Genomic DNA, 142836 nt, shown 5'->3' with positions numbered 1-142836 from the left:
TCTCTGGTAGCCCGCTGATGGGCAAGATGAGGGCTGGCTTAACCCTTAACACTTCTGAGGTGGCCGCCTCCTTGGGGAGCCACTTGCAGTCTTCAGGCAGACAATGCAGGATGGAGGCCCAAACAAGGGAAGTGTTCCAAGGAGGTGGCCTTCCCGGACGCATGGGAGCACTAGCCCCTCTTCCTGGCTCTGGCTGCTTGCCATGGGCCTCAGCAAACAGGGGCTGTCTTTAGGCCTCGGTGTTTGTAGGCATTGATGAAGATCAAGAATCCAGTGCATCTTTCTACAATAAAATTGCCCTGGAACCCAGGGTCTTCTCTCATACGGGACATTCTTTGAAAGACAGCCATTATCAAAGATAAAGAAAGCTGACACCAGTTAAAGAGGTAAAGACAGATTTTCATCAGTAATACACTCTTACAATAGGGAAAAGAGTCCAACGTGAACTGAACCCAACTTTGATTTATACAGAAGTGACTGGGTGTTTGAAAGGGAGGTGGAGGGAATAGGGATGAAGGGCTCTGTGAAGTCAGGAAGGAAAGAACTACAAAACAGGAGGGGGTTGGTCCACGTGAAACCCACCTACATTTGCTAGGTGGCATTTATCCAGGTTTACTCCCACCCTCCCACAGAGACTAGGAGACACTGTCTTCAAATTTGGCTGGAACAAACAAAACTTTTTTTTTTGGCTGCCTTGAATGTTTTCAATCAGCCACTTTAAGGGGGGCTTAGGGTCACCCTAGGGACACGACCCTGAGCTATTAGAAACTATGGTAATGTTTGTTCAAGTCTTTATAGGTGAAGGTTGACAGGCCTAGTCAAAAGGAGGGCTCCAAGTAGTGTGGCTAGAATTTGGGAATCTTTGTCACCATCCCCTTCTGGAGAAAGCCCAGACAATCTGCAGCTCTGATTATTATGGTGTGAAGAGCACCAGATCTGCGCTGTCCCAACAGGCCGGTACTGGTCCTGGCTGGGTCTCATGGCTCATCTGACCAGTGAGGGAGGTTGCATGTCACCTATCTGTGGGCTATTCCAGTGCTGACTTCTGGGTAAGGACTATGGCTGGGGGCAGGTGGCAAATGAGGCACTCACCTCAGGCACAAAATTTAAAGGGGTGCCGTAAACTTCAATAATAAGTATAAACAATGTAATATTTTAATAAATCAAAATGCAAAAAAAAAACAACCCTATTTTTTGATGAACTCTGTTTTGAGGAACAAAATATCAGAATTTTAAATAAAGCCCGGATCTGACAGTGCTGTGATTAGGGTGAGGTGAGGGAGGCCACAGATCGTGGCAGCATCAGTCCCCTGGCCGCCCTGAGGGGGGTGGGGTGGGTGGGCGGTGGGAGGGGGGTGATGGGGGCGGGGGGGACTCTTTTCTTCACTTCCTGCCTGTCATCTCCACTCGTGCCACTAGGGGGAGAGCGTCTACTACACAAACCTCCGAGCCCCAGGTTCAGAGGCGGGAAGAGCCACTCTGGTCTCTAGGCTGTTTTCTAGATCCAGAGCCAAAGTGGGGGAGAGAAAGACAGAGATTCTGGCCCCCGGTATTATGCGGCCATGACCTTGCACTGGAGCAAAGAAAAAATAAAAACAGAAGAGCTGCACGTCTTCCTAACGCTTTCAGCGAAAGGATTTCACATGCATTCAAAATTGCAAAGACAGCTGGTTTAGTGCAGGAATACAGCAGTTGTCTGGGAAACAAGAAATCTCTTTTCCAGTTCTAGCTCTTCCTTAACGCCTTGGGTGGCTTTGACTAAGCCATTTCCCATCTCGTGGCCTCACTTTTCCCATCTGTAAAAAGAAGGGCTGATCAGAGGGTCCCAGAACCATATTTTGGCGCTAAACATCTATGTTTCTGTCTCCAGAGCAGACCTAGGAGAAGAGTCTGGAGTTCCTGAAACATAAATTAAAGCAGCTGGATGAATCAGGCCAGCACATTCTGGAAGGTTGATCTTCCACATTGGGCCTTCTGCTTCCATCGAAGACTTTCAACCAACTGCTGGCACTAGGTTTCCCAAGCTGGAAGACAAGTCCCATTATCTAACATTGGCCTTATGCTAGGCTTTACACACATTGTCTCTTTTCAGCTTCTCAGCATGCCCGTCAGCAGCTACTAGGATCATCATCCCCACTTTACAGATGGAGAGATTTGAGCCCTTAGAAAGGTTAGGTCAGTGCCAAGGTCACCTAGCTGGTGAGTGCTGGGTAGGACTGGAAGGGAGTCTAAAATCCAGAGGGTGCACTTTCAAAGACACCAGCTGCCAGCAGGCCCAGGTGTGAGCCCCAGACCCTCCCGCCAGTAAGCCCTGGGAGGAGGGGCGGCAGGGAACCGGAGGGCCCTGATTTGGAAGCACTCCTGAGTGGCGGAGGGCCTGGGCCCCACACTTCCCTCCCACAAAGCAGGATGGTGTCTAATGATGGATCCCGCAGACATCTCGGAGTTCTTGCCGGGCAAGGCTGGGGAAGGCCGCAGTGGCTCCCAAGTCAGTCAAGGAGTCAGAACCAACCAGGGCAGGGAGGGAGTGCGGGAGGGGCAGGCGGCTGTACGGCCTCCCAGTCCTCAGTTTCCCTGGTGGAGCCTGCAGGGGCGGGGGATGAGCGGGCTCTGGCAGGTGGACAAGCTCCTGGGCGGATGCTGGGGCACAGCCTGCTTTGCCCTGCCCGCGGCTGAGGGAAACACTGAAGCACGAAAGGCTCTGATTCTGCTCTTTAATGGGAGACGGTCCTTTCTCTTCATTTGCCCCTTTCTCCGGGCCACTTCCGCAGCCGTCCTTAGGCTCAGCTGGAGGGTGACTGTCAGGCTCTGAGGAGCTGGAAGGCCTGACTTGATACCCAAGGTGCCCGAGGGCTGAGGGCCGAGCTGAGCGAGGGGCTTGCTGGCTCCGGATGACGTGGCCCGGCCCCTCACCTTCTCGCGCTTCAGAGACAGAAACCTAGACAAACTTCTCTGAAAAGGCACAGAGATGCTTCTTGGCAGGTTGCTTTTTTTTTTTTTCTTTTGGCAACATTCTTCCTTTATCATTTTCCCTTGGATTGGCCCTGATTAAAAATGAAAACGAGGAGTTCACCTTCATCTCTGGGTTTTATTTTCTCTGGTGCCCTTGTAAATTAGCCACCCCTAGTCATGCCACCCCTAGTCATGCCAGTCCCTTGCAGTCTTCAAGTTGGGGCTGACAATGACCTAAGATAGCCTCCCCTTGGAAAAAGTCCATGTTCCACTTGGGGCTCCTGTATCGAATAAAAACCATTTAAGATATGAGCTTAATGACGTGGAGATCCAGGCCTCGGAAGTGAAAGGCTAACAAGGGCATTAAATCTGGAACCATTTCTCAGCTGCCCCATCAGGCAGCAGAACTGTATGGGCGAATCACTCCTGAAAAGCTTCCCATCCTCTAGTTTTTGTCCCATTCAGGCACCATGCAACCAGAACCTACCCAGGGCGGGATGCACAGGGTCTGGAGGAGCCACCTTCTATGAGGAACAGAGAGGAGAGGAGAACAGGAGTCCTGAGGTCAAGACTGCAAAAGGGTCCTGGGGTCAAGGGTGCAGACTGCTGAGTTAGGAACTGGGAATACTGAGAGGAGCAAAACACAGATATGGTCTCTGTCTTCCCTGGAGCTTAGAGTCTAGCACAGGTGACAGATGTTGGGCAAATGACTACCAAATAAACGTAAAGCGTCAGCTGTGACATAGTGCTATGGGAGTGCCATAGTGAGGATTTGTCCTGATAAGAGGTCAAGAGAGCTTTGCTAGTGGAAGGAAGCCAAAGCTGAGAGCTACAGGGTGAATTAGCCTGGGGGTAGGGGTGGGGGGCAGCAGGGAGGGGAAGGCATTCTAGGGAGGAGCATCTCATTCGAAGGTCCTGTGGTGTGAGAAAGCATGGCAGTTGGAGGCAATCAAAAAAGCCCCCTCCGCAGGTCATGGAGGGAAAGGGTGTAAGATATGATTGGCAGAGCCTAGATCATAAAGGCTGGTAGGTCAAACTGAAGACTTTTGTCTTGACCCTGCGAATGACGGAAAACCACAGAATGATTTTAAGTGGGCGGGTGAGAGAAGCAAACTTGTGTTTTGAGAAGATCACTCCTGCAGCCATAAGAACATTTGAACTTAACCTAAAGAACAGCCTTCTGATGAATGCCTGACTTTGGGAAAGTAATAACAATAAACACATTTATTGGCCTCTTACATAGAATGAAGCACTGCCTCATGTGCTTTTCATGGATTAGTACGTTTGGCCTTGAGAATAGCATATAAGACAGGTGTATTACTATGATGCCCTTTTTACAGATGAGGAAATAGAGGCCTGGAAAGTTGGTTGTGGTCACTCAGTGGGAGAAGTTGCAGAGCAAGAGCTAGATCCAAGTCTGTGTGATGGCAGAGGCTCTGCTATATTCACAGCAGCGCTAAGCACTGTTAAGTAACCATAGCCCTGGTCCTCAACCTTGGTTGCACGTTGGCATTACCTGGGTGGGGTGTTAAAAATTGGAGATTTTGTTACAATCAACCTGGACATTGGGAATTTTTGCAAACTCCTCAGGTAGGTTTGCAGATTGTGAGGCCCAGCAGAGACCGCCTGCCTTCAGCCTAGGCAAACACTTGGGAAGCTGGTGCAGCTCCCAGCCAGGTCCTGGCTGCACTCTGTGGTCTCGGAGTCCCCTGCCAGCTCAGATAGTCTATGATTTCATGATCCACCAGCTGTGTTGCCAGAAGTCTTTCTCCCAAGGTGAATGGGTTTCTGGAACTGACAGATGGAGGCCGAGAGACCTTGGTAGCACGGCATTGGCTGTAATGGCTAGGCAGCAAGAGCCAAATCCTCAAGGCTGCATCTTGAACCCTGCCAGCTACCTTCCCTCTGGCCCAGACCCAGACTACTGGCAAGCTGAGACAAGAAAACAAAACAAAAAAAAGGTCAGCTAGTCCCAGGTGGGCGTGGCCAGAGCTGGATATTGCTGGCTTTGGCCCCATTACTGGGGACTGATCTACCCCTTTGAAAGCACCTGGAGCCTTGGAAGGTAGGGGGATCCCTCCAAAGCCAAGGTTTCCCAGAGGTCAGAGGTGACCGTGCCTGAGGGCTGGGTGGTGAAAAGAACTGGGGAACATCTCTCACCTGCCCCCATGGGGCTTCTGGGCTTCTTGGAAGTGCTGCTGCCTGGATAGATATTTGACCTCTTCCCCTTCCTCTCTCCAGCCAGACTGGCCTGCTACCAGTTGAACCTGCCAAGTTTGTTCCCCTATCTACGCCCTGCATTTGCTGATCCCTGGGCTTAGCATACCTTCCTCCAGCTATTCCTTTGGCAGCTCTGGACCTGAAACCCAGGCCTGGCCACTTGGCAGAGGTTTGAGAGCAGACTCTGAGTTGAGGAGCCCATAGACAGGCCATGGCTGAGCGCCTTGCTCCCCGCAGATGCCTCTTCCCTAACATCTGGGGTGAACCTTCATCTGACTTCAGGGAGGCCAGGCCCTCCTGAACCACCATCACTTAGCAGTCTGAAGATTCAAGTCACAAATGCTCACCTGACCCTCTCTGAGCCCAGGGACTGCACAACCATGGGAGTTTGGGGCAGCAAAGAATAAAACCACTATTTCACATCTTTGGGCTGCTTTCTGGCTTCTCCAGGCTCTCCTGGGTCTATTATCTCATCTATAGACATGGAATCTGACAGCCTCATGGCAACCACATGTGTCCCCTTCATAATACAAATAAGAAACTTAGAGGACCAGAGACTTTATGGCTGGTACAAAGTCATGCAGCTTAAACTCTAACCCGAGCCAAATTAGATTCACCTTTCATTTTCAAGATAACTCTGCAAGATCTTCAGAGCAGTACCATCAGCCCATTTGACAGATGAGGAAACAGAGGAGCAGAGATGAATCAGTCTGCCCAAGGTCACACTGGATATCACCGGCAAACAGAGACCCAAAATCTGCACTCTGGGCCCCTGATGCCATTATACCGCAGAGCCCTGCTTCCGTGAAGAGCAGCGAGAAGGCAGGTGGGAAACAAATGATACCAACTAAAGTGAGTTCTGAGTGGAAAAGTTGCTCTTAGGACTGTGAATTTGTAACTCTTCAGAACTAGAGTTTGCCAGAAAGGTCAAGCTCAGCCCAATATTTTTCCTTCATGTCTCTGAGTCTCAGTGTTTTCACTTATTAAATGACAATAAGCAATAATTCTTACTTCATAGGGTTGTCATGAAGATTCAATGAGATAAAAGCCCCCAAAATGTAGAATCTGTATTTGAGAGACAGTAAAGAATAGTTGCTATTTTTATTTTAATTCCCATTATTATAATTTCCATTATAATCATAACCATTCTGGAAAACAAACCATCCAGACAGCTTCTTATAGTGATGGGGCCTCACTTCCAGGCTTCTGGGCTCCTAGCTGGCAAAATCACCCCAAAGGGAATCTGACCCTCTTTGCCCTTCCTTTTCTCTTCCTCGAAATAAAGTGGTATGCGGGAGCCAACTTGTACTGGCTTCAGAGGGCCTCTTGTTAAATTTTTAAGAATTTTGTGAGCTAGTAAACACAGCCATTATTAAAATTAAATTATAGAAACTGTTGGGAGCCAATTCATCATGGGTCTCTTTCATTTTAGCTGGTCTCTCAAGTGGAGGCGCTTGACTCCTCGTTCTGGACTTCTCATTCTCAAAGTTGTTTATACAGTTGTTTCCCTCCAGAAGAAAGGACAGATTTGCTTATTATCCAGAATAATAAAAATAATGCCTACCTCTGAGCATGCCAAAAGATGGTAACTTATCTTATAAATGATTCAGGCCCCTAAGCTCCAGCTTCCTCTGCTATGTTCAACCTGCTGCTCCTGCCAAGTGCCACTTTGCAACCCCCCATTGGAATCGGGGCTCAGGGAACTAGTGCAAGATAATGCTGACACTCTGATTACTGCAGCTGCTGTGAGTAATAAAGGCCTTTGTCTCTGACCTGGGAGTCTCATGTCTTTTGCTAGCACCTGTGGAACTGACAATTTGTTAGCTTATAAGCAGGGTAAACTCTTAGAATTACTAAAGTTATTAATATAAAAGTAAACAAATAATACACTTATACTTGGTGACTTCAATCTAGCTCTTTCTACCCTGGATAGGTCTTCTAAGCACAACATCTCCAAAGAAACGAGAACTTTAAATGATACACTGGACCAGATGGATTTCACAGATATCTACAGAACTTTACATCCAAACTCAACTGAATACACATTCTTCTCAAGTGCACATGGAACTTTCTCCAGAATAGACCACATACTGGGTCACAAATCGGGTCTGAACCGATACCAAAAGATCGGGATAGTCCCTTGTATATTCTCAGACCATAATGCCTTGAAATTAGAACTTAATCACAACAAGAAGTATGGAAGGACCACAAACACATGGAGGTTAAGGACCATCCTGCTAAAAGATGAAAAGGTCAACCAGGAAATTAAGGAAGAATTAAAAAGATCCATGGAAACTAATGAGAATGAAGATACAACCGTTCAAAATCTTTGGGATGCAGCAAAAGCAGTCCTGAGGGGGAAATACATCGCAATACAAGCATCCATTCAAAAACTGGAAAGATCTCAAATTCAAAAGCTCACCTTACACATAAAGGAACTAGAGAAAAAGCAACAAATAGACCCCACCCCCAGCAGAAGAAGAGAGTTAATTAAAATTCGAGCAGAACTCAATGATATCGAGACCAAAAGAACTGTGGAACAGATCAACAGAACCAGGAGTTGGTTCTTTGAAAGAATTAATAAGATAGATAAACCATTAGCCAACCTTATTAAAAAGAAGAGAGAGAAGACTCAAATTAATAAAATCATGAATGAGAAAGGAGAGATCACTACCAACACCAAGGAAATACAAACGATTTTAAAAACATATTATGGGGATCCCTGGGTGGCGCAGCGGTTTAGCGCCTGCCTTTGGCCCAGGGCTCGATCCTGGAGACCCAGGATCGAATCCCACGTCGGGCTCCTGGTGCATGGAGCCTGCTTCTCCCTCTGCCTGTGTCTCTGCCTCTCTCTCTCTCACTGTGTGACTATCATAAATAAATAAAAATTAAAAAAAAAACATATTATGAACAGCTGTACGCCCATAAATTAGGCAATCTAGAAGAAATGGACGCATTCCTGGAAAGCCACAAACTACCAAAACTGGAGCAGGAAGAAATAGAAAACCTGAACAGGCCAATAACCAGGGAGGAAATTGAAGCAGTCATCAAAAACCTCCCAAGACACAAGAGTCCAGGGCCAGATGGCTTCCCAGGGGAATTCTATCAAACGTTTAAAGAAGAAATCATACCTATTCTACTAAAGCTGTTTGGAAAGATAGAAAGAGATGGAGTACTTCCAAATTCATTCTATGAGGCCAGCATCACCTTAATTCCAAAACCAGACAAAGACCCCACCAAAAAGGAGAATTACAGACCAATATCCCTGATGAACATGGATGCAAAAATTCTCAACAAGATACTAGCCAATAGGATCCAACAACACATTAAGAAAATTATTCACCATGACCAAGTAGGATTTATCCCTGGGACACAAGGCTGGTTCAACACTCGTAAAACCATCAATGTGATTCATCATATCAGCAAGAGAAAAACCAAGAACCATATGATCCTCTCATTAGATGCAGAGAAAGCATTTGACAAAATACAGCATCCATTCCTGATCAAAACCCTTCAGAGTGTTGGGATAGAGGGAACTTTCCTCGACATCTTAAAAGCCATTTACGAAAAGCCCACAGCAAATATCATTCTCAATGGGGAAGCACTGGGAGCCTTTCCCCTAAGATCAGGAACAAGACAGGGATGTCCACTCTCACCATTGCTGTTCAACATCGTTCTGGAAGTCCTCGCCTCAGCAATCAGACAACAAAAAGACATTAAAGGCATTCAAATTGGCAAAGAAGAAGTCAAACTCTCCCTCTTCGCCGATGACATGATACTCTACATAGAAAACCCAAAAGACTCCACCCCAAGATTGCTAGAACTCATACAGAAATTTGGTAGCATGGCAGGATACAAAATCAATGCCCAGAAATCAATGGCATTTCTATACACTAACAATGAGACTGAAGAAAGAGAAATTAAGGAGTCAATCCCATTTACAATTGCACCCAAAAGCATAAGATACCTAGGAATAAACCTAACCAAAGAGGTAAAAGATCTATACCCTAAAAACTATAGAACACTTCTGAAAGAAATTGAGGAAGACACAAAGAGATGGAAAAATATTCCATGCTCATGGATTGGCAGATTTAATATTGTAAAAATGTCAATGTTACCCAGGGCAATTTATACGTTTAATGCAATCCCTATCAAAATACCATGGACTTTCTTCAGAGAGTTAGAACAAATTATTTTAAGATTTGTGTGGAATCAGAAAAGACCCCGAATAGCCAGGGGAATTTTAAAAAAGAAAACCATAGCTGGGGGCATCACAATGCCAGATTTCAGGTTGTACTACAAAGCTGTGGTCATCAAGACAGTGTGGTACTGGCACAAAAACAGACACATAGATCAATGGAACAGAATAGAGAACCCAGAAGTGGACCCTGAAATGTATGGTCATCTAATATTCGATAAAGGAGGAAAGACTATCCATTGGAAGAAAGACAGTCTCTTCAATAAATGGTGCTGGGAAAATTGGACATCCACATGCAGAAGAATGAAACTGGACCACTCTCTTTCACCATACACAAAGATAAACTCAAAATGGATGAAAGATCTAAATGTGAGACAAGATTCCATCAAAATCCTAGAGGAGAACACAGGCAACACCCTTTTTGAACTTGGCCACAGTAACTTCTTGCAAGATACATCCACAAAGGCAAAAGAAACAAAAGCAAAAATGAACTATTGGGACTTCATCAAGATAAGAAGCTTTTGCACAGCAAAGGATACAGTCAACAAAACTAAAAGACAACCTACAGAATGGGAGAAGATATTTGCAAATGACATATCAGATAAAGGGCTAGTTTCCAAAATCTATAAAGAACTTATTAAACTCAACACCAAAGAAACAAACAATCCAATCATGAAATGGGCAAAAGACATGAAGAGAAATCTCACAGAGGAAGACATGGACATGGCCAACATGCACATGAGAAAATGCTCTGCATCACTTGCCATCAGGGAAATACAAATCAAAACCACAATGAGATACCACCTCACACCAGTGAGAATGGGGAAAATTAACAAGGCAGGAAACCACAAATGTTGGAGAGGATGCGGAGAAAAGGGAACCCTCTTACACTGTTGGTGGGAATGTGAGCTGGTGCAGCCACTCTGGAAAACTGTGTGGAGGTTCCTCAAAGAGTTAAAAATAGACCTGCCCTACGACCCAGCAATTGCACTGTTGGGGATTTACCCCAAAGATTCAGATGCAATGAAACGTCGGGACACCTGCACCCCGATGTTTCTATCAGCAATGGCCACAATAGCCAAACTGTGGAAGGAGCCTCGGTGTCCATCGAAAGATGAATGGATAAAGAAGATGTGGTTTATGTATACAATGGAATATTACTCAGCAATTAGAAACGACAAATACCCACCATTTGCTTCAACGTGGATGGAACTGGAGGGTATTATGCTGAGTGAAGTAAGTCAATCGGAGAGGGACAAACAGTGTATGTTCTCATTCATTTGGGGAATATGAATAACGGTGAAAGGGAATATAAAGGAAGGGAGAAGAAATGTTGGGAAATATCAGGAAGGGAGACAGAACATAAAGACTCCTAACTCAGGGAAACGAACTAGGGGTGGTGGAAGGGGAGGAGGGCGGGTGTTGGAGGGGAAGGGGTGACGGGCACTGAGGTGGACACTTGACGGGATGAGCACTGGGTGTTTTTCTGTATGTTGGTAAATTGAACACCAATAAAAATTAATTAAAAAAAATAAATAAAAGTAAACAAATTACACTAAGGACAAAGGTAATAAATATTCCAAACTCCTACTACATTTTTAAATTATCTATACTGCATCTATGTAAGCATGGAAATACTACATATTGGTCTGCCTCTGAGCATCTCTTCCTAATGCTCCATTCAGCGGTATAATGCAGGTAGCTTGAAATCAGCCAGGAAGGTTGTATTTATACCGCAAATTGCCCTTCCCCATCTGGAGCCACTTGTGAAACATTTACCATCACATCACTGTTGAAATCCCACAAATCTCTCCCCAGCAATTCTCAAACCTTCACGTTCCTGAGGAGCTTGTTAAAATGCAGACTTAGAATGCCTGGGTGGCTCAGTTGGTTATGTGGTTACACATCTCCCTTGAGCTCAGGTCATGATCCCAGGTCCTAGGATAGAGCCCTGTCTCAGGCTCTCTGCTCCTCGGGGAGCCTGCTTCTCCCTCTCCCTCTGTGCTCCCCCTGCTTGTGTATTTGCGCTCTCTCTCTCTCATAAATACTTTTTTTTAAAAAAAATGCAGACTCTACCTTATACAGAAACTAACCCAAAACTGATCACAGATTTAATTGTAAAACCTTAAAACTTCTAGGAAAAAAGTGTAGAAGAAAATCTTTAGGATCTGGCTAGTGAAAGAATTCTTAGACTTGACATGTAACCATGATCTATATGAGGAAAAAGTGAAAACTCAAAACTAAAAACTTTATTCTATGAAATATCCCATTAAGAGGATGAGAAAACAGCCTGCAGAGTAGGAGAAAATATTGCAAACCACAATTGACACAAAGGACTCAATTTTTATACTGAAGAAATTATTTTTTTTAAGATTTTATATATTTATTCATGAGACACACAGAGAGAGAGGCAGACACAGGCAGAGGCAGAGGGAGAAGCAGGCTCCATACAGGGAGCCCGATGTGGGACTCCATCCCAGGTCTCAGGATCACGCCCTGGACTGAAGGCGGCGCTAAACCACTGAGCAACTAGGGCTGCCCCGAAATTCTTTTTTTAAAGATATTTATTTGTTTATTTAAGAGAAAGAGTGTGCTGAGGAGCAGGGGAGGGGGGAAGGGACAAGCAGATTCCACACTAAGCAGGGAGCCAGACAGGGGGCTCCATCTCATGACTTTGAGATCACGACCCGAACCAAAATCAAGAATCAGACACTTAACTGACAATCACCTAGGGACCCCTATATTGAAGAAATTATTAAAACTCAATAGTAAGAAAGCAAGTGATCCATTTAGACCATGGCCAAAAGACTTTGAGAGATATTTCACCAAAAATAAACAGATGGTATATAAACACACACAAAAATGATGTTCAAGATCACTAGCTATTAGAGAAGTGCAAATTAAATCCACAATATCAGGGGCACCTGGGTGGCTCAGTCAGTTAGGTGTCTGCTTTTAGCTCAAGTCATGATCCCAGAGTCCTGGGACTGAGGCCCACATCAGGCTCCCTGCTTAGTGAGGAGTCTGCTTCTCCCTCTCCCTCTGCCTACTACTCCTTCTGCTTGGCTCTCTCTCTCTTTCTGTGTCAAATAAATAAAATCTTTAAAAAAATATAAACCCACAAAATCACTAAGCGCCTATCAAAACGGCTAAAATAAAAAATAGTGACGATACCAAATTCTGGCAAAGATGCAGAGAAATGATCACTCTTTCATTACTGGTAATGTAAAATGGCACAGTCCCTCTGGAAAACAGTTTGGCAGTTTCTTTTGAAAAGTAAATATAGAACTACCATACAAGCCAGCAATTGAGCTCATTGGCATTTATCGCAGAAAAGTGAAGATTTGTGTTCACAAGCACATGATTGCCTGTACTTGATGCTTTATGGCAACTTTATTCATAATAGCTCCCAAATGGAAATAGCCCAGATGTCCTTCAATGAGGGAAGGGTTGAACAAACTGTGATACATCCATCCCTTGGAATACTACTCAGCGATAAAAAGTAACAAGCCATTGATACATACAACAACTGAGCAGAAGAACTGTAAAGAAAATACTTCAGTCCTTTGGCCCAGTAGTCCTAACTTGAAGAAGGGGGATGCTAAACATAGAAAGATTAGTTATGTAAATAAATACTTACTAAGTACTTACATGTGCCAGGCTCTGTTCTGGACACTGGGGATAAAACAACAAACAGAATAAAGATTCCTGCCTTCATGCAACTTCCATTCTGATAGAGAGATAGGCAATAAAGCAGGTAAGTAGATGCAATTGTATGTTGGACACCTCAGAGTACTATTGAGAGAAAATAAAGTGGAGAAGGAAATACGAAGTTGCTTCGAGGGTGGGTTGCAACTTTGGTAAGGTGTTACTGCAAAAATGACATTTAGTCAAGGCCTTTAATTTATTTTTTTTATTTTTTATTTTTTTTTTAGTCAAGGCCTTTTAGTAGGTGATATGTGAATATCTGAGGGTGTTGTGGGGGAGGCGGACATTCAGGAAGAGGACACAATAAATGCAAAGGCCTGAAACAGCAGCATTCACAGTGTGTATGGCCAAGAAGCCACTGTGGCTGGAATGGAGGGTCAAGCAAATAATGGTGGCACAGATCACGTATGGCATCACGGACCACTGACCTGACATTGGCTTTTACATGGAGATGGAGAGCCAGCTGGAATGTTTTGAACAGAAGTTTTACATAATGATTTACATGTAAACAAGAAATAAATGCAGGTCCCAGCTCCCCCCGCAGAGTGCTGACTGGGTGGGCCAAATCTGACAGTGTTCTCAAGTACGCTTCATAGTGACCAACAAAAGGAAGGGAGTAGGGTAGAAATCAGCTCCAGAGAAATGCAAGTCCTTGAGCCTAGTTACAACACATTACAGATAAGAAATAACCCCACGGAGGAGGAGTGAAGGGATACTCTCTCTCTCCTTTCTCTTGCTGTGCTCTGCTAGGCTTTGGCTCTGCTGAAGTGACATGAAATCCTCACAGCACGTGGGACAGGGAGGTGGGATGTTAGCAGGCTGCAGCTGCCCCTCCCTTCCTCATCTCGACCCCAGGTCCAGATACCCCTACACACCTAAATGCCTTGCATACGACTTCTCATTTCCACTAATGGATGGGTGGGTGGATGGATGGATGGCTTTTATTTTTAAGTAGTCTGTATACCCAATGTGAGACTCATTTCCACTACTTTAATCCTCACAACAACCTCATGAGCCAGGTCCTGTCTGCTTCCTTACGTTTTAAATCGACACCGAGAAAAATAATTCCCTTCCATTTTACACTTTTTCCATTTAAAGATAAGCACTACCTCTTCAAATGGACCAATTTTAAGACATATTCTCAATACCAGAAATATTAAAAAATGAATGATTAGAATTGAGGAAATTTAGAATTATCACCTCTACTCTGCAGATAAATAAAGTTGAGGCTCCTCCACTTAGAAGTATAAAATCAGGGGGGAAGAGGGGAAAGCAGCATGAAAACAGAGACTTGAACACACAACCATTGGCCCTGGCTCCAGTTCCCTCATTTTAGTAACTGACAACCCCATCCACCTAGGTGCTTAGCTCAGAAATGTTGGGAGCGTTCCCTCTACCACAGTGCTGACAAGGAGGGTTCAACTTAATCCTAAATTAGCGGGACCCTGGCTTGGCAGATGGAGCCTCCTACCACAACTACCATCTGTTGAATTTTTTGCTCCGTGGCCCAGCTCCTAAATTTTGCTGATATGCTTTAACCTTTAAAATACATGTGACTCTGCCATTCTACTTATGAACATCTCTCTATCTGCACAAACATAGAAATAAAATGTTTTCCTTAGCCAAATTTTTAAATACCACTGAAACTTGAAGGAAAATGGGCCATGGCCTTGGGCACCCAGAACACATTGATAAAGTTGATCCATTTGGTTGTGTGTTTCCAATTACTCAACCACAGCTTGCCGCCTGGCAGATATGGGTAACAGATGAAAAGGCACTTTCTATGTCAGCATTAATGTCTCCCTGAAAGCAAGTCAGTAACGATTTGTAAGATGAGGCCTACATCAAAGAGAATGCCACCATATCATCAGGCTAAACTCTTTCAGGGTAAGCAAGGCTTTATGTATTTAAATTGAAGGATGTGTTTGGATGTGTTTTTGGCAGGCTGCTCATTATAAATTCTTAGTGTTGAAAGCAGTTATGACTTTTCACTCTGGCAGTGGTGAACTCAAAAATATACTTTTTATTTATGTATTAAATATATTAAAATAAATTTATTACATATGTATTAAAATATATAATTTTATATATATTATATATATAAAATATATAATTAGGTACTTATACCTAAGATACAGGTATACTTGTTAATTATCATCTTTGTCTTGAATTTAATTGCTCTATCTTCAAAGCTATCTCTTATTTATAGGGACTTAGGTTTAATCACAAATACTGCAGCAGAGTATAGTACTGCAGTTAATTTTGCCAGGTCTTGGGACGCTTGGGTGGTTCAGTGGTTGAGGGTCTGCCTTTGGCTCAGGGCGTGATCCCAGGGCCCCAGGATAGAGTCCCACATTGGGCTCCCTGCGAGGAGTATGCTTCTCCCTCTCTCTCTCTCTCTCTTTCTCTCTCTCTCTCTCTCACACATGAATAAATAAATAAAATCTTTTAAAAAAATAATTTTGCCAGGTCTTTCTTAGGTTTTACCATACTTAGGATGAAGACTTGTGGTGATACTAGCTCTTGCTTACTGAGCCCTAATAATGCATCGGGTCTTGTAGTAAGTGCATCCTATACATCACCTAATCTAATTTCTTCCTATCCAGGTTCGATTTCATGGTCGACATTATAATCACTCCCTTCCACAAATGGCCTTAATGTCCATATCTTCTCTTCCTATTACTCTTCCTTAGCAAAACTTTACCTGGCCATGCCCAAACCTCTTCTTTCTCCATCCACTTATTCCCAACTGAACGTTGAAGAGACAAAACTGTGACAATCGGTCTCACATTATTATTTTCTTTTTCATTTAGTCTCACTTTAAATTCATGTCTTCAAATCTCAAATAGCACAAAATGCAGCCCAGCACGTCTATGAGCTTCCCTCCCAGACCCTCAGCATTCTCAGTGAAAAGTTCCTGAGGTGGGAAACAACACAGTTGGTTCAAGGAGCCAAGTGATGGGAGGGGAAGGGGTGGGGGGTGATAGAGAGGTTACAGGGGCCCAGATCATGTAGGCTCTTATAAGACCTTGGGGTTTTGTTTTGTTTTTTCTTTTGTTTTTGTTTTCTTGTAGGACCTTGTAAAGACTTGGCTTTTATGTTGAGTGAGCTGGAGGACCACTGGAGGGTTTCAAGCAGAGGAGCAGCAAAGTCCGACTTAGATTTTAACAGCATTCCTTGAGAACAGACCATAAGGAGCAAGGACAAAATCAGAGAGATGGAAGATGATTGCAAAAACCCAAGCAAGAGATGATCGTGGCTTGGCCGCAGGTGGTTACAGGGAAGGAGGTCAGAAGTGACCTGATTTGATTGATGCTGTCTTTAAAGGTAGAACCAACAGGATTTGCTGATGATATGAACATAGGTTGTGGTAGAAAGTGAAAGGTTTGGCCTGAGCAACTGTAAAGACTAGAATTGCCCTTTTCTGAGGTGGCAGAGGCAGTGTGGGAGGAACAGGTTCAGAGGGTGAGGGGGTGGGAAGGGAAGACTTTGTTCCGGATACATCAAGTTGGAGATGTCTATTAGACCTCTCTATTAGTTCCATAGGATTGCTATAACAAATTACCACAAACTTGGTGACTTAAAAGAATAGAAATTGGCTCTCTCACAGTTCTGGAGGTCAGAAGTCTGAATATAAGTGTCAGCAAAGCTATGCTCCCTCTGAAATCTCTGGGAGGATCTGCTCTCTGTCTTTTCTAGCTTCTGGTGGCTGGTGGCATTCTTTGCCTTAAGGCCATATTGCCTGTCTCCCACAGAGGCAGAAGAGAACCAATGGACTATGATGCTGGAAGCCAAGTGTCTTAATCCATTCAGACTACTGTGACCACGTATCATACGTCAGGTATGTCATAACATAAATTTTTATCTCATGGTTCTGGAATCTGGAAACCCAAAGATTGAGGTGCCAGCAGATTCAGTGTCTGGTGAGAGCCCACTTCTTGGTTCATAGCCATCTTCCTGCTATGTCCTCACAGAGTAGAAGGGGCAAGGAGCTATTTGGGGTCTCTGTCATAAGGTACTAATCTCAAGTTCATGAGGGCTCCACACTCATGACCTAATCACTTCCCAAAGGCCCCAACTCCAAAAACCATCACACTGGGGACTAGGTTTCAACATATGAACTTGAGGGGGATACATTCAGTCTGTAGCACCAAGTGAAGATGCTATTACAAAAAGGAAGACTTATCAACCATGTCAGATGATGCAACAGGAAAAGTAGGATGAGAACCAAGTGTTGACCATTGGTTTTAGCAAGATGGAGCTCAGGGGAAATTTCAAAGAGTCATTTGGGAGGAGGAGCCATTAGAGGCAAAACATGGTTGAAAAAGATTCAAGAGACAACAGGAGGCTGCACCTTTGCTGAATTTCTTGATTAGTTCTAGTAGCTTTCTTGTGGAGTCTTTGGGATTTCCTCTACGTAGGAAAAGATTTGCAAACAGTGTTGTGATGGTTGCATAACAGTGTGGATATGATTAATGCCATTGGATCATACACACTAATATATTTATACACTTAAAATATTTAAAAGGGCATATTCTGTGTTACCTATATTTTATCACAATAAAATTAAAAAATAAAAGTGATGCTAGGTAAAAAATTACAAGCAGTGACTATTTTGAGAAGTTTTGTTGAGAAAGATTTTGTTGAAAACCAAGAGAGGTAGCAAAGAGAGAGACTTGAAATTTTTTTTCCTAAGATGGAAGAAGTTATAGCATGTTTCTATACTGATAGGGGTGTCCTGGCAGCGAGACAGCTTGTCTGTAACAACAGGAGAGAAAGCAACAGATAGGCAAGGAGGAAAACTTGTGCAAGTTCTCTTCTGATGACTCCTGTTTTCCCAGTGAGGTTAGGAGGCCAGGTCAGCATAGCGGTCAAGAGTGAGGATGGGGACAAGGTTGGGAAAAGGTGGGAAATCATGGTCATGGTCCTCACAAGGGTCTTCAGACCAGCAGAGTAGCCTCACCTGGGCACTGTTAGAAATGCAAATGATCCAGCCCACCCCTTCTTATCAGGGATTCAGAACCCCAGGGAATGGGGCCAGTCATCTGTGTTTAACAAGCCCTCCTGGTGCATCTGACGCCTGGTCTGTCTGGTCTGGTCTGAGACGGCCTGGCCTACTGAAAGGTGGTGATTGCCGTGCATTAGTGGCCCTGTGAAGCACGCAGACCTGAGAGGCCAATGAAGTATTTCTAAGTGTAGAGTCTCAAGCTGAACTGCCCAGGTTCCATGATAATTCTTCCACTTGGTTGTGTGATCCTGGGCCAGTCCCTTGATCTTTCTCTGCCACAGTTTCCTCAACTTGAAAATGCAGATGATAATAATTCCCACGAGGATTAAATGACTTATTCTATGGAAACCACTTATACTGGTACCTTTCCAGACAGCAGAATGAATATAGCTTTTATTATCAATTTAAAGTGAGGGTTTCATGAGCTGCCTGGGTGGCTCAGTCAGTTAAAGCATCCAACCCTTGACTTCGGCCCAGATCATGATCTCAGAGTTGTGAGATCGAGCACCAAGCTGCACTCTGCAGCAGTAGGAAGTCTGCTTGAGATTCTTTCCCTTTGCTCCCCACTCTGCTCTCTCTCTCTTTCTCTCTCTCAATAAATCTTTAAAGTGAGGTCTTCAGCATGGTTCTGTGTTTTTTATTGCAACATCTAGTTGCCCAGGGGCCGAGTAGATGACAGTTGCATTCTCTGAAAGACTGGAATTTTGCCAGGTGGAAGTCATGAAGTGAGAAAGAGCAGCAGAGTTGAGTGTCTGAACAACAAATAGGCTTAATGATAAGCTCTGGAGTCTGCTGTGTGCAGAAACAAGTATGGGCTTGATAGTGGGTGTGTGGGACAATGAAAAGGTGGAGGATCAATGGATGGAGGGCCCACCGAGATAGAATGGTTGTTGGAGTTGAGGAGCCAGAGGGTAGAGCTGGAAAGACAGGTTGTCAGTTACAGTGTATGATGCCTGAAATGGATGGTTTACGGTTATTAGAAATAACAAAGTCAGGGTCTGGGCTGAGTGTAGAAGATGGGATCATTGGAGAAGATCTCAGGAACTGAGAGTTTTGGGTCTTGGATAATAACCCACAATAATTAAATCAGCAAGAATCATGATAAGGCAGTGGTCAGAATAGTGACAGTGAGGCATGGCCTCACGTCCTCAAGGAATGAGGGGAAATGCCGTTGGGCCACAGGACATTGGGACAAGATGGTTCAGTCCAATGATGTGAATTTCTAAGCAGTAGGGGTTTATGGAGGAAGGAATCAGAATGGTTTGAAATGTGACAATGATGCACAAGAACGTCACCTACCCCCCTTTAGGCCCTTTGGTATAAGGGGATTGGAATAGAAAACAAATCCAATCTAAGGAGAAGAAAAATCCAATGTAAGGGAGCTACAGTGGAAGAACATTCTCAGAAAGGAGCCAGGTTTTAGGTAAAGGGTAAACAAGAATACTTAAAGAAATTGGTGGGATTAGCTCACTTTCTGTGCCAAACACTCAGCTGGGCACTGAGACAGTGAAAAAAAAGTGTAAAATATCATGTCCTCACAGACTTTATGTCCCTCCTGGGGAGACAGAGTAAACAAGGTTGAAAAAGTCAAATATATAGTCTATCAGTAGTAAATATTAGGAGAAAAAAAAAAAGCAGTGGAGAGAGATTAAAGTGTCAGTAAGTGGGAATTGAAACTATAATAGATGGCCAAGAAAGGCTCCCTGAGAAGGTGAATTGAGTAATGACTTGAAGGATATGGAAAGCTGACCAGATATCTGGGAACAAGAAGAACAGCAAGTGCAAAGGCCCTGAGGTGGGAGTATACCCAGAATGTCTGAGGAAAACAAGGAGGCCCCGTGTGGTAGTAGCAGATGGAGGGAGGGGGAGCATCATGCAGAGGAGACAAGATCAAAGGGGGAAACAGAGAGGTGGGCAAATCATGTAGAGCCTATGAGTATAGGTAGAATTTGGCCTCTACTTTGAGTGAGATGGGGAGCCACTGAAGGTTTTGAGCAAAGGAGAGCTGTGAATTGCCTTTTGATGAGAAGATTCTGGCTGCTATGTGGACGCAAAGTGGTGGAGCAAGGGCTGATGTAAGGAGACTAGTTGGGAAACTTTCGCCAAAATCCAGCCAAGAGTTAGTGGTGGCTTGAACCAGGGGCAGTGATTGGGCTCTCAAGAGCCCACACAGACTGCATCCTTACAAGAGAGAGCAGTTAGGGTGTGGGGACACAGGATCAGTAAGAGGGGACAGAGGTGTGTTGTGGAAGTTCCTCTGATTTCCTCTGTTTCTCAGTGAATAAGAAAGCAAATTGCATGTAAGGTGGGGGAGGAAGTATCATGCCTTTGCAGGAAGAAGACAAAGTATAGTCATCGAGGGAGTGGGAGAGAAGATGGACTCAAGCCTTGGCTCTTAAACTTGAACACGCACAGCAGACTCACCTGGACGGCTGCTGATGCAGACCGCTGCCCTACCCCCAGAGTTTCTGATCCAGTAGGTCTGGGGCGGGGCCTGAGAATTGCATTTCTGACAAGCTCCCAAGTAATGCTGATGCTGCCATCCAGGAACCACCCTTGAGAACCACCCGACAAGCACAGTACATGCAGGTGGATTTAACTGGGGTTGAAAATTAGCCAAATGGAGGCTACAAATCATGAGAAAGGCAATTGTGTTAAATATAGATGCAATGGAGTGGTCTGACCGATTGAGCTTGGAACTGAATGTGGACAAGGTGAGAAGAGAGGACATGAGACCGTGGAGAGGTGGTAGGATCCAGGACTTCGAGGATCCCTGGAGGCTGAGTCCTAGAGGGAGTGACCTAGAAGTTGAGGTTATTGGTAGGGCTAGGACTCTAGCAAGGGGTGGCCAAGGTGGGGTGGAAGACAGGGTGATCGGAGGACAGAAGATCATAGAATGAGAGTCTTGGAGCAGACATCTGTCTTCTTGGGTGTTGAAAACACCAAGACTTCAAACAGGACCTGGTTAGGAAAGTGACAGTGAGCCAGGAGCTAAGATCCTCAAGTGATGAGGCAGAGACCTGGTGGCAGGTGATGACTGCAAGGAGACGTGGGGAGAGCTGTACTCTGATGACAGGAGGTTTAAAGCCAGAGGGTTTCATGAACTATGATGGAAAAAGGTCTGGGCAGTGACAAGGGGGAGCAAGGAGGAGCCCCCCACTGCAGGTCCCTGGGGCAGAGGCAGGAATGGCAGCGCCATCACTAGAGAGAGCAGCTGGGGAAACTGAGCTCCTGGCAGAGCCAGAGTGTGTCCTTGGTTCTCGAGGTGCAAATTAGAAACAGCTGGCGACTTGGGAGACCAGAGCAGCACCTGGACCCTCTGAGATTTTAATTTATTTAGTCTGGTGAGGTGCCTGGACTTTGATGTGTTTTCAAGCCCCGGAAGTGATTTTTTTTTTAAAGATTTTATTTTTGTATTCATATGAGAGAGGTAGAGACACAGGCAGAGGGAGAAGCAGGCTCCATGCAGGGAGCCCAACGTGGGACTCGATCCCAGGTCCCCAGGATCACGCCCTGGGCCGAGGGCGGCGCTAAACCGCTGAGCCACCCGGGCTGCCTGTTGCCCAGAAGTGATTTGAATGTACAGCACAGAAATGACAGCAAGAAGGTGAAGGGGACACTGAGGAGTCTGAGGATGTGTGGGGATCTTGCCCATGACTGGGCGAGGGCCCTGCAGGAGATGGAGAGAGGATTGGGGAGGAGCTGGCATGAGGATCTGAGTCTGGGAAGGGAGGGGACGCCCAGGCTGAAGAGGGCTTAAGTCCTGATGTGGTCCAAGGCAGATCACGATGGTGGTGAGGTCGTGAATGTTGGGGAGAGGAGGGATGGAGTCTTGCCTGGAGCACAGAGAGGTCAGTGGCCCCCTCTTCACCAGCAGTGGGGGTCTGGAGGCTGGAGGGACAGGCAGTCCTAACAGAACACCTGGAGCTCTGGGGGCCTGCTGCACTCCAAGCTTCCTCCTCGCCACATCCGATGCCTCAGTGGGCTCCTGTGTATCGGTTAGAGCCTAGCCTGTGGAGCCAGATGGTCTTGGTTCAAATCTTTGGTCTAGGTGACCTTAGACAAGTCACAATCTTCCTGTGCCTCAGTCTCCCTATCTGTAAAATGGGGCCAAGAATAGTACCCATCTACCCGGGATTTTGTGAACACTGAATTAATTTATAGAGGGTTGCTAGAAGAGTGTCTGGCAAACAGTAGGCACTATTTGTGTTTGCCATTGTTCTTTGTAAAACGTATCCCAAATTTACTAGTCCAAGCCACCGTCAGCACCCACCATCATGGTTGGGAGTCCTGTTTTCAATCCCTCCCCCCCGACCCCCTCTCTCACAAAACTGCAGATCAATCTGTGTCACTCCTTTGCTTAAAATCTTCCTATGACCTCTCATCCATGGCATTTAGAATAATGTTCCTGGATTATGAGGTCCCTTACCATCTGGCCTCCTCTCCACCTCATTTCCTCACCCACTAAATTCCTAGTTCACTCACCTTCTTCTTTAACAGGCCAAGCACACTTCTGCGTCGGGCCTCTGTACCAGCTGTTCCTTCCATCCCAGATTATTCTTTCTCCTAGACCACGCATGGCTGGATTCTTCTTGTCCTTCAGGTCTCAGCTGAGGCCTTCCATGACCCCAACGTCACGTGGCCTCTGATGACTTCTTTTGTACTGCATGATACTCACTACCTTCTTGTATTTTTTTCTTTCTTCTTTTTTTAAAACGTCTGTTCTACTTTGAATTTCCCTGAAAGCAGGGAGTGTGCAACAGGGAAGAGCAAAGTCAGCGTGAGAATGTTAGCCTGACTACTGAGGGGAGGGGTGGGTTCCCACCAGGACTGTGGGAAGCATATGGAATACCTCAGAGTTGTTCTGCTGAAAGGGGGGAGGCTGAAGCCTCCATTAACAGGCTCTCATCCCCATTGGTGGAGGGTTGCCTTTGGAGCATGAGCTCCCTGACTGCCGGGTTCTGGAACCTGGCTGCTTTGGGGGCCTGGCAGCCAGGGGCCAGTCAGCACTTCCCAACACAGCTGTGGCTAAACTCAGAGGTGAGCTGCACCACAGGCCCCGAGGTCTGCTGCCTGACCCATTTTCCCCTCTAGACTGTAAGTTCTTAGTGAGTGGAGACTGTCCTTTCTGTTCCCTCTTGCATCCCAAGAGCCCAGCACAGGGCCAGACAGAGAGTAGGTATTAGTAAATACTAGTTGAAGGAATTTAATTCATCCTTTCTCCATTCCAGGGGTAGTTACAGTCATTATCCTCATTTTTAAATTTTTTAAAGAGATTTTATTTATTTATTTATTTGAGAAAGAGAGCACGCACACACACGAGCAGGTGGAGGGAGAGAGGGAGAGGGACAAGCAGACTCCCCGCTGAGCAGAGAGCCATACATGGCTCCATCCTGAGATCCAGAGATCATGACTTGAGCTGAAGTCAGATGCTTAACCCACTGAGTGACCCAGGCTCCCATAAATTTAAAGTAACCTCTATGCCCAACTTGGGGCTTGAGCTCATAACCCTCACAACCCTGACATCAAGAGTCACATGCCCTACAGACTGAGCCAGCTGACTGCCTGTGGTCTGCACTTGTAGGTGAGGAAAGTCAAACTCAGTCTTGCTTATTGGGGTCACCCAGCTCACTGGGGGTACAGCTGGAATATCAACCCTGGGCACATCTGACTTTGGGCCCTAAGATTTGAACTGCAAGAACTTACTTTATCAGTAGCCTAGTTACTGAGGAATACTCTTAGTCTTGATCATCAAATTTAGTGTTGGCAATGTAATGTTTTTAGGTACTTTTTTTTTTTTTTTGAGATCTTATGTATTTATTTAAGAGACAGAGTGAGAGAAAGAGAGCATGAGTAGTGGGAGGAGCAGAGGGAGAAGCAGACTCCCTGCTCAGTGGGGGCCCAATACTGGATCATGACCTGAGCCAAAGGCAGATGCTTAACTGACTGAGCTACCCAGGCACCCTTTAGGTATGTTTTAGAGATTGCCTTGCTTATATGGCATAATGGTTTTCACACCGTGTAGGGTATGATTTAGAGGTTTAATACGAATGAAAAATGCGGGATCCCTGGGTGGCGCAGCGGTTTGGCGCCTGCCTTTGGCCCAGGGCGCGATCCTGGAGACCCGGGATCGAATCCCACGTCGGGCTCCCGGTGCATGGAGCCTGCTTCTCCCTCTGCCTGTGTCTCTGCCTCTCTCTCTATCTCTCTGTGACTATCATAAATAAATAAAGATTTAAAAAAAAAAAAAAAAAAAAAAAAAAGAATGAAAAATGCAATGGTTCAAAAGCCTTAGAGGGTAAGATAAATACTTGCAACTGCCCAGGTTTGATCTAAGAGTGAGTAGTGGATGTCCTGGCAGAAACTAGAGTGAGCCATTTAAAGGGAGCCTCGGGGCGCCTGGGTGGCTCAGAGATTTAGCATCTGCCTTGTCTGCCTTTGGCTCAGGGCATGATCCTGGGGTCCTGGGATCGAGTCCCGCATCAGGCTCCTCACAGAGAGCCTGCTTCTTCCTCTACCTCTATCTCTGCCCCTCTCTGTCTTTCATGAATAAATAAATAATTTTTTTTTAAAGGGAGCCTCTATAGTGGCCCACAGTTGGTGCCTTACAGTAGGGTTTAGCAAACCTTTTGTGTAAAAGACCTGATAGTAAATAGGCTTTGTGAGCTATATCATCTCTGTGGCAGCTACTCACCTCTGCCATTGTGTAGCATAAAAATAGCCACAGAGAATACATACATGAGTGAGTGTGGCTGTGTTCCAATAAAACTTTATTATATAAACAAATGACAGGCCAGATTTGGCCATTGGACTGTAGTTTGCTGATCCCTGCTCCATAGGACTGTAATCCAAATCTTTTGATTTTTCAAGAGAAATGGAGTTGGGATTTTTATTTTTAAGATTTTATTTTTTTTTATTCATGAGAGACACACACACAGAGATAGAGAGAGGCAGAGACACAGGCAGAGGGAGAAACAGGCTCCATGCAGGGAGCCTGATGTGGGACTCGATCCGGGGTCTCCAGGATCAGGCCCTGGACTGAAGGCGGCACTAAACGGCTGAGCCACCCAGGCTGCCCTGGAGTTGGGATTTTATGTGAAATTTCCCAATTCTTAAAATACCATATAGGCTGCCAGTCTGCACTCACTAATTTAGTGGTTGTCATATATTGCCTGGGAAGTTTGTGTGCTTCTGTTCAGGAACTGAGACCTGATATCAATAATCATAATACACGTGGCAGGTGAAAAATACTGTAGTTCAAGAGAGAAAATTTCCTCTGGACCAGGAAATAATTGTTAAAGTCTTTAAGGAGGAGCCGGTGTTTAACTGGGGTTTAAAAGGTAATATTTTTCTATGTAAAATTTATACTGTGGGAGCATTCCCAGCAAAGGCAATGGTATGAGCAAAAATATTTAGAGAACCACAAATATTCATTTGACAGAAAGCACCAGGTGATAAGGCTGGGAAGCAGAAAAGGAGATCAAGGACTACCAAGGAGATGGGGTCCAGCCTAGGGACCTTGAGTAGCCGCTAACAACCACCCTCTGGGAAGGTTGATGTTAGCAGTACCCATTTAAGATTGGAGCCTGAGGGCACCTGGGTGGCTCAGTGGGTGGAGTGTTTGCCTTCGGCTCAGGTCATGATCTCGGGGTCCTGGGATCCAGCCCCATATTGGGCTCCCTGCTCAGCCGGGAGTCTGCTTTTCCCCCTCCCTCTGCACCTCCCCCCTACCCGTGCTCTCTCAAATAAATAAATAACATCTTTTAAAAAGTAAGATTGGAGACTGGAGGGATCAAAAATGGACAACCAATTTAGACACTGCTCTAGGGCAGCCCTGGTGGCTCAGCAGTTTAGTGCCACCTTTGGCCTAGGGTGTGATCCTGGAGACCCGGGATTGAGTCCCACGTCAGGCTCCCTGCATGGAGCCTGCTTCTTCCTCTGCCTGTGTCTCTGCCTCTCTCTTTCTCTCTCTCTTGAATAAATAAATAAAATCTTAAAGAAAAAAAAAAGACACTGCTATAGGCTGAACACTTGTATCCTCCCCCAAAATTCATGTGTTAAAGTCCCAATCCCAATGTGATGGTGTTTAGATATGGGGCCTTTGGGAAGTAACTGAGTTTGAATGAGGTCATAGAGGTGGAGCCCCCATGATGAGATTGGTGCTCTTTTAAGGGGATGAAGAGATCAGAGCTCTCTCTCTACCATGTGAAGATATAGAAAGAAAATAGCTATCTAAAAACCGGGAAGAGAACTCTCAAGAACCCAACCATGATGGCACCCTAATCTCAAACTTCCAGCCTCCAGAGCTGTGAGAAATAAATATCCGTTGTCTGAGGCCCCTAGTCTATGGTAATTTGTCACAGAAGCTCAAGACAGAGACTGCTGTAATAGGCAGTAAAGGTTTCTTGTAGTTCTGAGTTCAGAACCAAATTCTAGCTCTAAACCTACAATCATAGAATGCCAGAGCTGGGAGGGATCTCAGAGGTCTAACTGTAACAACCACCCCCCTACACACACACACACACACACATTGAAGCTATGATCTGAAAGGAGATGTCACTTGCCTATGGTCATGCTAGGGCAGAGGCTGGCTTGCAATTGGATTCCCAGGTGCCTTTGAACATGTATACCAACGTGTTCTGGAAGCCTACCTCTCAGGAAGGAAAAAGAGGTTTGACTATACATGTCCTGTAAGTTATAAAAACCCAACATAAAATATAAAGACAGCAGGAAAAACATTTGCAATAAATCCGACAGACTAATCCTTGTTAGCTTTAGTATATAGCTAGCTCTTCCTTTAGCAAAACTTGAATATGCCAACAGAAAGAGAGATAAAGAACAGTTTGCAGAAAAAACACAAATGACAGGTAATCACGTTTTTAAATTCCAGTCTCACTGGAGAGTGAAGAAATGTGAACTAAAACAATATATTCAATTTCATAATCAATTTGAGGGAAAATCTAATATATATTTCTTTCCTTGTTTTGTTTGGTTAATGGTGACTTTGTTTTGGTGAGGGGTCATGGAAGCCGTCACTTTCTAACACTGTATTGACAGGAATGTGTTTTGATAGAATCTTCCTGGAAATTAATTTATAACGTACTTCAGAAGCCATGAAGCTGTCTATACCCTTTATCACAGCGATTTCACTTCAAGGAGTATATCCTCAAGATATAACTAGAGAAGCATAAAGAAAGTATGTTTTTAGGATTTTTAACTCAGTGCTGTTTATAACACATGAACACACAGAGAAAAACCAGAAGCGATGTAAGAGTTACCAATAGCTCTTGTTCAGAGTTTAAAATATCCAACAATAAAAGACTGGTTAAATAAATAATGATTTATCCAGATGCTAGCATATTATACAGCCATTACAAATATTTTTGAAAGGTATTTTTAAGGTATCTCATGAAAAATGCTCATAAGACGATTTGGGGCTTAGAAAGAGCAGGACACACACTATGTATACATGTGATTACAACTTAATAACAAAATGGTAATTTTGGCTCACACCTGTTCAGTGCCCTGTACACACCAGACATTGTATGTACCACTTGATCTTCATATAGCTCTACAAAGGAGGTGCTGTCATTATTCTCATTTTGCCGATGAGGAACCTGGTGTTGAGTCACCGGCTGAGAGCAACAACTAAAAAGAAGTAAGGCCAAGTGTAAGGCCAACAGCAGAACTTTTGCAGTGCTGGGATTGAGGTCCTTGTATCAATAAACAAGCACTTCAGACTTTAGGTGCTCAGGTTGAAAATCTTGAAGGCCTTCCTGGTTCCCCTCTTTCACGCCCCACATCTGGTCTAATAGGCAGGGCCTCCTATTAGCCTTCACTTCGAAATATGCTCCAAACCTGACCTCTTCTCACCTCCTCCACCATGGCCACCTGGAGTCTCTAATCTGGTTTTCCTTGCCCTCCCAGGCTATGTGCACACCGCCCCCCCCTCGCCCCCGCCACCAAGTATATCAACCATGTGATATCACACGGCTGCCTGGTGCTGGGAGGAGGCTGGGGTGGTTGAGGGCCTAAGTAATATTTTAATCATGCTTAGGAGGAGAGTGAAACTTGTGTAATCAAAAAATGTTTAAATAGAAGATGGCCCAGCCTCCCCTCCCCTCCTACCTTCTGGCCTCAGGATCTCCAGGTGAGTGGCTGCTACCCTCATTCTTGGCCCTTCCCCCTGAGCTCTCTGCCCACCTGGAAGCTTAGGAAGCACCTCACAGAAGGTGACCTCCTGGCGCCCTGCTGCTGGCAGCCAGGTCCTTCCCATCTTGAAGGCCCCACCTGCAGGCCTCAACAAGCTCGCCTGGTTGCTTTTTACTGTCCCCAGTCTCAGTTTCCTTCCTGCTCATTGTCTGTCAGAGGAGGGGGGTCTGGCAGGCTCAGGGGCTTTGAAGTTAATGGCTGCTTTTATTTCCTCCTCCTGAAGTCTGGGTTGTTCTGAGGGTCTTGCTCCATTGTCCCCCACAGACTCCTAGTCAGTCTGGGAGGCTCCTTACCACACACCCATTCCTGAGTTCACAAACTAGGGCTGATGCCAGGTGTGGCCACACAGCTTTTTTTTTCTTTTCCTTTTTTAAAGCCAATGTTGTAAAAATTAAGGGGCATCTCTATTTCTTCTTTCTCTTGAAAAATCTTACAGTCTGGCAATACTAGGCCCAGATTCTAGAACTGGAACAATCAGAGGGTATTGAAAGGGCTTCTTGCTTTGGATGTGCCACAGGCTCTGTCTTCACAGCAATCCCCCACTCTCTACTGCTTCCCTGCCCCGCCCTGGCACCTCAGCCCCTGGCCCTCAGAGGGAGAAATAGTTCTCCATCCCTATCTCTCTTTCCAAGCATGTCAGGGGTGAGAGGTCAGGAGAGGTAGACCAGGAGAACTGTGAGACTTTGGTTCTCCTCAGCAAGCTTCTCTCACTTAAGAGAAGTGTCTTCTTGATCTCTGAGGTCTGTGTTCTTCACCCACCATCCCTTTCCATCCCTTCCTTTGATAGAAGGAGAAACTGAGGCCCATGGGAAGAAGGCGGCTCACCACATCCCCACAGTTAGTTTATGCAGAGCTTCAACTCTAAAGAGCAACATTCTAGGAAGTTTCTAGCATGTTTGCTGTTATTCTGAATGACAAACATTAGCAAGCAGTCTGTACTTTCCTTCGTGTTTCTTCTTTTCACAGCCATGACAGTTTTAAGGAAAGAGTAGTTCCTCCCTTTTGCTAATAGGAACAATAGGTTCAAAGAGCATAAATGTCCACAGTCACATAGCTTCCTGGGTCTCACATGAAAAATGGGGATTTACCAACCTGAAGTCTCAGGCCTCATTAGCTCTGCTATCTATATGTCCCTCATTTATATGCTAACTCAGTAAACTCTGTATTGACCACCTCTTTTTTTTTCTTTTTTAAAGATTTTTTTTATTTATTCATGAGAGACACACAGAGAGAGAGGCAGAGACACAGGCAGAGGGAGAAGCAGGCTCCATGCAGGGAGCCTGATGTGGGACTCGATCCTGCGTCTCCAGGATCACGCCCTGGGCCGAAGGTAGACGCTTAACTGCTGAGCCACCCAGGCGTCCCAGACCACCTCCTTTATTTTTTTTTTAAGATTTTATTTATTTATTTGAGAGAAGGCACAAGCAGCAGTGGGGGGAGTGGTTGGGGTGGCAGAGAGGAAAGGGTAGAGGGAGGGGAAGGGGCTCACTGCCCGCTGAGCAAGGAGCCCTGGGCCTCAATCTCAGGACCCTGAGATCATGACCATAGCCAAAGGCAAATGAGGCACCCCAACCATCTCGTTTATTTTATTTATGTATTTATTCATTCATTCATTCATTCATTCATGAGAGACACAGAGAAAGGCAGACACACAGGGAGAGAGAAGCAGGCTCCCTGTGGGGAGCCTAATGGGGACTCGATCCCAGGACCCCAGGATCAAAACCTGAGCCAAAGGCAGACAGATGCTCAACCACTGAGCCACTAAGGTACTCCCCAATCACCTCCTTTAAATCAGGCACTGTGCTTGTTGTATTCAAGGAGCCTACACTATATGACGGTAAACAATAATGTTGGGGAGAAATAGGGAAAATTTTCCCTCAAATGTTGCCCATGGAGAGGGAGGGGTGAGTTCAGATTAAATGATAAGCATAGAATATGTTCGGGAGGAAATATAAACGAGTATTTTAGTCCATTTGGGGTGCTCTAACAAATACCACAGACTGGGTCACTTACAAATGACAGGAATTTCTTTCTCACAAGTTCTGGAGGCTAGGAACACAGATCAAGATGGTACCAGTATGGTCATGTTCTGTTGAGAGTCTACTTCCTGATTCATAGCCAGCACCTTCTCACTGTGTCTTCACATGGTGGAAGAGGCTAGGGATCTCTCTGGGGTCTCTAATCTCATTCATGAGGGCTCCAGCCTCATGACCTAATCACCAAAGGCTCCACCTCCTAATATCATCACTGTTGGGTGTAAGGGTTTCAATATACGAATTGGGGGGTACACAAATATTCAGACCATAGCAGTGGATTTCCTCTGGAGTAGACTTCAGAGGGTCAGGGGTGGGAGCTAGGTCAACTACACAATTTGCAGTACCCCGTGTAAAATGAAAATAGGGGGGCCCTGCTCAGAAAGCAGGGAAATGTACTACTAAAGGTAGTAAAACATGAAGGTTTCTCCTTTCTCCTGCCATCTCTCAACTTGTCATAGATTTTCTTAGTTGCCAGTTAATGTTCTAAACAAAGAAAAATGTAAACTATTAGCATGAGTTTTACTATTCATCTTTATACTGGGCAATGTCACTTTTCAATGCAAAAATAATAGTATTTAATTTATATGCAGATCCCTGAAATTATACAATTCATGTTCCATAGCTTATGTGCACTCATGTGTATTTAGTTCCTACAATAACAGTAGAAATGCTGCAGAAAGTTAACTTAACGGTTCCTAATTTCACTGCATTTGTTCTTGTTTGACTACAATCACAGTATTACACTTTTTTTCTAAGGTCTTATTTATTCATGAGAGACACAGAGAGGGGGCAGAGACACAGGCAGAGGGAGAAGCAGGCTCCATGCAGGGAGCCCGATGCGGGACTTGATCCCCGGGCTCCAGGATCACGCCCTGAGCCTCTCGCAGAAGGCCCTGAGCTTCACGGATTCGTTCCTTAAGGACATCTTCGAGCGCATCGCTGTCAAGGCCTCTGGCCTGGTCTGCCTCTACCAAGCGCTCCACCATCACCCTCAGGGAGATCCAGATCGCTGTGCACCTGCTGCTGCCGGGGGTGCGGGGCGGAGGGGGGGCGCGAGGGATTAGCAAACACGCCATGTCCCAGGCCTCCAAGGCCATCATCCGGTACACTGGATGCCAATGAACAGCTGCCTCAGGGCCCTCTGACCACCCCATAAACCAAAGGCTCTTTTCAGAGCTACCTCATTTGGTGGGAAAAGACCTGTAGCTCCCCACAGTGCCACGTACTCCCACGTTTGGCCCTATGCCATTCTGCCCATCCTTAAAGCATGTTTACCATTTATTAAACATTACCAAATGTAAAAAAAAAAAAAAAAAAAAAAAGTGACTTCTCTTCTCCAGAAGCAGAGAGAATACATTTTTGTTGTTTTAGGCCACCTTGTTTGTGTACTTTGTTACAGCAGCCCTAGGAAACTGGTATACTTTCTTTCTGTGTTCAGAGCAAGTTCTAGTTCAAGTGGAAAGCATGGCCTCTGGGGGTTGCCTCCAGGAACTCCCATGCCTCGTAGGTCCACTGGAATTCTGTGCTCTGGGACACGGAGAACATCGTATGTGAAGGGCAGCAACGAACAGCAGACAGTCTCCTCGGGCTCGTGTGCATGCTCCACTGTCCACTCACCCTTCATTTACAAACAGGGCTTTGAAAGTAAAACTCTTAAGAATTTCCAATGGTGATGGTAGAGCATTAAACCAAGCATAAGCCCTTCTGAACACAGGCCTGTACGACCGCATAGGTCACACACATGTGAACTGGTCTCCAGTAGGAGAGGGATTCATTTCATTTTTTACTTTTTCATCTTCTCCCTTTCCTTTTTAGTTAAAAGAAGTGATATGGGCCAGCTTTACAAATGTCCTAGGTTTTGAGCTCTGTTTGCAAAATGCTGCCTTTTTATTCTTCCTGCCTGGTTCTCAGGCCTAATCTGTAGAACTGTATCTCAAGAATTTCTAGTCAAGGAACATAAAGGATTTAGCCAATGTTCTTCTGACTATATACAGCACACAGCTAGAACCAGTCTGAAGGTGTTGGCATGGTTTCTGGTTAAAGACCAGCATGGTAAGTAAACACGGCTTATTTCTCTAGGTTTATGGTCCAGATGTCTTCCTTCTGTCCCTATAAACAGAGTCAGGCTTCATGAGTTAGGTCCTGAATGGAGCAAAGCACACCATTAAGACCCAAAGGAAACACTACTCAAAGTATATGCTTATCTGCCCCTGGAAAGCTGAGTACTTGAAGAATTTATATCACCGACTCCCCTGCCACTGCAGGGTGGTCATGGCAGCAAAAGGCTGGAAACAACCTAAATGTCCAGGAGAAGATTGGTTACATATCTTATGATGGATCCATTCTCTGGGACATGGGATAACTGTGCAGCTCTGAGGCCACAGCCATGAAACCAAAAGGAAATAACAAGGTGTAGAAGGATGTGTACCATATGCTGTCATTTGTGTACAAGGAAAAAGGCAGAAATGCCTATGTTAATAAATGCACAGATCACTTCTGGAAAGAAACATAAGGTGCCAGTTTTCCTTGGGGAAGAGAATGAGCCCTGGAACCAGAGTGAGAAGATATTCAATTCACCATATATACTTGTAATGTGAGAGCTTGTATCCTATGAAAAAAAGAGAGAGAAAAAGAAAAGTTAAAGTGAGCATTTGATAATATTAGATTGACTTGTCCTCTGAGGAAGATGGGAAATGTCAGAGAAATTTTCTTTTTCCTTATTTTATACCTGGGCAAGTTGTAGGTAGACGATAGTCTTGCCCTGAATCTCTGGGTCCCAGCCTGTGAGCTTCAGAGATTCGGGAAGATAGGGCCTTTTTTTTTTTTTTTTTTAAGATTTTATTTATTTATGCATGAAAGACACAGAGAAAGGCAGAGACTTAGGCAGAAGGAGAAGCAGGCTCACTGCGGGGAGCCCAATGTGGGACTCCATTCCAGGACCCTGGGATCACACTCTGAGCTGAAGGTAAGCGCTCAACCACTGAGCCACCCAGGTGTCCAGGGATGAGAAGGTCTTAATTGGCTCAGAGTAAAGCCCTTGATGAAAGTTTGGTTTTGAATGAATGAATGAATGAATGAGTGAGTGAACAAATGAATCCTTCCTGGCATGGGTGGGGTGTGGTGGCGGGAAGAGAGCATTCCAGTAGCATTGCTCCCCTGCCAGGCACCAGAGGGGGGCACTGACACCATTTCTACTTGTGGACAGTGACTCACCACCTAAACCATCAGTGCAATGTCTCTTTATTCTTCAGAGATCCTGGGAAAACGAGAGTCTCCTGAGGATGATACACAAAGGAGAGCAGAGTATGCATGCTTTTTTAGAGTCCTCCTAAAATTGTTCCTGGAGAAAAGCCAAGCTTCTACTTCCCTCTGTCTCATCTATCTGAACTCCTGGTAAGCGAGAGCTAAAGTTTAGGAAAAGAGGAGTCCAAATTAGTGAAGAAGAAAGGCCTTTATTCTTTCGCTGGACCCTGCATAGAGAGGTGATAACACCGCTATGCAGAACAGTAACAGCAACAAAAAAGCAGCACAGTACTGTGAGTTGTTACTCAATGGAAGGTCACTCTCGGAAGTAAGTATATAATGTGATGTAAAAAAATAAAATAACATTGACTTCTTTTTTCTTATTATAAAAGGAATGCACATTTCTTACAGAAAACTTAGAAAATACAGATATGGGGATCCCTGGGTGGCGCAGCGGTTTAGCACCTTGCCTTTGGCCCAGGGCACGATCCTGGAGACCCGGGATCGAATCCCACATCAGGCTCCCAGTGCGTGGAGCCTGCTTCTCCCTCTGCCTGTGTCTCTGCCTCTCTTTCTCTCTGTGTGACTACCATAAATAAATAAAAATTTTAAAAAATAAAAAATAAAGAAAATACAGATATCCTAGAATAACAAGTAACAGAAAATTTCCCATAATCCTACCACTCTGATGACACAGTTAATACTTTTATGGATAGTCTTCAGTTTCTTTTACGTGTGTGTTGAACCAGTCCATTCTGATAGTTCACTATAATAAAAAGGCATTGTGACGAAACCCCCTACAAATAAATCTTTGTACTCATCTGCTTATTTTTTAAAATAAACTTCCAGAAGTGGAATAGTTAGATCAAAGGATACATTTAAATTTTTTTTTGAGTTACATCTTTTAGTAAGATGGTATTAATTTATACTCCCAACAACACTTATATTTATCAAGCTTGCATATTGTGCTTTTTTTTTTTTTTTTTTTTTAGAGAGAGAGAGAGAATGGCAGAGAGAGAAGCAGGCTCCATGCACCGGGAGCCCGATGTGGGATTCGATCCCGGGTCTCCAGGATCGCGCCCTGGGCCAAAGGCAGGCGCCAAACTGCTGCGCCACCCAGGGATCCCGCATATTGTGTTTTTAAAAATCAACAAGGATGTTGTTTTCTTTTCTTTCTTTTCTTTTTTGATGTTATTTATTTGAGAGAAAAAGCGAGCGTGAGAGAGAGAGCATGAGTAGGGGAGGGGAGGAGGGGCATAGAGAAAAGCAGACTCCTAGCTGAGCAGGGAGCCCAACAGCCCAAAATGGGGCTGAATCCCATGACCCAAACCAAAGGCAAACGCTTAACTGAGCCACCCAGGAGCCCCATACTGCACTATTTCTAAAAATAATAATAATAATAATAATTAGTGTCTTTGCTAGCTAGTATGAATATTTTCTAAATGATACTAATCCATTTGAATTTCTTCTTTCATGGCATGCCTGTTCATCCATTTCTGAATTTTGGTGTTGGTGTCTTATGTAGTATTGATTTATAAGAGGTCCAGATAGTAGGATCAACCTTTTGTCACATTTGTTAAAAACATTTTCTTCAAATTGTCATTTGCCTTTTCGATGATACTCGATATGTCTAAGTCTTGTACATTTACTCAAACATAGACCTCATCCTTTGGTTTCTTCCTGTGCTTTGTATCTGGGCTTTCTCCTCTGAAATAATTCACCTATATTTTCCTTTATTGTCTTATGATTTTGTTGTCGCTGTTGTTTGTTTGTAGTAGTTCTTTGGGCTTGATAAAGCTAATTTATAGATAGGAACTCATAACATGGACACCACTTTAGTGGCCTGTCCCACATCACAAATCTAAACCTAAGTCAGCCTGTACTTTTCTGGAAACACTTGGCAAGGAAACCTAACATACACCAATCACAAATCTTCAAATTAGCTTTAGCTAGTTTACCTTACCTTAGAAAATAGGACCTGCTAGTCTTGTAAGGAAATTCCTAACCTCCGACTAGCCAGTCATGCTCTGCTTCTGCATTGCCTTTTTTAACATTCTAGAAAACTTGCTCCTACCCAAAATCTCTCTGGAATAGAGCTCCACTGCTGAGTCCCTGTATTCCCCCAATCCATGGACTGTCTTCCCTTGAATAAGGGATATCAGACTTGTTACTAAATTGTTCTGCCATTTAACAGGTTCTCATATTTATATTGGTGATGGTTTAAATAAATATCTAGTTTTACTTTTTCCTCCAATTAATTAATTTCCCCAGCCTAATTTATTGAAGAATTTATTCTTTTTCCCTCAAAAGTGAAATACCACATTTATCCTAAAGTTAATTTTTAAGTATCTTCTATAGAAATCTAGACCTCAATTATTCCACTGATGCTTATCCATTCATTCTTGTATCAACGTCACACTATTATAATTACAGCTTGGCAATATGTTTTTTTTTTTTTAAGATTTGGTATTGCAACTCTATTCTCCATTTTTAAAATATAAAAATCTTAGGTTTTCTCACAGATACTCTTCCATTTGAATGTTACAAAAAGTGTTGTGTGTCATCCCTCACCCACCCCTATCTATCTGCAATCATTAGAATTTTATTACAAGAGCCAATTTGAGGGGCACCTGAGTGGCTGGCTCAGTTGATTGACCATCAGACTCTTGGTCTCAGCTCAGGCCTTCATCTCAGGGTTCTGAGTTCAGGCACCGAGTATGGAGCCTACTTAAAAAAAAAAAAAAAAAGTTAATTTGAGTAAAGTTGGTATTTTCACCTCCTTCTATTTCTTCAAGCCTTTCTTATGTTTTAACTTTGTAACTTCATTATTAAGAACTTGCACTTATCAGTAAGTTTTTTCCTAGGTATTTCATACTTTTACAAGAGCCTATGTGCGCACACACACACACACGCACACACAATTCTTTCAACATTAAAATTGCTCTAAGCTCCAGTTGAAACTTAAGAAAGCTGACTTTTACATTTTTTTTGCAGGTGGGCATGTATTTGGAGGAAATCAGTCAGAAACTAAAGGTTCCTTAGTAGTGGTTATTTATTGAGTGTTTTTTTTTTTTATACCTGCCACGTCGATTATCCCTTTACACGAATTATCTTATTTAATGATACACCATCTCCAGCAGGCTGGTGCCATGTTTATTCCCATTTACACAAGAAGGCTCCCAGTCTGAGAGTGTGTGAGGAACTTGGCAAAAATCAGGTCGTTTGTAGGTGGATTTGAAACAGGTCTGTGATCTCCAAAAGTATGGGGGGGGGGGGCAATCTGCCAGGAGGAGAGCCTACCGGGGTGCCCAGGGATCAGCTGCCTCAAGGGAGTGTCTTTCCTAAAACCATCAGCTGAACTGAAATGGTAATGCTTCCCACCCACCGTACCCTTCCGAAAGACTGGTTTTCCGCCAACCTGGGACGCAGATCTACAATCTGCAGGAACACGGTAAATACCAGTTTTATTCCCTCGATCCTCTTTTAGAATTAATGAGTCGTGGATAACCGGGGCGGCTCTTCTGGAGCTTTCGTGGGAATTGGAGACCTACCTCCCCAACGCAGGACAAGTTTAAAAAAAAAAAAGAAAGAAAAAAAACAAAAACAGGTGGAACCTACGTGGGACAGGCTCCGGCTGCGCAGGCGGGAGACCGGGCTTCGGGGCAGCCGCGCGCCTCCCGCGTGGTGCGCGCAGGTGGCGCCACGGGGCCCGCGCTCCCCGCCCGCCCGCGCTCCCCGCCCGCCCGCGCCGCCCGCCCGCGAGGCCCCCCGAGGCCCCGCGAAGGTGAGAGGAGGCTTCCCCCCGGGCGGGGGAGGAGGGCGGGCAGGAAGCCGAGCCAGCGCCGCGAAAGAAAGGACTCCAGTTCCCAGCCCCCCGCCCCCCGCCCCGCGGGGTGCGGGCCGGCGGCGCATGCGCGGCGCCCGGCCCCCAATTCCCCCAGCGAGGGAGGGAGGCCCCCGGCGGCCGGGAGGCTGCGAGCCGCGGCGGGACCCGGCGCACGGGCGGGGGCGCGGCGGCGGCGGCGGCGGCGGGAGCGGGGAGCGGGGAGCCGGGAGCGGGGAGCGGGGAGCGCCCGGCTGGCGCGCGGACGCGTGCGGGCGCCCCAGGGCAGCGAGGGCTCCGCGGGCTCCTTAGGCTCGGCCCTCCTGGGCCCGCGCGCCCCAGCCCCCCGCGCCCGGAGAGGGATGCGTGAGTCTCGCCCCGGCTCTGGGGCAGGATGTGGGAGCAGGACAAAGGCTGGGCGGCGGCGGCGGGGGTGGGGGCGGCGGGGGCGGGGGTGGGGGCGGCGGGGGCGGGGGCGGTGGCCGCGGCCGCAGCCCCGGGCTCGGCGGACCCAGCGCAGTCCCCAACTTTCGCTGCAACTTTTGCGAAAAGGGCGATCAGAATTCCGCCGAGTCGCTGCACGGCTCCGGGGCGCCGCGGCCGTGCCGGGCCGAGCCCGGGTCGGGACGCGGGGGGTGGGCGCCCGGGGGGGCGGCTGCGGCTGCGGCTGCGGCTGCGGCTGCGGCTGCGGCTGCGAGTTGCCGTGTCCACGCAGGGAGCGCCCCGGGAGCCCGGTAGCGTCGGCCCGCGGCGCCGCGTGCCCGAGGATGGACGAGCCGTGGTGGGAAGGGCGCGTCGCCGCGGACGTCCACTGCACCCTGCGTGAGAAGGTCAGTTCCTCCCGGCCGCGGTCCCGCGGCTCGTCCTCGTCCTTCCCGGGGTCTGGATCCGGCGTCCGCGTAGGCACTGGGACCCCCGGCGCCTCGCTTTCCCGCTGCCCTTACCCTTCTCCCGGAGTGTCGGGGTGGGGTGCGGGGGGGGGGGGCAAACTGGAGATTGGGAGTGCTTTAAGGTTATAGGAACCCAGACCTCCACTCGGAGATAGTCACTGTACTCCCTAAAGCTGCATTTCCCGCAGTATTGACACCTGAGATGATTTTAAATAGTACATTAAAAAAAAAAAGTGATTGTGCATTTATTTTTAATGTGAAACTTAAAAATGCATACCTAGCAAGTTCTGCATAGGATAAATGATGCTGATTCCCACCGACTGTAACGATGTAGCAGTTTCTTTTAAGATAATAAAAATTGTGACTCGGTAGAAAGACACGTGTGGTAAGTGACAGTGTAAGGTAGGTACAGTTATGCCCCCCCCCCTCAAAAAAAAAGAAATCTCTAGGATGGAACTGAATACAGTTTAAGAGGCACTAGTCTAAATGAGAGGCTATGAAGCTGGGAGGAAGTGGGGAGAAAACAAACTCTCCCCTGCCCCTGCCAGTTTGTCTCTGGGGACAGCTGAAATGTGATCCCTGCACTCACTCCCCTCACTTAAAGGAAAATGTGCCGATGGGCACTGCGGAAGGTAGATACCCCCAAGCAGATGGGTGACATGGCCTTTGTGTCTTGCCTTCTGCCTCTGGACTGAGACTGGGAAGGGTGGTTTGAGAAACAGGTGTGACATTAAGGAGTGTATTGGTTTTCTAGGGCTACTGTGACAAGGGGACTTAAAAACACCCGATATGTGTTCTCTCACAATTCTGAAGGCTAGACGTCCAAAATCAAGGTGTTGGCAGGGCCACCCTAATCTTTGCTGCTCCTTGGCTTCTAGATGCCTCATTCCAGACCCTGGCTTGGTTGTCACAGGGCATTCTATCTGCGTGTCTGTTTTCTCTCCATTTAAGGACACTAGTCATTGGAATAGGATCTACTTTAATCACATATGATCTCTTGTTAACTAATTACATCTGAAAAGACCCTATTTCCAGGTAAGGTCTCCTTCAGAAATTCTAGGTAGACATGAATTGGCACTGGGCTAGGTGGGGGATGGATATTATTCAGCCCAACATAGGGAGGGAGACGTCTTCCTGGTGGGATACCAGGGTCCCTACACCAACAGGTCCCGCATCCAGTGCATTTGTATCCAGTGTCTATGGAGTTCTGCTTAAAAAGTCACCAGCTATCCAGGTTTGTGTTTTTTTTTTTTTAAGATTTTTATTTATTTATTCATGATGAGACACAGAGAGGCAGAGACATAGGCAGAGGGAGAAGTAGGCTCACTGCAAGGAGCCTGATGTGGGACCCGATTCCGGAATCCCGGGACAACGCCCTGAGCCAAAGGTAGATGCTCAACCGCTGAGCCACCCAGGCATCCCATATCCAGAGTTTTCCACCCCCTCATCAGGGAGTAGCTGTCTTCCAGCCAAATTAATTATGTTTTCTTTTTTTCTGTACCTCCTAGTCTACCTCTGTCTTGCGTTGGTTACCACGCTGTAGCTTTTTTCTGCTTCCTTTGGTCTTCTTTCTGGAACAGAATGGCCGAGGCGCAGCTCATTCTGGGCATCTGGAGAAGAAATCTAAGTCTTGGTGTGAAGTTAGAAAGCAGGGATAGTGGGTTGGTAGACCAGGCAGTGTAGTCGTGGTCCTTTTCTGGAGGTGGTGGCTAAGTGAAGTAGTGAGAACTGCCATGGAACCTGGGCTTCCGTGTTTATGGTGCTTGTCAGTTCTGCTCTTAGGTTAGCAGCAATGACTTTGACCTAATTTGTCCCTTTGTAGCAGGAAGGATTTCTGAGAGCATTATAAACTAAATCAGCGCAGTCACCTGAGAATCCCCAATCTTTATGAGTCTCCCAGCCACTCAGGAGCAGGGGCAGGCAGTCCCCCGTTGTGTCTCACCATGCCAGGGCACTTAGTTTCCTCTGGGCTGCCCATCTCAGAGGGAGGGCAGCTTTGTCCAGGGTTTACAGGTTAGAAATAAAAACCTCACCCAGGGCTTGATGCCCAGGGTCATCTGTGGTCTTGAAGTTAATCTTATAAGGGGAAATCCCATGTTCCTTTGGCTATAGTGTCCCGCCTTCCCAATATGTTAACTATTTTTCTTCTTTATTTCCTGTCTCTGTTCAAAGAAGCAGATAGTTTGAGACAATTTGGCTTCATGGAGAGTTTGCAGAGAAATGTGAGGACGGGGGAAGCTGGTATCCATACCAGCCTCACCTCTTTTAAGGATTGAGGGCTGGCCTTTTATTTTTCCCAGAGCAGTATTTTAGTAAATATTTGTTAGGCTCACTCAATTAACGCAGGAAACAAGGCTGGATCACAGAGAGAATGGGAGCCGCGCTTTGTCAGATGTGCGATTCCAGAACAGCATTATACTACCGAATGTAAAATGCGACACTGTGGAAATGAACTGTGGTGTTGAATGCAAACTAGTTACGGGGATCAAGCTCTGAGCTGGTTGTTTAGCCTCTCTGAAATTCTTTGAACCTGGTGCCCCCATTGTCCATTCTTCCCACTAATACTGGAACTTAGATCGTGTCAGTTCCCTGCTTAAAGACCTCCAGTGTCATCCCATTGCACTCACAATTACTTCTATCTGTAATACCTGACACAGTTGGGCCCTGGCCTGCTCTCCTACCTTGCCTCCCACTCCTTCCTCCTTTCTCTTACTTGAATGAGTCAAGCTCATTTTGTGTCTCAGGGCCTTTGCACTGGCTGCTCCCTCTATTTGAAGTCTGCTTTTCTCTATTACTATTCCTTTGTGTCTCTCTTAATCAACTCATCCTGTCTTGTTTTCTTGATAGTATTTACCAGTATCTAGAATTATTTTCTGCTTATCATCTTTCCCCCTATGCTAGAATGTGTGCTCTGTAAGAACAGGCCTGTGTCTGTCTTGTTCAGTGCCAGGTGTCAGTGTCCAGAATAGAGTCCTCTGATCTGAGTGGAGTGGTGAAAAGAATGAATCTTCTTTAGTTTTCTCTTCTGTAACGGGGGGAGGGGGGTGTAGTTGATAGAAAGATAGGAATGTTAGGAGGGAGTGAGAGGACAGGAGGACTATGGGAGATTCGTGGTAGGCACGTGACAAGCATTGTGCCTCTTCCACTTAACGATTGTTAAATGTGAGGCCGAACGTGAAACCGACAGTCACTTTCATGTAGCGTGTGGTTAGAGTAAGGCTTGGGGTTTGTGACCACCCTTAGAAGGCTTCACAAGTGTGACAGGTAGTCCTTGTGAAGAAAGGCATCATTATCCCATTGGGCTATTGGATAGTGAGGGTTTTGAGGCTGGGAAAGGCATCAGTTTGCCTAAAATCACGCACCTGGGACCCAGCAGCTAGACACCCATCTGCAAAATCTGAGCAGCTAGTCTCAAGCATCCCGACTGTGAAGCAACCCTCCTCCTACCCATTAGGCTCTGAAGAACGGTCTCCTTCTCAAGCTGCCTTTACTCCATGCTCAGCCTTCAGTTGCCCCCTTTGTCATCCTTCCTGGTCATATTGCTTCTGTTGGAACTGACCTAGAACCCCTTTCTCCAGCTACTTTCTGCTGGGGCCAGGGGCTGCCAACCTATACAGTGGGGTTAGGTTTCTTACTTGTAACACCTGTGCCCTTGAACTCCTTCAGTGAACCTGAGGGGAGGAACAGATCCTCACTGCCAGTGGTGACGGTGAGGCTATTGGTGGTGTTTCCTCGGTAACCAGTTGCATGTCCCCACGAGTATTCAGATTAAAGCTGAGAGTCACCTTTTTTTTCTTCCCCCCAAAGAGGAACACACCTTAAGTTTAAAGTGAGCTTTAGAACTAGTTTAAAATTTAAGATCCTGGGTGCCTGGGTTGGCTCAGTGGTTGAGCGTCTGCTTTCTGCTCAGGTCGCGATCCCGGGGTCCTGTGATCGAGTGCTGCATCGGGCTCTCCACAGGGAGCCTGCTTCTCCCTCTGCCTATGTCTCTGCCTCTCTCTCTGTGCCTCTCATGAATAAATAAATAAAATCTTAAATAAAATAAAATTAAACTAAATTTAATATCCCATCCTCCCAAAGTCATGTCGACAAGCCCTACTTGGCATAATCTGGTAGCTTTATCTTCAGGAGTCCTGGGGAGCCTGTGTGCCAGATGTTCTCTCCTTCATCCTGTTCGCCTCCTCCTGGAATTGGGGGTCACATGATACCTTGGGGGTCTTCTTGCCCTGCCCCAGATCTGCAGAGCAATCAGCCTACTTCTGAAGCTTGCTTCGTTGCACTCTTAGAGAACTTTAGCTATGTAAGACCATGTTTCTTAAACCAGTAGACTGATAAAGGACATTTTTACTGATTTGTGGCTGAATTTATACAAAGGTCTTCCTAAATACCATCAACAGATGACATTTAGCGATGATAACGTTGGCAGCTACTGTCTATTGAGCAATTACTGTTGCAGGCGGTGTGCCAAGCATGCCCCCCATGTGCTGTCTCATTTACATCTCATATCTGCCCTAGTGCTGGCATTGACCTTGTTTTATAGATGGGAAACTAGAAGACTCGGGGGGTGTAGGTAACTGTGGAGAGCAACCAGATCATTGGATCAGAGCTTGAACATAAATTCATTTGCAAAAACATCCATTTTAACAAAGATTGGAAACGAGTGGCAGGAGACAATCAAGGCTCTGCCGTCTAGAGCACTGAAGGCTCTGCGGTTTAGTCTGTATTACAACGACTCTGTTGGATTTTCTAGAAACCACCATGAGAGGCTAGCAGTCCTGGGCTCTGGCCTGACTCTGGGCATTGGAAGGGCTGAGTGCCTGGCCAGGGCCTTCCTTATTGAGTTCTGGTGCCTCACCTGTGTGTGGTGCTTCTCAGCCTCAAGTGATGTGGCCTCTCCTATTGCCTGTCCCTGGGGTGGACATGATGGTGTTCTCACTTCTCAGAGCAGGGGAGGGGACACCTCCAGGCCTCCTTCTCTTACCTGAGCCCTGACAGCCGCAGGTGGTAGGATCTCACCCCAGCTCAGTCCCCTGCCCCTGGGTTAAGCCCACACCATTTTCTAGTGGCTTCTAAAGCTTTCATATCCTTTTATTTATCTCTTCCAATATCAGTGCTTTTTTTCTTCTCACTCTTCTCCCGAAATTCCTTTAACTTCCCTACTGCAAGGCTGAATATTTATACAAAGTGCTGATCTAAGTCCATGCTTCACACCGTAATTGGTTTTCTGTTCCCTTCCCCTCCTTTTGGGTTTCTGCATACCCAGGAGACAGTTGTTCCCAAATCATGCAGACAAAACTGGATCTGCCAATAAGAAAATGCTCTAGGGGCACCTGTGTGGCTCAGTAAATTAAGTGTCTGCGTTGAGCTCAGGTCGTGATCCTAGGGTCCTGGGATCGAGCCCTGTGTTGGGCTCTGGGGCTCTGTACTCAGCAGGCAGTCTGCTTTTCCCTCTACCCCTTCCCCTCCTGCTCTAGCTCATTTGTGTCCTCTCTCTCTCTCTCTCTCTCTCTCTAGTAAATAAAATCTTTACCAAGAGAGAAAGGAAGGAAAGAATGAGGGAGGGAGGAAGGAAGGAAGGAGGGAGAGAAAAGAAGGAAGGAGGGAAGGAAAGAAAAAGAAAATGCTCTAGACACTAGTGATGGGATATGTCTGCCCGGCTTAGTTCCAGAAATGTGTCCTTTAAGCCTTTCAGACCCCAGTTGCTGGTTTTGACATGCCCTTACCTGTCAACAGGGCTGCTTTCTGGTTGTGGTCTTCAAGGAAGACCTGATGCTGCTGGGGAAAGTGAGGCTTTTTTGTCTCAGCAGGGTTTCCCACAGGCTTGTTTGCAAGCCTGATCTGGGCTGCACCCCCCCCCCCTCCCGGGGTTGTATGGTTGTATAGTGAGGATGGAAGGTGGGTTGGGAAATGGGGTGGGAGGGGGAGCTTGGTGAGACGTCCTTCATAGAGGCCTCAGCTCTGAGGCTCTGTGACACCAGCACCCCCACCTGTTTTCTGAAGGGAGCTGGGGACAAAACTGAATCAGAACTCCTGCTTTCTCCGGAGCCACCCTGGTCTTAGATGACAGAAGCGCTCAGTGTGCCCACAGCACCCAGTTGAGACTTGGTCTCCGTGCATCTTACCAGTGGAAGAAGCAAATTATCTTGGAGCCTTCCTTTCATCTGCACCTCAAGGGAGTGAGATCCCTGCTGCACCTGTCTCTCAGGTGTCCCAGGGGGGAATGCATGGGTATGGGCATCCTTGGGCAGCCTTTGGGGCCTCTGGATTTGGGGGTGGGGTGGAGGGTTGGCGGGCACCCCTGTTGGCTGGGGAAGCCTCTGCTGAGTGAGGGGAGGACATTTAAGGCTTTGAGCTGGCCCTGTGCCTTTGCCCTTGACTTGTTCTTTGTCTTCCTAAACCACACAGCCCCTTGGGGAAAGGGAGTGCAGCCAACGATTCTCTGGTGTATCTGGGCACCTGGCAGAAAGAGGTGACACTGTGGGTCTGCTGTTTTCTCTCTTCTCGTTTTTTTTTTTTTAAGTTATTAAACATACACATACACACAAAGTAGGGTGGGGTTGTATTTTGTTTTTGGGGTTTTTTGCTTATTTGTTTAGGAGACTGCAAAAATAAATACAAGCAAACAGAAGAAAGTAAAATTCCTCCTACAGTCCCAGCACTTGGAAGTAATCTCTGTTGATATTTTGGGTTAGGTTCTTCTGTTCCTTTGTCGCATGCCATCATGATACATTTTTATTTTGGTTTTTGGGTTTTGGGTTTTTTTTAGTAAAAATGGAAAATATCTTGTCTCAAAACACTCTGCTCATTTCACAGTATATCATGCACACACTTCTGCATTATTGGTTATTGGACATGAGCAAAAAAAATGAGAAACAAGCTTTTGTGCTTATTTAGAATGAGTCATATGACAACATGATTAAAAAATAAGCTATATAAAAAGGTAGATGGTGAATAGGTTTCCTTCCACCCTGTTCCATACCCCTAGCTTCCCATCCTAAAAGATACCACTGATTTCAGCTTCTCGTGAATCCTTCCAGTTATTCTATGCATAAACAAGCACATGTGTATGTGTGTTCTAACACAAGTGTAGTATAATTTACACTTTCTTGTACCATTTGATTTTTTAAATATGTTTAGGAATTTAAATATTTCCTGTGAGGCCAGTGATCAGAATCTCCATGACCAGAAGGAATTTTTTTTTTTGTCTTTTCTGCTCATTGTTAATTATAAAGGTATATAGTAGATACTCAAATTTTTACTGAACAAATGGGTGGAATATTCCTTCTTGGTCATTTTTTACCTAAATATATATGTTTTTATCTTACAAAATGCTATTGTAGTATGTATATTATAGTTAAGAAAAAAAGTATAGTTATAGTATAGTTAAGAAAAAAAGTATATACTATTGTACTATAAAAAAAGTACTATACTATAGTATAGTTAAGAAGAAAAGTACAAAAAAAAAAGAAAAAAAGTACATACTATTGTAGTATTTTTATATAGTTTAAAAAAGCTATCTATAGCTTTTATAGTCATATCATTTACTATTTTTCTACAATATCATGTATCATGTTTTATTGTGTGGACATACCAGGATTTGATTGGCTCATCTCCTTGTTGGATATTTAAGTAGGTCATTTTTTAAAATTGTATGATGTAAAGATCTTAAGTGTGCATACAGTTTACAGTGCACAGTGAGTTTTGATAAATGTATGCACTCATGTAACTACCACCATATTCAAGATATGAAACATTGCCATAGTACCTGGTTGGCTCAGTTGGTAGAGCAAGTGACTCTTGATTTTTCTGGATCATGAGTTCAAGCCTCACTTTGGGTACAGAGATTGCTTGAATAAATAAACTTGAAAAAAGATCTTAAAAAAAGTTACAGGACATTGCCATCAACCTAGAAAGCTCCCCTGTGCTCCATCCTGCTCCCAACCTCAGGCAAGGATCTGTTATTTGTGGACTGTATTTGTCTTTTCTGGAGTTTCATATAAGTAGAGTTACCCATATGTACTCTTTTTCTGTCTGCCCTTTTATACTTCGCATAATGTGTTTGAAATTTGTCCATGTTGTTGTATCTATTAGGAGTTCTTTTTCCTGCTGAGTAGTAGTCCATTTGCTTATGTATATAACACAACTCTTTCATCCATTTCTCTCTTGTCCTCTGAGGCTTTCTAGTGTACCGTTTGATTATAAATTGCACCGTGGTAGTGACTCTAGTCTGTCTGTGAGTTTGGTTGTGGGAATAAATTCCTAAAATGAAATTGTTGTTCACAACAATTTCAGAAGAACTTTGCATATCACCAGTTAATAAATTCCTGAAAGGTTGCATCTGCTTGTACTTCCACTAATGGTGTGGGAGAGTGCCTGCTTCCCAGCAGCTTTGCTAGACCTAGATATTGCTGGCCTTTAGATAGGTCAAAATGGCATCTCCTGGCTGTGTTTGAAAGGATTCAGAACCCAGAGTGGGAACAGCACTGGAGGCTGTAGGGGTATGAGAAGGGAACTCTCAGTATCTTGCAGGACCTGGGGAGCCCCATCTGCAGCAGGGATCTAGCCTGGGATGCATGTCAGGCTGGGTGAGGGCTGTGGGGGTAATCTTCCACTCTGATCAGAAAACTCCCAATGCTCTCTCTTAGCCCCCTCAGCTTGGGCTGCTCCCTACCCTCAAGTGGCACATACTTAGAAACTGAATCCTTGGGGCACCTGGGTGGCTGGGTGGCTGCCTTTGGCTCAGGTCATGATCCCAGAGTCCTGGGATCAAGCCCCATGTCAGGCTCTTGGCTCAGTGGAGAGTCTCCTCCCTCTGCTTCTCCTGTTCATGCTCTCTCTCTCACATGTGCTCTCTCTCTCAAATAAATAAAATCTTTAAAAAAAAAAAAAAGAAACTGAATCCTTCTTGAAGCTACATTTGATTGTCCTGAGACATCGGCTCCCTTGGAGGTCACAGGAGCAGGTGGTACCAGAGCCTAGGCATTCTTTGTGATGGAGACATCCTCACTGGTACCATGAGCTACTTAGTCCAGAAATGACCATCCAGTGACTTGGGTAGGGGGCTGGGGGTTACGAGAATGGGAGGGAGGGTCATTAGAAGAATCAGGAACTAGATTCAATAACTGTAAGGAAAAGTTGGAAAGAACCTAAATGCCCATCAGAAGGGAATTGGTTTTGTTGTGGTTCATCTAATACACTAAAATATGTTGGACCTATTAGATCTAATGCTGTGAAAGACAGCTTTGCACATAATGGCTATTGATTTTTCTGGTCATTGTGAAAGACCCAGACAACTACGTGCATGTCTGACTCTGGAGCATCTCTCTGTCTTTTTAACTTTTTATGTAGAAATTTTTAAAGATACACAAAAATAGTAAAACGAATCCCTATGTATCTTCCACCAAGCATAGTACTTATTTCCTCTATTTCCCAGACAGCGTGTCATTTTACCTATAAATATCTGCTAACAGATCTTTTTTAATATAACAACTATGCCATTATCACATCTCACAAAATTAATAATTCATTAATATCTATTTTTGTCCAGTCCATATATAGCTTCTCCACTTGTCTCAAAAATGGCTTTTATCATTGGTTTATTCAAAAACATTATCCAGATAAGGTCCACATACTACATTTCTTTAAAAATTATTCTTGGGGCACCTGGGTGGCTCAGTCGGTTGAACGTCTGACTCTTGAGTTTGGCTCAAGTCATGATCACAGGATTGTGGGATCAAGCCATGCATTGGGCTCCACACTCAGTGGTGAGTCTGCTTGGGATTCTCTCTCCCTCTGCGCCCCCCTAAATAAATAAATAAATATATACATACATACAGACAGACAGACATTTTTTTTAAAAAAATGCCCGTGTCTGCCCGTGTAACTTTTTAAAAAGTTACTTTTAAGTGTTTTATTCTCTGGTAGTGTTCCTGCCCCCTCACCATTCCCTTACATTTTTTTACCCATAACATTGATTTTTTTTGGAGAAGCCAGGTCATTTGTTCTGATAAATGTTCCCTACCCTTGATTTGGCCTGTTACTTCCTCATGGTATTATTTGCCTTGAGTTAGCTGTCAACAATTTGTTTTCTATACTTCCCTACTCTTGTGGGATTTTAATATGCTCTAACCTACTTATTGTTGAGCTGACTGTGCAAACATCATTTCCTCAGAGAAGCCTTCCCTTACTTCCAGACAAGGTCAGGCCTGGGACCGTTGTTATGTTCTCAGACCCGCCCCATATTATTCCTTCAGCACTCGGCACAATTTGTAATTAAAAACTTATTAAAGGGATTATTTGATTTAGAACTGGCTTCCCCCTCATGGGGCTGTGCCTCTTCAGTTCCAAGCAGGATGGCTACTGCACATCATGGACACCTTATCTGGAGTCTGTGCCCCACAGCCCACACATTGCCTTCCTGAACTTGGCTGTTGAAACGGGCTTATAGGGTGGGCCATGGGCTTATGGGGTAGGGCGCGTGGCTCCCAGTAACTCCATCCTGCTGCTGGGAGCTTAAATGCTTGGCCAGGGTTTCCCTATTCAGTGGGAGAGGTGGGGCTTTAAAGCCCTGTGATCTGCTGTCCAGAGTCTTACTTAGGACAAGCAGAAGAGTTGCAGCCAGCCTTGTAGTTGGTGATGGTGAAACACACTTCCCCTGAGTGACGTGAGAAGGCAGGAGTGAGTGATACAAAGCTGTTGGCTCGCAGTTGATCTCTCTTGATAGTCTCTCCTTTTGCTCACTTTCTGTTTTGAAATAATATCAGACTTACAGAAGAGTTGCCAGCATGGTACACAATTGTGAACATTTTATTTTTTTAAGATTTTTATTTATTTATTCATGAGAATAAATAGACACGGGCAGAGGGAGAAGCAGAGGCTCCATGCAGGGAGCCCGACCTGGGACTCGAGGGTCTCCAGGAGCCACCCAGGCTGCCCGTTGTGAACATTTTAATGCATTTGCGTTATTGCTCTCTTCTTCCATCTTTATTCATTTTTTTTCCCTGGAACCAATTTGCAGGTGTAATACCCCATTATCCCTCAACACTTCAGGGTTTATTTTGCATGGTTACTTTCGAGATTGGCCGTGAAGTGGTTTCAGGGGCTAATTTTTGTCAGACCCCTAGAGACATCTCCTCAGGTGTCAGGAACTTCCCTGGAGGCCTGTTTGGGAAGGAAGGGATTTTAGCATTCTGGGGAGAAAGGAGGAAGCCTAGTGGCCACAGACAGCCTTTCTAAACCTTGAGTCTGGGCAAGGCAAAATTCTGGCTCATTTCCTTGGACCATCTCCAGTGGCCTCATTGGCAGACAGCCTCTTTATCCACCACTTACTGAGCCCCAAGTATAACCTGTAGACTTTGGGGGGGCACTGTGAGCAGTGTGGACTCAACCATGCCCTGGGGACCCTCAGCAGTAGTAACAGGAGTCCACATTACTGTACATTAATGGGTGCTTGCTTGACAAACATTCCCTTCCATGATTGTAGTCCTCAGGCAGCCCCCTCTAGTATGTACTGTACTTATCCCCATTTTACAGATGGAGATATCCTCAAGTTTAGATAGTTAAATGACTTACCTAAGGCCATACAGCTAAGAAGGTGGCAGAGCCAGGATGTGAAGTCCAGCAGCCTGGCACCAAAACTCACATTGTTAACCACTGTACAGATGGTGACACCTTGTTGCCTAGAGATGTGTGAAAAGCTTCAAAGAGGAGGTGTGGTTTGGGCTGGGTTCAAAGGATAAGCAGAAGCTTGCTAGGCAGAGAGAAGTGTGGAGGAAGTTATCTCCCGGGGTCCAGGGCATCGTGTGACGGCCACGCTGTGATGGCTATGCTGTGATGGCCACACTGTGATAGCCACGTGGTGAGCTGCGAAGGGCTGACCAGTGAGTGGGGGAGGGGAGGGAGACAGACCCAGGAGCATTGGCTCTGGGGATGTGGGGCTCCCAAATGTGTACCTGTATCCTGTGAGCATAGGGAGTACTAGGGGGAGGGAGTGCTGGATCACTGGAAATGACCTTGGCAACCTGTCTTCAGTGTTGGTGGTGATCCAAAGAAATGGCATCTGAACGAGAGTGGGAAGTGGGGAGACTTGAGAGTTTAGGAAATAGAGTCAAAGGACCAGATAACAAAGGAGGGAAGGGCTTCAGGTTTTTTCCTAGTTGGAATAAAGTAAATTTCTATTGCTGAGCACGATTGGCTTTTTTCATGGTGAACATGGTTCTTAGAAAACTCCTCCTAGCATGTGCTGGTTTCTGTGTTCTCTTTAAAGACTCCCACTAAGTTAAGGGATTTGATGTTTATTGGGTGCCTGTAAGAGGCCAGATGATGTTAAATGCATGATGTATATTATGTCATTGATTATTAATGTTGCTCTAAAAAAAGGACAAGTTAGTTGTCCCGACCTAGACACTGGTAATTCTTGAACATTGATGCACATTCATTCTTGCATTCAACATATGTGTGTGTGTGTATTAAAGATTTTATTTATTTATTTGACAGAGAGAGAGAGCAAGCACAAGAAGGGGGAGCGGCAGGGAGCCCAATGCAGGGCTCAATCCCAGGATCCTGGGATCATGACCTTAGCTGAAGGTAGATACGCCTAACCAACTGAGCCACCTTGGTGCCCCTAACATATTTTTTTAAAAGCTGACCACATGGCAAGCACTGCCAGCTGCTTGGAATAGAAGTGTGAACAAAACAAAGTCTCTGCCTTCATGGAGCATATAGTCAGGCATCAGGCTCAAATGAAGCACATGGAAGACACAGATGGGCGCCCAGCTGCATCCCCAGGAAGTCTGATACAATAAGTCTGCATCTGGGGAATGTAGAAGACAGCTAGGGCTGCCTCCAATTGGGTGGCTTAAAACAGAATTTTATATTCTTGCTGTTCTGGAGGCTAGAAGTTCAAAATCAAGGTGTCTGCAGGGCTGTGCTCTTTCCAGAGATTCTTAGGGGAGGATCCCACCTTGCTTCTTCCTTGGCGCTTCTTGGCTTGTAGCTGCCTTAGACCATTCTCTGTCTCACTTTCACCTGGTCTTCTTCCTGTGTCCATCTCTACCTTGTCTTTTCTCTATGTCTGTCGTGTTTCTGTTTTCTGTTCCCATGAAGATGCCAGTCATTGGTTCAGGGCCCACCCTAATCCAGTACAACCTCACTGTACCTTGATCATATCTGTAAAGACCCAATTTCAAAAAAAAAAAAAAAAAAGAGTCACATTCTGAGGTTCTGAGTAGATACGGATTTTGGGGAGACATTATCCAAATCAGCACAGGAGGAAGCCTCGATTTTTCTGTGAATTCTCAGAAGATTCCAGTGCCCATGATCAGCTAAGTACAGTTGCAGAAACCCTGGCCTGTAAATCCTCAGGGGAAATGGAGTCCCAGCTGGAGAGACTCAGGGGTAGTGGGAGTGGTTCCCCTATTGACCTGTATCAGGCTGCGTGGTAGGGTCAGGGTGCCCAGGTGTGAGGGATGTGGTCACATCAGGAAGTGCTGAAATGAGCTTGGGGACAGTTTTTTAAAAGCCTGTGACTGTTGTCTGTGGGGGCGTTGGGAGGTCTCAGGGGGCAGGAGGGTAGGGAGGGACCACGGAGAGGTAGGCACACATGTCTTTGACCACAGTTGGATGCCCAGCAGCTGTGGCCGGGCCTGTCACAGAGTATGCCCTGGAGGGCAGTGGCTCTTGAGAATGAGGATGAATGTGTCCAGAGCTGGCCCTTTCCTGAGTTCAAGGGGCCAGTGAGAGATATGGTGGCTTGAGGTGACCTTTCTGTCCTCTAGAAATAAACTACAAGCTTACGGGTCAACAGGAGGGGATGTCACCGGCATTGTTGGCTCCCCGTGCCGCAAGACACCCTCTCCTGAGTGTTGAAATAGTATTCTCGCTGAGATGTTGGTTGTTTACCGAAAATACCTCCTAGGGCTTTATGAAGCAATTGGGGCAGAGAGGGGAAGGAGGGTGATCTTCGAGCCTCACAGGGCCTCTCAGGTCAGTGGTGTGTACTCCTGAGGCCTCTGAAGAACCAACCTACACCCCTCCCCTTTCTTTCTCCCTTTTAATTTGCAAGTCTCCACTTCCTGTTGGTCACCTTGGTTACACATGGTGTTTCTTCATGTCTTGCTACTCTTTGTTCTCAGGCAGACACGATCCTTCAAGCTGTTTCCCAACTAGCTGGCCCAGTGCCTGGAGGCCCAGCCTCCCTAGGGAGGCAGCAGTTGGCAGCCCTGAGCATGGCGGGAAGCACAGAGGAGACCGGTGTGGTTTTCCTTCAGTGGCTGGTGTGGGGGAGCAGCTCAGCCCTGCTTTGCACCTTGGGCCATTCATGAAGTGGTTGTCACACTTGGTGCAGTGTCACAGCCCATGCCCAGCCAGTTCCTCTGATGTGTAAGTCCAAGATTTGCCACTTAGGTGCAGCATGGCTTCGGTTCTCTGGGTGCCAACCAGTACCGGTGGTGGTCCCACTGACTGTGTCCACCTCAACAGAGTGAGTGCTGGGCTGGAGAGCCCAGAAGGAGTTACAGTTGTCAGGAGGGTAATCAGACGATGAGAGAGAGAACTGGGGGCATGTGTGTGTGGAGAAACGAGACTGGAGGGGCATCTACCCACCTGTGTAGCAGCTCACATTTACCTCTCAGTGGTGGGATTGCTGCTGAATTTAATTTTCTTTGTACTCATATATGTGTTTTCTATAATTTCTATAGTAATCAGATATTTTATAATCAGTTAAATATAACATTACTTTGGAAGGAAAACACAAACCTAAACTATCCCATGGAAGCTACAGAACAGCATTAGAAGCATGGAGTCAGAAAGGCCAGATTCAGATCCATCCATCACGGGGTGAGGTGACCATAAGCACATTGCATAGCCTCTCTGAGCTGTCCTTGTCTGGAATACTGGGACATAGATAATCTCCACCTTGTGGGCCTGTTGGAGGATGAGAGGACAATGCATGGGACACAGTACCTGGCAAATGAGATACATATGTATTTAAAATTATGTATATAACACATGCATATAAAATGGGAGGTTGTATAGAGTTGTTCATCACAATGGGTGATTCTAGATATGCAGGAAGACCAGAGAGGAGGTATATAAGCCTGGGGATGCTGAATTCTAGGGAAAAGAGAAAGCTCTGTCCTTGCCTTGGGGTGTGGCATGTGCCTCAGTCTACCCAATGTAATAGATGGTTTCCAAGTGTTTGCAGAGGGTTGGGAGTTGCCAAAATTGTTAAATATATACGTATATATTTACATATATATTACATATATATGTATTTAGGAATTCTATATTTTTTTTCCTGGAAAAAAAAATATATATGTATGAGGTAGGGCAGTCGTGAGGAGGATTTAATTTGGAGCCCAGTCCCTAGACCCCACAAGGTAGGGCACTCAGCTCCTGGCTGCCTGGGTGAGCTGGCATCTGTACCCTCTTGTGCCACTCCTAGGCTCCTAATACCATGGCTGTGTGGAAATTCTTACCAGGGCAATTCTGCAGGTGGAAGCAGTGTTTTTTTTGTTGTTGTTGTTTTGTTTTTTGTTTTTTTTTCTCCATGAGCTTTTCAGTAAACCTTTTGCTTCACATCATACTAGGAGTTGAGCCAGGGATTTTCACTGGAGTTTCACCTTGCAGAAGACACATTGGGGTTTAATGTTCCCAGAATACCAGTGCCCAGCTGCCAGCACCCTAAAGTACCTCTCCCAGAATGTGCTCTCTGAGATGTTACTCTGCACTTCCCCCCGGCCCCCACCACCAAAAGTGATGGTGGTGATGGTGATCTGTGGTTAAACAGATTTAACCTTGAGTTTCCTAAAACTATGTTTTTTCCTGAACATGTTTCAGGGCTTCCAGTGAGCTGATAAATGATTCCTTTTAGGAAGGAACAAAGTAGTATGCAGTATATAGTATGGCTCGAAGATCTCTTCGAGCAAACCTTGGGTCTGGGATGTCACAGAACACACACTGGGAAACATTGCCTCTGAAATGTCTGAGTATAGAGTGCATAATTTATCACTTTGAAGTTCCCAGTCCCCTGTAAAACACTACCTGCTTCCTCTCTGTTCACTCTCTATTGCTATTGGGTAGACTGAGGCACATGCCACCACCCCAAGGCAAGGACAGAGCTTTCTGTCACCCGTAGAATTCAGCATCCCCAGGCTTTTATACCTCCCCTGTGGTCTCCATGAGTATTTGGAATTGTACGCTATGATCGTTTCAATCTAAGATCAGGAACAAATCATTTTTACTTACCTTTTCATTTCAAGTATTTGCCCTTGTCCAAATTGGAACATTTTGGTAATTATAAAGTGTCTCTTTTGTGTCAAGTAGTGGGGTCACAGAGTTGAGCAAAATGAACCCATCCCTTTCTTCCTGATTGTTTACAGTTGAGGAGTGAAAAAAGACACTAAAAGTGAACAGATGGATGCCTGGACGGATGGAGCAAAGTTCTAGATGCTTGGAGAGTATCTGACAGGGGCATGACCAGGAAACACTTTTCAGAAGTGACTTCTCAGCTAGATCTGAAGGAAGAGTAGGTTAACAATGAGAAGTAGAACCCATAAGGCAGTTAGAGAACAACACAGTGCAGGACACCAGGGGTTAAAATGAAGACTTCCCTTCCTCCCTTAATAGTAGAAAACAGGGGTGACTGGCTGAACTTTTACAGTGCACGTGACCTCCAGACTCCTCTGAGGTTAGCCTCAAAATGCCGGCAGAACCTGTGTGTGAAGAGCACAGGCTGAATTTTCTCCCCCGTCTGTCTGTCCTACAGCAGTGACAGGCCAGGGTCCTTGCCCAGCTGTCCTGGCCATGGGCTGGGGCCTGTTGAACTGCACTTCAGCCTGGCCTCACTGGTTCTCCAGGGCATATCTGAGCCCAACACAGGTGGAGAGTGTTTGCTGCCTCTGGCAAGGTCACTGCCTCTGTGGGGGAGGGGAGACACCGGCCTGCAGTCTTCCGAAGCCTGTCCAGGCAGCCCGCTGCCTCTGCGTGCGTCCCAGCTTGGGCTTTGCAGGCCTTGTGATTCACTTGTCCTTGGACTTTCTCGGAGCACTGTCCTTCTCAGATAATCCTCTTTCAGCTTTGGAACCCCCAGACAGAGCTCTTGGTCAGCAAGCAGAGTGGTTTCTAAAGCCTTTCTGGACGTGTACCACCTTCCTTTCCCCCAGAATGGTGCCTCTAGTCATAGAAGTGTCCCTCATCACAGCGGAGTTTCCCACTCAGGGCAGTCCCCCAGACGCACTCCTCATTAGTCCCCTCAGGAAAGATACAGGACTGGACAAGGGTGTCAGGGGTGGGGCTGGGATGGCCACAGGCAAAGAAAGCATTCCTCCAGCAGGTGTTGGCTGGGGTCACACCTGTATTCATCACGAAGAACACTCCATTCGTGTATTCATATATTCATTCACTCATTCGGTAGGTATTCATTAACCCTTTCTGTGTGCCACATGCTGGGGGTACAGCCAAGACCTGGAGAGAAAAGTGACTCCTTCTCTCACAGAGATCACTTTCTGCAGGTGGAAGGAGGAGGACAGTTAATAAGCAGGTAGACCGTTTACTTGACAGCCACTGTGCAGTGTGGGAACATGTGGGCTGCTGTGGCATGGAGGGAGGTCAGGGAAGGCCTGTCTGAGGAGTTCCAGAACAGACCCTGCAAGGAAGAGAAATGGCCCAAATGTCCAGAATGGAGGTCTGGTGGAGTCACAACACAACCTTACTAGGATGAAAGGCTCAGCTGCTATTCATGGTTTCCATGCCATCTGAAAGGGGAAGTGGATTATGATCCACTTGTAGATTATGATCCCACTTTGTGGAAGTTTGCACAGAGAAAAACAGCCGAATAAGACCTCTCTGTGCATGAGAGATCAGTAGTGATATTTGTTATTTTTTTCTACGTTCAAAAATTTGTCAGTGAATATATAATTTATGACTAGTAAAAAGCAAAGAAAAAGAAAAGAGAAAGAACACTACTTCCGAGTTGAACCTGAGTGAGACCTTGCATCTTGTAAGGACAAGGTGGGAGATTTAGCACGGAGCTCGCATGGGGCATGTTCTTAGAAACAGTGATTTTTCTCATGGTGATGATGTGGGGTTGCCCAGGCATCCTTGGGGATACATTGTGAGCTGGGCCTTAATATGGTAAGTATCCAGGCCCTCCCTGCTTTTCTTTTCAGACTGGAAACACAGTAATTAAAAATTCATATCAGTTGCACATTGAATGTTTTTTTAAGTTTCAGTCTTTTCTTTTTAACGTTATTTACTTTTTTTTTAAGATTTTATTTATTTGAGAGAGAGCATGTGCGAGAGAGCACAAGCAAGGGGAAGAGCAGAGGGAGAGGGAGAAACAGACTGCCTGTTAAGTAGGGAGCCTGACATGGGCCTTGACGTGGGGCTCAATCCCAGGACCCTGGGATCATGACCTGAACCGAAGGCAGACGCTTAACTGACTGAGCCATCCAGGCACCCTAATTTGTTTTTATTAAAAAATAATTGACATGCAATGTTATATTAGTTTCAGGTGTCTAACATGGTCATTAGACAATTCTATACTTTAAGCTATGCTCACCATAAGTATAGTTACCATATGTCACCATGCAATGTTATTACAGTATAGTGACTGTATTTCCCCATGCTCTAGTTTTCATCCCTGAAACAATCTATTTTTTAATTGACGTAACATTGTATTAGTTGCAGGTGTACAACATAAGGATTGAATTTTTTTATACATTGGGAAATGATCACCACAAGTGTAGTTATTAGCATTTTCACTTCGCAGTTACATTTTTTTTCTTGTGATGAGAACTTTTAAGATCAACTCTTAGCAACTTTCAAATGTACTACAATACAGTATTCCTAAGTATAGTCACCACACTGTACATTACCCCCCAGCATTCATTTACTTTATACTTGTAAGTTTGTACCTTTTGACTGTCTTCACTCATTTCGCCCATCTCCCACCTCAGACACCTCTGACACCTCTGACAACTCCCAATCTGTTCTTTGAGTTTGTTTACTTTGAGTGTTTTTTAAAAAATCCACAACGTCGAAAGCATGGAAAAAATCACACAAGATCTGAGCCCTCCAAGATACCGCTGTTAACATTTTGTTGTATATATAACAATTTTTTCTTCTCTATTGTTACCGTTTTTGTTTTGTTTTGTTTTTTTTTTTTTACTATTACTCTTTTTAAAAACCAAAATGAACTACTTTGATAACATAAACAGTTTTCTGTAGGGCAGATTCCACCCCCACAGCTGAACTCCATCGTGGCCACCTGTCCGCGTGTCCCTGGACGGCTCCTGTCCAGATGTAGCAGAGGAGCCGTTTTCTCCCGTCAGGTCCAGGTGATAAAGGGCCAGTGGCTTGGGAGAGAGAGTTTCTGGAAGCCTCTGCCTGTGCCGCTGCCTCTAGTCATCGGTGCCCCCCTCCCTTTCTGATGTTGCCCCTGCCCTGCTGAGAGGAAGGTCACTGCCTGGCCCGGTTCCTGCCCCTTCCCGCCCACACTGGCTGCTGAGCGCCTGCCAAGTGCCTGCCTAATCCGGGAGGGCTTTATAGGCCGCCCCTCGCAGGCTGCTCTTTTGTTTCTGGAATCCAGGCCCCTGGATAGGAGGGGTGGCTTCGTTCACCCCGGCTGCTGCTGGCTGCCTAGGACTTTAAGCCGACTTAGGTCAAAAGTGTTTGGGGAGGAATGCGGATCTTTAGAGCAAAGCCTTTATAATGAAGGCCTTTCCCCCCCTAATTGGGTTACAGAAGGATTCAGCCGGCTCTCAAACTAGACACGGTAGGCGTGCTGGCGGTCCACGTTGTTGTTCATTTGCCAAGGAATCACCCTTCTCAGCACCAGAAGCTGAGGCCGGGAGCCCCTCATTCCATTTGACTTGGGGGTTCTCTGAAGACCTGGGATGGGTAGGTTTCCTTTCCTGCAGAAGCCCTCGGGCCCAGCTGTAAACCCTCGGGTAGAAAGCTTCAGTCCACCCAACAAAGCGTGTTCCTTTAAGAGTCCAAAGAGCTTTTGACAGAAGCAGATAAGCTCAGTTTATCTCAAGTTTGATTGCCTAGCTTGAGGAAGAGGCCACTAAAGCTTGCTGATTGCTATTAAGTGCCAAGTACTTTACAGTTGTGGCAGCGTGACCCCCAATTTTCAGATGAGGGCACCGAGGTTCAGAATTCACATGGCCAAGGTTAATAAATAGTGGAGTTCAGATTCCGTCCCGGAGCTGCCTAACGTAAGTCTGTGCCAAGCCGCTCCCCAGTATGTGGAGAGAGGAGTGTATTTGGTACAGGGAGGTATATTACTGCATTCATTCTTTTTTTTTTTTTTTTTTTTGTGACTGTTTTAGAGTAGTGTGAGGTTCACAGCAGTATCTTTTTTTTTAAATTTTGCTTATTTGACAGAGCAAGAGTGTACAAGCAGGGGGAGCAGCAGAGGGAGAAGGAGAAGCAGGCTCCCCACTGAGCAGGGACCCTCCTGCCACCCATATGGGGCTTGATCCCAGGACCCAGGATCGTGACCTGAGCCAAAGGCAGACGCTTAGCTAACTGAGCCACTCAGGCACCCCTTGGTTCACAGCAACATTGAGCAGAAGGTACAGAGATATATAATGTACCACCATATATATCCATATACCACCCGCTCCCACATTTGCACAGCCTCCCTCATATCCACGTGCCCCACCACACCACAGTGGTACATTGGTTACAATCGATGAACCTCAGTGACACATCATTGTCACTTCAAGGTCTGCATTAGGGTTCAGTCTTGCTGTACATTCTGTGGGTTTTGACAAATGTATAATGACACGTATCCACCATTGTAATATTATACAGAGAACTTTCATTGCCCTGAAAGTCTTCTGTCCCTCACCCACCCAACCCCCCGGCAACCACCACTCTTTTTACCCTCTCCATTGTTTTGCCTTTTTCAGAATGTCCTAGAGTTGGAATCATATAATATGTAGCCTTTTCAGATTGGCTTCTTGCACATAGTAATTTAAGGTTCCTCCTGCCTTTTCCTGACTACTCGTTCTTTTTTCACCCGCACACATAGTTCTTGAGCACCTGCCCCTGTGCCGGGCACACACTGGGCATGGGGTAAATGGTGCAGGCAAAACGGACACGGCCTCCACCCTCAGGAGCAAGAGTCAATACGAAGACACACATAAATAAGTAAATATTTGGCCATGAGGAACAGCTTGCTATGAGAACCAGGGGGACCTGATGTGAAATGATGAGGGGTCAGAGAAAACCTCTCTTAGGAAATGATATTGAAACCAGTATCTGAGCAATGAGCAGAAATGGGGATGGAGAAACGGGGATTAACAGCCATTCTAGCTTTCAGAATCCTGGCCACTTTTGACGCCAGCCTCTTCTGGGAAGCCCTATCTGCTTACTCCTCCTTGACATGTATTGTTGCCCGTTCCAAAGGTCCATAACTTTTTTATTTCTTTTATGCACGAATTCTTCCTTTGAGAATCGGCTCAAGCCAGTGGTTCCTTTTCCCAGAGAAGTATACAGAGGGAAGAACTACAGTGTGTTGCTTTGAGCACTCTTCTCCCAATTAACCCAAGAGAAATGTCCAGAAGCATTAAGTTTGGCTGAGTTGAGCAGAGAGGGAAGTTAGGACTTTGCATATCTTCCTTGTTGTGTTTTGGGACTTTGAACTGCCCTGATGAGGGCCAGGCAGCCTGGGACAAAGGTTAGTTGTCTGATTTCCGGCAGCTGCTGCCTCGGAACACCAAGGATCTGTGATTGTGATTGCTTCTTGTCAACAGCCTCTGAGCCCTCTGTCAAGAAGAAATACCCCAGTAGCCTGCAAGCTTGTGGGGGCTGCTGGAGGGTGGAAAGGGAAGCTGCTTTTGGAGCTATAGCCCCCCACTGGCCGCAGCTACCAGCTGTCTGGCCATAGTATTAGAGGAGCCCAGCTGAGAGGTCTTCATGTATAAGCACCCTGCCTTTGTTGATGCCCTGCTCTAAGCCCTTCAGTGGCTCTCTCTGTTGCCCTTAGGGCAGGCTAGATATCTTAGCAGGACACACAGATAGGACTGTGCCCACCACCCCCACCTGCCCTGTCCAGGGACACCCTACCTGTCTCTGTAGAGTGCTCCAGATTCCCTGGGGGGAACACCTGGGTAACTTTGCAAGTGCTGTCTTTACTGCTGAGCTTCTTTCCTTCCTGCATCTTCAACAGGTCAATTCCTAGACATCCTTCCAAATCTTGCCTGGATACATCTCTCCTTTAAAAAAAAAAAAAAAAAAGATTTTATTTATTTATTCATGAGAGACAGAGAGAGAGGCAGAAACAGAGGGAGAAGCAGGCTCCCTGCAGGGAGCCTGATGCAGAACTCTATCCCAGGACCCAGGGATCACAATCTGAGCCAAAGGCAGATACTCAACCACTGAGCCACGGGCCACCCAGGTGTCCCACATCTCTCCTTGATGTTCCCACTGACCACTCCTCTAGACCAGTGGGGCCGCTACTCACTACCAGGACCAGGATACAGTCCCTCTTTCCATCCCCGTCCTCCCCATCCCTGTTGTCATTTCTTCCACAACTAGTTATTGGGCACCTGACAATGTTCCCTAGTCACCCTAAGGTGCTGACAAAATGGTAAGGAGCCAATCAGACCCAAACCCTGCCCATAAGGACTTTGAGATCCTATGTTGACCACATAAATTCATCAAACACTGGAGATAAATAATACACCGAGAAGTCAAGGCTCTTCTTTAAAGAAGTTAAACTGACGATAAAAGATCTTCTCCATGATTTAAACAACAACAAAAAATCAGGGGAGACTGGCTGGCTCAGTTGTTGCATCTTGTGACTCATGATGTCCAGGCTGTGAGTTCAAGCCCCATATTGGGTGTAGAGGTTACTTAAAATGAAGGGTTGAGAAAGTCTTGTGGTCTCAGATCAGTTGCACTTAAGTAAAGCCTGGGGTCTTGAGACTTTTTCAAACTCAGTTTCTTTCTGTGTAAACAAAAGGGAGAGGCAGTAATTTATTCACCATGGAGTACCTTCCATGAGCAAAGCTCTAGGGTTACCAAGAGAGCCATCCTGGCCTCCACAGGGGAATAAGCCAGAAGAGAAGAGATCCCAGCAGGAAATCTCAGGTCAGCCTTCACTTCCCCAGAGAAGGCCTCACTCTCACTCCCTCTAAGATGCGGTGCTTTCACTGCATGCAGCCTTCCTTTGTAGTGTTGATCACAGTTTGGACTTGTGTAATTGCCTTATTATTTGATTTCTAGCTCTCTTACTGGGCCATAAACTCTGTGAGAATGGGTGATGTGTCCATCTTACTGTTTTTACAACAGCTTTATTGAGATATAATTCATATGCCATAAAATCACTCTTTTAAAGGATACAGTTCAGTTGCCTTTAGTGCATTCAGAGTTGTGCAACCATTAACACTATCTAATTTCAGAATATTTTCATGATCCCAAAGAGAAACCCCGTATCCATTAGCAGTCACCCCCCATTAACCTCCACCCAGCCCTAGCTCCCAGCAACCACTAACGTTATTTTCTGTTTGTGTGGATTTGCCTATACCAGACATTTCATATAAATAGGATCACAATATGTGGACTTTTATGACTGGCTTTTCTTCACATAGCATGTTTGCAAGGATCATGTTCATGTCCTTTCTTTTTTATGGCCAAATAATATTGTGTTGTATGGATATGCTACATTTTGTTTATCCATTGATTCCCTGATGCACGTTTGGGTTGTTTCCGTTTGGAGGCTGTTATTGATGCAGACTAGCTGGGTCCGAGGACCCAGAGGGGGTCCTGCAGGGCCAGCCAAGAGGGTCCTTGGCTTCTCACAGGATAGAAATTAAATGTGAGCCAAGAGGAAGTGAGAGCAGTTTGTTGAAGACAGAGCAGATACAGACAGAGCATCTGGGAGGCTCAGAAAGGAAAGAAGAGTGAGTCTCCTCTTTGCTTGGGGCCTGGGGTTTTTATTGACGATGGTGGTCTGGTGCAGTGTCTTCTCAGGCATCCAGGAACAAAGAGGGGTGTTTAGGTGTCCATAAGTCATTATGCCCTGAGGCCAGGGGTCTTGGTGAGTCATTGGTCTTGAAAAATGTTCATGATGACCCTGCCCCATCACTCCTTAGATGTTATCTGTTGGGCTCAAAGATTCCAAAGAGATCATTAACTCCTCGATCTTTACAAGGAGGACAAATGTTATCTGTACCATAATGCGTCTGTAGGGCAGGAGTGTAGGTCCTAGGAAGGATAGAGACAACAAAAAAGTAGTCTCTCTTGGGGTCTCTTCAGTGTCTCTGTCCTGTGAGGGATAATGCTGCCAGAAACATTCCTATACATGTTTTGTGTGGACATATTGTGGAATTTGTTCACATCCTCACCAACACTTGTTTATTTTCTGATTTTGTTTTTATAATGGTCATTGTAATGGATGTGAGGTGGTATCTCATGGTGGTTTTGATTTGCATTTCCTAGTGATTGAGTGTTGCACATCTTTTCATGTGCTTATTGGCCATTTCTGTGTCATCTTTGCAGAAATATCTAGTCAGTCCTCTGCCCATTTTTAAATTGGGTTGTCTTTTTATTGTTGAGTTGTAAGAGTTCTTTATATATTCTGGATACCGCCTCTTATTGATACATGATTTCCGAACATTTTCTCTCATTCTGTGGGTTGTCTTTTCACTCTCTTGAAGTCTTTTGAAGCATGAAGGTTTTAAGTTTTGAAGTCCTTTGGGACAACTGGGTGGCTCAGGGGTTGGGTGTCTGCCTTCAGCTCAGGACCTGATCCCTGGATCCAGGATTGAGTCCCACATCGGGCTCCCTGCATGGAGCCTGCTTCTCCCTCTGCCTGTGTCTCTGCCTTGCTCTCTCTCTCTCTCTCTCTCTCTGTGACTATCATAAATAAATAAAAATTAAAAAAAATTTTTTTTAAATAAGTTTTGAAGTCCAATTTAGATTTTTTTTTGTTGCTTCGACTTTTGTGTCATATCAAAACCATTGCCTAAGCCATAAAGATTTGTTTTTGTTTTCTTCTAAGAGTCTTATAGTCTTAATCTTACATCTAGGTCTGTGTCTGTCTTATACTAGATTATATCCTCAGTGCCTGGAATAATGTCTGATATACAGAAGGTACTCGATACTTACTGAGTTAAATGAATTGATATCTCTTGAATGAATGAATGAACAGATATCACTTGTCCCAGAACTGTTGCTACCTAAGTAGAGCCCAGGGCTGTGAAAGTAGCATTGTACAGACAAGGGACTCCAGTTTGTTTTACTCTCACCCCCAGTGAACCTACCATGAGGGAGCTCCCACAGTTATTTTTCTGCCAGGTCTTTGTTTCCAGTTTTTCCTCGATTTTGCATCTCTTTAGTTTCTGTACTTGACCGAATGTAGCTATGGCATTTCCTAAATAAACCATGTTGGGCCTACTTTGGTTCAATTGCAAATAGATTAGATATATCTAATCTATAAATCTTTCCGTTCATAAAAATCTTGGTTGGTTTGATATTTCTCTTGTTGGCTTTTCTTGTGTTAGAGAAATAAATTGGGATAACGTGGCAGTACACAAATTACAAAGTGAAAGTTGCTTCCTGGTGGAGAAGTATGTTTGGAATTTACTTTTAGGAAAAAAGTGTACATGTAAGCAGAGAGCGGAAAGGTAAAATGAAAACCAAGGAATCTGGATGAAGGTTATTTTAGGAATTCTTTGTACTATTATTTTAACAGCTTTTTGTACCTTAAATATTTTTTAAAAATCATCTCTCACAGTCTCACCTACAGAGAAAATTAAGCCGGGGACCCTGAGAGGTGCCTGTGTGCTGGTGTTTACATTCATCTTTCATTTAATCCTCAACCGTTGAGGAAGTGACAAAAGTCAAGGCAGGTGACCAGGCTGGCACAACTTGGTTGATAGTACAACCAGAATTTGGACGCTGGTCTCTGACCTCCAGTCCTGTGCTCCTGTGCATGCTAATCTTTTCCCCAGGGAATGACTGGCGTTGTTGGCACCTGTTACCTCCTTCACCTGCCTCTGCCATCCTATCCTTGACACTTCATAAACCTGTGCTCATTGAGGGCAGATGGGAGATGGTCCGGGAGTTTCTGGAATGGGGGCGCGGGACTACCATCCTGGGACTGGAAGGAAAACAAACAGGGTGTGGAGGGAATCTCTGCCCTTTAACCAGCCAGCAGATAGGCCCCCCTGTGTCTTGCTTTCCTGGGGCATCTGAGGCTCTCGAGGGGCAGCCCTGACCCCCTCCTTCTGTCCTGCCTGTCCTCCAGGAGCTGAAGCTGCCCGCCTTCCGAGCCCACTCCCCACTCTTGAAGAGCCGCCGGTTCTTTGTCGACATCTTGACCCTGCTGAGCAGCCACTGCCAGCTGTGCCCCGCAGCCCGGCACCTGGCCGTCTACCTGCTGGACCATTTCCTCGACCGCTATAACATCACCACCTCCAAGCAGCTGTACGCCGTGGCGGTCTCCTGCCTCCTGCTCGCAAGTATGTGCACTCACTGCTTCCTGCCGCCCCCCTCCTTGGAGCCTCGGTGCTCCCGAGTCATTTTACATTTCTGAGGTCTTTGCACGTCTTCTGTGTCCATCCTTTGCTGAGTGCGAACTATAGTGGTAATAATCAACATTTTCTTTAGCATTGGTTATGTACCAGGCTAAGTGATGAGGATTTTAGCCACTTGGTCTTAATGAATCCACACCGTGACCCCTAGAAGATGGACACTTGATGGTACCCCCGTTTTACCGAGGCACAGAGAGATTAAGAAGCTTGCCTTGGGTTATCTAGCTTAGTAGATAGCAGGTAAAATTTGAACCCAGAACTGCGAGAGCCAGAACCTGTGCTCTTTTGGTCCGTGTTACCTGCTTCCTTACATGAGGCCTCTGAACGTGCTAGAAGGGGAATCTCTGTTCTTCGGGGTATTTGGAAATGTGACTGCTTGATTGGGGCCAAGCAGGGCCCACTGTGTTGTCACCAGGCCTGGACACTGGCCTCCTAGGGTTTGCATCTTCCAGCGAGGCCTCACAAAACACACAACATACCTTTGACAGTCCGTCTACCTGCCTTGGTAGAGACTACCACATGACTAGGCTGCTCAGGGGATGTGCTTAAAACACGGTTCTGTCCTGTCATCCTACCATCCTGCCACTTAGTATCTGCCCCCTGGTTTACCAGCAGTCTGAGGGTAGGGATCAGCTGTCAAGGTCTTGTCTCTCTGACCTGGTGCATCTCTAGCCAAGCCCCCTGCTGTCACAGAACTTTGCATGCACTGTCTCTTCTGCCTGGAGAACTTCCCTACCCCACCCCACCACACCTGTCTGGTCCTAGTTAAATGTCACTTAGGCCCTGCATCCCTGAGAAAGCCTTTCCCCATTGCCCTAGGCAGGTGAGGTCTCCCTGATAACACATTTCCATGGCATCCTGTATTTTAATTAACATCCATCTCCGGGGCAGCCCCAGTGGCGCAGTGGTTTAGCACCGCCTGCAGCCTGGGGTGTGATCCTGGAGACCTGGCATCGAGTCCCACGTCGGGCTTCCTGCATGGAGCCTGCTTCTCCCTCTGCCTGTGTCTCTGCCTCTCTCTCTCTCTCTCCCTGTGTCGCTCATGAATAAATAAATAAAATCTTAAAAAAAAAAAAACCATCCATCTCCCCTACTAAACAGTGAGTTTCAGGGAAAGTAGGGAACCTAGTACATAATAAGACCTCAGAAAAAATATTGGTGGAATAAAGGAATGAATGAAGCTAGGGCCCCGCACTTCTCCAAGGCACCTTGATGCAGAGGGGCAGTATGCCCCAAAGTGGCTAGCTGTAGTCATGACATTTCCTTTCCTCTTTCTTTCTCCTTAAAATTCAGCCAGATTTGATATTCCCCTCCACAGTAAGTTGCTGTCCTGTTTTATTATATTGGCTCCTCCCCAGTCCTTGAGTCTCACAGGTGCTGCGAGGAGATGGTACCCACTTTCTCCTATGGCTTTGTCTGCTCTTGGCACGCTGCCATGAACCCCTATGGGCACGATCACCTAGTTCTAGGAGCATGGCTTTTGAGTTTTAAACATTCTGTATTGTTTTCCACCGTGGCACCATCCACCTGCTGTGATGTGTAATCCCTTTCACTGCTTAGAGTTTACAGCCGCCCAGTTTGTCATTTGCTCTACATTGGGCCAGCTGGATTTCCTGTGTTCTACAGAGAAAGCAGTCTTGCTGGGCGGGAATCCAGCCTGCCTAGTACTTCAAAGTCCCAAATCAACACGCAGCTCTCTTCCGTCTTAGGCTCACAAGACATCCCCATCAGCTTCAGCCGAGGGCAGAATGGGCATCGCGTTTCAGGCGGCCCAGGAGAAGTCTGCACCGTGGCCTTTGGCCTGCTGCTGTCTGTGATCTATGGGCTGCATCAAAGCCCCATGGGGGCAGGGGACTTAGATTTCCATGGGGCCATGGAGGCTGTCCCCCAGCATCTGTCTGGGGAGCCGGGACGTGAGGCGCACACTGGAGACGCCTTTGTGCAGCTGCCGCCATGGCAGAGGGAAGGGGGCCTTGCAGACGGGGCGGCAGACGCCCTCACCCACATGTCTGAGGGCAGCAGCCAGCCTGGGGCGGCAGGAACGGATTTTTCAGGACACCTGCCATATGCTCAGAGGCCTCAGGAAAGAAAAGTTTCCATGACAGCCTGAAATCCTATTGAATGCTCCTTCCCCTCTCCCCAAGCTGACTGTAAGCCACAAGGGGGGGTCACCTTGCTTCAGAAAGCTTTGAGTTCTGCTAATTCAGTACCAAATAATTCCTCAATAAGAAGAGCTACAGTTCTTGCCCCCACCTGTCAGGTCTTCAGGCTTTAGAGCTTCCTCCAGATAAAGGCCTTTGCACAGATGCAACCTTGTACCTATGTACAGCCCCTCTGCCCCTTCAAAATAAGGGTCAGTCAAGGGGTCTGTGTATAGGCCAATGGAAACGGGGGGTAAAGCAAGAACTTATAGGTTGTTCCGTGGTGGACAAGTGGCAAAGCCACCCCTTGGTCTTCCAATGACTGAGTTAACTGTCTGCATTTCCTACACAGGATGGCATCCTACTCTAAATATAGTCAAGATATAAATATACTGTAAGAATAGGAGAGCCACTCTCTCTACCCTCTGCTCCATCTTCTACAGCTTCCCTCCCCCTCTGTCTTTTTGCAGTTGTAGTAGTTGCTTAATTAAAAGGATAATTTGGCAGGATGGAGACCTTACAACTCCCAGGTGAGTTGGCTTTGACAGTGTGCCATGCCTGTCATCCCTGCAGCAATAGTTTTGTTACTTACTGGTCCCTCTCCGTGCACCCAGCCCTGTGCCAGGCACTTAACACTCATGTCATGTGGAATCCTCTCAACCAGCTTATGTGCTTGAGCTGTCATCTGCCCATCCTGTAGAGTCAAAGAGGCTGAGTAACTTGCCGAGGGTCACACAGCTCAGAGTTTTGTTTATTTTTAATTGCAGTAAAATTCCTATCACAACATGAAATTTACCATTGTAACCAATGTAAAGCGTACAGTTTCAGGGCATGTAGTACATTCACACTGGTGTACAACCATCCCCTCTCTAGTTCCAGAACATTTTCATCACCTTAAAGGTACCCTTGTATCCATTAAGTGGCCACTTCCCATTCCTTCCCACTCCCAGCCCTGGCAACCACTAATCTATATGGATTTGCCTATTCTGGATATTTCATATGAAAGAGTCACATAATAGTGAGCTTTTGTGTCTGGCTTCTTTTACTTAACATTTTCAAAGCTTATCCAAGTTGTAGCACACGTGAGTACTCCATTCCTTGTCAAGGCCGAATGACGTCCTGTTGTATGGATATACCACAATTTGTTTAGCCTTTGTCTTTTGATGGACATTTGGGTTGTTTCTGCCATTTGGCTATTATGATCAGTGGTGCTATGAACATTCACCACCAGCTTTGTTTGGACACCTGTTTCCAGTTCTCTTAGGTATAAACCTGACAGTGGAATTGCTGATTAGAATTGGCTCTTCAGTGCAGCCCAGGTGGCTCAGTGGTTTAGCGCTGCCTTCAGCTCAGGGCATGATCCTGGAGGCCAGGGATCGAGTCCCATGTTGGGCTCCCTGCATGGAGCCTGCTTCTCCCTCTGCCTGTGTCTCTCATGAATAAATAAATAAAATTTAAAAAAAAAATTGGCTCTTCAACATTGAACTTTTTTAAGGAAACTCAAGAGTTTTGCTGTTGCCTGGCTGTTGCTGCTCAGAGATGACTGGGTGTTGACTCCTTGGCCCCAGGACAAGGAGCAGCCTGAGGCAGGAGGAAGGGTGGGAGGGGCGCCTGGGTGACTCTGTCGGTTAAGCCACTGACTCTTGGTTTCAGCTCCGATCATGATCTCAGGGTCCTGGGATCAAGCCCTGCCATGGCACTGTACTGATTGCAGAGCCTGCTTAAGATCCTCTCTCTCAAAAAAAAAAAAAAAAAAAAAAAAAGATCCTCTCTCTCTCTTCCTGTTCCTCTCCCCCTCCACACTCATCTGTGTGCTTTCTCTCTCTAAAAAAATCTTTTTTTAAAGGAGAGAGTGTGGGAAAGAAAACCAGAAAGGCCAGAGGCATGACCAGGATGGTCTTTTTGCTAGGGCAGCATGGCCTTAAATGCAAGACATTGTTATTATGATAAAAAAAAAAAAGTATGAAATACATTTTTATTGTTAAAAAATCCAAATGAGGGGCACCTGGGTGGCACAGTGGTTGAGGGTCTACCTTTGGCTCAGGCCGTGATCCCAGGGTCCTGGTATTGAGTCCCACATCAGGCTCCCTGTAGAGAGAGCCTCTGCCTATGTCTCTGCCTCTCCTGCTGTGTCTCTCATGAAGAAATAAATAAAATCTAAAAAAAAAAAAAAATCCACATGAGTAGCACTTATATAAAAAAAAAATTGGGGATCCCTGGGTGGCGCAGTGGTTTGGCGCTTGCCTTTGGCCCAGGGCGCGATCCTGGAGACCCGGGATCGAATCCCACGTCAGGCTCCCGGTGCATGGAGCCTGCTTCTCCCTCTGCCTATGTCTCTGCCTCTCTCTCTCTCTCTCTGTGACTATCATAAATAAATAAAAATTAAAAAAAAAAAAAATTAAAAAAAAAATTTATTTCCCCCAAACCTGTGGTCCTTTTGCCACAGTTTGATCTGTATACTTCCAGACCCAGGCTTATTTATGTGTTTTCATAATTGGGAAAATAAATCTATTTTCATTTATGAGGAGGAAAAATGAATCCTATATTATACCCATATGAACTGCCCAGTAAACAAAATTGTAAGATTCTCCCCTTCCCCCTGCCTTTTTTATTTTCTCTCCCTCTCTCTTTATGGAGATATATATAGATGATATATAGATATAGATAGATATAGATATAGGTACAGATAGATATAGATATAGATAACCCCAGCTCCATCATACTTTCTCTTCTGGACTATAAGCCCTATCCTGTCCCTCACTGATTGCTTCTGGTACATGAAAGGCAGGAAAAGCTAAGGGTGACAAGTCTGTTTCTTGGGCGTAAAGTCCTGACTTTCAGGTTTTTGTAGGTGAGGCTGAGTCCTCTGCTAGCCTTCATCTCAGCTCTCCACCTCCTCCCCAGGAGAGGGGAGCATCAAGCAGGGGGTGGTCACATGGCCTTTCTGCAAGGCACTGGCCCTCTAGCAGGCCAGGATCCTTTAGCCCAGAGTGAATCTGTCATGCTCTGCTGCATGTACTTGGAGAAAGGCTCATCTTCCTACTGTATATTTTTATTTTTATTTATTTCTTTCTTCTTCTTCTTCTTCTTCTTTTTTTTTTGCTTATTTCTTTTTTAAAGATTTTACTATTAGAGACAGAGAGAGCATGCATACAGGAGTGAGGGAGGAGCTAGGGGAAGAGCAGAGGGAAAACTAATCTCCAACAGACTCCACACACTGAACGCAGGACTCAACGTGGGGGCTCAATCCCACGACCCCAAGATCACGACCCAAGCTGAAACCAACAGTTGGACACTTAACCTTCTGAGCCACCCAGGTGCCCCCCTCCCGTAGATTTTTAAAACTAGAAATGGTATACTCACTTGGACAGTGAGATTCAGAAGATAAAGGAGAAAATCCGCTACCCATCCCATGTGTCAAAGATAGCTTCTGGTAGTAGTTTCTTATATCTTTTTCCCAAATTGACCTGTATTTTCTAGAAATGTTCTGTGCATATAGAGACATAGAGTTAATCCTCATAATTCAAGGATTCTGTACTTGTAAATTGACCTATTCACTAAAATGTATCTGTAACCTCAAAATCAGCACCCACCGAACTTGGGCAGTCATTCACGGACTCTGCAGAGTCACTCCCTGTGCATTTCCCGGCTGAGGTGGAACAAGGCAATGCTGTGCCTTCTTGTTTTCAGAAGAAAACAAAGGTCCTTAAAAAGGGTCGTGCTTAAAAACAAGGGTTCTTTGCTTAGTCTCTTTAGTGCCACATTTTCTCATTTTTCTGCTTTTGGCGGTTTACTGTTTAAAATGGCCCTCAAGGGGTGCCTGGGTGGCTCGGTCAGTTGAGCATCCAAGTGTTGTTTTCAGCTGAAGTCATGATCTCAGGGTCCTCAGATCGAGCCCCCACCTGCTCCGCATCTCTCCTCCTTGCTCGTCCTCTGCCCTCCCCACGCAGGTGCACTTATGTGCTCTCCCTCTCTCCCCACCCCCCCAAATAAATATATCTTTTTAAAAAGTAAATGAAACAGTTCTCATACTGAATTACTGTCTCACGTTCCTGAGCACAAGGCTGTGATGTGCCATAGAAAGAAAATACGTGTGCTGGATGAGGTTTATTCAGGCATGAGTTATCACGCTCCTGGCTGGGAGTTTGGTGATAATGAATTGACAGTATGTTGAACAGAAAATCACAGGTTTTGTATTGACCGATTAAGGAAAATGTGACCAGAGGCTCACAGGAACCTAACCCTGTACTTCCCCCCCTAGAAGTATGGTTCTATGTCTACTTGTTCAGTGTCCCCAGTGACTTTATAGAACATAGCTTCTGCAGAATGACCAGAATCAACTGTGTATTTACATAGGTGGGTTCATACCAAAAGTGCTTTCTTCATAGTACGCCAGGGACCATCTTTCCCGTCCATCTTCAGGAGTTTACCTTACTCTGTATTGATGGTAGAGTTCACCATATCATAAACACTGCCGTCTGTTTGACGACTCCTCAATCAGTGGGCATCTAGATTGCCATCGGGTTTTTTTCATTACTGTAAATAATATGACAACAACTATCCTTTTTGCACACGTAAGTATGTCTGTGAGAAAAATGCCCAGAGGTGGAGTTGCTTTGGTCAAAGGTGTGTGCATTTAAGATTTTGAGAGGTAGCAGTAAATTGCTTTGCAGAGGCTTTAACCAACAGGTGAGCTCCCTTTTTTCTTCCTTTCTTTCTTTCTTTCCTTTCTTTCTCTATCTATCTATCTATCTATCTATCTATCTATCTATCTATCTATTTGACACAGAGAACACGTACAAGCAGGGGGAGCAGCAGAGTAGAGGGAGAAGCAGACTTCCCACTGAGCAGGAAGCCTGACTGGGGACTCGATCCCAGAACCTGGGGATCATGACCTGAACCAAAGGCAGATTCTTAACGGACTGAGCCACTCAGGGACCCTGAGATCCCTTTTTTCTTAAATTCAACTTAATTTGTGGGAGCCTTTGGCACCACACTTCTCTATCTAAATAAACTATCAGAAGAGGAGCAGTGTGCCTCCCCCATGTTGGCCCCTCACAGGTGTCTACTTGTGGCTGTTCTTCTGTGCTCCCAGCAGGGAGTGTATTTGCATCCCGCCTTTCTGCCTTGTTCCGTCCAGGATGCTCAGATGAGAAACTAATTCCCCAGACCAATTGCTTTTAAGACTCCATAAGCCAGAAAAATCAATAGCCTCATCTCTTTTCAAAGGTACCAATTGAAGTCATTGCCTGTCTGGTACTTATGCTCTGGGGCTCAGGAAATTCTAAGAGAGGCCTGTCTCCCAGTAAAACACCTTCACTCCCCCTCAGTCGCCCCTGCATCCCTTCCCTTCCCTCCCCCTGCTTTGACTACTTAGCAACTGCTGCTTCTGAAGAGCAGCTTCCTTGACAGCCGGGAGGGTAGGATGAGGTCTCTCTGTTGGAGATTTGGAAACTTGAAAGCATTGAAAGCAGTCTTAATCCCCCCTCCCCCAGACCTGGATGGAGGAAGGCCTAGGGAAGTTAAGCACACTAGCTCTCCCCAAAACTGGGAGTGCTTGAAATGCCTCTAGGGCACTAATTATAGCCAGCAGATGCAAAGGGGGCCATTTTTCCAGGTGGCCTTTTTAGGGGTGTTACTTTGGACAAAGCGTGAGATTTATTGATTTTATTTACAGGATTATACCCAAATCTGCAAGGAAAGAAATATGCAGCCCCCATGCAGGAGGTAATTCGTGCAAGGTGGCTAGGGGGGAGCACTACCATTTCCTCCCTGCCACAGTCTCACATTTCAGAAATTGGCATGGGTCTTCCATTTGATGTGTGCACTTAATATGACAGTCATTGATTATTTCCTCCAGAAAGCTGCTGCAGCATCGATGGTGCATCTTCTAATCAGTGACATTTTGGTGGTGGCCACGCAACACAGCCTGGGGTGGACTGGAAAAAGTGGTCTGTTCTGTCACATGAGGGCCACACCAAGTACATCCGGGCTTGGGGCTCTGATGTTGCAGTGCAGTGAGTGAGGAAGGACTTGGTGATTTTCCATTTCCTTTTCCCATCTCTGCAGACTGGCAGGCTTAGAGCTATTTTCAGGGAAAGGATTTTGTGTGACCCGTCAGTCAGGAAGCTGGCTGGGCCGGAAACTCAGAAATGTAGTTTGCTTTAGCAACTGTAGTGCTCAGGCCTACTCGTCCAGGGCCTGGAGTTCTGGGATCCAAGTGGGGGTTTTCTTGTTTTTTGGGGTTTTTTGTTTTGTTTTGTTTTGTGGCTGGTGAGAATAAGGGAGGAATCTTAAAATGCATGGGTTAATTGAAGATGCAATTAACCTTGACCCCATATGGGTGAGTCACTCAAAAGACCTTGATTTGACCTCTGCTGTATACCAGAAGCTATATACCTGGGGAGGCGGTAGCAAACAGAAAGAATATCTACAGGCCTTGCCACTGAAGATAAATCATTTCACCCACATGTACTTACTATGCACTGAGCCTGGGAGACAGCGGGGCACGAAATGGATCAAGTCCCCGTCCTCATGTTGCTTATGATCTGGAGGCATGTTCTAAAGAAGGAGCCTCCCAGCCAGGGATCGCCAGCAGGTGTCTGGGCACATGCCAAGCACAGGCTAGTGGCTTCTATGAAAATCTCAGTGTCTTGACTTTCAGGAGAATAGCCTGACCACTTCTTCATGGGATAATGACCAAGACATTGACGTCAGGCACCCTGTCTGGTCTTCACACTTATCTGCAGCTTGTGCTGGGAGCTAGGCCTTCATCTTTCTTTTCTTTTCATTTATTTTAACCTTGAACCCTCTCTCTAGTGAATCCTTGTGTCTTACCGACCGAACCTTGTCCCCTGTTATGTCCAGGATTGCCTTATACACATTCTCTTGTTAATGCTAAAGTGGAGGAGGGAAGAGCTGTCGAGTTTTTATTCATCCAGGGCCCCTTCCCCTGAGGGAGAGCCATCGCAGAGTTTTCCAGATTATACGTCTTCCTTGCCTCACCTCAGAGGCCCCGGATCTCAGTAGTGGAGGGAGTTTGCTCCCCTGGTCACAGCAGCCTCCCCTTCACTGGGCACCCGCCACCTAGTCAGTGAGAGTTGTAGTACTACCAGCAGGGCAGCTTTGGTTGCTTTTAAAACTTTCAGATCCAGAGAGGAAATAAGCCAGCCCATTATACCCCAAGTGGTGAGATTAGAGATGATTTTTAGGTTAGGTGTCTTTGCCTGGATTTTCGAGATTGTCTTGAAGGAGTATCTGTTGCCTCTCCCTGCCTCCTGAGTCTTTGTTTTAATTACAAGCATTTCAATGTCTAGACAGGAAAAGTGTCGTCTTTGTCACTGACGTGTTAGGGTTCCTGGAACTCTTCTAGGGCACTCTGATTTGTGAGTACTTGTAAAGCAGATTCTCACTGGGATAGTCTTGGACTAGGACAGACACACATGTTCTGGATCCTTCTTTGGTAGTTACTCTGCCAATTCTGGCTTCTAGGTTCCCATCAGTGGCATCTTTTAAGAATTTTAAACTGTTTTTCTTCAGTGGGAGAATGATATTAGTTCCTTGTAAAAAATCAGAAAATAGAGAAAGGAATAAAGGAATAAAATAAGGGGGGCCTGGCTGGCTAAGTCAGTAGAGCATACAACTCTTAATCGCAGAGTCATGAGTTTGAGCCCTGCATTGGACGTGGAGCCAACTTAATTTAAAAAAAAAAGAAAGAAAGAAAAAGAAAAAAAAAGAATAAAATAAAAATTACTTGCAAACTTACTACATTTCTTTTTCTGTAATCAAAATTTGGGGTGGAGGGCAGACCTTGCCTGACCCCAGTGATCACGGAATGGCTAATAGGTTGTTGATATGCCAGGCAGTCTTCTGAGCTCTTTGCATGGATTAAATTCATTTGATCCTCAGAACAATCCTATAAAATAGGCAGTATTATTTTCTCCACTTGATAGAGGAAAAAGCTGAGGCCCAGTAAGGTGGGTGACTTACCCAAGGGAGTGTGAATGGGGATCCAGGTAGCCGTGTCCCTGAGTCCTTGCTCTCAGCCACCACACCACAGTGGCCTTTGTCCTACAGCTGGATCTCTTCCTTCGTTGGCCACACCAGGGAAGACAGACAAGCAGATGGCGAGGTTGCTAGGAAGACTCCCAGCTCTCTCTTCGGAGCCTGCAGACCACACGTTAGCTGACCTGGTTGAACACCTCAGTCTTCAGGACCAAGTTACAGATTTGGAAGACGCTCCCCTTCTAACCTTGAAAGAAGTGGCCACCTCCTCCTTTTCCCTGCTCCAGCAGAGGTGCCAGGACCCCTGATGTCCACACCTATAGCACTGCCATCCAGAAGGATTCATTCTCTGCTCTTGCTGCAGCTGCGGCCCCATCAGGCCTGGTCCAGAGCAGCCCCTGGCAAGCTGGGATGAGCATTCTACAAAGCAGTGACCTCTGTCATCAGAGAGGACTCCATTCCTCCGCATGAAGTACTTGCTCAGCCCTGGCCCCAGATGCCCACCGTGTACCTGAAAGGGCCCCCCACCCCGCAGCCCCTGCTTTTAGATAGGCAATGAAATTATTCATGAAGCAGAGCACAAAGGAGTCCAGGATTTCCAGGGGCCACCGCGTGAAGTCATTGTACCAGTTGCTCCATTCTGAGACAGGGAAGTCCTGTGTCAGAAGCCAGAAGGGAAGCCAATATGTGACTCGGCTGGCCAAATGCCACCTCTGACCTGGGAGGCATTTTTACAATTTCCTCCTGAAGAAAACAACCACCCACAACCTCACCTCTTGTCTGTTTCCAAAGTTGGACTTAGGAATTGACTCAGCCTGTCAGAAATGTGCTTTTATTCATTTATTATTCACTCATTTATTGATTCATTCTTCCCTACTCTGTGTCAGACTAGAGGTGCAGCCATGCGTGGAGCAACCTGCTTTTAAGAGAGGAAGGAGGGGCGCCTGGGTGGCTCAGTCAGTTTAATCACTGCCTTCAGCTTGGGTTATGATCCCAAGGTCCTGGGATCGAGCCCCCTCATCCGGCTCGCTGATCAGCAGGGAGTCTGCTTCTCCCTCTCCCTCTGCCGCTCCCCCTGCTTGTGCTCTCTCTCTCTCTCTCCCTCTCTCTCTCTCAAATAAATAAGGTCTAAAAAAGCGGGGGGAGGGGGAGCTAGGCCCTGGGAGGAGGGACACACTGTAAGGCAACCTGTGGAGGGGGACTCTGTTTGTGCTCCACCATTTCCAAGGCTCAGTGCATAGGAGGTATATCTGCAGAATGAGTCCTCTTCAGGGACAGGGACTGTCGACACTGCTTCCACTCAGGCCGTCTCTTTGGGGCTGTAAGACACCCACCCCGTAAAGACCTTTCTTTGTGTCCTGAGGAAAGATGGGACCCAGCCAGGGAAGGTCCCAGGTCCACCTTCATGCCAGGTCTCCCCAGTTGGCCCCTAAGATCAGAGGGTTTTTCTCTGGGACATTTTCTAACCTCTAGATCCCTGCAGCACGTTAAGGGCAGAGTGGGGGCCACGCCCTGCTGCCTCACCCCCTGTGGCCTTCACAGCTTCTGCCCTCCCTGGAAGAGCACCAATGCCCTGCCTTTAGCTGAAGGCTTCTCGTGCTCTCTCCCTAGCTTTCTGTGTCCCCCATATCAGATCCTATCCAGAAACTAACCTGTCGTCCCCGTGACTACAATTGCACAGTTGGCCCCAAATCGACAGAATTTCACAAAGAAGAGCAAGGTCCAATGTTGGCAGAGCACTGGGCACCATTCCAGAATGCTGAGTTCTCACGCTACCTTTGCCACAGTCCCACCTCTGTTGTCGCCATCACAGGGGCCAAGATTCTGAGACCTGCCCAGCCCACTGCCAGCAAGTGGCTGCGCCTCTGTAGGACCCCAGGGGAGTCCTCATCAGAGTGCCCTCTGCCCTCCGTGCTGCATTGCCAAGTACAACAGCCTTGGAGAGGGTGCTGTCTTCAGAGTAGTGTCCTGGCTTCTCTGTCACATTGCTCAGTCTGTCTCCCATGGCTCCTCAGAAAGACACTGCGTGCTGGACAGATGAACAGTGTCCCCTAGGGAGACCAGTGGGAAGCCCCCGTCTGGCCTCCAGTAACTACAGAACGCCAAAGAATTTTTTTAACTTTTTTTTTTTAAGATTTTATTTCTTTTTTTTTTTTTTTAATTTAATTTTTTTTTTTTTTAATTTTTATTGATTTATGATAGTCACAGAGAGAGAAAGAGAGAGGCAGAGACACATGCAGACGGAGAAGCAGGCTCCATGCACCGGGAGCCCGACGTGGGATTCGATCCCGGGTCTCCAGGATCGAGCCCTGGGCCAAAGGCAGGCGCCAAACCGCTGCGCCACCCAGGGATCCCAGATTTTATTTCTTTATTCATGAGAAACCTAGAGAGAGAGGCAAAGACAGGGGCAGAGGGAGAAGCAGGCTCCTTGGAGGGAGCCTGATGTGGGACACAATCCAGGATCCCAGGATCACAACCTGAGCCAAAGGCAGGTGCCCAACTGCTGAGCCACCCAGGTGTCCCATCTGCCAAATTTTTTTTAATGAAAAAGCTGGTTTGGGTGGATGGGGGTGGGGGTGGTCCTTTATCACAGAAGGTATCCCTCATAGATACATTCTTGAATCCCCACTCTATCATTGGGGTAAAGTAGGTCCTGTTGATCCTACAGATCTTCAATGGAAAGGCTCAGGCATCAAAGTGCTAACTAGCATAAGCAGAGAGGAGGATGAGGATGAGTGTGTGTGGAGAACAGGGCCATTGTGGGGAGGGGCACAGCCAACCTCATACCCACGTCCACGGGAATCCCTGCACCCACAACTCTCTGAGATGCTCTGGACTTCGGAGCCATTTTTCATTTAAAAAACTAATCTTTAACCAGTTTATGCCAGATGCTGTGCTGGGTGGAGGGGTTCTGTGATATTCTACAAAGCACAGGTGACCCCTACCCTCATGGAGCAAATAGGCATATTTCCAGTTTTCCTTTGTTTCTTATCCCTGGGTGATTGTAGCAACTCACTCAATCCTTCTGAGCTTCCGATTCCAAGTGGGAGACACTCCCAGCCTCCAGGCTTGTTACCAGAATGGGCTGAGAGGGCAGCCACAGGGAGACTTCCCCTCCATGGGGGCTGCCTGTGTTTCTTGATGCCAGCTATTTTGTGATGGAACCTGGCAGGCGGTGGAGAAGCAAACGTGGGAGTCTTTATGCTCCCAGAGCTCACACCCTGGTGTGTGCACATCCTGCCTCTTGCTGACTACCTCAGTGACCTGGAAGTGCCCCACCCCCTGTGGGGAGGACCCATCCAGAAAGGCTGTGGACCCATACTCCCCTTTGCCTCCCCTTACATGAACCTTGGAACCTGCAGCCCCAGAGTGGAGTTCAAGGTCATAGTCCAGAGGAAGGAGACTGGAGCCACTCCAGCGTCCAGCACAGCCCGGCCGGTGGCATTGGGTGGGGGAACCTTTTATTGAGCTTGTTTCTACCCCTTTATCAGAGCCTGTACGAAAATGTCTTGTAGCACTGGCTACCAGCTTTGGTTCATCTGTACCTAACTAACAGGACTTTAGAAGAATATCCCAGGTTTGGGGTGCAAAGGATAAATACTGTGTTCTGTAACCCATAGAGCAGCAGCTGCTGCCATTTACAGGGTGCTGTCTGCACCCGAGGCCCGGTGCCAGTCACGTTACCTGTGCTGTCTCCTGAGCCTGTCTACCAGCCTTGGAGGAATGGGTTTCCAGGTGATGGCCTGAAATCACGGAAGGTATGTGTGTATCACAGAGTTAAGGATGGAACACTAGCACCTGAGCCTGAACTTGACTGAGGCTTTTGCGGAGGGCGTTCTCACCCTATTTCCCCGTCAGGACCTCCCACAGAATCTGGGTTCCCCCAGGTCACAGAATTCTCAGCCCTCTTTAAATCTTCTCAGCTCACATTAAACATTTGCCCCTCCTGGTGGCCACTTCTCTGTCCTCCAGTGAAGGAAGAATCTGAGAAGGAAAGAAAGAGCATCAGAAAGGTCTGCCTGCATTCAGCCTGGCGCTGCCGGGAACTAATGGGCCCGTGCTGCCTCCCCTGGGTATCTGGGAGAAAGCTCTCCACCAGAGTTTCCTCTGGCCTCTCAGGCTCCCCCTAACCCTAACTGCCCAGCCCTTCCCACAGTCCCTCCGAAGCTGGCAGGTGCCCCCCTGAAGGCCAGGCAAGGCTGGGAAGTCACTGGAGCCACTTTCTATGCCCCTGCCCTGCCTCTCTTTCCTCCTCATCCGCACCTCACAGAGTAGGATGGGGGCTCCTGGGGGCTGTGGGACAGCCATGGGGGTCTCAGTTCCTAATCTGATTTTGTTCTCGTTCTCAGATGACAAGATGGTGGGGGGGAGCTTTAAAATAGGAGAGTGGCCCTTCTTGGGGAACAGTAGCTTTGCCTGTTTTTAAAAGCATTGCATTTCAAGGCACCTGGGTGGTTCAGTCCCTTAAGCATCTGAATCTTGATCTCAGCTCAGGTCTGGATCTCAGGGTTGTGAGTTCAAGCCTGCCTAAAAAAAAATTTTTTAAGCATTGCATTTCTTTAGGTAAGAAGAGGTGCCAGCCGTTGCTTTAAAACCTGGTTCTCCTTGGCCAAGAAATTGTGGCCTCATATCAGAGCCTAAGTATAGCTCCTGAATGGGCAGCAGGTAACCCTGAATGAGTCTGTAAACAGGCCTCTTGCTGGGCCTGATGGTCTGACTGTGGGAAGGTCACGGGGAGCAGTAAAGCAGTAAAGCAGCCGCTTAGGAGCACGTAAATAGCCCTGGGCCTGGACTTCACAGGTGAGGCAGCACTGGCTTTTTACAGAATTCTCCCCTACGTGCACCTTTTTGTTTAGGAATTTTTCCAAAGGCAGTATAAATGTTGATGATTGTTGGAGATGGGTAACGTATCAGGGGTTCATTATAGAATTTCTTTTTTTTTTTTGTATATTTTAAATTTTCCAAAATAAAACATTTTTTAAGCAATTAAAAAAATATCGTTTCTCTTGGCCCCAATTCAGAAAAGTCAGGAATCCCGTTTGGCCTGCTTAAGGCTTGTTTGCTAGGACCATAGGTGGAAGAAGAAAAGCCAGTCTCTAGAGTAGTCAGTTCGTAGAGAAAGAAAATAGAATGGTGGTTACCAGCCGAGGGGGAGCCAGGGACAGTGAGTTACTGTTTCATGGGTATACAGTTTCAGTTTTGCAAGATGAAAGGAGTTCTGGTGATTGTTGCACAACAGTGTAAATGTACTGAATGCCACTGAACTGTATGGTTAAAATGATAAATTTTATGTTATGTGCATTTTACCACAACAAACAAAAATGCTATTTAAAAAAGAGAAGGACCCAAAAAAGCCTGTCTGCAAGAGCCCCTCCTGAGGCTTGCTGGATTGACAGCGTCCTGCCTCTGTGGTTGAGTTAGGCTGCTTGGTTGGACTTGTGGTCGTCAGTCCAATAATTGTGTGACCCCGGGGATGGCTGGGGTTCACTGGGTTGGCTTGTGTACCAGCCCCTGGGAGTACCAGGAGGAACTGTCATCCGGGTGTGCAAGAGGGTCCTCAAGGGCATTATTTGCAGGCTTCACCACCACTCCTACATTCGGGGCTCATTTGCCTCTGTCTGAACTCTAGACCCTGGGTATGTGCTTCAGTGGTGTTAGGATTTTTTTTTTAATCTTACAGGTATGTTAATATGACTCTCACCACTCAAATTTGGGGCAGTGTGAACACCCAAAAAAGAAAAATGTAGATAGAATGATAGAATTGTGAAAAATTCTTTTTCAACCCCTAAGTAATTATTTATTCAGGGAAAAATCATTTGTGGATGCCAAATCCTTAAGTTAAAGGTTGTTGGGAGACAGGATATTCAGTCTGAAGGTGTCACCTCACAGATTACTTATTAATTTCGCAGGAAAGTGGTACCTTTAAAATGGAGAGATCTGGGGTCACCACCTTAACCAAGCGATCAAACGTAGCATCGCTAATGCTGGGACAAACTGATGTGATCCGGTAAGAAGGACAAAACATTGCCTCTGTAGTTTCCTTACTCAAATTGTCTGATTGTGAGGAGACAATCCAGAATACGGGGCATTTTTTTTTTAAGATTTTATTTATTTATTCATGAGACATGCAGAGAGAGGCAGAGACACAGGCAGAGGGAGAAGCAGGTTCTCCGTGGAGACCCTGATGTGGGACTCTATCCCAGGACCCCAGGGATCACACCCTGAGCCAAAGGCAGACACTCAACCACTGAGTGACACAAGTGTCCGGGGCTTTTTTTTTCTTTAAGTTCTAGGCCCAACGCAGAACTTATGACCCCAAGATCAAGAATTGCATGCTCCACCAACTGAGCCAGCCAAGCACCCCCAGAATTGGGGCATTTTAGAAGAAAACTGGCATCAATTCATCCAGAGGCAGTGTCATGAAAAACAAAGAATGGGACTAAAGAGATATAACAGACACCATGTGTGAGCCTCATTGAATCTGGATCCAAAAAAACAAAAGTCATAAAAGACATTTTGAGGATTCCTGGGGAGGAAGTCCAATGTGGATTGAATGTTAGAAAATGTTATTGCAGGGGCGCCTGGCTGGCTCAGTCGGTGGAGCGTGCAGCCCTTGATCTCAGGGTTGTGAGTTTAAGCTCCACGTTGAGTGTAGAGCCTACTTTAAAAAAAAAAAGAAAAAGAAAAAAAGGAAAGGAAATATTATCGCATTAATGCTGATGTTCTTAGGATTGGTAATAGCATTATGATTATATAGGAAAATGGCTTCAGGGATGGATGCTGTCCAGGGGTGGCACATCACCTCTGCATCTTAATTAAGAATGGTCCAGTGAAACCAGTATGTACACACACACACACACACACACACACACACACACACACACCACACACACACACATACATACAGAACAAATGTGGCTCAGAGTCAGCAGTGGTGAATCTAGCTGAAGGGTCATCTGTGTTTACTGTTAACATCATTTCATCTCCTCTGTGGATTTGAACATTTTCCAAATAAAACGTACATTGAAGGAGTCAAAAGAGAGTCTTTGAGTCTGTGGCTCTGGCCTGACTTGGACAGACTCAAACGTCTGTCCCCCACACCTCCCGGGGGACCTGCCTGAAGACTTCCAGGCATCTGGTGTCAATACAGTTTGTTGATAAGGAGCAAGCAGCTGAGTGGCTGCGCTTGGTGGCAGCGGCAGCCCCGAGGACAAAGGGCTGGCCCCGCTCATGGTCACGGGAGGAGGGGAGGAAGTGTCTGCCAGGCGCCTGCAACGTCAGGAAACTCATAAAACCTTTTCTGGCCTCGAAATGTACCGTGCTGGGGATAGTCGCTAAGCTGGGGTCCACTGGCCAGCAGTCAAGAGCAGGTGCTCCAAGGTCGCTCCTGGATGCGGAACAAAATTCCTGAGCTTTCTCTCTGAGCCTCTGGGGGTCGGAACAGACCCTCCCTGGGGGATCCAGTGCCCGGCCCAGTGTGAGGACGCTGTCCGTTTCCGTGTGCCGGGCACTACTGAAGCACGTTGCTCTCTGCATGGCCATTTCATCTCCACAGGGGCCTCTTCCTAACGAGGGAACAAACAGCCTGTAGGGTTTAGCACTTTTAGTCCAGAGCAAACTCACTGAGGATTCAGACCCCACTCTGCCTGGCTCTGGCCTGCAGAAGCTTCCCCAGCTGGGGAGCTGGTCAATTCTGATTCCTTAGTAATCCGTGGCCCCTTCCCTTAGAGGGTAATCCTCTTGGGCCTGGTGGCTGGGGGAGGCAGAGCTCTGAAAGGTCTGAAAAGCTCTGAGGCCAGAGAGGAGACGAATCTCACTGAGCACATCTGCCAGTTAGGATAGATTGCTGGCTGCCAGCAATGGTGTGGACAGCTCTTACTGCCCCTCCCAGTAGGACACACATTTTTCCCAGGGCAGTGACCTTCGCCATGCCACCTTCTGCCCTGGGGAAGAAAAGAGCCACTTGTATCTGAGTGTCTGGGAACAGTGTTGGCTTAGTTCAGCACAGGATTCAGGAAAAATTTCACAACCTTGCAAAAATGTTTTTTCTTTCTTTTTAATTTGCACAAAGATATGATCATTGAAGAAAAAAATTAGGGATTACAGATCATCTGAGGTCATCAGAGAACAATTGAAATGGCCTAAAAATCAACTATCAGGAGAGTGCTATTCCTTCTTTCAGTGAATATTCATTGGGCAGTTACTGTGTACCAGGCACAGTCCTGGGAACTGGGGTGCACAGCTGCAAATGGGTCAGATGTGATTCTTGTCCTCACAGCCTGAGATCTATTGATGACCTGTGGGTCAGGTGCTAGCCGTTAATACTGAGTTGTTGGATATTAAGCAGTCTGAGCGTGAGAAATGCCTTGATGACATCCAGTGACCTCTGAACTGAGCACTGGGGGACACATGATGAGGTGAGTGAAGGGATGAACACTCCGAGCTGGAGGAGCAGTCCTGGGCTTAGGGAGGGTGTAGGGGCCTGGCAAGGCTCCATTGGCTAGGCCCCGCCACAGGATTTCCAGCCATACAAGAGACTCTTCACCCTTGGGTGGCATCGACCATGCCTTTCCTGCCTGAGTAGCCCATGCACGCAAGACAAGGGAAGGTGTATGCCCTGGAGGTGGTGCCATGCCAGGCTTAGGCCCTGGTGTGCAGGGCTCTGAAAGGAGAGGGTCTAGGCCTACCCTAAGTGTGTGGGGCTGGTCAGCCATCAGTCTGCACTCCTCACAGTTTTGTCTGCTCAGCTCCTGCCCATCAAAGACCAGAGCTTCATGTCACACCATCTTTGCCCATGTAGTGGGCTCTTTAAGGCTCGAGGAGAAGATGGAGATGCTGGCTTCCCAGAGTCCAAGTTTCATTTCTCAGTGACATTTTTGGAGGCCTTCCTGAGGAATGCATTGTATCTGCTGCAAGGCAGCCTGAAGTGGTTACTTCATTATCCCTCCTAAGAAGGGCAAAAGTCTGATGGGAACTGGGTCACGGGGTGTTCACCGTTGTGCACAGGTGTGTGGACGCCTTGCCGTTCTTTTCATCGGTGCAGACAGACAGACGCATGCTTTCTGAGCTCAGCTGGGCTGCACACTGTCTCTCCTAGCACTCACTCAGCAGTTTTTGCTTCCTGTGGGGTTGGGCTCAGAGGCTACAGGCGACCACTCTGAGACCGGCCGCAGGACTCACCATGTGATGTAGAGTCACACAGCACGGGGACTGCAGTGGGAGGAGGCTTCCAAGGCACAGGGACTTTGGGATGAGGGACAGGGAAAGGTTGGTGGAGCGAAGGGGAAGGGTGCTCCATGCAGAGGGCTGCGTAGATGAAGGCTCGTGGGCCAGGGGGGCAAGGGGCCTTCAGAGAAGTGTAGAGATGGAGACCACAGCCAGATGTGCGTGTGGGTGACAGCTGGGAGGCCCATAGCTGCCCCACCTGCAGACCCTCCCGCAGTGGGGGCAGCCACTGGAGCTATCCACCACTGGTGACTGCCACGGTTTGCTGTATAAATAAGATATAAGTGAATAAATATAAACCTCAGTTCCCTTGACCCATGAGTGGGATGATGAAGGCTCATGTTTAATTTTTGTGTCTTGCTCTGTGTGGCTCTATGTCATGTGGTTTATTTCCAGGACCTTCCAGTATTTATTCATTTTTCCTCCAGTGCCTTCCCGTGGCACTGTTTGATGTGCCTATTTGTGGGGTTTCACATCTTTTTGCCACCACCATTGATATGAATATATCCCAGTTATCTATTCCTGCCAAACGAATCCTGCCCAACTTGGTGATCTAAAACAACAGTGATGTGGGTTGCATGGCATTTCCTCTGCTGGCTTCACCTGTGCTCATTCATACAGCTGCTGGAGGGTCTGGGATGGTCTCATTCACGTGGCTGAGAGTTGGTGCTGGCTGTTGCCTGGGCACCTCTCTTCTCCTTGTGGCCTCTCCACCTCCACCAGGCTAGACCTGCTCCCTTACATGGTGGTCCAGCATGGCACTCTGAGGGAGGAGGGTGGAAGTTGCAAGGCCTCCTGTGGCCTCACCTCGGAAGACATACACATAGACCCAGTGTTATTGAGATATAATTGACATATATTAGTTGAAAGTATATAAAAATTGGGATGCCTGGGTGACTCAGTAGCTGAGCATCTGCCTGTGGCTCAGGTCGTGATCCTGGAGTCCCGGGATCAAGTCCTGCATCGGGCTCCCCGCGGGGAGTCTGCTTCTCCCTCTGCCTATGTCTCTGCCTCTCTGTGTTTCTCGTGAGTAAATAAATAAAATCTAAAAATAATAAAGTGTATAAAAATCATTTGATACATGTACATACTGTTAAATGATCATCACAGTAAGTTTAGTTAACATCCATCACCTTTACTATATTTTTTCTAGTGATGAGAACTAAGGTCTACTCATTCAGCAGCTGTCAGATGTAGAGTATGTTGTTAACTACAGTCACCATGCTGTACATTACATCTCGGGACCAATTTGTAGCTGGAAGTTTGTGCCTTTTTTTTTAAAAAGATTGTATTTATTTGAGAGAGAGACAGAGAGCATGAGTGGGGAGGGAGGCAGAGGGAGAGGGAGAAGCAGACTCCCTGCAGAGCAGGGAGCCCGACCTGGGGCTGGATCCTAGGACCTCAAGACTATGACCTGAGCCAAAGGCAGACGCCTAACCGACTGAGCCATCAGGTGCCCCTGGAAGTTTGTACTTTTGACCACCTTCACAAGTGTCACCCACCCCTGTCTCTGGTAACTACCAGCCTGTTCTTTGTGTCTATGAGTTCGGCTTTTTTAGATTCCACGTGTAAGAGGGATCATACAGCATTTGTCTTTCTCTGCCTGGCTTATTTCACTGAGCATAATGCCCTCAAGGTTTATCCATGTTGTTGCGAATGGCAGGATGTCCTTCTTCATACGGCTGAATGTTATTCTGTTGTATATAAATACCATCTCTTCTTTATCCTTTCATCTGTCAGTGGACACTTGGGTTATTTCCCTGTCTTGTCTGTTGTAATTAATGCTGCAGTGCACGTGGGGGTATGGATAACTTCAAGATAACGTTCCCTTCTTGGTTTTCCTCCCTTTCCTGCCTTCTTCCACTTACCAGTCTTTCCTTGGCTCACCTCCCAAGCAAACTGTTTCTGAGGGAATCCAAGCTAACAACCTGTTGATGGGGTTTAAGCCCAGTGCTGAGGGCAGTGGGGAGCCATTGTAGGGCTTTTCTCCATGTGGGGGGACAGGATCAAATTTGCAAGATCATTCTGACTCTGGCTGTCTGACCCCTGACCAATCTTGAGATTGAATCAGGGAGGGCCAGAGACGGGGAGAGGGCTCCCATATTCCCCAGGCCCGCACTGCTGTTGCTGACTGCCGTTAAACACCTTCTGTGTCGTACATGCTGGCCTGGATATCGGATATGCATTCTCTTGTCGTCTCTGACAAAAACCTTATGAGGTTTAGATTCCATTTTACAGGTATAAGCACTGAGGCACAGAGGGGGTGAGACACCTGTGCACGATCACACAGCTGGAAGTGATGGCTTGGAGATTCAAGCCCAAGTGAGTCAGATCCAGAATGTAGGCAGTTAGTCCCCTTGGCAGTGGGGCCTTTTGGCTTTCTGTCCTTCCTGCTAACACTGTCCAGGCATTTGAAGATGGGCCTTCCCCCCCTGGCGAAGTGCTGTCTTCTAATAACCTCTGCTTCTCCCCCAGGTAAATTCGAGGACAGGGAAGACCATGTACCCAAGCTGGAGCAGATAAACAGTACGAGGATCCTGAGCGGCCAGAACTTCACCCTCACCAAGAAGGAGCTGCTTAACACGGAGCTGCTGCTCCTGGAGGCGTTCGGCTGGAACCTCTGCCTGCCCACGCCTGCCCATTTCCTGGATTACTACCTCTTGGCCTCCGTCAGCCAGAAGGACCACCACTGCCACAGCTGGCCCACTGCCTGCCCCCGCAAGACCAAAGAGTGCCTCAAGGAGTATGCCCACTACTTCCTAGAGGTCACCCTGCGAGGTGAGGCCTGACAGCGGGGCCTCTTACCCCTTCCCCACCCACACAGGGCTGGGATCACTTGGCACCGAGAGACACGTCCACCCACGGAGTCCCTATGGACCAGGGCCCGTCCACCCAGAGCACTGCCACCTTGCAGGGCATACACAAAGGAGGGGCAACGATTTTCCCATTGTGTTGCCAGTACTATGTAAAAGACAGATGGCAGCTTATGTACTGCAGCTGGCACCCTACAAACTTACTAATCACCTGCTAATTTTTCTTACAGTAACTTGGTCCATTGCAAATGATCTAAATAGGACAGATTTGCCAGTGGGTCGTCCCAGAAAAGCTATCATACAGATAGGGTGGGGCAGGGGTTATGTTTTAGTAATAAAGTTTAGCAATAAAGTTACCCTTTTAAAGTTTGGGACTTTATTTGAATCCCCGTCTTCCCACTGTCTTAAAATCTAGGTATTAGGTAAAATACAAGGTCAGAAATAGCGTCAATGCAACCACCCTATAACTCGCCACAAACCAAAATGGTCCCGAGTAACAAGACAATCAACAATTATGATATCAAGCATTAATTGAATATTTACGTGCACCAGCCACCTTATTTTAGTTCTTTGGGTATATGATGTCATTTGAATTTCACAATGACTCCACATGCAAATCACTTCTGTTATTTTCATTTTACAAATCCGTTTCCTTAACGGATGCTCAAGAGCTGAAGTAACTTGAAGTACCCGCGGTCATTGCTAAGATTTGAATCTGAGGAGTCTGATTGGTGACGGTGCCCATAACCATAACGCCACCCCCTGCTTGTCTCCTGCTTTAACAGGCAAACGTTGAAGTCATCAGAAATCATGAACAATGTAAGATGGAACAATAGATAATACACTGATAACCAGTGTCATTCATGAAAATCATGGGAATTTGAACAATTTGCCTTTGCACATAAGTAGTGCCAGCTTTGCTGTGTTGCTGGACATCTTTGTAGGACATTGAGATTCATTTCACAACATACACACATACCGAAACATCACGTTGTACACCTTAAATATATATCATTTTTATTTGCCAATCATATGTCAGAAAAGCAGGGGGTGGGGGACCTGACGGAAGGTCCTCCGTAAACATAAGTTCAGTGCTAGTTTTAGTTGGGAATATCAGATGCTTGTGACCATGCATTCATCATTCATTCATTCAACAGATTTTTATTGCGTGCCTACTGTAGGCCAAGCTTTGCTACTATTAGCAAGTAGCCTGTAGTCATCGCCCGAAACAGAAGCCTCTGCAATGGTGTGTCATTCCCCCTAACAACCCAAGAAAGGACATGTGTTTTTGTGGTGCTGTTCCTAGCCCATCAGCGAGCCCCTTGCAACTCCCTGGAAGCTCTGGGTGAAATTTTGAAAATCATTAGACTGGCACTAGAAATCCCAGACTGAGCACCAAGGTGTTTAAGATTCAGGAGTGGAGCTTCACGCTGTTTCTGATTTTTCATCTTGTGCATGTGTGGCAGTAATGAACAACCTTGAACCTTACCCTTTGTCTGCCAGTTCTCAGGAGGTGCAGGGCAGGAGGGGCACTGGGACCCCAGAGCGAGGCTTTATGATGCCGACTCCTATGGTTCTCTTTCAGATCATATTTTCTACAAATTCCAGCCTTCTGTGGTTGCTGCAGCCTGTGTTGGGGCCTCTAGGATCTGCCTTCAGCTTTCTCCCTACTGGACCAGAGACCTACAGAGGATCTCAAATTACTCTCTGGAACATCTAAGCACGTGCATTGAAATCCTGCTGGTGTAAGTTGCATCCCTAATTTTTCTGTGTTTCTAAAATATCGAGGTATTTGCTCTGGAGACCCACCTCAGGCATTTTTTCAGGGTTGAAGGGTCATGGTGGTTCCTCTGGATAGCGTGTCATGTAAAGTCAGCCATGACGACTCCTGATAGAAATGAGGTTTGCAGAGTTGGTCCTTCCTATTTTGGGCAGCTTTTGGGTTTGCAATTTTAAGGTAAGGGGTGGGAGAGGAGAGAGGCTATGTGTGTACCCTTCTGAGAATCTGGGCTGTCTGCTCTGAGTCCCATTGTATCAGTCCTATGGATGATTACACTGAGTGATTACACTCATAAGCTACTTTTCTCTCTCTCTTTCTTTTTTAAAGATTTTATCTATTTACTCATGAGGGACATAGAGAGGCAGAGACACAGGCAAAAGGAGAAGCAGGCTCTCTGCGGGGAGTCCAATGTGCGACTCGATCCCAGAACTCCAGGATCACACCCTGAGCGGAAGGCATACACTCAGCTGCCGAGCCACCCAGGCACCCCTAAGCTGCTTTTCTCAGACACGGCCACAAAGCTGACCTCTTAGCCAGCTAAGCCCAAAGTGGCTTAACATAAGAAGCCACAGCCTCCTTGCAGGGGTCCCTGGGAATCTTGGTGAGGACATGTCGAGTGTATCAGAGAAGGTGCATAAGGGCAGCAGGACCCAACACCATGAAGGTGTTCAGTGGTGACCACAGGGAGGAGACAGAGGGGACAGAGAACTCCAGGCTGGCTGCAACCTGTCCCTCTTCCACCCAACAGGTGGCAGCATCTTCTAGATGCCAGCCCTCCTCACCACGGGACCGGCCCCTTTGGAAAGCTGCCTCCCTGTGTGGGAGGCTTTGCCTGTGGCTAGCTGCCTTTGTCTCATTACCCGCCCTGCTCCCTGGGCCTTGTTTTAAATCTGCGTTTGCTATATAAGACTGATGAAACACTGACCTCTATCTCGGAAACCAGTAATACATTATATGTTCATTAATTGAATTTAAATACATTTTTTAAAAATTGAAAAAATAAATAAATGAATAAATAAAAGCCGTGTTTGTTGAAGGTGCCTAAAACTAGGGCATATATGGTGTGATCTGAATCCAGATAGGTGCCCCCAGATTCTTAGCCACCAGCCCTGCCTCTTCACTGTGGTGGTGGCTCCAGGCTGGCCGCCGTCTCAGAGGCACAGCCTCAGTGTCCTCCTGTCTGAACCTAAGCCTCTAATGGATGAATGGATTTGTTATTTCAGAAAGCTTTATGGGGGCAGCCCCAGTGGCTCAGCGGTTCAGCGGTTCAGCGCCACCTTCAGCCCAGGACCTGATCCTGGAGTCCTGGGATCAAGTCCAACATCAGGCTCCCTGCATGGAACCTGCTTCTCTCTCTTCGTGTCTGCCTCTCTCTCTCTCTCTCTCTTTCTCTCTCTCTGTCACTCATGAATAAATAAATAAATAAAATCTTTGAAAAAAGAAAGCTTTATGGGAAGCTTTTTTTTTTTTTTTTGGATGGAAGTAACCCTGTTGTCCCGTTTTCTGAAGGTGACACTTAGGCCCCCCGGGATGCCTTGCTTAAATCTGTTTAGAGGTGCCTCGAAGGCAGAGACTGTGCTCATCTAAGTGCCAGGCCCTGTGTTGGGTGCTGGGGATGCAGTGATGAGCAAGAGCAGAGGGCCCCTCCATCCTGGAGCTTGTGCTTGGCACGAGGGGCTGGGAGATAACCCAGAAATTATCATCTGGGAGGTTGACCCCTGAGATGGGGCAGTGTAGCGGCTTGGAGAACAGCTAGGCTAGACTCGAGGGGCCAGAAAGGGTTTCCCAAGCCTGGATCTGCAGTCTGAGTCCAGTGAGAGAGCAGCAGGGGCAGTGCTGCAGGCAGAGAGCATGGGCTGGACCGGCCCTGAGGTCCTGACACCCAGATCTCAAATCCCACTTAGGGGCAACCTCAGGGGTCTCCTGCTATGGCCTTTGACCTCAAGTCTCACCCAGGTCCTTTCCTTTCAGAGCTTATGACAACGTCTTCAAGGATGCCGTCGCAGTCAAAAGTCAGTCCCTGACAATGGTGCCCAGCAGAAGCCCTGCGCCCACCCAGGTGCTGTTCCAGCCGCCCACCTACCCCACCCTCAGCCAGCCGGCAACGACGCCAGCCCTCACCCAGTTCCAGACCCAGACCCCAGTGCAGGACCTCTGCTTGGCCTATCGGGACTCGCTGCAGACCCACCGCTCTGGGAGCCTGCTCTCAGGAGGCTCTGGCTTATCCCTCCACACCCTGTACCCCACTCTCCAGCCCCTGGACGTGTGTCCCATGTCCCTCCCCGCGCCCCTCAGCGTGCAGATGGCCATCACTGCCGAGCCCAGGCACTGCCTCGCCACCGCCTACGGAAGCAGCTACTTCAGTGGAAGCCACACATTCCCCACAGGCTGTTTCGACAGATAGGGCACCTCCGGGCCACACAGGGAGGTCTTGGAGACTCACCTGGGCAGAGAAAGAGGACACAGGTGAGGGGAGCTCAGCCGAGTGAGGCAGTGGGGAGGCCATCCCCACAGAACCTCGTTGACCTTGGACACAGGGTTCATGTTCTTTTTAAATAAAGCTGACCCAGAGCAAAAGTCAATGACACCCCTCCCCTGAGAGAATTCTGAAAAATGTCTTCCACGTGTGTAGCTGGGGTGCAGGAGGAATGGCTCAGCCACCATCCTCTGGAGGAGAGGCCCGGTGATTGAGAAAGACTTGGGAAAACAGATGCCAGGAGACTGGAAACTGGATGCAGACCACCGGCCCATGCACGTGTTTGGTTTTTAGCATTAGAGACATCTTTATTCCTTGCCAGCGGCAGCTACACTGAAAAAAGAAGGGACTGCCTGATGTGTTCTCAGGACCCCCAGCAGATGCTGTATTGGGTGCTCTTTCCTTGGCTCCCTCCAGCGGAGCCTGCGTGCGTGCGTATGCCTGAGTGTCTGCCCTCCGAGGCGTGGGGTGGGTGGCTGTCTTGCCTTTGTTGTCAAACCTAAAACCTTATTTGGCCTTTTAGATATTTCACATGCTGCTGCTTCCTGAAGTGACCTAGCTTTCTGTTCAGTAAGATATCTTGTTTACATACTGTATCAGGGATTTTGTGATACTTGAAAATTCCTTAGGAGAAAAAAAAACAAAAACGTCGATTGCCACACTGCCTGTCCCACACAAGGGCTGTAAGTTTGAACCCAGCTTGTGACAACAGAGTTTTGTTCTCAAAAGCATATGATTGGGAAGAGCCACTTTCCAGGCTCTTAGTTCCAGAAGATTACGCGTCTTGGATGCCATGTTCACCTTAGAACTTCAGCAACCACCCAGAGGAAAAGGTGGTTGAAAGGGAGACAAAGGTTTATAACTAACGCCCCCCTCCTCCCTCCCTCCCTCCACAGCGTGCTTATGGTGCATGAGGTTAAACCTAGCCTTGGCTTTGAGTTTGGCTAATAGGGAAGGCTAAAAATGTAGAATATTTGCTCCCTGCCAGCTGGATTTGGGGAGCAGGGCATGTACGTGGGTATATGTCACAACCACTGACGGGGCATGTGATTGGTTGGATCGAAAGCCAGTATTTGGGTACCCGCAGCGAAAGGGCTCTCAGGAAGACTCTTGTATCCATGTGCAATATGTTTTTATGCTGACTTGTGGCTTGTGCTTGTTGTATTTTTTTGGTTGGTTCGGGGTCAGGGGGACACATTGTTCACCCATCAGAACTAGGAGGTGCAAAGAACCATAGAAGCATTTTTTTTGTTTGTTTGAAGAAGAACTATCTTGATTTTCTTGGCTCATTTGCCAGTCCAGGAGACTGGCTCGGGGACTGCCAGGAAGGTGGCTGCTGAATTGGATCCGAAGGTGATTTTCAGAGCAAATGAAAGCTTCAACATGGAAGCAGAATTAAGAAGAGGTGACGTGGATGAGGTGCTACTGCCACTTTGTCGCACGAGTGTGGAAAAACCACACGTTCATTTGTTGCTTATCTCTTTTTTTTCCTTTGCCAGCCTTCTATTTATGTGAGACTAGTTTGGATTCCAAGTTAATGTGTCTGTCTATTCTGGGACTGGGGCTTGTGAGGGGGACCCCCCCCCCCCCCGTAGAACCTCACAGCCAGCCCAGCACCCAGAAAAAGGCATCCTGCAATAAACATATCACCTGCTCTTGGTCTCTGTTCACTTCCTGGCCTTGTCCTCTCAGCTAGCCCATGGGTGTCTTCTGCTCCTGCCCAGAGGTTGTGGGGGGCTGGACAACACAACACTGGCTCCGGGGGAGCTGGGTTGCTGCTCTCTGAGCTGGAGCTGGGCCTCGCTGGTGACACCCGCAGCAGCAGTAAGGCTCGACAGCCCAGTTCTACCACTGTTCAAGGTTCTCTCTCCACAGAAACAACCCATTCTATCGGTAGCCAGAGATCTATTTTAAGGAATTGGCTCACAGGGTTGGGGCTGACGGGTTAGGAATTTGTAGGGCAGGCCAACAGGCTAGAAATTCAGGTAAGAGTTGGATGTTTCAACTGAGTCCAAAATCTAGGGTAAGCCAGAAACTCAGGACTTCTGTTACACGCTTTGGGGGCAAAACTCCAACAGGGAACCTGTTTTTGCTCTTATAGCCTTCACCTGACTGCATGAGAACCCCCTCCCCACCCCCAATGTGGAAAGTAGTCTCCTTTATTTAAGGCCTGCTGATCGTAAATGTTCATTGCATCTACAAAATGCCTTCACAGCAACATCTGGACTAGTGTTTGATTAAGCTGTATGCACAGCCTAGCCAAGCTACCATGTAAGATTCACCACAACCACTTACTAGTTGTCAGGAGGCAGTTGACTCAACTGCTCTGAGCCTCAGTCTTCTCACCTGTTAAAATGGGGTTGATAACACTTGCTTCATAGGGGTTCTCATGAGGGTTAAGCAACATAATGCACGTCAAAACCAAACGTAAAGTCTACTTCAGGATGCACCATTATTTTATGTACCTGTAAGAAGAATTAAAGAATTTTCCTTGCCAGGGAAACTGGCACAGTGCTTAAGATACTGCTGATTAAATATTGCATTCTTTTTTCAAGAATGTTAAAATGTAAATATATGTGTATCACAGAATCCGTGGATCATGATGTCAGCAATTATGGAAGGTGTCAGACTCTTTCTGCAAGAAAAAGAGCCCCACCCTCCGCTCTCCCGGGTTCCTGCAGGAGAACCATCCTGGGGACATGGTGCCAGTGTGGAGTCGAGTGGCTCTCGCTAAGCACCAATGCCTTTAGTTGGGACGGGGAGGTGTGGGGAGATGCCACTGAGGGCATGCAGCTGACGTCCAGCCCCAGGGGGTGTTTGGGAACGGCGTGTGTTGGCAGGCAGGGCAGGGCTGGGGGCAGTACTCATGTTTGCCATGTGCAGGCCAGGTGAGGCAGGAGACTCTAGGTTTGGGGGGGTATTCGGTGACAAGGCAGGTCACAGATTTACCAAGAACATTCACTTCACTACCCCTCTGTGTTTAAGCCTCAGTTTCTCCACCTGTTCCCATAGAGCTGGTTGAGTTGGGTGGTTTTGAGCTTAGGAGGGAAACTGAGGCACAGAGGGCCCCCTGCCCTTCCTCCACCAGAGGGATCCACTTGTCCTTCCACACACGGGCATTCCTTATTCGGTTTTGTTAGTTCCTGTGCTGGCCAGTAGTTCGGAAAGCTTGAAAAAGCACAGAGATGACCTTAAAGGCCTCTCTAGGGCTGACTTTTCCTACTTCAGAGATTTTCAAACCACTGAGCAAGCTGCGCAATGACCTGGAGCCCTCTCTGAGAGGAGCAGGGCCTGGGGGTCTGCATTTCTAGCTGGCTTCCCGGTGATTCAGATGCAGGTTTTCTTTGAAGTTCCAGTGGAGGACTTCATACGGGACCTGGTTTCTGGCCTGAAGGACAGAGTAAGGAAACTGCATCCCAGTCAGTTTCTGAGCCACCTGAGCTCCGGACGTAGACTTAATTCCATACTCCGTTGCTCTTTGTTCTATGCAGTATTTCTTTTGCCAAGCCGTGTGAAGGGCTGGGACGTGCAGACCGTTTTCCAGGGAGAGCCTGCTTGCCTTCTGGTTTAACATCCTAAGTGCCTGGATGAGGGTTGGGGGTCAAGGTTCCACTTCCTCATGCCCTTTGGGTTTATAGTCCATCTCTCCAAAGCCACCTGTTCTGTCATCTGAATGCTCTTCTCCCTTGATCCCTCAAGGACACGTGGCAATGTCTGGAGACATTTTTGGTTGTCACCACTGGGGTGGGGGTGGAAGGCATACAGTGGGTAGAGGCCAGGGATGCTGCTGAATACCCTACAACCCAGGACGGCCCCCACAATAAAGAACTGTTGAGCCCCAAATAACAACACTAGGAATATTAAGAAACCTCAACACATTACCTCCCAAAGAGATCTCTGTAATAACCTTAGTCACTCATTACCCTTTTTATTTTCTTCATAGCTGTTAAACCCATCTGAAATGACCTTGTTAGTTTTCTTTACTTGGTTTGATGGCTCTGCCCGAAATTACTTTCCCTCAATAGAATATAAAGAATATTACCACCTGGTGATGGTGGCATTAATCATAGCAGCTGGTATTTACTGAGTGTTTACTGTGTATAAAGTGCTACGCTAAGGAATTTGCTCCAATTTTTGATAACCACCCGAGTAACACTAAAAGGTAGGATTGTTATTAGCTATGTTGTACAGAACAGAGAATAGGGGGCGTGGAGAAGTTATTTGCAGCAGAGCAGGAAGGAGTCACACCTTGGGACGCCTGGGTGGCTCAGCGGTTGAGCATCTGCCTTTGGCTCAGGGTGTAATCCTCGGGTCCTGGGATTGAGTCCCACATCAGGCTCCCTGTAGGGAGCCTGCTTCTCCCTCTGCCTGTGTCTCTGCCTCTCTCTGTGTGTGTCTCTCATGAATAAATAAATAAAATCTTTAAAAAAAAAAAAAGAAGAAGAAGAAGAAACCATAACTCATACCCAGGCAGTCTGCATCTGCCCTGTCGCCTTGTTGTACCTCAGTCAAGGGTTTTTGAATGAGTGAAAGGCTCCATGACTGTCCCAGCTGGCCATCTCACTCACCTGGTAGGAAAGACATGACAGGATAATGGATACGGGTTCATAAAAGAAAAGAGTTGCCAGGCATTCATGCTCCTGATTTACGTGGCAGACGTGCTCTCAGAGCGTGCTCACCAACGGGCAGAAATGCAGGAACAGAGCTTCTTGTACATCTGCCACAGGCTAACGTGATTTACGGCTCCATCTGTCTCCCTCCAGCAAGCTCTGGTCTGGGAGGGGTTCCCTGAACCCCATCTGTGAAGGTGGTGATCTGGGGCTGACTCTAGCAGTCCCTGGCCCCAAATGCCTAGCAAAGACTTACCAGCCTCATTCACCCCATTCTCGGTTTCTAAGGGAAGACCTCTGTGACTTGAATTTCAGCAGCAAGGCCAGAGCATTTCGCAGGAGTCTCAAATCCAAATACACACCAGGATCGGGCAGGTAATGTAGTGAATCCAGCTGGGTGATCAAGAGTGACCTGGTGGGTGCTGCACTGAAACCAGTATCTCCCTAGAGGATATAGCTTCTACTCAGCTGTGGTCAACTATTACCTTCTAGGGGCATATGCTCTGCAGTGCTGAACCTTCAGATGTCCAGAGCAACTAGAAATCTCTACTTTCCAGGAAAACTACTAATTTTTCACTTAATTTCAAAATTAAATTTAAAAACACACATACAAGAGAAGATCAGTAAAACACATTGTTAAGTTAGAATAGTTCTTGGTCTGGAAGCATGAAACTTCTAGTATATAGACAAGAACACTGGGCCTGGGGTGCCCGGGTGGCTCAGTGGTTGAGCGTCTGCCTTTGGTTCAGGTTGTGGGATCAAGTCCCGCATCAGGCTCCCTGCAGGAAGCCTGCTTCTCCCTCTGCCTGTGTCTCTGCCTCTCTCTGTGTGTGTCTCTCATGAATAAATAAATAAAATCTTAAAAAAAAAAAAAAAAAAGAACATTGGGCCTCAAAGGTGGAAGGTCTGAGTTTGCTCTTAGCTTGATGACCTTGGAAAAAGCCACCTCCCTATTCTCAGCCTCTGTGTCCTCATTTATAAGGTGGAATGGCTATCAGCTTGGGCTATGCTTCAGGTTTATGGTAACAAAGCATGGAATACATAGTATCATTATTCAAGGGTGAATTCTATGAGAAAGAGTGTAAATAAGCGGGCCTCTCCCTCCTCTGGGGACTCCGGTGAGTCTCTGAGCTTCTCTTCTGACCTAGCTCTAGCTTCTAAGGAAAAACACAAGTGGTCTGGCTTCTGCTGGGCCAGCTCTGACCAGTGTTCTCCCAGAGGCACAACGGGCTGGATACACAGAAAGGCATGCCTTCTGCAAAAATGGGAGCACTGGGACTGGAACAGTGTCCAAAGTCATGTGTGGCTGGGGAGCACTTCACAGTGAGAGTTCTCTGGTCTTCCTACCGAAGAGTGCAGTTCAGCATGTCTAGGGTAGCGCCTGGGCTATCCTTTTAGGAGGACCCTCAGGAGATGCTCGTGCACAGGCAGGTTTGGACACTTCTCCCTCCTTTAAATCTCTGACCCTGTGTGTGCCCCTTCTCCCCAGTAGAACCACCAAGAGGAGCCCTTATAGCTGTTTAGTGAGCACTTACGACGTTCTAGGGCCTGTATATATGTGACACTTAAATCCTGCTCTCTCCCCCTTCCCACCACCACCACCACCCCCCCCCCAGTCTTTTCCCATCCTCACACCACCACCAAGAGCTAGTATTGCTACTACCATTTTCCAGAAGACGCAGGGGTTCAGGAAGGCTCCAGGTCTGAATATGAGTGAGGGGTAGGGATTGGTCTCAAATTTAGAAATGCCTGATTGAGGAGTGCCATGTAGCCACCAATGCCATGTCACCCCTACATGACACATACACTCTGCCACCAAAGCCCAACCACTCAGGATCTCATTGTCCACCCTTCGCCCCGCCTCCAACAAACACTCGCCGGTGTTCCCAGGGCAGCAGCTGGGGAGTGTGGAGCGCCACCCAGTGGTGTCTGTTCTTTAAAGTTGCTTTGGAAAGCTCCTGCTTCACCAGATGACTTGGAGGGAGCGGAGCAGTTGCCCTGGCAGAGTGAAAGAGACGACTCCCAAGAGTCAGATTGAAGGTCACGACGAGCCTGGGGTAAAGGGCACCCGGACTGAGGCCTGTGGAGTGGGGAGTCACCACGGCATCTTGAACAGTGCAGCAAAATGATGAAGCTCCTCTAACTTTTTGGAAGCCAGGAACATGGGTTTTCACCCTTTATCCTTGCATCTCCCTCATGACCCAGAAAGGAAAGGTCTTATTGGTCCGTTGTACACACGGACAAAGTAAGACTTACAGAAATCCAGCAGCTTGTGCAGGTGACTTGAGTCAGTGAAGGAGGCAGCTAACCCTCTCATCATGCTGGTTGAGAATGGTGGTGATGATGGAGGTGATGGTGGTTGGTCACGGTGGCAGCAGCTAATATGTCATGAGCTTGCAGCATGACAGCTCTATCAGGCAAGTACAATTACCCCTATTTTCAGATGAGGAAACAGGCTCAGAGGAATGGATGAACATACCCCAAGGTGACGCAGCTTCCAGGTAGTAGAAAAGGGATTCGAACCCTGGCAATGTGTCTCCAGAGTCAAAGCTCTTAACCTCTGTCCCTTCTACTGGCTGAGGACACTTCCCCACCAAGATGCCAGCAAAATGGATGCTTTTCTCCAGCTCACCTTACTCCATCTACCCACACTGTTCTCAGAGACTCACTCTCTGCTGTGTACTGTAGACACGTCTTCCCCTCTCTGAGCCTCTGTTTCCATGTCTGTGCAATAGAATTTAAACTAGCTGAGCTCTGAGGTCCTCTGAGATCCTATGCGTCTGTGACTCTCTAACAATAGTGGCTTAAGGATTTCTCTCTTGCTAACAATTTGAATTTGTCCTTGAATCAGTTGCCAGAGTAAAAACAGTCTCAACTCTCCTCTCCTCTACCTCCTCCTCCTTCTCCCTCTCCCTACCTCCCTCTCTCCCCTCCCCCTCTCTCCTTCTCTTCTCTCTCCTCTCCCTTCCTCCTCCTCCCTCTTTCTCTCAATCTCTCAATTTTCAGCCTAATTATGGTTAACTCTCTGTTATTTAGAGACTTATTATCCAAGCTCATTATGAGTAATTATTCAGTCTGGAGGGGAAACAGCAACACTGCTAGTTTAATTTAATGCTTACCTAGTTCACTTAATTAGCAATAGGTCTTGGCAAAACGATGGAATGTACGGGGTCCTGGCTTGGTGGGGGTTGGGGAAGGCTGAGTGCTGTTCTTGGGAAGATAAACAAATTTCAGGGCAGAATGTGGGAGGAGTCAGGAGTGAGCTGCCAGCGAGCTGGGCCATGCCACCTGTCCAGGCTGAGGAGGGCCTGTGACACTGAAGGACTGCACATTCCACGGGCTGGAAGGGCCTTGGGTCAGGTAGCACTTACGAAGCACCTGCTATGTGCCAGGCCCTGTGCAAGGCGCTGAGCAAACCTTATTTCTAATGCCCCATATCTGGGACTTGTGCATTCAAGATAATTGAGATAATCAGCTCTCAGAGCGAGTATGTTCTGTTTTCGGTAGCCTGGCAGTAACTTGATTCGTCAAGGAAAATGTTGCACACTTGATGCTGCTCTGTCTGTTACATCTCTGTCCTCACCAAGGGAGGCCACGAGCTCAGGGTTTTGGGCAGGCAACGGGATCTAGCTTTGTTCAGTTTTGGCTTTTTTGATAGTTTTCATCTATTTATGGCAAATGATGTTGAAATATAGAAGTGATGTAAAGTTTCCATTGCAGAAAAAATAAGTGAATTGTCATACAGAAAAATATGACGTAAGAAGTCAAGGTGGTGTCATTGCCAGGAAGGAAGGAGAACAGAAAAAGAACCGTTGGGTGCTCGGGGTGAGGGATTTATCTAGCCAGGGGGCAAGCTGCCCCCCCCCTCCACTCCCATGCCCCCAACAGACATAATCAAGCAGGGATGACCCAAATCCTGTGTCAGAATCCTGCACTCGGCACCAGGCTCCCACCAGGAGGTCAGAAGGACCCTGTGGACCATCCTTCCCAGCCAGCCAAAGCACCTTGCAGCTTCTCCCAGGCACCCCTGTGCAAACCAGGACCTTCCAGTCCCTTCTTGTCCCTCGTGTCACTCCCATGGCCCCTTTGCCATCTAATGCTCTCTCATTTCTCCTTGGTCCTTCATTGGTCTTTGTGGCCCTCCTTTGTACCACTAGGTAAACTGAGGCCCAGAAGGATGCCTCCACCGCCAATTAACAGCAGAGCCACGGCCGTGCTAAAATACCTTTCTGGCTCAGCCCTGGTATGTTTCTCCTTTGTCTGCCAGCCATGGGGTCCAGCAGCAGGGCCCTTTCCTGGAAGTGCCACTTCTACTCCTACTCACCATCTAATACACCTGTCCTGTGGCCCGTGTGAGAGTCTATGTGTTACCCTTCCCAGGTGACATGTGTCTCTTTAAATCAAGAGACACAGCTCTGTGTCTCTACCCACAGAGAGGTGGGTGGCAAGGAGGGGTAAGGGTGTATGGAGTGTGCCCACCGTGCTTCTCGAACACCGCCTTTGGCTACTTCCAGAGGGTCAGGAGTATTGCAGTCCCCAGTCAAGCCTCCCTCTGCCCTGTTGCAGAGCCCTGAGTAGCCGTCCTTGGGCCTTTCGCACCCCTTCCCAGCTAGAAACTGCCCCAAGATACCAGAAAACAAAAACAAAGACAAAGAGATTCAGAGCCAACAGAATGTCTGTTCTTATCCCAGCTTTACTAGTGGCTTTGTGGTCCCGGGGCAGCCCCACATGCTTGCTTAGGCCAGCCTCTTGCTCACACGCTCATAGGTCACGTTTCCGATGGTGGAGATCTGAAAGAGCAACCGGAACACAGGGAGTCAGTGTGGGAGACCCTAAGTGAGATGGAGCACAGCTGGGGAAGACGGGTGTCCAGTCCCAGCCCTAAGTGGAAGTCAGCAGGTTGCACCGTATCTATGAACCTCAGTTTCTCAATTTGTGACACAAGCCTCTGTGCAGACTCAGTGTGGCAAAAGTGCTAAACAGATGTTAGGGCTGATGTGGCTCTTCGTAGTATAATCTTCCACCTGTCTGTTCATTGAAGTTCACCTACTCCCAGCACTTCCCATGTGTTCTCCATTTACTTCTCCCAACAATGCTGTAGGATTTACCCACTGTACAGATGAGAAAACTGAAGTCTAGAGGAGTCAAGTAACCCCTTTAAGATCAAGAGGCCACACTCAGCCTCTGCACCACATAGCATTTATGGGGTCCCTGTGTTTGGTGATGGGAAGATAGAGTCCCTGTCCTGGGGGAAGTGTAAGATTTTATGGGAGGCGCAGGCAAGGGGGTGCTGTTTAGTGAAGGCCCACTGTGTGCTGTGTTCCGGGCCCGAGGCCATCAAGACCCACTGGCATGGGACACACAAATACCCTATCGTGAGTTGATCCTGATACCCAACAGAGGAAGCAGCCTTCTCATGGGAAGTAAGTGGGTGGCTCCAAAACATGGAGTTTTGTGTAAGCAGTTTTGTCAAGGGCAGCAGTGTGAAGTGGAGTGTGAAATTGCAAATGGAGCAAGATAGAGTGTGGGCTGCAAGCAGGGAGGAGGCTGAGACTTGGTCTAGAGAGATGATGAGAGCATGGTGAGAGGCTGCTGGTGGCCCGGCCAGGGAGGAGGGATGCCCACCTAATGCACTCCCCATTGGTAGAGAAGGACAGAGGTGACCGGGAAGATTCTGGGCCTCTAGGAATGGGGGATGTGCAGCCAAAACAGCTTCTCTCTGGTGCCCAATCTGTGTGCATGTGTGCATATGTACGCACACGTGTGTTCGTGTGTGTGTGTGTGTGTGTGTGTGTGTGTGTTGGTGACAACCCTGAGCTCTGGGCACTGCTCATACCATGCAGGCTCCAGAGTCAGGAGCCTCTAGGAATCAGTAAACAGGTTTGTTCAGTTTGGGAAGATTGATCCTCCTTTTGGGCACAAACTACTTCTGGTTCCCCTGCCCTGGGTTCTCCCCACATACTTCACAAGCCACGAGCTTTGCTTCTGGGAGTCAGAACCCACTGGCTGACATTTAATGTAAAAATGTGTCCAAAGCTTTTATCAGATATTCTAAGAGGTCAGTTTCTATTGACCTGGCCTATTTCTGACGTGGGACTTGATCCTAGGACTCCAGGATCATGCCCTGGGCTGAAGGCAGACGCTCAACTAAGCCACTCAGGCATCCCAGATTTGTATTTTTTAATTAAAGACCCACTGGGGGACACCTGGATGGTTCAGTGGTTTAGCGCCTGCCTTTGGCCCAGGGAATGATCCTGGAGCCCAGAGATCGAGTCCTGCATCGGGCTCCCTGCATGGAGCCTGCTTGTCCCTCTGCCTGTGTCTCTGCCTCTCTCTCTGTGTCTCTCATGAATAAATAAATAGTGTCTTTAAAAAAAAAAAAAAAAAAAAAAGACCCACTGGCCTGGGAAGAGCTGGCAGAGAGCCTGGTCCTGAAGCCAGCCAGTGGGACCTGCCTGCACCATGAACTAGCTGTGTGGCTTTGGACAAGTTACTTGTTATCTCTGAGCCTCTATGGCCTCTGTGTAAAATGGGAATAATGGGAGGTCACTGAGTCTCTTGGGCCCCTAGACTGGGTTTGAGATGAGGAAAATGAGAAAACAAGAGGGAGAGAAAAAGAGAGAGGGGGGATTGGGGAGCCTTGCGAGGGTAGGCTAGACCCCAGGGAGCTCGGACTCACAAGGGGAGAATGAAGTGTGGAAGAACCTACCTTTTGCTTTTGACTTCACATCCATTTCTTTCACCTGGGGAAACTTCTGGAGCCCCAGGAGAGGAAATGGAAGTGAGATGAGAGCAGCACCCCCAGTCTGTTTATAGAGCACCAAGTGTGGGAAGGGTTCATCCACAAGTGTGTGTGTGTGTGTGTGTGTGTATTTCTTAATCCACTTCTTTTAAAAGGTTTGATTCATTGCCAATGTTTAGCAGTCTGGAGATTTCACAGAAAAGTGCAAATTTCCAGCTTCTCTAGAAAAATCAGAAGGCCAGGCAGGAAGGGCCTGAAGTCCCTTGGGGAAGTGCAACAGCAGGGCCTCTGTCCTTGCAGGGCTCACCCGGACTCTGGGGAGGGGCCCTCGGGCTTCGGCACTGGTGCCCCCAAGGTGGCAGAGTCACTGGCGAGTGTGTATTCCCAGCACTGGCAGAGAGGCTAGGTGGCCTCCAGCTAAGCATTAGCTCCCAGTGCCTCAGTACCCCCACCTGGAAGATGCAGATAAAAATGCCTCCCTAGGGATCCCTGGGTGGCGCAGCGGTTTGGCGCCTGCCTTTGGCCCAGGGCGCAATCCTGGAGACCCGGGATCGAATCCCACGTCAGGCTCCTGGTGCATGGAGCCTGCTTCTCCCTCTGCCTATGTCTCTGCCTCTCTCTCTCTCTCTCTCTGTGTGTGACTATCATAAATAAATAAAAAAATTAAAAAAAAATGCCTCCCTAACAGGTTTATTGTGAAGAGCCAACAAGATGATGTATGCTGGGTGCTCAGCACAGAGCCCAGTGCATGGGAGGTGCCCAGAAGCCAGGGCCCAGAGGCCCGTCTCTCAGGGGCCATGGCTGGAGGCAGAAACTTGTTCTCATCACTGTCCCAAGAACCAGCAGGACACTCACCTCCACCAGTTTGTCACCCACAACCTCCGAGGTCTGGTGATAGTTGGGGAAGTCCACCACTATCTTCCCCCCGTCCATGTGCACGGTGGCCTGGAAGAGAAGCAAAACGCTGACCCTTGCTTGGCAGAAGGCCCCCCACAGGCCAGCCCGGGAGGGAGGAAGGGTTCCCAGCAGCAATCCCAGCTGTCCCCTATGGGATTTAATTTGCCATGTAGATGTACGATGACATATATCCAAAGATAGAGATAGCACACGCAAGTCACTCAGCCTTGCCGTGCCTCAGCTTTGTCACCTCTAAAATGGGGATGGCAACTGGACCTGCTGCAGAGTTCTTACGAGGATTGGACGATTTCATATGACATGTGGGAAGTGCTTAGAATGTGGTGAGCCCTCCTTGTCAACTGTGGAGTTGTTTTATGATCCTCATTGCTAGGATGATGGTGATGTCGCCTAGGATGTGGATTGCGGCATTGTTTGTAATTGTAAACAACCTAAATATCCAGCTTGGACTCTCCACCGGTAAGTAACCTAAATATCTATCAAAGAGGGACTATCAAATGAATGATAGCTTTTCCTTACTTTAGGATACTGTGCCAGCATTGAAAAGAATAAGGCAAATCAATACTTGCTGACACAGAACGACATCATGAGAAATTGTTAAATTTTTAAAATACACAAGTGACAGGGCACCTGGGTGGCTCAGTGGGTTAAGTGGCTGCCTGCAGCTCAGGTCCTGATCCCAGGGTCCTGGGACAGAGCCCTGCATCAGGCTCCCTGCTCCGCAGGGAGGCTGCTTCTCCCTCTGCCCTTCCCCCCCAGCTCCTTCTCGTTCTCTCGGTCTCTCTCTCTCACAAAAATAAATAAATAAAATCTTTAAGAAATAAAATGCACAAGAGACAGAATAGGAACATTATGACCACTTATTCTCCACCGTGGCAGCCTAAGGGGCAGAGTATTTACTGTCACGGTCGGGGGCGATAGAGGGGACCCAGAATGGGTGGGAGACCCGAGGGACCAGGCTCAGGAGGATGAGGAGGGCACCTTCAACTTCTTTCTTAGGTAAGATTGCGGTTTCGAACGCGCATGAATCTGGTTCTAGGGCTGTTCATGTCTAGCCTACACGGAGGTCACGCTCTCTGGAGCCAGGCTGCCTGGCTGTGAAGGCCTGCTGCACCGTGGGGCCGGGGCAAGCCACCAAGCCCGTGGCTCAGCCCAGCTCCCTCATCTGTAAAATGGGCCCGTAATTGTAGCGACTAGGTAGGATTCCCTGCATTAACACGTGTGACGTATTCAGCAGGTGTCTGGGCTACACGACGTGCTAGGCAAATGTTAATTAGCATCTTGAACAGTTTCTCTACAGCGTCTGTTATTGACGTAGTGTCAAAAAACTGGGGGGGGGGGTGGTTTAAGTTGCCGGGTAATTCAGGCACTTAAGGGTGGAGGCTGGAGGCTGGGTGGGAGAACAGGGGCTCGGCTTGGGGTGCAGCCCCAGGGGACATGCTTGAGACCAGGAAGGGGGGGGTGGCCAGTGGCCTCTCACCTTGAACTTCTTGCCCCCCATGGTCTCCATGTCACACTCCGTGCCGATGGTGAACCTGTTGGTCATGGAGTGGCCCCCCGGGTAGTGCTGGGACCAGGTGAAGTTCTGTCCATCCTGCTGCACCTCCGTGACAATCTTGAAGTTTCGGCCCTTTTCGATAGCGTCGTTGGGGAGCCCTGGCCCAGGGACAAGGAGAGCGGTCACATGGGAGCCACTTGCCACCAGGGCCCTGGGAGAGGGCTTCCTCGTGGGGCAGGCCGCGCGCTGGGAAGAGACACATCCCAGCTCCACCAGGCCCAGGGAGCTGGGAGGAGCCACTGCCTCCCTGAGCCTCAGTGTTTCCATCTACAAGATGGGAGATAATAAGGCCCATCTCACGGGGCTGTCGCAGGGATGGAATTAAAGTGATTGTGTCTTGGAAAACTCCTGGTGTACAGCTGACAATACCAGCCGTCTGCTAGCGCAATAACAGACAACAGACACTGTCAAGGTCACAAGGTCTGGAATGAATGGGAGCGTCGAGACTGTCTTCTAACGCTCTTGTTTCACAGATTAGGCAGTGAGGACCCGGAGTGGGAAAGGGGCTCCAGGGAGGCTCACAGCAGCCCCTGGTCTACAACGGAGGCTGGCGCCCTTTCAGCACCACCGGTTGCAGGCGAAGCCAGGTAACTGTTCTTCGGGGCCACTCCCAGTAACTGACTCTTGTCTCCCCCGGGCCCCGGGGCACACCTGCCCTGCTCTCACGGCCTCTCTGCCCACTGGGAGAACCTGTGCCCTGCCACCCCCCCCCTGCCTAGGACTGTCCCCTGATTCTCTACAGTGGCACTGCCTTAGACTTAGAGCATCAGGATTTGTGCAGGATTGTCAGGGCCATGGACCCATGTTTGTTGAATGGCCAGATGAACGCATGGCTTGTCGAACCTGGTCTCTATACTAAACCCTTGGTCCCCTCTCCCCGGGTACCACTCATCATCTCATCGTTGAGTCCTGGGTTCTAATGATCTCTGCCCCTATTTTACAGTGTGACCCTGGGCATGTCGTGCTGAGGCACCCCATCAGCAACGTCAGGTTGGCCCTTGCATATAGCAGGTGTTCCCTATACATCTGAATGAATAAGTTAAAGCAATCAAGTCTTCAGCTCACCCACTACCAGCTGTGCGACCTTGGACTAGTAACTCAGCTTCTCTGGGCCTCAAGGAGTTTGGATTCGCAGCCCCAGGCTGGCTGTGACAAACCAGCCCAGGGAAGGGGTGCTCATGCACTCACTCACCGAGGCGCTTCATGAACTCGTCATAATTCTTGTCACTCTCGAACTCGTACTTGCCGTTGAAGGCCATGCTGCTGGGAGAGCCGGAGGCCAGAGAGCACGGGGACGAGAAAGAATGGCCTTGCACTGAGGAGCCCAGTGCCCCAGCTTATAAACCCTTCCACATGCTGGGGCTGGGCCCCTAAGTCACCCCATCTCTCCCTGCAGCCCTGAAGAGGAAGCGCTTGCTGTTTTATGACGTGGGCGGGACCTAGAGGAGCAGAGCCGTGAGGTTATTCACCCTGGGGAAGTGCTGGCTGTAAGCCCACTGCCACTCCCAGCAAGAGCGGTGGCAACGCCATAGCATCCGAGGCCTCATCCACCTCTCCCTCCTCCCTCCCTCTGTCTTTGCCCTGCCATGCTCCCAACATTCCTTATTTACTTGTTCACCCCCTACCCCATTTATCCACCAAAGTGCTTCGAGCACCTACTGCATACAGGGCTGGCACTGAGGCAACACGGGTGAATGCAACGTACACCCTCCCCCAGAGAGCAGCCAGTCTAGTCCAGAGACAAAACGCAGGCCTGCAGAGAACCCTCATGCACACTGGATGTGCTGAGTCCCTAGACAAATGCAGATGTGTGACCTGGGGCCCAGGGAAGGAGCAGGCCCTGCAGCTGGGGACAGGGGCATCTTTGTATAGGAGATGGCATTTGATGCGGGTCTGGAAAGAACCATAGGACTTGCATGTTTAGAGAAACAGGGCTGGAGAAGGCAGGGAACACAGGGAAACAATATTCTAGGATGAGGGAACAGTGTGATGAAGGTGGGAAGGGCCATGATGAAAGGAAAAATGAGTCTGGTTGCAGCAAAGAGCACTTGAAGGAGAAGAGACACAAGCAGGCTGCAGATACTGCCAGCAAGGCGAAGCAGCAGCCCAGGGGCACAAGGAGCAGCTTGGCGCAGGAGCTGCCGGGGTCCACTGGAGACCCGCCACATACCAGGCTCAGGCCAGGAGCTCCATGTATTCGGACTTCACAACTGGGAGGGCGGGGGTTCAGACCCCAGACCTCCAGCACCCCTACACGCTGGGCCTCCATCTCCCCCTCGAGAACTCCTGCCCTGCCTGTCCAATGGGACTGCTCCCTGGGTCAGACTGACTGACCATGCCTTCTATAAGGACTCTCCTTTTTCTTATTATTAATGACGCAAATTTCTGCAAGTCTGTCACCTTTGGCAGAATCAGATCTTCATGAACCCCCATCATTTCTTTGGGACTGAGTGGTTCCTGAACAGGTGAAATCCACTTTGCCCCATTTTGCCGATGTTCAATCTCCAGTCTTGGAATTCCTTTCTCCTGCCAAGGTCTTATTTTTAAAAAATCATAAACACACACACACACACACACACACACACATACACACACACACACATCCTCATCATCATTATCGTGATCACAGATTTTCTGATAAGTTATATATATTAACATTTTATGAGCCAGAGCAAGTAAGTCCTATCAGTTGATACAGATGGCCCTTGATAATGGTTTTTTATCTATCCTACTAAACTTAAAAATGTATACATATGGGGGATCCCTGGGTGGCTCAGTGGTTTAGCGCCTGCCTTTGGCCCAGGGCGCAATCCTGGAGTCCCTGGATTGAGTCCCGCATCAGGCTATTGAGTCCCGCATCGGGCTCCCAGCATGGAGCCTGCTTCTCCCTCTGCTTGTGTCTCTGCCTCTCTCTCCCTATGTCTCTCATGAATAAATAAATAAAATCTTTTTTAAAAAATGTATACATATACTTCTTACATAAATGAAACTATATTGTTCTATAACCTCATCTTTATACAATGATATGGGTACATGTCTGTATGATGACATATTTCACATCCCTTTTGATAGAGTTATTTGCTGTTGGACTTCTGGGAGGGGAAGTTTACCCCCACTAAATGTGAGGCCACAGTGAGCTTCTGATGTAATTTTTATTTTTTTTTAAGATTGTATTTATTTATTCGTGAGAGACACACAGAGAGAGGCAGAGACATAGGCAGAGGGAAAAGCAGTCTCCCCAGAGGGAGCCCAATGCAGGACTTGATACCAAGACCCTGGGATCATGCTCTGAGCCAAAGGCAGACACTCAACCACTGAGCCACCCAGGTGCCCCTGTATATGATTTTTAAAAAAGCGTTCCCTTTAACTAAAGTCTCAGGATGGGATTCAAAGTTATGGTATCTGGAACTTTTTTTTTTTTTAAGATAGATGATGATGATAGATAGATGATAGATAGATGATAGATAGATAGATAGATAGATAGATGATAGATAGATAGATAGATAGATAGATAGATAGATAGATGATAGGGATGCCTGGGTGGTTCAGCAATTGAGCGCCTGCCTTCAGCCCAGGGCGTGATCCTGGAGTCCTGGGATCAAGTCCTACATCTGGCTCCCTGCATGGAGCCTGCTTCTCCCTCTGCCTGTGTCTCTGCCTCTTGCTGTGTGTGTCTCATGAATAAATAAATAAAACCTTAAAAAAAGAAAAGATAGATGACAGATAGTGGCAGTGGGCAGAGGGACAAGAGAAGGAGAAAAGCAGACTCCCCACGGAGCACAGGGGCAGGGCAGGGGCTCGATCCCAGGATTACAAGAACATGATCTGAGCTGAAATCAAGAGTCTGATGCTTAACCAACCAACTGAACCACCCAGTACCCTGGGATTTGGAACATTCTTATAGCTCTTAACATGTTTTGCCAAGTTGTAACTCAACTGGTTTTATATCCAGCTTGTCTGGGTGCTGAATTTGGGAGGGATGCAGAGTTTAGACCACTTTTGGTACTTCCCCCAAACATACTGTCCCCCAACCTTTCAAACTATGCCATCTTGAAAATCTATCTCTTTTCATTTTAATAAACTTTATGGATGGTGGAAAGGGCTTTTAATTTTCTGATTATAAAAGTAATTGATGTTCATAGTAGAGAATTTGGGAGGAGCTAATCACAGATAAGCTAAGAACTACCTAGATCCCACCAAAGGTTCTTTTTTTAAAATAATAAAATTAATACATATTCATTGTTTAAAAAGACAAACACTCAAAACTGGGTAAAGTAAAAGTGAACGTCCCTTATCCCAGTACATTCTCATTTTCAAGAATCAGTTGCTGTTAAATTCAGAGTATAGCCTTCTAGACATTTCCCAGATGCACACAAAAATACTTTCTTTTCTTTTTAACAAAAATGAAATCTTAGGATAGTGTTATATCTTGCTTTTTTTCCATCTAGCAATATATCGTGGACATTAATGAATGTTATTTCTTCATGGAAACTCAAAAATATCCCACTATTAAGAAGGACTTTCCAAAGACATCTGGGTGGCTCAGTGGTTGAGATCTGCCTTCAGCTCAGAGTAAGATCCTGGGGTCCAGGGATCAAGTCCCGCATCAAGCTCCCTGCAGGGAGCCTGCTTCTCCCTCTGCCTATGTCTCTGCCTCTCTGTCTCTCATGAATAAATCAATAAAATCTTAAAAAAAAAAAAAAAAAGGACTTCCCAAATGGATAACTCCACTAATAGAATATCTTATGTCACCTGTCCTAGGCAGGGGAAAACAAAGGAGCATTTGCCATCTTCCTATAAACCTGGGAGGAAAATAATTTCACTGCAGTAATTGGCATGTAAGTTAGATAGGTGACAGCTGGTTGGTAAGCTAGAGAGGCTTAGGGGATGGAGTATAGACTCCTGGATTCCCCTGAGGTCTCTAGTATTGGAGGAAGTATGTACTTTGTAGAGTCCCACCTTCATGCCTTTGGCCTGCCTGGAATGACAGCTCACCTTTCATCTGTCTTTCCAAATTCTGTCCTTCCAATTCTACCTCCACTAGGGAGCCTTCTCTTATGATACTGACTTCTAGAGCGTCCCTTGCAGAAACCCCCATAGTGTGTACCATCTGCTTGTAATAGCTCACGGGGAGACCTGAGCTTCAGTGTTACCTGCATGAGTCTTCATGTATTAGCTCTGAGACTTTAGATACGCAACTTTCATTCACTCAGCAAACTTAAGCTGAGCACCTGCTGTGCTCTATGCTCTGGAAACACCAAGTATCTGCCTTCAAGTCTTGTGGGAGACTCAGGCTAGGAAACAGGTAGTTACAACACAGTGTAATAAATAAGAGGGAGGATATTGTTGGAAAACAGAGCTAGCACCCTGACCACCTCCTAAAGATTAGGGAAAGTTGTTCTGAGAGGAATTGATCCAATCAACCAGACTTAACTTACTCATTATTAAATGTGGATTTAAAATAAAAACCGTATCTCAGAGTTTTAATGAAATTAAATGAATTTAATAAATAAAGTGCTTAGCACAGGATTCAGTATCTCCTAAATGCTCATTGAATGACAGTATTATTCCCACTCATTGGCAATTTGTCCAGCCTATGCGCCTACTGTTTCAAATTAATAAATATTTATTATAGCATTAATTTAACTCTTCACAAAATGTGTCTTTTATTGCCCAATTAGATTGTAATCCCTTCAAGAAAAGAAGCTGCATCTCATCCCTCCTTGTAGATTTGTACCTAGGAGACTCTGGGATACCATTGATTTCATTTTATTTGTTCAGATCAGTCTGCAATAGGCTATGAGGCTGTGTTCTTTAAAAAAAAAAAAAGAAAGAAAGAAAAGAAAAGAAAAGCTTTATTTTATTTATTTATTTGAAAGAGAGAGCTGGGGGAGGGGCTAAGGGAGAGGAAGAGAGAGAATCTCAAGCACTTCATGTTGGGCTCAGAGCCCAACTCGGGGCTAGATCTCATGATCCTGAAATCATGACCTGAACCAAAATAAAGAGTCAGACGCCCAACTGACTGAGCCACCCAGGTGTCCAGGAGATTGTGTTCTTTATTTTTTTAAAGATTTTATTTATTTATTTGAGAGACAGCGAGCATGGGCAAGGGTGGAAGGGCAGAGGTAGAGGGAAAAGCAGGCTCCCTGCCAAGCAGAGAACCCCACACAGGGCTCCATCCCAGGACCCCAAGATCATGACATGAGCTGAAGGTAGATGCTTAACCAACTGAGCTACCCAGGTGCCCTGAGGTTGTGTTCTTTACAGTGTGGTCTTCATCATACACTGCTGAGGGTACAGGCAAGGGAGACTTGTGAAAAATGGGCTCCTAGGCTCTAACCCCCAGAAGTTCTGACTTGGTAGGTCTGTGTGGGGCCCCAGAATCTGCATTTGCCATACTCCTGGTGGTTGAGCTGCAGTTACCCTGAGAAGCTCCAGGCCAGGGGATATGGAAAAGAGTGGGTAGGATGGACCAGACAGCCTCTCCAGGGCCCCACTTAACTTCCTTACCCATTGACTTCCTTCTGCAGGTCAGAATTGCTTTCTCCTCAATAGCTACTCACTCAAGGTCAGCATCAAAGGCAGGATGGGTGCGGTGGAGGTGTGGGACAGGACAACGTTGGCACCGGGATACCTGACTCAGCAGCCCTCCTCTCCCCTTCACTGCAGTTTATGAGTGCATCTGACCCTCCATCCCTCCTCTCACCTGTGCCCTGCCTCTTCCCTCTTCAGCTGCGGTTCGCCTATTTGCTCACTTATTGAGAACCTTCCAAGAGGGGTAAATGAACTCAAACTGCCTCCATATCACAGTGAGTTTTTATGGAGCAATTGAGCTAATAGAGCAACTCTACCCCAATGGAGATCAAGAAGAGCCTCAAGGTTAATGCACCTGGGCCACCCCAACTTCCCATCTGGCCTCTGGCTCCTGCTTCAAATCAGCCACCATCATTCTGAGAGTAACTAGCCTAGGGAGTGAGAAATGCAGGTGCTTTAGTCCATGGTTGGAAGACAAATCCTCCTCCTAACCTCCCCACCCAGGACCTTCCAGCACCTTACATGGAGTAAGTGATTGATCAGGGTTACACATTCCTTAATCAAACCTCCTTCTTCTTCTTTGCTCAACCAAAACTCTGAAATGCTAGTTGGGGTTGATCCTAGAGCATCAAGGCTAGATGAGATCTCTGAGGGCAATTTATTCCATGATGATTTTCCTAGCTCTGCTCTCAGGTGTCGGAAGCTAAGAAATTCAGCATTCCCTTGAAACAGTCATTATCTTGTTAACCCACAATTTGAAGCAGAAGTGATGGAGACTCTGAGACCCAGAGGTCAGGGTTTGAATCCCAGATCTGATATTCACTGTCTGGGGGACCTTGGTTAAGTCATTTATCTTCCTGTGTTTCTGTTTTCTCATGAGCTAATTAAATAAGTTAATTTCGGTAAAGCATTTTTCACAGAGCCTAACATACCTTGTTTCGTTATGCTTTGCTTTATTCTGCTTTGGAGATGCTGCATTCTTTACAAAACAGTCGAGCAAGTCTACTGGCCCTATTTTTCCAACAGCATTTGTTTGCTTTGTGTATCTGTGCCACACTTTGGTAATTCTAGCAATATTTCAAACTTTTCTATTACCATTATATTTGTGACAGTGAACTGTGATCAGTAATTATGAGTCACTGGAAGCTCAGGTGATGGTTAGCACTTGTAGCAATAAAACATTTTTTCAGACATAATGCTACTACACACTTAGTAGATTGCAGCATAGTGTAAACATAACTTTTTTAAAAAGATTTTATTTATTTATTCATGAAAGACACAGAGAGAGGCAGAGACATAGGCAGAGGGAGAAGCAGGCTCCCCGTAGGGAGCCTGATGTGGGGCTCGATCCCAAGATCCTAGGATCATGACCTGAGCCAAAGCCAGACACTCAACCACTGAGCCACCCAGGTGCTCCTAAACATTTATATGCACTAGGAAGCCGAAAACTTCATTCAACTCACTTTGTTTTGATATTTGCTTTTTTGCAGTGGTCTGTTATTGAACCCGCAATATCTCTGAAGGTTGCCTGTATATAAAAGAGTGTTACATAAATGTTGCTGGGGCAGGCCAGCTGTGTAGTTTCAACGCTGCTATGTCTGGTCACCAGCTTTGTAAAAACAATCATCTCCATCTTTGCTAAGCGTCAGAAGCCCCAGAGTTTGGTCCTCATTCTTGTCTGTTCACTGAGCACTCACTCCCCTGGTGAGCTCTCCCTGTCCAAGGCTTTAAATACCTTCTATGCAGATGACTCTCCAACTATCTTCTCATCTTAGACCACCCCCTGTGACTTATATCCAACTGACTATCCAATGGCTCCACCTCATGTCTTGTGCCATCTCAAACTTAACCTAAAACCCTTGTTCTTCAGACCTCAGCAAAGCCTCCTCCTCCCCTGTACTTCTTCAGCTCCATTGATAGGGAATCTCAGAAGCCAACATCCATTCCGAACCTTTAAGGTGCTAAATACTTTACAAGAATTACCACTCAATTCTCCCAACCAATCGGTTAGATAGGTTCTGATATTATCCCCACTACTTAGATTAGGAAACGGAGGTTCAGAAATGTCACACTCAGGTGGTAAGTGGAGATGGCAGTCTGGCTTCAGGTCCTGCCCTTGTGTCCTCTCACTAAATGCAGCAATTTAGTTTGGATGCAGCCTCCAGAACCAACCAATTCTTGGAGACCATTACTGCCCCTGCAATACTTATGGAGGGATCCCAAAGTGTCAGACCCTGTGCTGAGTGTTGGACACATGGCATCTTGAATTCCCAAAAGAGCTGTTATTATCCCTATATACAGAAGAGAAAATCTAGGCTCAGAAAAATTAGATGACTTATCCAAGATCACAGAGCTTGTTGTTGATGACACTTGGATTTGAATTCAGTTCACTCTGACCTGAAGTGGTACTTAACACCACTATGGATCCTCTCAGACCTCTGATGAAAGCAGAATGCCAGTCTCTGGTTCTAACAGAGTTATGACCCATGCGTTCATTAATTCATTCGTTCAACATACATTTCCTGAGCACCAGGGTAGGTGTTAGAGAGCAGAGATACACAGCAAGAGAAAACAGTCCCCACCCCAATAAATGAAGCTCTACCCTTATAGATCATCCCCTTTGCCCTACTGCACCTTCCAATTTTAGCCTTGCTTTCTTTCCTATCCAGCCCACTGATGCATCACTTCCTCTGCCGGGACCCTCAATGTTCATTGGTTACTTTGGTTTCATAGGCCCCATCCTTGGGCCTCTTCTGCCCCAAACTATCTTTCCACCCACCCATCTCCAGGACTTCTGACTACAATCAGGAGAGAAAGCCCAGTGCAAGGGAAGAGAGGGTGAAACCACCACAAATTCATGATCTTCCCTCAGCCAGGTTTTGAATACTCAGTAGTCCTTCCCGTCATCACAGGGTGGTCATCACCTCTTACCAAGTCTTCTACATCATTCTCACCACCCGAGTCCACTCCAGTCCCAGCCATCACTTTAATGACCATATAGTAATCCACAGTGTGGGTGTATTGCAACTTATTCAACCAGTCCTCATTGTTGGACAATTAGGTTAGGTAGGAACAAGCACATACATGAATAGGAAACACCACAATGTGAAGACAAAACAAAAGCATTATTCAAGGCTACCAATTAACATGAATAGTATTATTTGAGGCAGGTGGGATGGGGCTGAAGTTCTGGTAGATGTTCATGGATCATGAGATTTATGGCAGAGTGGGCTTCATAACCATCCATGAACTGAACCAGGAGGCAACATTTTATACATATACGTGAATGTTTTGGAGCAGGTTTATGGCTTTCATCAGGTGCTCTAGGGGGCCTCCCCAAAAGTGAAAGGCCACGAGTGTGGTCTATAATTTGTAACAAGCACTGATCAGAAGGGCCCAGAGAATTTATTAAAAAGATCAGTGAAGTAAAAACGTGAGTCTAAATCCCACACAGACCGGGGGATAAAACCTCACTCTTCAATTTCATTTGTATACCTTTGAGTAACTTACTAAAAACATTTGAGCCTTTATTTTTTTTTTAATTTTTTTTTTTTTTTTTAATTTATGATAGTCACAGAGAGAGAGAGAGGCAGAGACACAGGCGGAGGGAGAAGCAGGCTCCATGCACCGGGAGCCTGATGTGGGATTCGATCCCGGGTCTCCAGGATCGCGCCCTGGGCCAAAGGCAGGCGCCAAACCACTGCGCCACCCAGGGATCCCCATTTGAGCCTTTAAAACAGGAATTTAAGGGGCACCTGGTTGGCTCAGTCCATAGATCACATGACTCTTGATCTTGAGATTATAAGACCAAGCCCCAAGATGTAGAAAGAGATTACTTTTAAAAAAATCTAGGGATGCCTGGGTGGCTCAGCAGTTGAACATCTGCCTTCAGCCCAGGGTGTGATCCTGGAATCCTGGGATCAAGTCCCACATCAGGCTCCCTGCAGGGAGCCTGTTTCTCTCTCTGCCTGTGTCTCGCCTCTCTCTCTCTGCATCTCTCATGAATAAATAAATAAAATATTTAAATAAATAAATAAAAAATTTAAAAATTTTTTTAAATCTAAAAAAAAAAATGTTCATAGGTCATAAACCTGTACAGGAAGAGTGACCTCAGAGACAGTACCCAGAGATGTGATGGGAAGTCCTGTAGCCTTTGGTCTGCAGGGCAGCCTCCTCCCTGAAGACAGTTTTTGCCAGACAAGGAAAACCCTTGTTTTCTGTTTCTGCTCCATGTCTCTGTTCCACTCTCTTTTTGAGCTGATGGAATGTCTGACTGTTGTAGGCACAGCCCTTCAGATTACAAGTAAAGAAACCCACTTGAGAGAGGCTTGGCCAAAAAGGCAAACTTATTAGGTTAAAATAAACTATACATACTTGTTAATATTTGATCTTCTAGACTTTTTAAAACAACAATTCCACATGGTTCAATCTAATGTAAGGATGCAGGACCAACTTAGGGAACCCAAGGCATGGAAATGGAGTTGGGTGTCATGAGGACCTAGGACCAGGAAGGAACTGGAGAGCATCAGGAATCAGCTTCTCTGCTGTCATGTGCAGCTTCTCTCTCTGTGTCTACTTGATTCTTGCTTCCTGCTGTCCTTTCTCTGCTGTCCACGTGCACACACACCCGGGGGCTTTCAGAGCAACCAACAGACGCTGAGTGGGGAGAAAGAATCTGATTGGTCTATCGTGAGTCAGGTGTCTGCCTCCCCCACCCCACCCCACCCCACCCCATCATCTGTGGGCAGGGAAGCAGGGGTCTTTATTGCAAGCAGTGGAAACAGATGTGAGCAGAAAAGAAATTTATTGGAAGGATAGAGATTAGATCACATCACAGAATTTTCAGGGTTGGAAAACAAGCCAGGACAGGAGAGGGTAATCAGCTAGAACTATGGCCTCAGTTACATCACAGAAATGGTTTTGTTGGGGGACGCCTGGGTGGCTCAGAGGCTGAGTGCCTGCCTTCAGCCCAGGGTCTGATCCTGGAGTCCTGGGATCGAGTCCCACGTTGGGGTCCCTGCATGGAGCCTGCTTCCCCTCAGCCTATGTCTCTGCCTCTCTCTCTCTGTCTCTCTGTGTCTCTAATGAATGAATAAATAAAATCTTTCAAAAAAAGGAGTGGTTTTGTTGGGATGTTGTTGCCAGTACCCCCAAAAGCTGGACTGGGCAGTTTGTATCCCTATCAATGGCGAGACGGCTCACTGGCATTGTAGCCAACATTCCCCTGGGCAGTGGGTATGTCCCCCTAACTCCTTCCCATTCCCAACAGATACCAGAATGGATTCTCTTGTCCCTGCTTCTTTGTATCACCAGCTGCAGAGGAAATGTCCCAGTGGGAATGTCTGATTGGTTGAGCTGAAGTCATAAGCAGGCACCTCATTGCCACTGGATGATGAGAACATGAGGCCCATCTGGCCTTTGCTGCTTCATACTGGGAAGTGGACCCCACCTTCCACCAGAACCCATGCTGTGGGGAGTTCTCTAAACATAGGCAACAGTGCAGATACCCACCAATGTGTCCACTGCTCAGGTGGACAGGGACAGTTTTGAAGAAGGTACTGCGGGATGAGCAGACACCCAGAAAGTCTCCACAACAGTGACCTCTCTCCTAGGATCCTGCCCAGCTCATGTGCCATGCCCTCCAGGAAGCCGTTTTCTCCTTCCAGTCTAGTCCATCCAGGTTTGGTTCTCTTCTGTTTAGAATCTGCATAGGAGGACACAGGATTAAATTGTTACTGTTACTTTTCTACCAGAGATTGAAGCAGAGGAGGGCAGGAAGTCTACCCTGTGTGCTTCTCTGTGCCCCATACAGCAGCTGACCCAGGGTGGCCTTGTAGTAGGAATGGTTACCAGTACTTGTTGGTTGCCTCAGTCGGGGCTTTTCCGGATGTAACAGACACTGATGCTTAGTGATAAACAAAAAGGGAATTTCTTGGGAGGGCGTGGGCAGCTCGTAGAAAGGATAGAAAAGCTAAACCACCAGACACCTCAAGATGCCACATAGCGCCAGGGAGCAAGAAGGAAAGACCAGTGAATCACCTTCAACCAACCTCCATCCTTACAACACTCCACTTAAGACTCAAATTCCCAAGCTCTGTGCGGTGGTAGTATCATAGCCAATGAGGTTTATCTGAGGCGCGATTATTGCTAATTGAAAGACCCAAAATTCCCAGCTTGGCTAACTACTGGCTGTATCAATTGGGCAGGTGATACAGGTGATATCAGGTGTATCAATTGGGCAGGTGATAGTCACCCTAAATTTCTGTGCTTGGGTTTCCACATCGGCAGAATGGGGCTAACAAGTCAACCCACCTCCTGGGAGGATTGGATAACTCCATGCGCTAAGGTACTCAGAAAGGGGATGGCACCTGCTCTTACAGGAAAGGGAAATGTATGTTCTTACAAGACCTACAGGTCCTCTCTCCAATTCCTTAGCTACCGAAGACTGGAAAAGAAGATTGCTCACCCCACCTCCACTGGTCTAATCCTGACCGGGGGCCCTAGCCAGGAAGGAGGAGGAAGTGTAGGAGGTAGATCCAACAACATCCAGGCAACCTCACCTCCACACTCACAACCAAAGCAGCCCATGACCCTCAGAAGATATTGCTTTGGGCCAAAGTCAGGTGCCAAAAGGTCTTCATCCAGTTCCCTGTGCAATTATTCATCCCCCACTCTCCTGCCTCTGGCTAACTGTGATTAATTCCTGTGGCAGTCACAGGAATCACTCCTAATGAATTTCTAATGAACTCATTTGGTGTTAATGCAGTATGTAATTCCGCAGGACACTCATTATAATTTAGCCTTATTAAGTCTCCAGTTATTGGGAACTACTATTGCTCTAAGCTCATAAGCAAGAGAAAAGTAATTATCCAGAGCAGGCAGTTAAATTATGGAAAGGATTGGACATTCAGAGAAGGCCAGGAAGTGGCTACTCCTAATTTTTTTTTTCTCCTTTGGGGTGTACAGCTCTGCAGAGAAGAACCGGCTGTGCAGGTTTTTGAGCTGAGGCAAGAGTGTCCTTCCTGACTTTATATTCTGTAATGTCAGAGCTGTGCGGGCTGCAGCCTGCATGGTGGGATTTTTAGGGCCCCTCCAAAGCTGGCCCCGCCCCTCAACGGTGCACTTGCCTACTGCCTGGATCTGAATGGGCACCACAGGGATGGATTCCTTTGCTTCGGAGGTGCTGTTGCACGTTGGGAAGGTGACCTATGACGCACCTCAGAGTTCATAAAGTGATTACAGATAAGCTATCTTATCTGAACATCACAGCATCCCAGTTATTGTCATTAAACTCCTCTGACAGATAAGAAGATTGAAGTTCACAGAGGTGAAGCCACTTGCCCAAGGCCACCAGGTCCCAGAGTGGCAACAGAATCGGAATCTCCAGACCCCCGGGTGAGTTCTCTCTCCAGTTTACCTCTCATTTAGCACCTGGCACGCTTCTCATGCACACGTGACACCTATTCCCCCTCCATCAGACGTCCCTTGAGGTTGGAGCTGTGTCTGTGACCCTTTTACCTGGGTTCAGATGATGGGCTGCAAGGGTCCCTGGATAAGGGCTGGGCGGCCCCCTGAAGACACCCAGAAGATTCACGCACAAGCTGATTCGGTTTTCTTCCCGCTTCTCCCTCTAATTTTCTCGCCAGTTTCTCACAATCGGCTTTATACTTTTAGCTAAAATGTAGATTACACTTTTTTTGAAGTTTGAAATCATTTTCTTCTGGAGATAAAAGTAACCCATGCTATTTGCATAAAATTCAGAAACATGCAGAAAAGTCTAAAGAACATAAGGATCATCTGTAACCCTATCACTCAGATATAACTATTGGTTAACAGTTGGTATATATATATCCTTTCAGACCTTATGGTATGCACATATCAACACACATACGAACATTTTATTCATAACAGGATTCTACTCTATGGATTTGTATATACTATATGTATATGAACTATTTGGGAAATTGCTTGGTTTTTTTTTAAGCTTTTATTTTTAAATCATCTCTTCCCTCAACGTGGGGCCTGCATTCACAACCCCAAGAACAAGAGTCACACACTCCACTGACTGGGCCAGCCAGATACCCCTGGAAATTGCTTTCTTTCTTTTTGAGAGAGAGAGAGAGCACAGCAGGGTGAGGGCAGAGGGAAAAGCAGACTCCCCGCTGAGCAGAGAGCCCTGTGCGGGACTCGATCCCAGGACTCCGGGATCATGACCTGAGCTGAAGGCAGATGCTTAACTAACTGAGCCACCCAGGCACCCCAGCAAATGGCTTATTAAACTTAGGAACATGAAATTTCTGAAAAGATGAATTTACATTGTCAAAGAATAAAAGCTAACTCTAGAATATTCTTGGTAACTGCTCTAGGTTATGAGAAGATACCAAAGAAGGGAAATTGAGAGAATATAACCCAAATCACCTCATACACAAGCCAGAAAGGAAATATACTTTTTAAAAAAAGATTTTATTTATTTATTCATGAGAGACACACAGAGAGAGGCAGAGACACAGGCAGAGGGAGAAGCAGGCTCCATGCAGGGAGCCCGATGCAGGACTCAATCCCGGGACTCCAGGATCACACCACACCCTGAGCGTTAGGCAGGCGCTCAACCACTGAGCTATCTTATCTTCCACAACATCTTGTTAATCATTGTGCATATCAATGGCACAAAAAGAGCAATGGATGGAAGACAGAAGGTCTGAGTGCAAAGTCACAGGGCACCAGGGGTCAGGGTGAGTGGGTGGGTCATGGGAGTGTAAAGGTAAACCCAGAAGCCTGATGAGGTCCTTACCCAACTCCCCAGCCTCATTTTCTGTTATGCCCTCACTCTCTGCCACAAACTCATTATCACCTGGACCCACACACACTGTTATTTTGCACCACCTTGCCTTTACACATACTTTCCTCTCTTTCTACAATACCCAGTGACAGAAATAGTGAGAACTCATTGTTGTGCGATACCTAACTCAGTTGTTTGCCTAGGAAGTAAAATAAAGAGAGCTCCTTGGAGAGCCAAGTAGGTTTTGTGTCAGTACAGACAAAAGTGCTGGGTGGGTGGTGGAAAGGTTTTCTTTCCCATGTGAGGTGGAAACAGACTCATCCCAGCCTTCCTTAGTGCTGTGTTTAGTTCAGCCTCCATGACCATGGAGCTGCTGTGCACACCCAAGCCACCCTCACAGCCAAGCAGACCCCTTCAGCTGTGGGTATGTTCACCATGGCTATTCATACATGGGAAGGAATGGGGTAAATTCATGTTAATATCAGTGTGACCAGTATGTGTGGCTCCGTGCCTCTGTATAAAAATGCGCATTGCCCAGGTTTCTTTATGTCTGTGACACCATAATAGGAATTGCATGCATGTGTGAGAAAGTGTATATATATACATATCAGTGCCCCTGTACCTATGTGTGTAGGAGGATGTGTGCTTTCCCTGAGCATAGGTGTGTATACATGTGGAGTGTTATGTACTTGTGCATGCATACAAAGCAGAGTACACAGGTGCTCAGCTATGGTTTTCTGTGAGTGGCTCTGGAACTGTTTCCATAAGGGCATGTTTATTTACTGAAGGGAAGGGAGAAATTAGTTCGGTGCCTAGACTACAAATAAAAACAAACAAAGCAAGGAAAATAAAAACCCTCAAACAATAGAGTTATTATCTCACATAACTGGAGTTCCAGACACAAGGAGGAAAGGACTCTCTAGTGGACAGATTGCATTGATCAAGAGTTCTTTAAGAACCTATTCTTTCCACCTCTCTACTATGTTTGATTCTGTATCCTTCTGGTCACAAAGTGTCTGCAGCATTTCCAAATCCCACATACAGACATGAAGAATCTGTTAACAAATAAATGCATCTTTGTTTTTGTTTTTGTTTTAATTTTTATTCATTTATGATAGTCACAGAGAGAGAGAGAGAGGGGCAGAGACACAGGCAGAGGGAGAAGGCAGGCTCCATGCACTGGGAGCCTGATGTGGGATTCGATCCGGGGTCTCCAGGATCGCGCCCTGGGCCAAAGGCCGGCGCCAAACCGCTGCGCCACCCAGGGATCCCTGCATCTTTGTTTTTGGGGTGACTTTCCTAAGAAGGAGGAATTTTTTCCAAGGAGCCCCAATCCTACTCCCCCCCATGTCTCATTGGTGAGAATGTGGTCACATGGTCAAAGCTAACCCAATCTCTGTTAAGAGGCCCAAGACCACCAAGTTCCACTTAAACTAATCAGGAGCCCCCTCCTGGAGCTGAGGATGGAATTAGCTTTTTAAAGCACAAAGCTTAGGATGCCTGGGTGGTTCAGCAGTTGAGCATCTATCTGCCTTTGGCTCAGGGTGTGATCCCAGAGTCCTGGGATGGAGTCCCGCATGGGGCTTCCTTCATGGAGCCTGCTTCTCTCTCTGCCTATGTCTCTGCCTCTCTGTCTGTCTCTCATGAATAAATTAATAAAATCTTTAAAAAAAATAAAGTACAAGATTGCTTAGAGGAATGGCAGTCATTTGACAGATTTCTGTCAGGACGATTAAGGGGTGGGGCACCTGGCTGGCTCAGTTGCTAGACTCTTCATTTCCAGGGAGTGAGTTTGAGTCCCATGTTGGGTGTAGCGATTACGTTAAAAAATAAAAAACAATGTTAAAAAAAAAAAGAAGACATGGAAATGCATGTTGGGTAGACAGTCAACAGTGTCTAGTACAAAGGTGTGTGTATGCAAGCATGCCTATAAGTGTACGCGAGTTTGTGTGTGTATCAGCATAGGTGAGTATATGATAGGTATGGGTGTTTTAATTACATATTGTTGCATAACAAACCATTCCAAAACATAGTGGCTTAAAACAACAAAGACTTTCTCAGTTCTCATGATTCTGTGAGTCAGGAATTTGGGCATGCCTGAGTGCTCATCTCCACACGGCATCATCTATGGTCTCTCAGATAGCTAAGCTGTATTCTGTTAGTCGCTAGGCTGAGCTGGAGGGCCCAGGCTTCCCTCCCATGTTTGACACAGTGCTTCTCTGCACAGCTCCTCTCCCTCCTCACATGACTAGTTTGGGCTTCCTCACAGCATGGTGGCCTAAGGAAGGCTGAACTTCCAAGGAGGAAGCAAATGGCTGCCAGTCCTCTTAAAGCCTGGATTTAGAAATCTCAGAATGTTACTTCTACCACAAATCTTCAAGAGGAGGGAGATAGAAGGTGGTGCTTTTCCACCTTCTGATAGGTGGAAAAGCATGCACATGCAGAGAAGAAAGGAATCCACAGCAGCCATCTCTGGAAATGATCTACAACAGGACTATGTATTGAACATGAGGGTGGTGTATCTAAGTGTGTGCATTTTTGTCTGTGGACTTTAAGAGTGTGCGTGTGTGTGTGTGCCTGTCAGTTAACACCTGACACATGTATACTGCATGCCCGTTTATGTGCATATATGTACATGCAGGTGGGTTTGTGTGGAGGGATGTGCATGCACACACAGGAGAGGTGTACATGTGTACAGGTGCAAGTGTCCACCGGAGCTAGCGGCTGCAGTATGTGTGCATGCACAGCAGGAAAAGCTGATAGAGTTGACCTGCCCTAGCTCTGGCCTTCCTGGGTAGATACGCTGAGCTTGCGAATTCTGGCCAAGGTAACAATCTGATCATTACTAGGATTTTGTCCTTGCCTGGGAGGATGTGTGGGTCCCAAGCCAGGCAAAAGCCTCAGCCTTTACCAGACCCCACTAAAGCCACACTGCTAGCAGTGGAAAGGACACCCTCTACATTGTTTTGATTTCCTGAGATCCTGGGGATTTCTACCTATGGAACCAATTACTCCAAGATCCCCACCCTGTCCTAGCCCTGCCCTGGGGGCTGTAAACCTCAGGACAGGATTTCAGAGTCAGTGGGAAGCCCAAGCTCAAGGCTGCTCGCAGGGTGGCCTTGAACCTTGGCTTCTCTTTCAAAGCATATTTCCCAGTAAAGAAAATATGACCATGGGGCAGGAAACAGGGAGGAAAAGAGGTGGATTGCGTACTCCCTTGTCACCACTATGAGTCCTCTATGGAATCTCAGTTGCCACAATGAGCTCTGAAGCAAGGACTCAGTGGGTCTTTTTACAGGGAAGGGAAAGGATGCTCAGAGACATCCCACAGTCACACCTTATAAAGAGCCAATGGGAGTGAAGGACAGGGGGATGGAAAGGAGAGAAGGTATATCATTTTTCTTTGGCCACCATTTCCTTTTCATTAAGGAGAGTTTTAAAAATCGGAGCCCCTTGCTGGTTCACGCCGTAAAGCAAGTGATTCTTGATCTCAGGGTCATGAGCTCAAGCCCCACATTGGGCATGGAGCCTACTTAAAATAAATGAATGAATAAATAAAAATAATATTTGGAGTAGGTATTACATGCCAATGTTTCAATAATCAAGAGTAATCTCCCCCTCATCCCTTGACCCCTCTGCCATTCTGATCCCCATGCCCTGCCCAGGCAACAGAACAGTTTCTTAGTATCCTTCAGAGCAATATGATGCATATAGACACAAATATGTATACGTTTGTATGTGTTTATATATCCCCCCTGCCTGTCACACTTCGATTTTTAAATTTATATAGCCTGAAGAATGTTCCATGTTGGTGCCAAACAGGTCCTCCTTCTTGATTCCAGCTGCCTGGTATTTCATTCTGTGGCTCCATCACAGTGTATTGGACCAATCACCTACTGATGCAGCTTTTAGGTTACTTCCAACCTTTCAGTGTAACAGAGCTGCAGTGGAAACTGTGCATTGTTTTGTTTCACATCTGTAAGATTGCATCTGTAGGATGAAGTCCCCTGAAGTAGCAAAGCTGGCCAATCATCCCCTGTGAGGGTTCATATTCCCCCAGCATGTATGAGAGCACCTCCCCGCCTCCCCCAACCCCCAGCTCCATCTCTGGGCTGGGTATGAAGGGAGGTCAGGTGCAGCCAGGCCAGGAGGAAGGGTGGAGTGGCCCCAGGGAAGCTCAGGGCAGGAAAACACAAGCAGGCCCTGGGGAAGGCCCTATGACATCAGCTGGTGACCCAGACCTCTCCCCAAGACAAGGCAGCACGTCTGTTCCCAGTGGCCTCGGCCACCTGTGTACTGGAGCCAAAGAGTTAATCGGAGGATTCTGGGCTCAGGGCTGCCGCCTCAGCTGGACAAGGGGCTGTAAGCAAGCAGTCCAGGCAGAGCGCTGAGCTGGCACTTCTGCAGCCTGAGTTCAGAGGGCTTAGGCAAGCTGCCCCAAGAGGTCCAGCCCTTAAATCACAGTCAGGATTTGATCCTAGACTTAGCACTGTGTTCCATGGTCTCGGCTTCCCCTTTGGGAAGTGAGGGGCTCAGAGAGGATCTGGCTGGGGTAGGGCAGGTGGGCATGTGGCCCCCCTCCACAGAGAAGACTGTGTCAAGTTCCACTTCTTACAGGAAAGCCCGAATCCCCAGCAGTCCCACCCTGGGGTCTGGCTCTAGGGCTTATCAGAGCAGGGTTCAGAGTGGGTTTACGGATGGAGAGAGACAAGCTTCGGTGAAGGATGAAGCTAGGTAGGGACAGAGAGAGAGAGAGACCCCAGCAGGTAGGACACAGGCTAAGGCCAGCAAACCCTCCTCTCTCTGGCCCCAGGCCTCTGGCTGCCACAGATGCCCTGACCTGGGGCGCCCTCTGGCGACACTGTGCAGCCTGGCCTGCGAAGGGCCCCCCATGGGATGGGGCCCAGGGGAGAGGCGCTGCCTCCTTCTGGCCTCGAGCATCTCTGGGTGGCTGGCTGGCCTGCCACTGTACCCAGGAGTGGCCTTCTTTGGAGGAAAGTCAGCTTAATAATAGCAATAATGAGGCACTCACAAAAAGAGAGGAGGAAAGGGAGTCTTGCAGCCATGATTGGTCCCTCAGAGCTACAAGAGAAGTGTGACAAATCCTGCAAGTGTCCTCCTTACTGTAACCCAGGACATCCTAGCATTTGTACCATTGACATCTCTGCACCTGCACAGAGCTGCCTGGGGCCACATCTGTTGCCCCATCACCAGAGGCTGGGCCAGCCTCACCTGTGGGCCTTGCTGAGCCAGAGGACAAAGCCTGCGATGACACAGGCCAAAGCCATAGTGTAGAAAGGGGCTCCTCAGACCATCTTATCACTTATTTGCCTGTCTAGTCAATCAATCTTCATGATCCTCTACTATGTGCAGATGCCCCAGCCCTGGGGATGTGGAAATTAGCAATAGGCAAGATCCCTAACTTCTGGGAACTGAGATGCAGGGCCAGCAGAGGCAAACAACAAAGGGACAAGGTGAAAAAGTGCTGTGAACCCTATACAACTGGGTGACGTGCCAGCATCTAAGGAGGTCATTTGCACACTGGTGGGCAGGGAAGGCCTGATAAGATCACTTGGTGGAGACACTCTAATGCTTAGGAGGCAGGACTGCAGACAATGGGCAGAGGAACCTCAGGCAAAATTCAGCTTGTATAAGAGCTGGGGTGGGGGTGGGAGGCCTGCTCAGCATATGGCAGGAATCGAAGGAAGGACAAGGTGGGGTGAAAGAAAGAGCAAGAAGAGCTGAGGTCCGGGAGAGGGCAGGAACCACACATGCTCCAGGGCTGTGCCAGAGGTTTGATTTGATTCTGAGGGCTGAGGCGGTCACTGCAGGGCTTTGAGTCTGAGGATGGCACGATCTGATTTGCATTTTTAATAGGTCGTGCCTTTTACTTTGTGAAAAATAAAGGATGGAAGGAATGAGGGTGCAAGCAAGGAGGCCAGCTAGGAGGTGAGTCCAGGTCTCTAGATACCTGGTATCTAGAGGCGGTTACTGCAACGGGGTGGGGAATGCTAGGCTAGGCAGAAGTGCCATCAGTCATGTTCTGATGGATCTTAGTGGACAGGAGCCCTGGAGGAGTGGCCGGAGAGCGAGACCCGGCTGGGTGCCTTCCCTCCCACTCTGTGCCCTTCCAGCCTGGGCCTGGGGCCTCCGGAGTCGTCTCCCTCAGCCCACTTCCAGGAGGGGCAAAGGACCTCAGACTCCACTGCCAGAGGCCCCCAGGCTCTATCGTGGGTGCTGTGTTCAGAGACTAGGGACGCGGGGACCTAGAGTGCTTTCAGGCTTCCATAACTCCCCCCACCCCCTGCAGTCTCATTCTCCTCTCTGGGTCCCTCGTCTGCCCCCTCCCTCTCTCTCCCGCCCTTCCCTTTCTTTCTTTCCCTCTCTCTCTCTCTCTCTCTCTCTCTCTCTCACACACACACACACACACACACACACACACACACACACACACACATGCAGTTTACTGCAGCCTTATCAGAAAGAAGCCTCCAGCAGAAACAAGGAGTCTCCAGGGACAGAGCAAGAGGCGCTGACTGAGGAGCTTTCCAAGCAGGGGGAGGTAGCCTTTGCTGCCTTCCCCGTTCCATCCTCCCGCTCCTGCTGCTTCCACAATACCTTCCCGGTTCCTGCAGCAAGAGGAGCTGTGGTTCTCAACTAGAGGCAATTTTGTCTTGGGCTATTTGGCAGCCTCTGAAAGCATTTTTGGTTATCCTACCCGGGGAGAGAATGAGACAGGCCACCTAGGGGGTGGAAGCCAGGGATGCTGCTAAACCTCCTACAAGGCACATGACAGCCCCCCCTTCAAAGAATGATCTGGCCCCAAATGTCAACAGAGGCAAGAGAAACTTCCCTAGGCTCACTGCCATCCAAAATAGAAGAGACTGTCCCCTTCCCCAAGGTCCTGCTGTCATCACGCTGCCATGGATCAGGTGGTGGCCATGTGGCCGCACAGTGGCTGCATTATCTCCCTTAGTCCTCTCAGCCACACGGGGAGGTAGGTAGTAGTACTTGCCCAAGGTCACAGTCAGTGAGAGGCCAAGCCATTAATCAGACTCCAAAATCTAGGGTCTCACTGCCCCCTCTCCAGTGAACAGATTTCCCAGGGTGTGTCACTGTTATTAGCAATGTGACACTTTGTTTCAAGTGAAGTCTTACTGGGAAGTCCACTGTATAAGAGATAAAGTAGGACTGTCTGGGTGGAAGCGGCCTGGGAGATTATCAAAGGGAGGATAATCCATCCTCCCCCTCGAGCCTCCAAAGCCATCTCTCTACCCTGGGCCACTGCGGAGGGCTGCCCAGGTTGCACTCTGCAAAATGGGGGACCCCATTCTGGTGAGCAACTTGTGGGGCTGGTAGGGCTAAGGCAGAGTTCCCTTTAGGGCAGGGGTTGCAAACAGGTAGCATCCTGAGTGTGAACATGCACTGCTTGTTAGACGAGGTGCCATGATTAACTAAGGAGGAGCAGAAGTGGGTATGGGGGTGGCTGTGAATGCTGAGTACCTGCCTTCCCTGTTCTGACGTATGGGAAATACGAAACTGAATTTTACTAGGAGATGTCTTGTCCCGCTCTACTCCTTGCAACTCAGTGGTGACTGAAAATCGTAGCTGTCAACCCTGCACTGAAAAAAAATGCACAAGACCAGAGGCTCATATACCTGGCAGTTCCCTAGAAGAGCCTCCAGCAAACCCTGGATTAGGGAACCAGCTCTGCCTCTTTCCCAGAACCCTGGCAGGTTTGCTTTCTTGGGTGCTTCTACATTTGTCTTAACCAATATATATATATTTTTTTAAAGATTTTATTTATTTATGAGAAGCACAGAGAGGAGAGAGAGGCAGAGGGAGAAGCAGGCTCCATGCAGGGAGCCGGACGTGGGACTCCAGGATCACGCCCTGGGCTGAAGGTGGCGCTAAACCGCTGAGCCACCCAGGCTGCCCTGTCTTAATCAATGTTGACCTCAAGTCCTCTGTTTGGGCAGAGAGGGGCTGTTGAGATTTTTTTTTTCTTTTTTCTTTTTTACTGTCTTCACTATCCTTTGGTGAGGAAGGTTTAGAGCTAGAACTGGCCAAATGAGCCAGATTAAGGATGCTCCTCCTCCAGGTCCCACACTGGAGTGAGAGCCTTCACCCTGGGAGCCTTGGCTTCTTTCCACCCTTGGTCAAGCCGTTTGGCATCTCCGGGGGTCTGGCCAGGAGGACCAGCAGAGACCTTGTAATGCAGGACAGCAGGCACTGTCTGTTCTCGCTGCAAGGGGGTTCCCCAGCTGCCCTGGAGCCTGGGAATCTTCCAGCCTGGGATGAATCATCCTGGCTCTCTGCCTTTACCTCCTCCATCGCTCTGCTTGGACCCAGCTACAGAGCGAGGCCACTAATGCCAAAAGTGATGTTCTCCTTCCTCTGTGGCTAGAGAGGCCAGGAAACGCAGGCTGCAGGCCTCTCTGGGGCACGTACCACGTACCACAAAGAGGAGACCAGCAGAGGGAAGGGCTGGCAGCAGCTGACCTCCAGGAAGGAGAGGCAGGGAGCCACCTCACGCATACCCTTTTGTACCTCTTGAGATGTGTACTATAGTGGAGCTATTCTCAAGAAAAAATTAACAAGAGAAAGTATCAATGGGCGTCTGGTTGGTTCAGTTGGTAGAGCATGCGACTCTTGATCTTGGGGTCATGAGTCTGAGCTCCATGTTGGGCATAGAGTTTGCTTTAAAAAAACAAAACAAAACAAAACAAACCAGCCTGGTAAATCAAAACAAACCAAAACATATTTTGGGGGCACCTGGTTGGCTCAGTCAGTAGAGCCTGAGACCCTTGATCTGAGTTAGGGTCAGGGGTTCCAGCCTCATGTTGGAGGTAAAGTTTATTTAAAAGAAAAGAAGAAGAGAAAACATCAGTTTGGGGCTTGACACTAGAGCCCCCAGATAGGGAGGTGGCCAGGCCAAAGCAAATACAGAGAGTGGGCCATAGCTAAGTGGAGGGGCTCTGGAACTCACCGCCTTGTCTTGGCCTCAGAAAGATGAAATTCTGCTTCCCAAGAAATTCCTTATCTGTGCATTTATTTGGGAAATAAATACTTCTTGAACTCATGCTTTGTGCTTTGCACTACACTTGGTGCTGGTCAAGGTCCCTGTGTCCCTAGAACAAATAGCCCTACAGTGTGTGCGTGTGAGGTATATAGACAGGGAAACAGGCAGACAGACAATACAAAGTGCTAGGACTGGGACCCACTACCAGGCTGCCACCAAGGTGGGGTCTGAGGAGCCAAGGAAGGCCTCCTGGGGGAAGGGTTATGGAAACTGGGGTCCAAAGAATGAATCAGAGCCAGGGAGGGCTGGAGGTGCCAGTAAGAGGTGTTTCTGACAGAGGGAGTCTAGGTGAGAGGCCCAGCTCTGGCACAGAATGAGTATGGGGATTTCTGATAGGATTCAGGACCATGTGGCATTATCTCTAGCTACCTCTGAGCCCAGATAGCTTTCAGCAGAACCTGGGCATACATACAGTGTCTCTGGTCTTACTGTGTGTGCACATATCTCTGCTCAGGGGGTCAGAGAGTCACTAACCCCGGGCCTGGTTATGTCTTTGTGGTTGCCCCACTGGCTAACATGGGGCCAGGCACATGGTCAGGCTCCATTTCTCTTGAATGGTTATGTTGCAAGTTCATGATCTCCCACTGAGAGGACAGAGATCCAGCCAAGATGAGTCATTAGCTCATCAGATATTTGTTGAGCACCGACTCTTTATCAGATATGGGCTAAGCACTGGCGATTTAGGAGAGGACAAGCAAACAAGTTTGGGCTGGAATGGAGTTTACATTCCACTAGGGGAGGTACCCTGCGTGCAGAGCATCAGATACCAGGACTGCCGGAAACAGGACAACATAAGGCTTGTGATAAAGGGTGGGTGGGGATGGGGATGGCCAGGGACGCCTGGCTGGGGAGGTATCACTGTGCCATCTCCTATATGAAGACCTGCAGATGAGGCAAGAGGTCAGGGGAGGGCAGAGGATTTGGCACCCTGGTGAGTCAGAGGAACAAAAAGAATGACACCACTAAGGCTGGAGCAAAGGGAATGAGGGCATGAGAGGGGGTTCAGGGCAGAGACAGGGAGGGACTGGGTGGCACGGCACCCTGTGAGAGATGTAAGGTTTTAGGTTTTATTCCAAGTCAACTAGGAAACCTTCCAAGTTTCTAAGAAGGGGTGTGGAGGGACTTGATCTGCACTTTTATTTATTCTTTGTTTTAATTTTTTAAAAAGCTTTATTTATTTATTTTAGAGACGAGGGTGGGGGGGGGAGAGAGAGAGAGAGAGAGAGAAAAGGGAGGAGAGGGGCAGAGAGGGACCAAAAGAATCTCTAACAGATTCCCTGCTGAGCATGGAGCCCTGTGCAGGCTCAATCTCACAACCCTGAGGTCATGACCTGAGCGGAAATCAAGAATCGGATGCTTAGCTGATTGAGCCATCCAGGAGTCCCTTGATTTGCACTTTTAAAAGATCACAGCAGCCCCAAAGGATATATTTTCAAGGATGAGAGAAAACAACTGGCCAATATGCTGGATGCGGGTTGAGGGAAGGGAGGAGTCCTAGAGGGCTCCTGGATTTGGGGCTTGTGCAGTCAGTTACTCTGGAGCTGCCGTCATTAGAGCTCAGTTTGGGGGTCAAATAGGCCCAAACTTCAATCTTCACTTAACTGTTTCAAGCCTTGCTTTTCTCTTCTGGAAAATGACAACACATGACAGTTGCACATAGAGGTTGTAAATTCTTGTCCCCTGACCAAAGAGATACACATGTCCAGAAAAATAAAGTGTCCTGTATAAGGTCACATAGCCAGACTAAGTACCTCCAAGTTCACTCAGAGGAAAATAAGGAAGATGAATAGAGGCTCTGAAGGTCAACCCAATACTCAGTTCAAATTCAGCTCTGAACATGTGACTCTTGATCTCCGGGTTATGAGTTTGAGCCCCATGTTGGGTGTTGGGTATAGATGTTACAAAAAAAAAAGACTTAAGAAAAACCTCACTTCTGAGCCTTGGTTTCCTTACCTGTAAAATAGGAATATGTTTTTGTCCCTCCTAGGCCTGAAATGATTAAATGAGGTATTGCATGGTGATCACCTAGCACAGAGCTGTCACATAGTAATAACTCAGAAAATTGGGGCGTGCAAGGCCTATCCTGGAAGTCCCTATGCTCTGTTGAGGACACATTTAAACTATAACACACAAAAAAATCACATCATTCACACAGTATCTTCATCTGTGGTCTGACTTCATCCCCATAATCATATGCAATCTGTCAGTATTTTGCAGATGAGGAAACAGCTCCAGAAAGGCCAAAGAACCAGCCCCAGAGCTCCCAAAACAAAGCCTGGGCTATAAACCAGGGCTTGCACAGCCTGGGCCACGTTGTGGATTTTAATGCAGTCTGCTAGCTACGCATGGTTTCCACGTTTTTTAACGTGGTATTATTTATTTATTCATGAAAGACACAGAGAGTGAGGCAGAGACACAGGCGGAGAGAGAAACAGGCTCCATGCAGGGAGCCCGATATGGGACTCCAGCCGGGGACTCCAACATCACACCCTGGACGGAAGGCAGACACTCAACCACTGAGCCACCCAGGCGTCCCTAAAAAATATTTTTAAAAAGAACACGCTTTCTTGACACGTGAGAATGATAAGAAATTCACATTTCAGCTGCCATTAACAAGGCCTTAGGGGAACACAGCCCGGCTCATTTTGCTACAACGGCAGAGTTGAGTGGTTGTGACAGGGTAGGGCCTAGAGATCCTAAAATATTTACTCTCTGGCTCTATGGGAAGGGGCGGAAGGGAGAGAAGGTGCCGAGCGCTTCGCGCTTCTGGAAGGCGCAGCTGCGCTTCAACAGTTCGCGCCCGCCCGGAGGCCGAACGGATGAAAGCCGCGGAAGTACCCCGGGTCCACCTGCAGGCCAGGGGTAAGGGAGTGTTCCTAGGAAGAAGGCAGGTCCCTCACGGGCCGCTCCAAGCTGCAGGGACCTCGGAGAAACCGAGTCCAGCCGCTTTTTTTAAATGAGAAGCCGAGGCCCAGAGACGGGAGGGAGGATGCCCGAGGCCACCGGGCACGTGGCCGGCAGCCAGGGCGGGGCGGGGCGGGGCGGGCGGCCGGTGCCCCTGGGGCCTCTTCCGTTCAGTGGGGAGCCGGGGCCCGGGAAGGGAAGGCGGGCAGCCCCGAGGCCTCCCCGGCGGGAAAGGGGAGGCGCCTGGGCCCGGCCGGGGCGGCTCCCGGCTCCCGGCTCCCCGCCCCGGGCTGGGCCTCCCCGCGCTCCGCGCCCCACCCCGGCCCCTAGGGAGGCCGCGCGCAGCCTGCAGCTCCCTGGGCGCTGGGGCGTGCCCGGCCCTCTTTTGTCTTTCGTCTTTTGTCCGTTTTGCAGAGCACCGAGCCCCGCCCCGCCCCGGGGCTCCGAAAGCCGCGGGGGGCGGGGCGGAGCGCAGGGGGCGGGGCGCTGGGCTGCGCAGGGGGCGGGGCGGAGCGCAGGGGGCGGGGCGCTGGGCTGCGGAGGGGGCGGGGCGAGCGCGCCGAGCCTCCCGCAGCCCCGGGCCGGCGGGCCGCGGCGGGGAGTTCCGGGGGCTCCTTTCCCGCGCCGCCCGCAGGGTGAGACACGTTCCCAGCCAGCATTTGTGAAGGGCGAGGCTCTGGGTGGGCGCCCGCGGAGTTTGTTTGTGGGACCGCGAGATCCTTCAGGCCGGGGCCGCCCGGCTGCCCCCAGCCCCTGCACAACTACCCCTCCCACCCAGACTCCCCCCCTTCGGCGACCACCCTGCCCGGGGCCCTCAGGAGCCCGGGTACTGAGCAGCCGCCCCACCCCGACCCCATCCTTCCCCCCCTTCAAGGGAGGCCTGCTGATTGCCGCACGCACACCTGTGGGGAGGGGGCGGGGTAAGGCCACCTGCGCGCTCCTTAGGGGCCCTGGCAGCCCGTTTCTCTTCCCTTCTCCTTCCGAAGTCACTTCTTCCTGCGGACTTCCTGCCGCCAGTCTAGACAGCCTACAACCCCACTTGTTACTCTAGGGAAGGAAACGTTCAAGGTCTAAAAGGTGGGTTAAGAATTCAATTTACATGGGACAGATTAGCAGGAGAAAAAAAAACACTACAGTTTTATTACCATGTGCATAGAGGCCCAATAGTGAAATTGGGACTCAAAGAAATGACCCAACGGAGGCAATTTTTATGCTTTTTAAGACAAAGAGGCGATAAATCTGTGCGGATAGACAGGACAAAGAAAATTTAACTTTGGGAACATTCGGTCTGTAAGGAATGCTAAACAGAAGAATTTGGGCTGGAGTGGTAAATTAGTGAAAAGTTAACAGTTGCTCATACAGTCTTCTGGGCTCTGAATTTTCAGTCTCTGATTAAGGAGGTCTCTCTACCTCCTGGTACAGGGAGGGGGACTTTCATGTGGGAGATTTATTTCCTGCTTTCAGAGGGAAAAAGGAGTGTCTGGGTGTCCTTACACAGGCTGTCTCTTCAGTTAACTTTGATTTAAAATCACCGATATGCCGAAGTGGCCCATCTTGGGATAGCCTGCCTTTGACCCCTACATTACTCTCTCCTGCAAGCTTTTTCTTTAAGATTTTATTCATTTATTTTGAGAGAGTGAGAGAGTGAGCACATGAGCAGGGGGAGGGACAGAGAGAGGGAGAAGCAAACTCCTGGCTGAGCAGGGAGCCTGACATCAGCAGGGCTTCATCCCAGGATTCCAGGATCATGACCAGAACTAAAGGCCGACGCTTAACCTGCTGAGCCACCCAGGCACCCTCTCCTGCAGGCTTCCTTTTTTTGTTGTTTTTTAATTTACTCATGAGAGACACACAGAGAGAGGCAGAGACACAGGCAGAGGGAGAAGTAGGCTTCCCGTGGGGAACCCCATGCGGAACTTGATCCCAGGGCCCTGAGACCATGAGCCAAAGGCAGACGCTCAACCACTGAGCCACCCAGGCATCTCTCCTGCAGGCTTCTTAAAAGTGACTCTCACTGGTCAGACACCTCCCTTATTCCTGTTACCCTCTGCCCCCCTCAGCCACATCCTCCCACCGGTGGTATCCTTAACTCCTATTGCCAGCATCACAATTTTAGGGGTCCTTGTTCCCTTCAACTGCCACCTCCTCTTCCTCCTTTTTCCTTCTCTTCCCTCCAGCATGTATTCAACTTCATCCAGGCCTGCAACCCATTGTCTCTGTGAGCCACCTTCTCCCTTCCTTCCAGTGCCATCCCCAGACACCCAGTTCCCTCTACCACACTCACCACTAGTTTGGTTTCGCGTGTAGTACTTCCTCTTGCGTGGCATGCTTTCTTGAAAAGCTTTTATTCTCCCAAAGAAATGTCTTGGTTTTCCTTATACTTCACTGACTGACCCTCCTCAGGCTCCTTAACATGTTCCTCATCTAGTTGGCATCAGAATGCCCTGCCCTGGGACACCTGGGTAGCTCAGTGGTTGCGCGTCTGCCTTCAGCTCAAGGAGTAATCCTGGAGTCCCAGGATCGAGTCCCACATCAGGCTCCCTGCATTTTAAAAAATAAATTAATTAAATAAATAGTACCGAGAGGCTATAATACCCACATTTGTTTCTTCAGTTCCAACTTCTCTGGGGTCCAGCCACTAACTTGACACCTCCACGTGGGTGTCTAGCAGTCCTCTCAAAGCTAGCATGTATTCATCTTAGTGATGCTGCTATTTTTGTGTTCATAGGATTTTTTCCCCATGTCCCCAGTCCTGTGCCCCATCATGAGCCTCACACCCTCCCCACCCCACCACCTCCACTCCTATCTTCCCCACTGCAATGAATGGCATTCATACCACAGGTGCTTAAGTCCAAACAAGGTATCATCTTTGATTCCTCTCCTCCCTTCTGTGGCCACAGCCAGCCTCTCAGGAGTTCTTGTCAACTCCAAATGAATCCTTGTCCCCAAAGTCTGAACTCTCACCCCCTAAATTATCACAATATCCTTATCAGTGATATCTCTGCCTTTTTTTTTAAAGGTTTTATTTATTTATTCATGACAGAGAGAGAGAGAGAGAGAGAGAGAGAGGCAGGCAGAGACATAGCCAGAGGGAGAAGCAGGCTCCCTGTGGGGAGCCCGAGGCAGGACTCCATCCCAGGACCCCAGGATCACACCCTGAGCCCAAGGCAGAGGCTCAACCGCTGAGCCACCCAGACATCCCGATCTCTCTGCTTCTTCCCTTGAGGCCCTGTGGTATATTTACACAGCAGCTAGAGTGACCTGTCAAGGTGAAGTCGTGACTGCTTGAACTCCCACTTCCCTCCCAGTGACAGTCCCTACAGAAGCCCACAAGGCCTAATGACCTGGGCCCTTGACCTCTCATCAGAGTGGGTTAGGGCTGCTGTAAAAAAATACTGCAAACTGGGTGGCTTACCAACAACAGAAATTTATTTCTCACGGTTCTGGAGGCTGAAAGTCCAAAATCAGGGAGCTAGCATGGTCAGGTGAGGGCCCTTTTCCAGGGTCACAGACCTGTCTCTGTGTCTTCACATGGCAGAAGGAGGCCAGGAATCTCTCTGGAGCCCCCTTTATTAGGCCACTAGTGCCATGTGTGAAGGCTCTGCCCCGTGACCTAAGCATTTCCCAAAGGCCCCACCTCCTAATACCAGTACTTTGGGGATTAGGATTTCAACATAAGAATTTTGAGAGGCCACCACCACATTCAGACCACAGCCCCTCTCTGGCTCATCTCCTGCTAGCCCACTCAGCCACATGGGCCTTCTTTCTCCCTGTTCCTTCCACATGCTCGTTCCCCACACAGGGCCATTGGCTAGTGGTCTCCTCTGCTTGGGAAGCTCATTCCCTCACCTGCCACATTTGGTTCAATGACACCTTCTGGGTGCCAAGAGGAGGCACTTCTCATTATCATGAGGTCTCCTTAGGGACCAGAGGTTGCACTGTTGACAAGGGCAGGAAATTGTGTCTGTATTGCCCTCTGGTATGCGCTCTGCACTTGCACACTGCCTGGCACACAGGATAAGTGATATCAAATCCCTGGAGCCTTAGCGCCTTTGCTCAGCAGCAACCTTCCCCAGCTCTATGCCCCTACAAAGCCAAAGCTCAGCCCCCTCCCTGTGCAGGAGCCCCAGCCTCTCTCACATTTCCCTGATGACACTTACCACCTAGTGTACTTGGTGTCTGTTTCCTGACCTGATATGTCAAGTTGGCTGTCTTCTTTCCCTCCTGTATCTGACTGCTGGGAGATAGGCTCTCAGCAAATACTGACTAGATCAGGTTAACATTTGCATTACTATACTTCCCCCTGACCCTCCAACCCAGCCCTGAATAGTGAAGTGGGACAAGAAAAGTTCCTTGGATTTTTAATCAACTCCTTTTTCCCAAATAACTCCTAGCAGCCACAGCCCAAAGAACCATCCGATCATATATTTTATTCAATTAACCTTTATTCAGCAATCCCCATGTGCCTGGGAGGTGTTTATACATTAGTTGTATATTTGATATCCGTTTAATCTTCACAACTCTATGACATAATGTTATTACCCCTTTTACAGATGAGGAAATTGAGGAACATGGTAGGAAAGTCTGGAGTCAGTCCTCTGCTAAACCTTAAGACTGGGAAGACCCGAAATCCAGGCCAGAAATTCCAGCCAGACTCTGCACAGAGCCAACTGGATGCATCTTACACTCAACAGGTCTGAAGAATTTGACTCTCCCTGGCACTTCTCTTCCAGGGTTCCTCACCACCACCCCCATGCCTCCATTTGCAGGTCATCCCACCCAGAAACAGGCCTCACAGATCTAATCCAGCACCAGAGCCCTCCTTATCTTTGGCAATCCCACCAAGCAAACCTCCAGGCATTTGCCCCCAGGCCACCGCGCCCATCCTCTAGATCTTGAGCTTTCTAAATGTGTAATATCCTGCAACAATTCCCCAATGTCCTGAGGATGAAATCCATGTTCCAGTAGCCTGTTGAATCTCCATTTCTACCTTGCTCCTCCTATCCTCCTGGAGTGGAAGCTCTGGTGGCAGCTGTGGCTGACTGCTGGGCCTCTGCTGGGCTGGCCCCAGTTCCTCTCTTTGTCTGAAGAATTGCTTAATTGGTTGGACCAGAAGACTCAGCTTGCCCTCTTTGTCCCCTGGACTAGATGATGCTGTGACATCCAATGCTCATCCCTCCCCTAGTGGAATTGCTGGTCTGTCTGTCCTGTCCCCCAATGTGTGAATGTAAGCTGCAGAAGTGCTGGGATTCTAATGGTCTTGGAAACAAAGGCCTGGCAGACAGAGCAGGTACTCAATATTATATTTGTTGAATGAGTGAATGAATAGATGAACAAGTAGGAGGATCTGTTTGTTTTTATCTATCTGTTTTAATTTTTAAAGATTTTATTTATTCAGTTGATAAGTCATGCACACACACTAGTAGAGGAGTGGCAGGCAGAGGGAGAGGGAGAAGCAGGCTCCCTGCTGAGCAGGGGACCCAACGTGGGGCTGGATCCCAGGACCCTGGGATCATGACCTGAGCTGAAGGCAGATGCTTAACCTACTGAGCCACCCCGGTACCCCAGAAGGATCAATTTAGATACCAAGCAGAGAGGTAGGCACATTTACACAGTTGTCCTAGGATGGGGTTGTCATACTCAAGTAGTGGAGTGGCCCAGAGCCTTGGTTTGGAGGCAGATAAATGGATTTGTATCCTGCTTCTGATAGTATTTGTATGGGTGACATTAGGCAGGCTCCTTGGCTTCACTGTGCCTGAGGTTTTCCACCTGGAAGATAGGATGACAGTGTCATCCCCAGGTGGTTAAAGTAAAAGGCATGACGGGTGGGAAGGGCTCTGCAGACAGTGTTTTTTTTTTTTTTTTAAGACTTTATTTATTTATTCATGAGAGATACAGAGAGAGAGAGGCAAAGACACAGGCAGAGAGAAGCAGGCTCCTCGCAGGGAGCCCCACACGGACCCAATCCCGGGACCAGGATCACGCCCTGAGCCAAAGGCAGACGCTCAACCGCTGAGCCACCCAGGCGTCCCTGTTTATTAGATGGTGGCTCTGCCTGTTGGCTGCTCAGCAGGATGACAGAATGACAAAGACAAGGATTCGATGATCAGGCTGCCTGGGTCCAAATATTGATTCTTCCATGTATTAGCTGTGTGACTTTGGGCAGATTACATAACCGATCTGAGTCTCTGTTTTGCCATATAAATTGGGGTCATAGTACCTACTTCCCAGGGTTGCTGTGAGAATAAAATAAGACAATGTAAAGCAGTTAGCATGATGCCAATAATGGGTGGCTGTATTTTTAGCCAAAGCTACAAATGTAGCACATTTGAGTCCTGTAAAGGGGTGTGGTGGGCAGGACCCGTGGGTTCTCCATAAGTGACTTAGAGACAAACTCTTTCTACTGTTCAGTTTTCACATCTGTACAAAGGGGCAGCTCACCTGGCTCCCTTGAGCTCTGAAGTGCTGTAAATCTGTGTCTTGCCTGCTCTTTGCCTTCCCTGACACTCCCTGGCACCCTCTCTAAGGAAAACCATTTTCCAAGGAAAGAGGAAAACTGCTTTCCAGTCCCTCCATCTCTCCTCCCTCAGCCTCTTCAAAGCTGGCTTACTCTGTGACTCATCCCCTCTGGAGTCCCTGTACTTCTGCTTCCACTGGGTGCTAAGGGGTTAATCTGAGGCATTAATGGAACCAACAGGAACTCAGTGTTAGCTCACTAATGGGTCGCCCCATCTGCCCTCCCTGTAACATAATGCCTTCACCCTGGTAAAAGGCACTCAGGGATTTCCTGTTGGCTCCAATCTGCTGGTTTCTGACATCTTGAAAGGCAGAGGCTGAAGAGGGAAGGAGTGGCCTGATAGAGGTGGGGACAGGATGAGGAAGGCTCTGAACCAACAGTCAGATCATCTGGACTCTCATCCCAGCCCTGCCACTGAGGTGCTGTGCGAGCTTGCACAAATTCGTTCCTCTCTCTGGGCCTCAGTTTCTTCATTTGTGACCTGTGCAGATTGAGCTGTAATGGCTTTGCTGGAGCTAACATTCTGGAATTATCCGATCCTGTCACTTTCACAGCCGAGGGGAGTATGTGCTTCCAGCATCAATGAACATCCACAAACTATTGAGCACCTAACAATGTGCCAGTCTATGCCGGGCATTGTGGTCAGGGTGCAAAGGTGTGCCAATGAGGCACGGTCCTACCCCAGGAGCAGGCTCTGTGCTGTTCTGCTACAGCTTTTCTATTTGCAAATGGAAGAGTGCAGAGAGGCCTCCATGCTTACTGAGGACCTCCTGTCTGCCAGGCTGAGGGCACAAAGCAAGTACAGAGAGCTGCAGATCTTCCATTTCTTTAAGTTTCCTGATGATACCATGTTCTCTCACCTCCTGGCCTTTGTACAGGCCATTCCCTATGCCTGGAATAGTCTTACTTCCCCTTGCTCTTTGTCTGTCTAACTCTATTTATTTTTCTGGGCTTGCCTGTCTTTCTTCTTTCCTTCCTTCCATTCCTTCCTTCCTTCCTTCCTTCCTTCCTTCCTTCCTTCCTTCCTTCCTTCCTTCCTTCCTTCCTCCTCTATTTCTAGAGCACTTACCATATGCCTGGCTGTGCCAAGGATTTGGGATCTAGGAGTGAACAAGACACACTGTCTCTGCCCCCTGGGAGCTTATGGATTCTTAGGGGAGATAACAGCCAATTAAACACTTTCATAAAAAAATAAAATACAATAATTTAAGTCACAATGCACACAAGAGGGACAGAAACAGAGCTGAGATAGAAGGTGAGGTGGGGGCACTCTTGGAAGAGGCAACAGCATGCACACAACTCAGAGGCAGGAAAGCAAATGGCTTGTCAGGAGAGTGGGCAGGCCAGTGTGCTGGAGTATTGGAAGGGAGGAGGCCAAGCAGGAGGCTGGAGAGAGGGCCTGGGTGGAGCAGATCAGCTTGGGGGTCCTTTGTGGGGAAGCCAGGACTCCTCCCCCACGTTTGGATAGGTGCTCATGCTTCCCCTTTCTTTCCCTATCACAGCACGCATCACCCTGGATCACAGCACACTTCCTGCTCATTTCTCTGACCCCCCTGCCCCCAACCAAATAGACCACAAATCCTAAGGACAGAGACCACTTCATGTAAGCATTGTACCCTTTATTCTTTTTTTTATTATTATTAAGATTTTATTTATTTATTTTGAGAAAAAGAGCAGGGGATGGGGTGGAGGGAGAGGGAGAGAGAGAATCTCAAGTAGACTCCTTGCTAACCACAGAGCCTGAGGAAGGGCTCAATCTCACCACTGTGAGATCATGATCTGAGCCAAAGCTAAGAGTCAGATGCTTAATAGACTGAGCCACCCAGGCGTCACCCCCCCCACACACACACACACACTTTTTATTAAGATTTAATTTTATTTTTGTAGGTAATCTACACCCAACATGGGGCTCTAACTTACAACCCTGAGATCAAGAGTTGTATGCTCCACCTACTGAGCCAGCCAGGGACTCCTGTACCCTTGATTCTTGACTCACTGCATAAAGCAAACTACTTCTCATCCGTAGAGCTGCCAAACACCGTCTCTCCATTTAGCCCCATTTTGTTTTTTGTTTTTTTAAGATTTTATTTATTTATTCATGAGAGACAGAGAGAGAGAGAGAGAGAGGCAGAGACACAGGCAGAGGGAGAAGCAGGCTCCATGCAGGGAGCCATATGTGGGACTCCATCCTGGGTCTCCGGGATCGTGTCCTGGGCCGCAGGCAGACACTCAACCGCTGAGCCAGCCAGGCGTCCCCATTTGGCCCCATTTCTGTTGCTACCTTTCAAACAGCAGCTCAAACAAAATACCCAGGAATCATTGCAGACACCTTGATTTCAATTTCTCTCCTCCTGGGTATCCAGAAAAAGACTTGTCCCCTCTATTTCTTGCACCATCCCAGATCTGCCATGGCCAGGGCCCTGGCCTAAGCCACCATGGAGCTGCTGTGCTGTCCTCCCTTCTACTCCCCCCATCTTAAAATGTTGGCAAGTAATTTTTCTTCTCCTTCTCCTTCTCCTTCTCCTTCTCCTTCTTCTTCTTCTTCTTCTTCTTCTTTTCTTCTTTTTTTTTTTTTTTCTCTTCTTTTCTTCTTTTCTTCTTTTCTTCTTCTTCTTCTTCAACTGGGCAGGTTGAAAAGCAAAACAAAAACAAAAGCACAGTCACTTCCCACTGTGCTTAAAATAAAATCTTTATCCCGGCCTTCAAGTCCTTGCTGATCTGGTCTTGCCTGGGTCCAAGCTCCTGTCCTACACTCTCCCCTTTGCTTTTTTAAACATCCTGCTCACATTCTCTCTCTCTCTCTCTCTCCCCTGTTGCTTGCCTATTCCAAGGTTCATTCCTGCCTCAGGATCTTTACAAGTACTGCTTTCTCCTTGTTTATTGGTTCAGTTATTTATTGTCAGTCTTCTCACTCTCAAAGGTAAACACTGTGAAAGCTGAGAACTCATCTGCCTCATTCACAGCTGTCACCCCAGAACCTGGCACATCAGAGACCTTCAGTTTTGGGGTGTTGAATGAATGAAATAATATATTTATCTCTTTTATATGCCAGGCTCTGTTCTAAGCATTTTGCATATAGGATCTCACCAAATCTCACAGTGGCAGCCCTGAGAGAGGAGTTGCAGCCTAGAGAGGCAAAGTGACCTGCCCAAGGCTACACAGCTAGGATATCCTGGAGCCTGGCTGCAAGCCAGCCTGCCCCCCAAGACCACACTAGCAATTACAGTGATGTGCTGATCCCCATAGCAAACCCTTATGTTGTGAGAATAAATGAATGAAAGAATGAGCAAATGGCAAACACCTGGATGGAGTGGCATGCTTGAATGGAAGACATACCCAGCTTTTAGGAGCTCACCGCCTTTAACTACGTGGGTCTCTATTTTGAAGTGAGGAAAGAAGGGAGCGCTCTCAATGGCTGAGGGATCCGTGTGGGAGCCGTTCTGTATCCAGTGGCCCTTGTGGTTCTCTGCTCTGCCTAAAGTGGTTGCCATGTCAGCCTGGGCAATGGGGAACCCCAGGTAGCATCCTGGGGGGGATGGGCTCCCCCCCCCCCCACCTACAGGAAGCTTGCTATCCGGTGAGAGCCCTGTCTGCCTGGCTGCCCACCACCCGCCAGCCCGAGCTTCTTAGCTCATCAATCACACTGCTGTGCTCTGCCAGGCTCTGCATCTGAGGAAGACAAGTCAGCTGAAGATGGAATGGGCCTCAGGCCGGGATGGGAAGGGAGTGGAAGACGCGGAGCGGGGGTGGGGGAGGCCCAGAGACACAGCCAAGGTCTGGATTAATCCTGCTCTGCTGAGGAGGGTTGACTGGGGACAGAGGCAGGGGCAGGGTTCCCATTAGAAAAGCAGAGGGGGGAGCAGAAGGGGGGGAAGGCTGGTGTGGGGCCCGAGCGGTTTCCCCTTGCAACTGAAATT

General features: G+C 47.5%; 2 protein-coding genes, 2 long non-coding RNA genes and 1 pseudogene across 4 annotated transcripts in view; 2 read left to right on the top strand and 3 right to left on the bottom strand.

The window, feature by feature from the left end:
* The first annotated feature begins 37547 nt into the window (after positions 1-37547).
* Positions 37548-92932, top strand: CCNJL (cyclin J like). The gene is made up of 6 exons (XM_041749091.1): positions 37548-37766; positions 38116-38230; positions 64554-64767; positions 86685-86987; positions 88608-88767; positions 90774-92932. The coding sequence occupies exons 2-6, from the start codon at positions 38168-38170 to the stop codon at positions 91204-91206; spliced, it is 1173 nt and encodes a 390-aa protein (XP_041605025.1). The 5' UTR covers positions 37548-37766; positions 38116-38167; the 3' UTR covers positions 91207-92932.
* LOC121487406 lies at positions 59449-60801 on the bottom strand. Its single transcript, XR_005986837.1, has 3 exons — positions 60765-60801; positions 60368-60516; positions 59449-60066 (listed from the first exon to the last, which is right to left on the bottom strand). It is a non-coding gene; the product is annotated as an uncharacterized LOC121487406 (long non-coding RNA).
* Positions 92933-100561: 7629 nt separating the features above from the next.
* On the bottom strand, positions 100562-106476 carry FABP6 (fatty acid binding protein 6). The gene is made up of 4 exons (XM_041750716.1): positions 106296-106476; positions 105026-105201; positions 103486-103575; positions 100562-100678 (listed from the first exon to the last, which is right to left on the bottom strand). Exons 1-4 carry the CDS (start codon positions 106360-106362, stop codon positions 100625-100627), a joined length of 387 nt encoding a protein of 128 aa, XP_041606650.1. The 5' UTR covers positions 106363-106476; the 3' UTR covers positions 100562-100624.
* An 11251-nt stretch (positions 106477-117727) lies between these two features.
* LOC121488593 lies at positions 117728-117849 on the top strand (annotated as a pseudogene).
* A 22926-nt stretch (positions 117850-140775) lies between these two features.
* The window catches only part of LOC121487629, a 4283-nt gene continuing 2222 nt past the window's right edge, over positions 140776-142836 (bottom strand). The window contains exon 2 of the long non-coding RNA XR_005986881.1: positions 140776-142836. This exon is cut by the window's right edge and continues 354 nt beyond it. This is a non-coding gene — a long non-coding RNA (uncharacterized LOC121487629).

The sequence above is a fragment of the Vulpes lagopus genome, chromosome 3 (genome assembly GCF_018345385.1).
Source record: "Vulpes lagopus strain Blue_001 chromosome 3, ASM1834538v1, whole genome shotgun sequence".
In the NCBI taxonomy this organism is placed as follows: domain Eukaryota; kingdom Metazoa; phylum Chordata; class Mammalia; order Carnivora; family Canidae; genus Vulpes; species Vulpes lagopus.
The sequence above is the reverse complement of the archived record's forward strand: the minus strand, read 5'-3'. Positions and strand labels throughout refer to the sequence as shown.

Bases quoted from the DNA above. Each gene is read 5' to 3' on its own strand.
- CCNJL (XM_041749091.1), top strand. From the start codon at position 38,168: ATGGACGAGCCGTGGTGGGAAGGGCGCGTCGCCGCGGACGTCCACTGC. The intron at 64,768-86,684 runs GTATGTGCACTC...CTTCTCCCCCAG, and splicing joins CTCCTGCCTCCTGCTCGCAA to GTAAATTCGAGGACAGGGAA. The intron at 86,988-88,607 runs GTGAGGCCTGAC...GTTCTCTTTCAG, and splicing joins CCTAGAGGTCACCCTGCGAG to ATCATATTTTCTACAAATTC.
- FABP6 (XM_041750716.1), bottom strand. From the start codon at position 106,362: ATGGCCTTCAACGGCAAGTACGAGTTCGAGAGTGACAAGAATTATGAC. The intron at 105,202-106,295 runs GTGAGTGAGTGC...TCCCTGGGCCAG, and splicing joins CGAGTTCATGAAGCGCCTCG to GGCTCCCCAACGACGCTATC. The intron at 103,576-105,025 runs GTGAGAGGCCAC...CTTCTCTTCCAG, and splicing joins TGGGGGGCAAGAAGTTCAAG to GCCACCGTGCACATGGACGG.